Source organism: Spermophilus citellus, assembly GCF_964194105.1.
Source record: "Spermophilus citellus genome assembly, chromosome: 8".
In the NCBI taxonomy this organism is placed as follows: domain Eukaryota; kingdom Metazoa; phylum Chordata; class Mammalia; order Rodentia; family Sciuridae; genus Spermophilus; species Spermophilus citellus.
The window spans coordinates 93,172,106-93,285,896 of record NC_138189.1 but is presented as its reverse complement, the minus strand read 5'-3'; the positions used below and the strand labels follow the sequence as shown (position 1 = coordinate 93,285,896).

Genomic DNA, 113,791 nt, shown 5'->3' with positions numbered 1-113,791 from the left:
CTAACCACCAGGATAAAAGATAAGGTGAGATTCAGGTGAGACTCAAGAGACATGTTTCCGGCTCAAGGGGATTAGTGACCTGTGTTTTTAAACATTATGACTTGTGAAAAATCAATTTTATCTTTTGTTCTCTGACTTAATTTAAATCCAACCTCTTCTTTTTCTAGAAAACTGATCCCCTGAACAAAGGGCTTGCTAAGACCATGCAGTTTCCCTACAAAGTTCTCATTTTTCTCATCTTTAAAAAAACAAAACACTACAAAAATCTGACCCAACCAATAAACCTTTTGTGTGCTTTGTTTTTCTTTGTAGAAGACACACACTAGCAACATAAAGCCTCTAGCTACCTATTTTTCTTCTTCTGGTGTATCAACAATTGTTATCTGACCTAGAGAAAGGGAGCAAAATAAATGAAATAAAGTTATTGACATCTTTATGTAATTGGCATTCCCCCTTTTTGCACACAATTATATGAAGTCCATTCAATGATACTGGTTTAATTTTTGACTATTGTAGGATTTAAAAGATAACATGTGAGGTGAGAACTGGCTGAATGATTTTGGATGGCAAACTTGAACCTATGGCTCATTATTTATAAAGCTACAGTAGACTCATTACCTTGAAGGATCTTTTAGGTTCTCAAAATAAATATTAAATAATAACAGTGACTCTTTATTTTATATTTTATGAAATAAAGGATGTTAGACCCTTGGAGCAATAATTGAAATTTATGTGTTAAAATCTCTCACTTTATAAAATTGAGATGGACTTTACGAGTCAGATTTCAGAAGTGTATATTTTGCATGAAAATGCATACAATACTTTTTAGTGTAAGAGAAATCCAGACAACTATAGTGAATTTTTCTTTTTTAGTTGTCAATGGACGTTTATTTTATTTATTGATATGTGGTACTGAGAATTTAACCCAGTACCTCAAACATGCTAGGCAAGTGCTCTGTCACAGAGCCACAACCCCAGCCCAATATAGTGAAAATTTTCAAGGATTTACTTAAGTTCAGCATCCAAAACAGTTAATGAAATGCTTCAGTTAAATAACCAGCTGCTTAAAGGGGATAAGTGTCAAAAGGGAAAGATGTTTCAAAGGGCAAATAAATTATAGAGTAAATTAGCACTGATAACAAGTTATAAGGAGATAGAACATTTTCATATTAAAAAAAAAGATTTATTTACGATCTATAGAGAAAGCAGAACATGGTGGGAAAATAGTTGAAAGGTGCTTAGAGAGAAAAGGAGGTTTATGTACATCAATAACCAGAAGTTTATAAAAATTATAACTTTGTTTTTAATTAAAATCATTAGGTGAAATTTGGAGGTAAAATTAGATAACTCATAAAATAGCTATTGTTTTTCAATTTAATCAGTCAATTTAGTTACAATGAATAATTTCAGCTACATAGCACAAATATTCTTCCACAACACAACACAAATGATGTTATATGACAAATGTACCAATGTATTAAGGTGGGTAGAATATAATTTAATTAACAACTTCTTGCTTTAACGTATTAATATAGTTTAATTGAAAAAAAGATTTATCTTTTTATTCACAAGTATTAAAATGAAATCTTATGCCATAATTTTACTTACAAAATGATTATATCTCAATAAAATAAAATATCAATTGCATGGAGTGAGGGAATTTGAAAACACAGATTTCAACTATTCCTTAAAGGATCTAACCTTCCTTTATTTTGATATAATCAAAATAGGGATAATTCATGAAACAAAATAATATTCATAAATGTTAAAAATTCACAATCCATAATGTAGAGTCTTGTTTTTTTTTTTTATTGTGCATGGCAATAAAATGAATTCACTTAAAATTAATTAACATTCTGTTGGTATATACTTTCTTCTAGGAAATATAACAAGACAAATTTTGAGTTGTAAACAAACTTCTTATTTAATAGCCACTAATATTTATAATTAGTTCTGAAAGCCTTAATTTATACAAGTATATTTATAATTAAACATGCAAATATATGCACAAAGATAATTATTTATTTTTTGGTAATGGTAAATGAAGTTTTCTATTATAGAAATGTGATAATATTTTGACTATAAGTGAAAATATTAATCTCTGAAGAGTCCTATTCACTCATAAATTAAGTTAGAATATAAGTGGCTAGTAGGAAAACTCTCTTAGTATGAAAGTTTGCTTGAGGACTAAAACTTATTTTTTTAATTAGCATATAAAATAAGTATTAGGGTTCTCTAAAGGAGTAGAGCCCATTGAATGTACATATAATTATGAGAGGGGATTTATTAGGTTAGTTTACATGGTCAGAGGCCAGAGAGACCCACAATGGCCATCTGTAGGCTGGAAAGGTGGAGAAACCAGTAATTGCTCTGTTCAAGAATCTGGAAGCTTCAGCAAGAGGGAACAGTGATGCAACCCCTGTTCAAGGCTGAAGGCCTGGAGAATCATTGGTGTATCTGTGTTCAAAGGCTGAAGAATCTGGAGTCTCAAGTCTACAGCAATGGCGGAAGCAAAAATGTACTGGCTCAGAACAGTTGAGCACTTTGTCTCCTGCTTTTTGTTCCATCTGGGCCCTCAGGCTATTGGATGGTGCCACCTAAGTTCAGGTTGGGCCTTTCTTCCTCATTCGGGAACCCATATTCCAATCATCTCTGGAATTAACCTCACGAGTGTGTCTGGCTATTTGTTTTCTAGGCACCTCTTAGTCTATTCAAGTTGACAAACAATATTAACCATCACAGTATGTTAATTGTACATATTGCTGGGGTTTATCATATTTCCAAACATGCAAGTACAAATCCACTCCAACCTCCCGTTTTTCACTCCCACCACTGCTCAAAGAATTTTTTTAAAACATAGGTGCACAGATGCCAATGTGTTGAATTTGAACAAACTAGTTAGCTTCTAGTGATATTACACACATTATAGTTACTGAAAGAGTGGGAAGAAAAAGTAAGGATCAAAAAGAGAGAAGAGCCAGAATGAGCTAGAGATGAATAGGCAGAAGAGATAGTGATGAGGTGGAATAGGGTAATGCAAAGAAATAGAATGATAGTCACTGAAAAAAATAAGAGCAACAGAGAGGAATAGAGGGGGAGTTTTGTTTTCTCAGCAGTTTTTTTTCATTCAGAATATCATATATATAGGGACCATCATTTTTTATTTTAAATTATATTGTCAGTAATTTTGAAGTAATTGACTTTAGATTGTGATTATTGGACAAGACTCAATTATGAATTAAATGCACATGCAGATTTTATTTCACTTATTAATATAATTATTTATGTCACTTTACTTTCATGATTTAATTGTAAATGAATTGATTTGAACTATTAGAAATTATAAAATTAATTATATTCAGCTTTAACTAGTTGAAACAAATTGGCAGTCATCTATAATATGTGTTGAAGGCAGATGTTTAGGCCCCACTAATTTCTGTTTGCTGGCTACATGGTTAAAAAAAAAAAGAGAGATAGAGATTGAAATATTATATTAGGCCTTTTGTTGTTGTTCTTCTATGTTCCATCTTAATTGAATATTACCATGTGCAAGACACTCTGCTAGGTACATAATAATTTTCTCCCTGTATTTGGGTAAATATTTGAAAGTGAAATTGCTATGTTATAAGCACAGAATAGACACGCTTTACAACATGTATAGTGGACTCTGGTATTGGTGAGGTGGGTGAGAAGTATAACACAAATGCAGAAAAGTAGCCCAACCACAGTTATACAGCTCAATGAATTTTTAAAAAGTGAATATACTTAATCTCATAGAGGTACACATAAAATTATTAACAGAACCCCAGAAATCCATATATATAATATGTATATATTATAAATAAATAAATATAAATGTTTCTCTTGGATATATACCTAGGAGTAAGATTTATGGGTCATAGATATACATATATATGTTTGTATGTATACATTGTACATGTATACATGTACATATGCATACATACATATATGTATATATATACATATATACATACATATATGTTTAATTTTCACTGATACAACCAAAATTTTTTCTAAAGCAGTTATATCAATACATATACATACATACATACATACATACATACATATATGTATATGTTTAACTTTCATTGATATAACCAAAATTTTTTCAAATGCAGTTATATCAATGTACATTCTCATTAACCATCTCTCTCAGTGGTTTCACATAGTCATCGATACGTGGTGTCGTTTTTTTTAAATTTTAAACTTTCTAATGGATATATAGTGGTATATATACCACTATGATTTTAATTTGTATTTCTCTAATGCCTAATGATTTCTAAGCAAATTTTTATATATTTATTGTCCATTATGTAACATCTTTTGTGAAGGACTTTTAAGATCATTTTCTTTTATTGATTTGAAAGAGTTTATTATGTATTCTAGAAACTGATCTTTTGTTAAGTTATATTTATTATAAGTAATTCTCCTTAAACAGTGGTTTGTATTTGATAGCTTTTTTGAGTAATAATTGACATACCATATAATTTGCCCTTTGTAAGTGTACAATTCAGTGATTTTTAGTACATTATATGGATGTGAATTATTCCTATGTTTCAGTTATAAAATACTTCCTTTAAAAGGTTCCCTCATACCTGTTTGCAGTCAATTTTCCCACCAACCTCCATTTGCAAACAACCACTAACCTGTTAGGAAGTGACTATAATGAGTATTTTCATGTTTCTGTGCAGCTAGGATTTTCTGGGCAAATGTCACTGGCACCTGAGCTAAAGGACAAATCTTGGGAGTTCAAGGATGTTAGATGGATCTGGAATCTTCTGCTCTCATTCAAAGGGTAAAAAATTTCCCCAGAGCCAAATTCTTATATTCTGGGGACTTCCCCCATTTACCTTCTAGAGAGATTTCATTTATATTCCAAAGGATTGCAAAAGACTAGGAGCAAAACAGTTTTTCTATCAAGAATGGAAGAGGAGAGCATAGCTGTCCTGTTCCTATATAGAATTCCAGCTACATAATTTCAGATTTTTCTCTCCTATGGAACAAGCCCTGCCCTGGAAATCCTACACATGTGGCTCTCATAGCGTCACCTGTGGTAAGGCAGTGTGCTTATTGCTATAAAGACTCTAATCTGTGCTCTAGAAATTCCATTGCTTCAGGATAACGATGAATAAATAACAAATAGTAAAAACTTATCCATTTTTGCTGACAAGGATGATATCCTGTTTTAACATGGTTTCCTGGAAGAGATATAGGAAAGTCCCACATGTCGACTAACGGGATTTGAGGGATGTCAACAGGAACCAGGAGCAGACACACTGAAAGGTTTGGGAGCCAATTGTTGGCTGATGGCTGGGATATAGGGCTGGAACAAGTCTCTGGATAGTGCTCTTGGTTTTTGCTTTCCCTACCAGGAAAAAGGAAGGAAGGATTCAGGAATTTCCCAAACTTGAGCTTTTAGTGGCCAAAGAATCTTAGAAATCTCTGTTTTTCTGTTATTGTTGTACAGGAGGAAAAAGAGCAGGAATCCCTAAAGGTGTGATTTGGGTATGCCCCAAAGAGGAAATACTATATTGTTCACTGCATTCTTTTCTGGGCAGGAAAAGAAAGCAATCATTAGTTCCCCAAACTGAAGCAGGCTCTGGGCATTCCAGTGGCTACACCCACTGGCACCTTTAGGGAGATGAATTTCACTGCAGTGGGTGACACCCCCACCCCCCAGTGCTACCCCTCACTCTTCTTTCTCCTAATCTCTGCTCTTTTTTTGGGCCGCAGATCTTCTTGTCACCAGAGAATAGAAATAATGCTACACACCTCTCCTTTTATGTTGGATAGCCCCAGGAGGGGACAGATTTGAATGCTGATACTTTTGTTGGACACAGGCATCTATGTCCCTAGTTCTGTGGCAGAAAGGCATGAGCCATGGTTGCATGTGACAGGAGAGAGAGAAACAAGTCTGAGCACAGCACCACATGGATACTGGAAAGTGTAGAGTGCGCATCAAAGTCAAAATAAGGGGAAACGCTTTATTTGTTGTCCCGTCACCTGCCTGCCCCCCCCCCCTGCCCTGAAGTCACTGCTTCCACTGGGAGAGAAGGGGTACTCTGCACCTGTGACCTTAGTCTCCGAAATATTAAGTTAACTGTTGCTTTGAGCAAAACCTGAAAAAAAAAAAAACAGTTTAATGAAAACACTTTTTTGTTTCTATTAAGTCTGTACAGTATAAATAATTATAGTTTTTTTTTAATGCTTATCATTCCCAACCTCTTAGGTGATCAAGGGGATTATTGCAATCAGGAAATGCCATTAATAGAGAAGTGTTAGTAGAATCTGCATTGGAGAGAATGAGTCTCCATGACTGAGGAGTTATGTTTTAGGTTTTATAGGAAGGAAGGCTATGGAAGTCTGGTGCTAGTGAAATAAAAAACATAGCAGTTTCAGACGATAAGCGAAATTAAGGTTGTTTTTGTTTGTAGTTTAGTGTTGTGAAGAAATCCAGGGATTGTTGTTTCCAAATATGGTGCTCTGATATTATATTTCAGATGAAAGAAATTTAGACAGCAGAAGATGCTGGAAGAGGTTTTACTCTGACACCTCCTGGTCTGCTAAAGTCTGGACCCACTGATGAAGAAAACAATCACTCAGTCCCTTCCCTGAGTTTTCATTAACTGAACTCATATTGCAAGAAGAAAGACTTAAGTCAGCCCACATTCCTGGACAGTCTCTTCTCTATTGTGGTCTTGTCTATTATGGTCCATCCAATCCAGTCATTTAAAATCCATTTTCTGCTCCTCTGGAGCCCAGTGGACTTTGTCCCTGGCCATTACATGTTTCTCCAAGTTAACTGCTTTCTCTTCGGATTCCTCAGAATTGTCTACATTCTAGATTCTCTTCCTCTCCTACAGAAAAGCAGTATATAACCTTCTGAGTCATGTCAGGCTAGTGGGTAATTACACTCTGTGGTCCCCTCCCTGCAGATAACAAATTTGTGTATCCTTTCTCCTATTCCAGCAAAACTTCAGAGGGCAAAGGGAAGACTTTCCTTTTGACCCTATACTTGGTTATATATATTTTTTTTCTTTTTTATAGTTACTTAGGATTTAGAAGGTCAGTTGAAAGCCTTCCTCATTCACTATTCTCAAGGCTGAAATAACTTTCCTTCTTAAAGCATAGTTTCTGGAGGGTCTGATATTATGTAAATCACACTGAGAATTGTTTTTTTGAATTTTTATTCCAAAAGAAAATTTACTTTTACTTGCTTCATGAGAAATGGTGCTCCCCAGTTAATAATTATCTGCTGAAAGAAAATTCTGAATTAGAAACATGAAATAAAAACTTAGGTATCTTCAAGTCTGTCTGATTCCCTAAGGCAACATTTTGTTATGCTTTAAATAACAGCATATCCAACCAACAGTCCATCAATTTCATATCAAGGCTACAACCAATAAAATGTTCAGGAAAAATAAACCTTAAAAAAAAGAAATTTCCCAATCTGCCAAATCGTAGAGCTTTGTAATAAAACACAAAGGAGGTGAGGCATAGTTCATTTGGCTTCATAATTCTATGAAGACTTTGAGGTTCATTTGATAATTATATTTTTCCTTTCTCAACTTAGTTTTGAAGAAATTAATAACCATTTCTTTCTTGGAAAATTTCATTTAAATCAATGTATCCTATAATACTCACAGTAGTGTTAGAATAAACATGTTCTACCCTGCTAGGTAATAAAGATGATATAGATACAATTTAGTCTCAATTTTGTGTAATTTTTACTTGGCTTTTGCTGTAACACTCTGTTCCTACAATAACTATGTTATTAGAGTTAGTTTTTATAGTGCTAGAAATTTCTGCCTTTTATATTATTGTTGTTATTATGAGGAATGGCATTAAAGATGACTCATTCTATTTTCAACAGTGAAATCCCTGTATAAAAAATAATAAGGGAAAATCTAAGCTAATGTAGTGGATATGTGATTTTCTTTATTCAGTCAAACATGCATATATTAATATATGTTGAGTGCTATCAGTAGGCATTGGTTTATATATATTAGAAATATAGATGTAAATGTAACAGATGTTAACAAGCTTCTTAAGAAGCTTATACTATAGTAGGATGAGGCAGACAAAGAAAACATTAAAATATGAAATACAGTAAACAATGGGAAAGGCTATGAATAAAGACAAAACAGGGAAGAGGTGAGTGGCCATGGAAGGATATGGAGAGGGCATTTTTGGTTTTTTGATTGATGGCCTTATCTTTTAGGAAGATGTACACTACCTGAAGAAAGAGACCCTGCCTGATGTAGCTTGTCATCACACCCTTGTATATATCATCACATCGGCACTTACAAATACTAAACCAATGGATGAACTTGGTGTGCAGTGAACCCTCCCTTTATCTGATATATTCTTCCCCCCCCATCATACTTTCTAGTATATAATTTAACTCATTTCTTGTTTATTAGTGGTCATCTTCCCCGCTTAGCTACAAAGTAACCTGCACAAGCTTAAGAAATGTTTATCTCTTTTGTTCACTGAGGTATCCCAAGTACCTAGAACATTGATGGCCCAACAGATAGTAAAGATTTAGTAGTTTTTGAATGAATGAATGAATGAATGAATGAATGAATTTTATGACATACTTTTCCTTGAGGGGGAACAATGTAGCTATTAGCTTATGACATACGAATTTTGCTTTCTGATTTGGGCAAGTCATTTTTTTTTCTCTGCCAACAACATACATTCTGACTGCTAATGACAAATTCACAATTTGTGTGCTTAATAATGCTATGAATAAAATGCTTAGGAAGCAAATCCTGACAACACATTCTGGCATATTGGGAAATCAGCTGTTCAAATATATTAATATATTGATATTCACCTATCAATGACACAGTTTCCCCTAAATATTTAGGACTTTTAAAACAGTTCTGATTAACACAACTATGATAGTCATCAATTTTTTGAATAAGAAGAAAAGAGTAAGTAAAGATAAATGAAACACATTTGTAGGTAGACTTGACAGTAAATGTTTTCACTGGGCGAAAGGCACCTCCTTGTTTGTATTTTTGTTAATTTTTAAAAATTTGTTATTTCTAGTTATACATGACAGTATTATGTATTTTGATATATTATAGGTACATGGAGTTTAACTTCCCATTTTTGTGGTTGTACATGATGTGGAGTAACATGGTCCTGTATGCATATATAAACATAGGAAAGTTATGTCTGATTCACTCTACTGTCCTTGTTTGTTTTTATTTGAGTTGTACCTACAAGGAATTTTCTGGCAAAGATAATGGGATTATCTTTGTTATCCTAAGAAAAGGATTCGAGGTGTAAAATAGGTACAGATAGCCTAGAAATGCCTCTTGAAGATACATTTCAGAAGGACATAAGACAATGAAGACCCGATAGTAACATGGCATTTGGTGATTGCGGCGTAAAAGTCAAATGCATGGTGCTTTCCTTCCTGGCCTTCTTGAAATAACTAGCAACTGGTTGACAGCGGACACAACATCTTTGTATGTGGTGCTAAGGATCAAACCCGGGCTGCACGGATGCCAGGCAAGCGCGCTACTGCTTGAGCCACATCACCAGCCCCGCAAGTACTCTCTTTAAAACAGTGATCAATATCCCTAAAGCCATTTCAGTGTATGTTAACTTAGTTTCATTTAGAAAGTTATGGTCATTTATAAAGAACTTAAAATCACATCATAATAGGTAAAGCCCATGGAGACTCCAAATTAAATTAATTTTCATATTTCTAATTTACTTCTTTGTTCCTTTTCCTTGTTTTGCTAAGCACATGGAGAAGATTCTATGCTTACACTGGAAATTTTCACAGTTTGTTCCTCGGAACCCGAGTTCAATGTAATGCATTATAGAGAAGAGTTTTATCATGAAATAAATTAGAAAGTATTGTATATAATTTTTCTTCTGTTAGAGAGTTCCAGTGCCAACTAGGATTTAAAAAACTCTAAGAAAGTCTGCAGTAAATTATCATCTTTAACTTTCTTTAATAGAAAATATCTGAAAGTTATTTCTCTTCAGTGGTCTTTGTTTTTTAAATGTATATCATCTATTATAAGTCATGGCATCAACAAAGGAAAACATTGACAATATTCTTTTAGACTAAACTTTGGGAAATACTACTTAATATTATATAATAAAATGAAGCTACATATTCTAAAAATATAAACATTTTTAAAAATTAAATTAATTTGCCCACGTAGATAGTAATTTCAGTACTTGTTTACAGATTTGTTTTATAGATTCCCAGAAACTATAGTGGTCAATCACTTAAATTCTAACATACAGATACTTACTAGCACACTGCTATTCTACCACATATGTCCTCTTACCATAGTCATAATTCACAAATCACAGTTCTTCTTATGATTCATGAGGTGTGGCTCAGGGGCCTATGCATTAAGAGAGGACACTTCAAAGAAAACTCCAGGGCCCTCAGGAACTACACACACATCTAAGCTTATCCATGGTCCATGGTAAACATCATTATGGATAATTCTCTTGATCTTCCTCATAATGTTTGCTTGTATGAGTTCCAAACTAGATTTTTAACTACTACCAAGATCCATATCTTTCATATTTCCATTTCTCTCCTGTCTACTTTGCATAAAGCTAGTGTCATTTTGAATGTTATTTATTAATAAGTAAACATCTTTCTCAATGCAATAGCCAGGTGGAAACATCTCTTATTTGCAAAATCTTTATATTATTATGTTACCAAATCATACCTTCACTTGACTATTTATAAAGAATTTTACTTGTTGAGATGAATAATATTATCTAGAAGTCTAGAGGTTAGGTCAGAGAAGCCACACTAAATATGCCAGTGTCATAAAATAAATCATTTTAATAATTAATATACATAAATAGTTTATGGTAGAAACAATAAAGATGTATCAGCTCTGCACATTGACTTTCCAAATAATTTGTAAGACTATACTCATCTTATTACATTCAAAATAATGATTGAACATAATGATTATAATTTTTTTCTGAAAATTTTCTTTTTATATTTTATGTATTTACACAGTACTACAGTAATTTGTTGTATAACAGTGCTTGGTAATCTTGAAGAAATGAAATAAAATTATTCTAATGGTATGCAGAAAATAAAAATAAAATAATTAAAACCATTTGCATATCTTTTATGAAAACAAAATATTTTTACTTTAAAAATAAATTATGCACTTTATATTGAAGTGTTATTCTATTAAAGTGTTTAGAAAATAGTTACATTCATTTTTGGCAGTGTGCTCAAACATTCTTATTTGCCATTTCCTCATGCATGATAAAATGAGGTGCAAGCTGTTCACATGTAAGAAAAACAGCTTATTTTCACAGGCAAGGAAATGATACATGAAATAGAATTAATGTTAAAACTCAAGTGTCATATGATAGAGATACAAAAATTCACTATGAAAATATCTTCTTGAGGCCTTTGAGGTGACACAATCCTTGCCTATATCAAAAGTAGTTTTAAAATCATGCTACCCTGTCATTTCCATCAAATCAGCATGCTCCTCAATTGCTGATCATTGTCCCCACTTATAATGTAAAGCATTGTGTTTGGTCAACTGAAGGAAGCACAGCAGTTAAACTCATGACTGACCACCTTTTATAAAGGATCCAGAGAAATAAACATCTCCATGGCCTCTAAGTGTGGCTTGCAGAAGCAGTACCTTTGGCATGGAGCTGGACAATTTTCCATGTGGCAGCCAGGTGGCAGAAGTCTCTGGACTGGTACAACATGAAAATGAGCCCTGTGTTTATGGCAGTGATATTTCTGAGCCAAATTTGCTGGTTTACCTAGCAAACAGGTGAAAGACTAAGAATTTTTAAGTTTAACCAAACTGGAACTATTTGTAGTTATCCAGGAATAACACCTGAATAGCAATTTGGAGATGAACGTGTTTTGGGCCGTTTCTTCTTTGTCTTACTTTTCTGTTTCTTTTTCTCAGCTTTGTTTTTGCTTGCCTTCTTTTTCTTGCTTTCCTCTTTATACCATGGTCCCCAGACTCCTCCATTGAGCTGTGGGTTACTCCTGGGGTCTTTGGGCGGGTACCTGACAGGGACTGCAGTCTTGTTGAACTGTGACAGCCTCCGTAGGAGCTTCTTCACAATCCCTGGATACCTGCTGGATAGGTCCACCCTTTCATATGGGTCAGCTGTGATGTTGAAAAGCCATATACTTTTGCCAGTTGACAAGGTAATCCGTTCATTGTGCCACCGATTTGGCCCCAGGTTGCTGAAAGACTGAGGGGGAACCCAGTCACTGTAGCCAGGATTTCCTGTGAGCAGTTTCCAGTGCTGCACCCTGATGGCTGATTGGATGGCCGTATTCCAGATCCCATAACCTGCTGCCAAGGAGCCATTTTTTGCTTTTGTGTAAATAGGGTCAATGTTGTGCAAAATATCTACTCGGGGTGAGCGAAGGCCTTCACTTATGGTCTCCCAGACATCATAACCATCTAGTTGGATGTCTTCATCGATCTGTCCCTCAGCCAGGGAAATCAGAGTGGGGTACCAGTCAGTGATGTGCACAAGTTCTTTACATACTGTTCCCTTGTTTTTCAGAAGTGGGCTATGCACAAATCCAACAGCCCGGATTCCCCCTTCCCAGTATGTTCCTTTGCTACCTCTGAGAGGCCAGTTACTTCCTCCCGCCATTGGCTGGCCGCCATTATCTGAAGAGTAAATGATAATGCTGTTGTTATAGAAACCATATGTCTTTAGGGCCAGAGTCACATTGTTGATTGCTTCATCTAAGCAAGAAAGCATGGCAGCATACCTCCGTCTGTTTATGTTGATAATGGATCGGTAGTGCTCAAAATACCTGCCAGGGGCTTGCAGGGGTGAGTGAACAGCTTGGTAGGCAATATATAAAAATATAGGCTTTGCAGGGTTATGGGAAGCTAAGATGTGCTGCACTCTCTGTGTGTACATCTGTGTGGAGTATATGCCGTTGTCGTAGTCCCAGGCAGCATTGTCATTTTCATACAAGTCATAGCCACACATCCCAGGGCTGTCACATTTGTAGTGTGTATAGTAATCACCACTTCCCAAAAGGGAACCAAAAAAGGTATCAAATCCTCTCTTGGTGGGCATGCATTCTTTTTTGTAAAAACCCAAGTGCCATTTTCCAACCATATGTGTCGAATATCCAACCTCCTTCAACTTTTGAGGTAAGGTCGCATTGTCCAGAGGTAAACAGTTGGGTTGGGTAGGTCTTATGATAGAATGTTGAAGTCCTGTGTGTATCTGATACCTTGAGAAAAAAAAAAAGAGTAAAAATTTTGTTAGGGCAGAATAAAAGAGAGAGTCTACATAAATCAAATAATGATTCCTAAATTAAATAATGTTTCTATGAAGATAAGCTTTAATACAAACTATATATGACCAATTCCACATTTCTACTCTTGACTCAAAAGTTTTATTCTGATTAGCTTCAGATTTAACATTTGAAATGCATAAGTCTAAATGAATGCTTTCAAAGCAATGATTTCACCACTTATTTCACAGTCTTATTATAAAAGTCTTTACAACATAATTAATTCAAATAAACGTCATTCTACTAATTACAGAGTTAATTAAAATAAAATTTAGTCATAATTATATGAAAATTAACAAGAGAAAGGATACACAGAATTGGAGTATTATTATCATTGCTTTCAATTTAGGGACCTCACATTAGCTTCTAAGTGATTTCCTGAGATCATTTATTTCAAACTAGATTTTAAGTACTAAAGACACAGGCAAAAATCATACAAAAATCTCTTGACTGATAGTTGAACAATAATCCATACTTAGTCCCTAACCTGTTGGATCTCTGAAAAGAGAGGTTTCTGACTACACAGGACTTTATTTTTGCAAAGCCATTTTAGAGTAGATGTTTTAGCTAGTGCTAAGAGTTATGTTTCTTCACTAGTAGTTGGAAATAGTTATTTATCAGTGGCAACACTTATAATGTAGTCTAAGAAAATATGGAACAGTCCTATATGGTAAAATTAAATGGATTTTAATTTTTATCATATTTTCCTTACAGACATTTTTCTGAGGGCTTTTGGGTAGAAGTGGACCATAAGTGGGTCCAGATGTGTTTGTTAGTTCATGACATTTTCAGAGCGACTTATTTAGGAAGTTCAAAAAAGCATTTTTTTACTTGTCAATATAGAAATTATAAAAGAATGATGATTGTGGAAAATTACTAGGGTAAATATTAAAATATTCTTAGAATCAGATTACATTGAGGTAAAAATATAAAACTCTTTTTAACAGTGGTTATCCTGAAATATCAGCATGTTATATACACAATGGGTAAATGATTCAATTTATTTATTTATTTATTTATTTTTAATGTTTAACAGTATCTTTATTAAGTGAATGCTTGTAAGTACTCAACATTAGATTCAATTTACTTCACATTTGCAAGTACATTATTAACAATCCTTAAATATTTCAAATCAACCAACTTAGAAGTACAGGAGGCTTGCCCTCAACTCTTCTGAGGTGACATGAAAAATGAAAACAGCCTAGAACTTTAGTTCAAAGTCTCTAACCAACAATCACTAGATCATCACTGGTGAACTCATACGAGGGAACTTCAAGGTTGAGAGGCGCAGGCCCCTTCCTGATCCTGCCTGATGCATCATAGTGTGACCCATGGCAAGGGCAGTAATAACCACCAAAATCTCCTGCATTTGCAATGGGTACACAACCAAGATGAGTACAAACACCTATCAGGATAACCCATTCAGGTTTCTTTACTCGATCCAAATCATGCTGTGGGTCTTGCAACTGGGACACTTCAACAGCAGCTTCCTGGTCAATCTCCTTCTGGGTTCTGTGGCGCACAAACAGGGGTTTGCCTCTCCATTTGAAAGCCATGTTCTTGCCTTCTGGAATATCGGACAACTTGATTTCAATTTTCGACATGGCCAATACATCAGCAGAAGCCCTCATGCTGGAACCAAACTGGGAGACAACATTCTTGGCGGCATATGCAACACCCACAGTAGCTGTTGCAGTCACCAAATAGGAGAAACCTTTTCTAGCCTCGCTGCTCTCTTTTGAAGACTTTGTGCTAACACTTCGGAGCGACGATAGAGAAATCAGGCACTTTGACATCCGTGTGGGAATAACCAACAGAAGCAGGTACATTGAGGCCCACGCAGGCGACCAAAGGCCGGCCCACGGCCTGGCCACTCAGCGACTCCCGGCACAGGAAGGGTCGCTTCACGTCCAGCACAGGCGGCTCCGGGGTGGCGGGCACTGCCGCCTGCACCAGAGGCCACAGCGCACCCGCCACCCCGCGGGACGTGGCCGACAGGATCGGTGCAAACGGGCCTGAGCGGGCTCAATTTATTTTTAAATTGCTCCAATGACTGTGTAATGCAATCACGAATTCTTTTGGTGTGTTATTTATAGACATACTAAAATGTTTTGTGGGAGCTAAAGTGATAGCTGGTCACTACTGCTGAGGCACATTCATGTTCTCTTTGTCCACTCCACAGATCATTATCCATAAAAGTCTCACAATAACCCTAGTTGTAGTAATTTAAAATGTAATAAACTCCCAAAGATATAGAGATTTCATAAGCATTATTAGAAGGCATTCAGAAGCCATTGTTACTATCACTTGTGAAACCACTAATTTTGCACATGACAAATTGGTATCACCTATCAAGGGAAACTTGGAGAAAATTAAAAAGGGAGGTAAATTTTTGGAAAGGATTTATGGGGATGGGTATATAATTAAATAATTATCATATGCAGAAAGTATACTTGGACATAATGGCTATTCAATTCCTTGAAAGGATAATTGGTTCAGGTTTTTCTAGTTCTTTTTATTTTTCCCCCTCACCTAGTGGTAAAGGCAAAAGGAATTTAGGCTTATGAAAAACTTGAAATAAAAAATGTTTGCGGGAGAAAAGTTTGCTGGTTTCAAAAGATGGTATAGTGTTAGGTGATAAATGAGAGTTCAGAGCGATTAATCAACTACATGGTTTCTGTCTCCTCCAGAAAGTGGAATAGTTTTCATATTGGAAAATTTAGGACCAACAACATAAAAGTTTGGCAGGAGCTCTTAAAAGGTATAAAATTTTCAGGACAGCTTCTGTTTAAATGCTGAACTCCTAGGCTTCACAAGGGGGAGTTAGGAGTGCCATTTGGGGTGTAGATAAATAAGCATATAGATTTTGGAAGCAGTCAGAGTTGGGTTTGAATTTCCTCCACAGCTTTTTATGCGTGTGACTTCAAGCATTACTTAATCCTTCTGATCCTCAGTTTCCTTGGGTTGCTGTGGGTACTGATCTCAGTGAGGAGAGTACATGTAACAAAAGGTAGCTTTTATTATAATTAGCCTGGAGTATAGAATTGTTTGTTACATAAAGTTTTATAATTTACAGACTTTCTTTCATATGCATGATTGTATTTGATCTGTAGTGTGAACATAATAAGAATCTAATTTATTCTTTATGTTCATTTTATTAGGTGGGAAAATAGAGATGTAGAGAAATTGTGGTATATTTTTCTTATGTCCCTCAACCTGATCCACCAAGCTATAACACTGATTCTCGAACCGCAGAGCTAAGTCTAACACTTATTTTTTTTAAGAGTTAATACTAGAACTTTCTAAAAAATCAAGGAACAGAGAAAAGATGCCAGAAAACTTGAAAAGCAAATCTGTTCTAATTTTCCAATAAAAAAGGAGGAAGAATTTGCAAACTGGACTGTGAGGCTTGTGTTGATCATAGAAAAATGTGAGAATGATTTTTTTAAGTAGATGATTTATGAGCATTTCAAAAAGAACAAATTAGACAAGAGTCAAGAGAAAAGTCCTGCAGGGAGAGCTTCATTTCCTTCTTTTTTTTTCTTTTCTTTTAAAGGATCAACATTAGGTAAATGGCTTAGGAATGATGTAGCATTTGGATAATGTTCACAGGAAACTTGTCTTATAAAATAATGTAAAATCATCTAGATTGGAGGCAAGAATGATAATTTTACACTTTAATACCAATTAATGAAGCACAGAAAATTTTATTTTACATGATCTTCTTTAGGCTGCACAGTTCTATGAAATAGGTAGTGATGTTCCATTGAACCAAAAACCAACCAAACAAACAAACAAAAATCTCCCAAAATTCTCATAATAATAATTTAGCAGATTTCCCGAGTTCCACAGCTTGAATCCTTAGGGTTCACATTGGACTCAAGTTTTTGACTTTCTAGATTCTTCCATGGTACACAAACAGCTAGTTAAACAGCGAGATCCATTTAAAGTTTGAATTAATTTATTTGCATTAATCTGAAGTATTTGCTAATTTGCTCAGTTGAGCAACATTACTGAGTGCATAATGTGTGGCAGGGACTAATTTGGTTATTCCTCCCTCTACAAAGCTTCATTATTACCATGTGGGCTGAAAGTAAAGGCCTATTGAGTACAAATTATCTGGGCCCTGGGATCAGGTGGGGATGGACACAGTGCTGTCAATCATGTGGAAAACAAACTACTGGTTCTGTTTTTCTCTTTTTTCCCTTAAGAATGCTAACAAGTCATTTTATTTCCAAAAAGAGACAGTTAAAATCTAGAGAAGAGCTGGCTGGAGTGATGGGCTTGATAGGGCCTGTCACTTAGCAGTAACAATTATTGAGGACCCTCTCTTAGGCCCATACTCATTGATACTTATTATCTATGACTTAAATATCTCAATGAGAAATGCTTAATGTCTGGGAGGAATAGTTTATATTGGAAGTGACAGAATCATGATTCAAGTAATCTAAATGACCTAAAATGTTGCTAAAGCAAAGGAAATTAAATATAGATGGAAAATAAGGAGAAGTTCAAGAATTGATGAGAGTATGTTAAAAAGATGCAGAAACCTGATTGAAGGGGCTCTCAGTGGTCAAATTTGGGTCAATTTGAGCACCAAAATAAATAGTGGTAATTAAAAAAATGTATTCTCTAAGTAAAATAGGAACCCCTGAATCCATACTGATATAAATAAGTAATAAAAATTTGATATGAAAGGGGATATTGACATAGTCTCAAAGTACCTCCTCAAACTCCTCAAACATTACATACGGAAAAGAGAAAGTTTACAGGGAGATGCTAATAGACACCATCTTAATCAAGTGATTAAAGTTTCCATCGTCAGTTATGGGACAAACCAAAATTTTGTAGGATGTTATTATAACAAATATGATGCACAGAGAAAGCACAATATTATTTCTGTGATGTCAAAACCAAAGATGTATAACCTGAATTCAATCCCAAGCTTATGTAGTTCAAAGGACAAGGAGTTCTTCCAGTTTGAAAGAGGCTAGGAGACATTATAATTAAATGCAATAGGTGATTCTGAGTTCAAATGGATGTTCTTAAAGAACTGATAAAACTTAGATGAAGTCTCAGGTTGAAAAGGGAATAACAATGTTAATTTCCTGGTTTTTTTTTAAATTGCTTTTATTTTTTAAATACACGACAGCAGAATGCATCACAATTCTTATTACACATATAGAACACAATTTTTCATATCTCTGTTTGTATATAAAATATGCTCACACCAATTCATGTCTTCATACATGTAAAGCTGCTTTTTCCTTTTTTTTTTTGATAGAATGCTAGAATTCAATCTATATTAAGAAAAATCTGGATTACAGAGGTAACTTTCATCCTCTTAAATCAATAACTTATTATTTTTTTTGTTGGTCGTTCAAAACATTACATAGTTCTTGATATATCATATTTCACAGTTTGATTCAAGTGGGTTATGAACTCCCATTTTTACCCCGTATACAGATTGCTGAATCACATCATTTACACTTCCATTGATCTACACATTGCCATTCTAGTGTCTGTTGTATTCTGCTGCCTTTCCTATCCTCTACTATCCCCCCTCCCCTCCCCTCCCTCCCCTCTTCCCTCTCTACCCCCTCTACTGTAAATCATTTCTTCCACTTGTATTATTCTTCCCTTACCCCTCACTTCCTCTTGTATGTAATTTTGTATAACCCTGAGGATCACCTTCCATTTCCATACAATTTCCCTTCTCTCTCCCTTTCCCTCCCACCTCTCATCCCTGTTTAATGTTAATCTTCTTCTCATGCTCTTCGTCCCTACTCTGTCCTTAGTTACTCCCCTTATATCAAAGCAGACATTTGGCATTTGTTTTTTAGGGATTGGCTAGCTTCACTTAGCATAATCTGCTCTAATGCCATCCATTTCCCTCCAAATTCTATGATTTTGTCATTTTTTAATGCAGAGTAATACTCCATTGTGTATAAATGCCACATTTTTTTTTTATCCATTCGTCTATTGATGGGCATCTAGGTTGGTTCCACAATCTTGCTATCGTGAATTGTGCTGCTATGAACATCGATGTAGCAGTGTCCCTGTAGCATGCTCTTATTAGGTCTTTAGGGAATAGACCGAGAAGGGGAATAGCTGGGTCAAATGGTGGTTCCATTCCCAGCTTTCCAAGAAATCTCCATACTGCTTTCCAAATTGGCTGCACCAATTTGCAGACCCACCAACAATGAAAAAGTGTACCCTTTTCCCCACATCCTCGCCAGCACTTGTTGTTTTACTTCAAAATAGCTGCCAATCTTACTGGAGTGAGATGGTATCTTAGGGTGGTTTTGATTTGCATTTCTCTGACTGCTAGAGATGGTGAGCATTTTTTCATGTACTTGATTGATTGTATGTCCTCCTCTGAGAAGTGTCTGTTCAGGTCCTTGGCCCATTTGTTGATTGGGTTGTTTGTTATCTCATTGTCTAATTTTTTGAGTTCTTTGTATATTCTGGATATTAGGGCTCTATCTGAATTGTGAGAAGTAAAGATTTGTTCCCAGGATGTAGGCTCCCTATTTACCTCTCTTATTGTTTCTTTTGCTGAAAAAAACTTTTTAGTTTGAGTAAGTCCCATTTGTTGATTCTAGTTATTAACTCTTGCGCTATGGGTGTCCTATTGAGGAATTTGGAGCCCGACCCCACAATATGTAGATCATAGCCTACTTTTTCTTCTATCAGACGCCGTGTCTCTGATTTGATATCAAGCTCCTTGATCCATTTTGAGTTAACTTTTGTGCATGGCAAGAGAAAGGGATTCAGTTTCATTTTGTTGCAAATGGATTTCCAGTTTTCCCAGCACCATTTGTTGAAAATGCTATCCTTCCTCCATTGCATGCTTTTAGCCCCTTTATCAAATATAAGATGGTTGTAGTTTTGTGGATTGGTTTCTGTGTCCTCTATTCTATACCATTGGTCCACCCGCCTGTTTTGGTACCAGTACCATGCTGTTTTTGTTACTATTGCTCTGTAGTATAGTTTGAAGTCTGGTATCGCTATACCGCCTGATTCACACTTCCTGCTTAGAGTTGTTTTTGCTATTCTGGGTCTTTTATTTTTCCATATGAATTTCATGATTGCTTTATCTATTTCTACCAGAAATGCCATTGGGATTTTGATTGGCATTGCATTGAACTTATAGAGAACTTTTGGTAATATCGCCATTTTGATGATATTAGTTCTGCCTATCCATGAACAGGGTATATTTTTCCATCTTCTAAGATCTTCTTCTATATCTCTCTTTAGGGTTCTGTAGTTTTCATTGTATAAGTCTTTCACCTCTTTTGTTATGTTGATTCCCAAGTATTTTATTTTATTTTTTTTGAGGATATTGTGAATGGAGTAGTTGTCCTCATTTCCATTTCAGAGGATTTGTCGCTGATATACAGGAATGCCTTTGATTTATGCATGTTGATTTTATATCCTGCCACTTTGCTGAATTCATTTATTAGCTCTAATAGTTTCTTTGTAGACCCTTTTGGGTCTGTTAGGTATAGAATCATGTCATCTGCAAATAGTGATAATTTAAGTTCTTCTTTTCCTATTTTTATGCCTTTAATTTCTTTCGTCTAATTGCTCTGGCCAGTGTTTCGAGGAATATGTTGAACAGAAGTGGTGATAGAGGGCATCCCTGTCTTGTTCCAGATTTTAGAGGGAATGCCTTCAATTTTTCTCCATTCAGAATGATGCTAGCCTGTGGCTTAGCATAGATTGCTTTAACTATGTTGAGGTATGATCCTGTTATCCCTAATTTTTCTAGAGTTTTGAACATAAAGGGATGCTGTACTTTGTCGAATGCTTTTTCTGCATCTATCAAGATGATCATATGGTGCTTATTTTTAAGTCTATTGATGTGGTGAATAACATTTATTGATTTCCGTATATTGAACCATCCTTGCATCCCAGGGATGAATCCTACTTGATCATGGTGTACAATTTTTTTGATATGATTTTGAATCTGATTCGCCAGAATTTTATTGAGGATTTTTGCACCTAGGTTCATTAGAGATATTGGTCTGTAGTTTTCTTTCTTTGAAGTATCTTTGTCTGGTTTAGGAATCAGGGTGATGTTGGCCTCATAGAATGAATTTGGAAGTTCTCCCTCTTTTTCTATTTCCTGAAATAGCTTGAAAAATATTGGTGTTAGTTCCTCTTTAAAGGTTTTGTAAAACTCTGCTGTATACCCATTCCGTCCTGGGCTTTTCTTAGTTGGTAGTCTATTGATGGTTTCTTCTATTTCCTCAATTGTTATTGGTCTGTTTAGGTTGTCTATATCCTCCTGACTCAATCTGGGCAGATCATATGACTTAAGAAATTTATCGATGCCTTCACTATCTTCTATTTTATTGGAGTTTAAGGATTCAAAATAATTTCTGATTATCTTCTGTATTTCTGAAGTGTCTGTTGTGATATTGCCTTTTTCATCCCATATGCTAGTAATTTGAGTTCTCTCTCTTCTTCTCTTCATTAGCATGGCTAAGGGTCTGTCTATTTTATTTATTTTTTCAAAGAACCAACTTTTAGTTTTGTCAATTTTTTCAATTGTTTCTTTTGTTTCGATTTCATTAATTTCAGCTCTGATTTTAATTATTTCTTGCCTTCTACTTCTTTTGCTGTTGTTTTGCTCTTCTTTTTCTAGGATTTTGAGATGAAGTATGAGATCATTTATTTGTTGGTTTTTTCTTTTTTTAAGGAATGAACTCCAAGTAATGAATTTTCCTCTTAGAACTGCTTTCAATGTGTCCCATAGATTCCGATATGTTGTGTCTGAGTTTTCATTTAACTCTAAGAATTTTTTAATTTCCTCCTTGATGTCTTCTAAAACCCATTGATCATTCAGTAACCTATTGTTCATTCTCTAAGTGATGCATGATTTTTCCTTCCTTCTTTTATCGTTGATTTTCAGTTTCATTCCATTATGATCAGATAAGATGAATGGTATTATCTCTACTCCTTTATATTGTCTAAGAGTTGCCCTGTGACATAATATATGATCTGTTTTTGAGAAGGATCCATGTGCTGCTGAGAAAAAAGTGTAACTTCTTGATGTTGGGTGGTATATTCTATATATGTCACTTAAGTCTAGGTTGTTAATTGTGTTATTGAGTTCTATAGTTTCCTTATTCAACTTTTGTTTGGAAGATCTGTCCAGTGTTGAGAGAGGTGTGTTGAAGTCTCCCATGATTATTGTATGGTGGTCTATTAGACTCTTGAAATTGAGAAGAGTTTGCTTGATGAATATAGCTGCTCCATTGTTTGGGGCATATATATTTATGATTGTTATGTCTTGTTGGTGTATGGTTCCCTTGAGCAGTATGTAGTGTCCCTCTTTATCCCTTTTGATTAACTTTGGCTTGAAATCTATTTTATTTGATATGAGTATGGACACTCCTGCTTGTTTCCGCAGTCCATATGAGTGATATGATTTTTCCCAACCTTTCACCTTCAGTCTATGTATATCTTTTCCTATCAAATGAGTCTCCTGTAGGCAGCATATTGTTAGGTCTTGTTTTGTGATCCATTCAACTAGCCTGTGTCTCTTAATTGGTGAGTTTAAGCCATTAACATTTAGGGTTATTATTGAAATATGGTTTGTTCTTCCAGCCATATTTGTTTATTAATGTTACTAAACCTGATTTGTTTTCTTCTTTGATTATTTCCCCCCCTTTATTGTCCTACCTCCCACTGTTGGTTTTCATTGTTATTTTCCATTTCCTCTTCCTGTAATGTTTTGCCAAGGATTTTTTGAAGAGATGGTTTTCTAGCTGCAAATTCTTTTAACTTTTGTTTATCGTGGAAGGTTTTAATTTCATCTTCTATCCTGAAGCTTAGTTTTGCCGGATACACGATTCTTGGCTGGAACCCATTTTCTTTCAGTGTTTGCAATATGTTATTCCAGGATCTTCTAGCTTTCAGAGTCTGTGTTGAAAGATCAGCTGTTATCCTGATTGGTTTACCCCTAAATGTAATCTGCTTCCTTTCTCTTGTAGCTTTTAAAATTCTCTTCTTATTCTGTATGTTGGGCATCTTCATTATAATGTGTCGAGGTGTGGATCTCTTATGATTATGCACATTCGGCGTCCTGTAGGCTTCTAGGATTTGGGATTCTGTCTCATTCTTCAAGTGTGGGAAGTTTTCTCGTATTATTTCATTGAATAGATTGTTTATTCCTTTGGTATGGCCTCCATACCTTCCTGTATCCCAATGACTCTTAAGTTTGGTCTCTTTATGTTATCCCATATCTCTTGGATGTTCTGCTCATGGTTTCTTAACTGTCTTGCTGAGCTGTCTATGTTCTTTTCAAGTTGAAATACTTTGTCTTCATTGTCTGATGTTCTATCTTCTAAGTGTTCTACTCTGCTGGTAGTATTCTCAGTTGAGTTTTTAAGTTGGTTTATTGCTTCCTGCATTTCTAGGATTTCTATTTGTTTTTTATTACCTCTATCTCTCTGTATAATTGATCCTTTGCTTCTTGGATTTGTTTATGTAATTCCTTGTCAAAGTGATCTTTCATTGTCTGATTTTGCTGTCTAATGTCTTCCTTGAGACTCCAGATCATCTGAAGCATGTATATCCTGTATTCTTTATCTGACATTCCATCTGTTGCAGCTATTACCTCTTCTAAAGTTGAGTTGACTTGCATTGCTTGTGGTCCTTTCTTGCCTTGTCTTTTCATACTGCTCGCGTTTCTTTCTGCTTGGTGAAACTGTTGTGTTTTTGAAATTTTCCCCCTATTTATTTATATTGGTCTTGTATAGTTGAAAAATCTCCCTTGCAGGGCGGGTAGTGGCTGTGCTCCTCCTCCAATTGGGGTGATTTGTCTACTACGCTGGCGGGCCGCTAGGCCTGCTCTGCTGGTCGGTCGCAGGTCTGCCCACCCTGCGGGCACGGGTGCCAACTCTGCTCTGGCCCCACACAAATTGTGGTGACGTGACTACCACGCCCACGGGTCGTTGGGCCTGATATGGATGCGGGCGGCGGCTCTGCTCAGCCCCTACTCCAATTGGTGTGACGTGTCTACCACATTGGCAGGCCTCTTGGCCTGTTCCGCTGGTGGGTCGCAGGTCTGCCTACCTTGCGGGCTTGGGCGGCAGCTCTGCTCGGCCCCCACTGCAAATGGGGCTACCTGACTGCCACTCCGGCGGGTCGCTGGGCCTTTTCTGGACACGGGAGGCGGCTCTGCTCCGCCTCCACTCTGACCAGTGTGACGTGTCTGTCTCGCCGGCCGGCCGTTGGGCCCGTTCCGCCTGTGGGCCGCCGGTCTGCCTACCTTGCGAGCTCGGGCGGTGGCTCTGCTTGGCCCCCACTCCAAATGGGGTGACTTGACTGCCGCGCCGGTGGGTCGCTGGGCCTTTTCCGGGCACAGGCAGTGGCCCCGCTCAGCCCCCACTCCAATCGGTGCGACGTGTCCACCACGCTGGCCGGCCACCGGGCCTGTCCCGCCGGTGGGTCGCAGGTCTGCCTACCTTGCCGGCTCGGGCAGCGGCTCTGCTCGGCCCCTACTCCAAATGGGGTGACTTGACTACCACGCCATCGGGTCGCTGGACCTGATCCAGGCGTGGCGGCTGCTCTCTTCGGCCCCAGCTGCAGTTGGGGTGACGTGATACCACACCGGCGGGTCGCTTGGCCTGTTCTGGGCGCAGGCGGGAGTTCCACTCTGCCCCTCTGGCCCCCACAGCACCCAGCAGGACCCGGACCGAGAAGCAGTTTCCGTGGGATCCCCAGCCCAGGGCCAAAGCAGCTCCGGGAGCCAGAACCCGGCCGCCCCGAGTTCGGTGCACGCTCTGCTGGGAGCGGGCTCCAAGAAGCAGACTCCATGGGTTCCCCCAGCCCTGGGCCAAAACAGTTCCGGGAGCCAGAACCCAGCTGCTCAGAGCTCGGTGCACGGTCCGCTAGGAGCAGGCTCCAAGAAGCAGTCTCCGCAGGTTCCCCAGCCCTGGACCAAAGCAGCTCCGGGAACCAGAACCCGGCTGCTCAGAGCTCGGAGCACGCTCTGCTAGGGGCGAGCTCCAAGAAGCCGTCTCCGCGGGTTCTCTAGCCCTGAGCCTGAGTTATCTGTGTGTGAGACGCAGGCAAATAACAGCCTGAAATCACCTGTTCCGTAGCTGAATGAGCTGAGATCAGTAGAAAACAGGGATGATTACGTCAGCTCTCCAAGATGGCGGCCGCTGGCCTCCTCCGTGGACTGACCGGTGTGGAGAACCGAACTGGATCGCTTCCCTCCTCCGTCTCAAACCCAGAACTAAGCACTGAGCGCAGCCATTCCATCGCTGGCAGAAGCCCACAGAATCCGCAGCGCTGCACCTCCTCGCCGCCACCTCTCTGCTTCCCAGCGCGCACCGCAGACTCCGGCCGCGGGGCAATCCGCCAAACAAGCCGTGCGACCCTCTGTGCGGAGAAATCGCCCGCGACCGAGCCCCCGCCGCCGATCCTCACACGATGAAAATCCCTCCACTAGATTCTGGAGCACCTCAATTTCGCTGGAAATTCCCAACAAGACAGCCTTCAGCTGTTTTAACTCGTCATTCTCCCGCACAGTGATGTGGCACATGGGGGTGATGCACTCCCTTCACTGCCATCTTCCCCTCCCCAATTTCCTGATTTTGATGGTTGTTTTGTGGCTACCTTTAGGAGACTATCCTTACTTGTTGGAAATATGGAGTAAAGTATTGGGGATACGGGGGCCCCATGTTGGTAATGTTATAGTTAAAGCTTTGTCCCAGGGTTTCATAAACTGACTTCCAGACTGCTCACGTATAATCGAATCAAGCATTTATTGAAGCACACTTGTGGCCGCTGACCAGAAAAGAAGGCTGTTCCTCTGCTGATCAGCCCCGAACAATTGCAAGGCACTCCTTATAAGCCTGAAAACCGCAAAAGGGATGTTGGGGGGGGGTGTCTAGCCAATGCAAGCAAGCCAGGTTACAGAAGCGGGACAGTGCAGTCAAGCGGAGGGAAACCTAACCAATCACAGTTAGCCCAGTCACCCTAGTTACAGAAACAATACCCCATATTAGGTAGTTCCGTGTTCTTAAAGGTTTCTATAGCAAAAGGAAAAGAACATCTTGCTCCAGTCATGACTCTTCTACTTGGCATGGTTGTTTTACAGGATGAAGTCATAAAACAAAATGGAGTCACATTTGCTCCTACTACCACAGTAATTAACTTTCAAAATCATTCAGGAAAAAAAAATGTCATTTGTGTTTTACTTGCAATTTTTCTATAAAGATGATATTATTTTAAAATATAAAAAATGTATAAGACAAATATAACTAAGACAAATGGAAGGCCTTTCAATTGAAAAACATAAATTATTTACCTGTTATAAAAGACTGTGCAAACAGATCTGAGAAGCTGGATACCTCAAACCATGAATTTAATAAAGGCAAAAGACAAAAATGAGAGGTAAAATGCTAATAAGAGAATACATTATACAAAGTAGTGTGTGAAAATTCTTAAATATAATAATACTACTATATACTAATAAGAGCATATCTGGGAAATAGTCAATATCTTAGCCTGTGCCCCAATATATACACATTTTTTTATTTATAAATCACACATACATACTATGGTACTTATTTGTGAACATTATAAAATATATTAAAATAAAAACCTAAAAGAATGAAATAAAAATAAATGAGTAGAATTTCTAGCATTTCTTCTTGAATCTCAATGAATTATCTTGCTTTGCCTTAGGGTGCATGTACTCCAAATTTGACATCACAGGTATTGAAAGTGAATTGTAGATCTGAGAACCAAGACACAGAAATTGTTTAGCAGGCTATTACAGTTGATTAGGTCAAAGATGATGGTGGCTTCGACTACCATCTAGTGGTAGTAAAAATGGAAAGAAGTGGGTGGGTCAAATGTATTCTTTTAATTTAGAACTGATAGAACTAAACCAGTAAGGGGCTGATAGAGGGAGTGAGAGAAAAAGGAAATGATAAAGAATGATTTCCAGATTTGTAGCTTTTACTTTTTTATTTATTTTTTTTTTGAGAGGGGAGAGAGAGAGAGAGAGAGAGAGAGAGAGAGAGAGAGAGAGAGAGAGAGAGAATTTTAAATATTTATTTCTTAGTTCTCGGCTGACACAACATCTTTGTTGGTATGTGGTGCTGAGGATCGAACCCAGGCCGCACGCATGCCAGGCGAGGACGCTACCGCCTGTGCCACATCCCCAGTCCGATTTGTAGCTTTTATAACTTAGTGAATGGCCCAACTCATCTCTTATTCCAGAGTATAGAATTAGGACTAATGTAAGATTACAAAGAGGATGATTACAACCTAATGCAAAAAAAAGGAATTTGCAAAAAAGAAAATGAACAAACAGTAAAGCAGGTTAGAGGGTCAGCTACCAAGGATTCTGTAAAAAAAGATTCCAGAATTGGAAAAGAAGTTCTAGATGACCTTTACATTTCCTTCTGGCTGTAAGAATCCATGAGTCAAAGACTATAGTTCAATGTTAAAATAAATATCTTCATATAATCTCTGAACAGTTTGTGTGTGTGTGTGTGTGTGTGTGTGTGTGTGTGTGTGTATTTTATTTTCTGTAGATGGACACAACATCTTTATTTTATTTATTTTTATGTGGTACTGAGGATTGAACCCAGTGCCTCACACATGCTAGGCAAGTGCTCTACGACTGAGCTACAACCCCAGGCCCTATGAACATTTTTCAAAACCAAATTTATAATATCATTTACAGGTCTTTGATAAGGAAGTTTCCAAAAATACATCAGTATATATTTAACTTCTATTTTTACATAATATAAAATTTGTTTTAAAATAAGATTTTTTTCCAAGTAACATATTTTGAGTGTTCACATCACCTAGGCTAAAATATAAAGAAAATAGTTTTGAAATTTAGTGGACTTTTTGTCACCATCTGGGTACCATGTGAAGAAAATTGCATATAAATGGTAGTGATGATGCCAAATCTGTTAAGAGTAACAGCCATCATTCTCACTTTCCTGCCAATTAAAAAGAAAAATGCTAAGTGGGTCTTTCAACTTGGCATAAGAATATATAAAAAGTTTCTAATCAGTTTTTTATTAATTTATATCACTGGGAGCTAGATATTATAAGTCATGATTTTCCTTTATCTAAGAATGTTTAGTACAAACCTATTGTTTTAAATTAATTACATATTTAATGTACAATTATAAGTGGAATGAAATATGAATCCTCATACCTCCATGCAGATTCTGAATTACAAGATGGTTAGAGAGTACAAAATAAGCCAATAGTGGAGTGTAAATTAATTTTTGAAGGATGCAAAGGCATAAGATTGCAGCTTACAAATTAAATGTCAATCAGATATTCATAAGTTAGAAGACTTTGATTTGCAAATAAAGTATCAGGTATTCATAAGTGAGAAAATATAACTATTATTACATATCCTAAAAGATTAATTTATCACTTCCTTTCTTTTGTCTCAAAGACAAATTCTATTTACAGGGATTAATTTCATCTTTCAGATAATTGTATCTTCTGAAGATGGGTGCTGCTGGGGGAGGGGTGTTACAACCAGACTATACCTAGTTTTTGATATCATGAATGAGTGGATTGAATGAATTACTCATTTAACACTGATTTGCCTACTATGTGCCATAGAGTATACTTTGGGGGTCACAGAGATGATTAAGATGGTCTCTGCTCTCAAGGAACTTAGTCCCTCTAGGGACAGACAGATAAACAATTAGAGAATTGTCATGACAGCTGAAAGTGCTATCAGAAGACAACTGCAGACTTTTATAAGAGCTCATATCAGGGTTGAGAACTCTCTCCTAATGGGTAGAGTTTTAGTGCATTCATAGGAGTGTCTGGGTGAATGCAGAACAAAGGTAACCAACTGAAAGAATACGGACAAGAAATACAAAACACATCTAAGGTTCCAAACTTGCAGGAGGAAGAGCAATCCTCATGAAGGGCTGAAAGGAGGACAAAAATTGTGTTTCAGTAAGAGGAGCACAATGCTCAAATCTAAAATGCACAAGGTTGTGGCCCTCTACTAATCAAGAGTTTAGAATATGACAGCAGAGATTCAGATTCTGCCTGATGGGAGATTAGTCTATGGAAAGAGGTATAAGCTAAATGACAGAGAGCTGTATGACAGTATAGAACTGTATTTAATGTCAAGGTCATAGGAAGGAACAGAAGTACTTTTGTAAACAGAATGATATTCCCACCAGCTTGGGAGGCTGAGGCAAGAGGATCACAAGTTCAAAGCCAGCCTCAGCGATGGCGAAGTGCTAAGCAACTCAGGGAGACCCTGTCTCTAAATAAAATACAAAATAGGGCTGGGGATGTAGCTCAGTGGTCAAGTGCCCCTGATTTCAATCCCTGGTAGCCTCCCTGCCAAAAAAAAGGGATATGAGCAGGAAAAATTCTGTGGAAGAAAAAATCTGGAGGATAGGAAACATCATCATGTTAAATAATGCAGTGTCTCTAAGGATTGTAGATGCATCTACTGAAGGTTTTCCTTGAAGGGGAAATTCTAGTTAAACTTCTGAGAACCACATAGACCATGGTGAAATGAAGAAGAGATGTGAATGCCCTGGCCAAACCATAGCTGAGGTGATGCATCATGAAGTCTAGAAAGGATGGGGGTGATATTAAAAGTAGGGGAACCTAAAAACTAAAGGTTGTGGTAAATTTAAAGAGCAGAAATTGTATCATCAAGGTAATCAGGAGATTGAAAGACTGAGGTAAAGGTGAAACGCATGTTACTGACTTGAGATTTCAGATATATGAGGCACTTTGAGCAATTGTACTATTTAGGCATCTGGCCTTGGCCTGCATGGCCGAGAAGGGAAATGAAGGTCATTAGAGAAGCTTGAAAATTTAAATAGGTGGCTACGCAAATTTCTGAAGTACTTGAGGTAGCTGACAACACCTGGAGTGGAAAGGGAGACTGAGGCAAGAGCCAATTCACAAAATATATAATTTAGGTTTGGGGAGCAGAGTGAGGAGAGAGACCATTCAGGTGGCATGAGCATTATGTGAGGATGGTTTTCCCAAGAAAGGGGACAAATATCAATTAGGCAGTAGAAATGGGGAATTAAAGGTGGTCAGCAATGCAGGATGTAGAAAATAGAGGTGTCTTCCCTAAGGAAAGCAGGGGGAATGAAATGAATTTCCTCCTATGAGCTCCCAACTTGAGCTTCAGGCTCCCTTTTAGCAATGTGAACTTCTTCCTGCATAGCATCTCTGTATGTGTGATCACAACAGTGTATTTGCCTTTATCATATTTAACTTGTATGAGAGTTACCAGATTATATTTATTGCTTCATTTCTCATTATGTTCATCCTTGTACCGACCACAGAATTCAGCACGTAGATATATACATGATAACTGTTTAATAAGTTCTATGGTGAATGGAGTAGCTATGTGCCCATCAAAAAACAAAAGATAGAGAAAAGAATGATATAATAGAAACCTTGCATTCGAAAATTCATTGTGGTTGTGTGAAGAATTGATTGGAATGAAATAAGACATGGGCGGAGAGACCCAACATGGCGGCCGGGGAGGAAGCAGTATTTTCAGGATCTCCACAGTAACGCGATCAGAAAGACCCATTAATACACCTAGAATCTACCTACGGAGGAACCTCTAGCAAAATTCCGTGGAAAGGAGACCTGCCGGGAATCAGTAAGTTTATGAGAGGTGACAGTTTGTCCCAGACGAGTGAATCTTGGCCACGCGGTGCAGAGGTTCAGTCTCCCTGCCAGCCGCCGCCAAACGGCCGCCAGCCCCGCCTGCCCGGTTCTGCAAACGGCCCCCGGCGGCCAGGCCCGGCGCAGCAATAAGGGTCCCCACCTGCACGGCAAACAGCCCCCCCGCCCACCCAGCTCAGGAGGCGACGTGAAGGGAATCTAACCAAGCCTTTATGAAATAGCGAACTGGGCTGCGTACGGGGGTTGCTGAACTGCTGAAACTGGTGCTCAGAGTAGCGGCTTTAATAGAGACTTTGCACAGCTTGTTAGAGCTCCTTTCACCATTAGTCTGTAGTGGACCACCCGGCCAAGCAGCAGAAAAAACAAAAAGATTGAAAAAGAGACGCTTGGCTCCCAGACGCTTTCCTGTTCAGAGCCGCGGGCGCTTTGCGCCCATATGCTTCCTCTTTCACTTTGCTCCCTGCAGAGAAGCTGAATGGGTAATCAGCAGTGGATCTTAAGTACCTGAGGCAAAGAAAGCTCAGTACACCCCACCCTTTTTTTTTTTTTTGAATATTGTCTATACAGGGAGAGTTAGTGGACTGAAATTGTTGGCTGGGCTGGGGTTTCGGGCCGAAAATCCACTCCGCGGGAGCCGCCATTTGCTTTCGGCATGCTGCCTTGATGGCCCTGTCTACACTGTCCAGCAGCCACATCTAGAGACTGGAACTGGGCTGCGTGCCGAGCCCTGTCCTCTGAAGGCTGGACCACGGCCTCAAGCGCCTCGGTCGCCTGTTCCCTGCTGCACCTTGGGGCAGAGCCTGCTCTGGGGTCGTTGGGCATCGCCCTGCGAGGGGACCCGTGCTCTGGAGGAGGGGGTTGGAGAGCCGCGGCGGCAGCCGCTTGGGCCCTGGGAGCTAGGCACCAGGCCGAGGAGCAGCGGAGGCCGCGGCGGCGCTGCTAAGGTCGTGAACAAGCGTGGCGCCCAAGAGCGCGGTTATCGCTCCCACCAGGGCTGACAACAGAGGTCCCTTGCACCAGCTACCAGGGGAGTTGCTACCTGAGGGCAAACAAATTCGCTGGGGGTCCTCAGCCCCAAGCCCTACAAACGTAGGGTCCGAGGGAGGAAAACAGAAAGGGTGTGCCCAGGCATCCTTGAAAACAGGGCTACCAGGAGCAGCAGACCCGGCGTGTAGCCAGTAATGTGGTAAGCATCACAGGCGAGTGGGGCCTGAATTGAGGAACCACAAGAGAAGGACCTAGGCACTCAGGACTGGAGACTCGCACAGTATGGGAAGAAGAGCTGAGGCACAGTGATTGGTTCCCACCTATCAAGAGGAGAAGCCTGGCCCAGTGGGCATAGCTCCACCTACTGGAAGAGAAGTTAATCGAGCTCTATGACTGCATTTATTATTATTATTTTTTTTTTTAATGATTATTATTAGTTTTTTTTTTATTTTCACTTTTTGTAGTTGACGTTGCTGTTGTTCTTTAACTTTCTTATCAATGGTTTCATTTTTTTTAATTCTTTTTATTCTATTATTATTACTATTTTTTTAAACTTTAATTTCCATTTTTTAATACCATTATAATTTTTTTTTGTTTGTTTTAAATTTTTATTTTTTCGTTTTTTCTCTCTTTCTTCTCACTTTTTTCTTTTGTCTATTCATTTCTTTTCAACTTTCTTATTCCCCCTCTCTTGAACCCCACCTGCCTACACTCACTCTCTTTAGTGACTTCTTCCCTTCCCCTCTAATAACTCTCCTCCCAAGCATCAAATAAATTTATAAGAGTAAACAGTAACTCAGCAGTCAAACAGAATAAGAAGTATCATGAGCATAAAAAAGCAAGGAAGAAAAGGAGTACAAACAATGCAGGACAGCCTAAATATTCAGGAGGACCTGGAGTCATCAGAAAAATGGCCATATAAAGAACTCAAGGAACACCTTAGACAGATGGAAAGGAACCTTAAAGATCACATTGAAAAGGAATTACAAAAACAGATAAAAGAAGAAGTTAAGCATCTTTATCAGGAGATAGAGATTATTAAAAAAATCAAACAATAATTCTAGAAATGAAGGAAATGATAAACCAAATTAAAAACTCAATCGAGAGTATCACTAACAGAGTGGAGCAAGTAGAAGCCAGAACGTCAGATAATGAAGACAAAATATATCAACTTGAAAAGAGTCTAGCCAACTCAGATAGGCTGGTAAAAAATCACGAGAAAAACATCCAAGAGATTTTGGATAACTTAAAAAAACCAAACTTACGAGTCATCGGGATAGAGGAAGGCACAGAGATTCATGCCAAGGGAATGAATAACCTGCTGAATGAGATAATTACAGAAAACTTTCCAGAAATAAAAAAGGAAACAGATATACAAATTGTAGATGCATACAGGACACCGAGCACACAAAATCACAGTAGACCAACGCCAAGACACATTGTTATGAAGCTATCCAATATACAGAACAAGGAGAAAATATTAAAAGCTACAAGAGAAAAGAGACAGATTACATTTAGGGGTAAACCAATAAGGCTGACAACGGATTTTTCATCACAGACGCTGAAAGCGAGAAGATCCTGGAACAACGTATTTCAAACACTGAAAGACAATGGATGCCAACCAAGAATTCTGTATCCAGCAAAATTAAGCTTCAGATACGACAACGAAATAAAAATCTTTCATGATAAACAAAAGCTAAAAGAATTTGTAGCCAGAAAACCAGCATTGCAAAGCGTCTTGAGCAAAACTCTACACGAGGAAGAAATGGAAAACAATAACCAAAACCATCAGCGGGAAGTGCCTCGGTAAAGACAGAGGAAGGGGGGAAAGCTAACCATGGAGAAACAAACTAAATTAGGGGGGAAAAAAAAAGATAAATAATCAAACATGGCAGGAAGTACAAACCATATATCAATAGTAACTCTAAACGTTAATGGCTTAAACTCTCCAATAAAGCGACATAGGCTGGTAACATGGATTAAAAAAACAAATCCAACAATATGTTGCATCCAGGAGACTCATCTGATTGGAAAAGACATACACAGACTCAAGGTAAAAGGTTGGGAAAAAATATACCAAGCACACGGTCCTCGTAAGCAAGCAGGCGTGGCCATTCTCATATCGAATAAAATCGACTTCAAGACTAAGCTAATCAAAAGGGATAAGGAAGGACATTATATACTGTTAAAAGGAACCATTCACCAACAAGACATAACAATTATCAATATTTATGCACCAAATAATGGCGCTGCGACGTTCATAAAACAAACTCTCCTCAAGTTCAAGAATCAAATAGACCACAACACAATAATCATGGGTGACTTCAACACACCTCTCTCACCATTGGACAGATCCTCCAAACAAAAGTTGAATAAAGAAACTATTGACCTCAATATCACTATCAATAACCTAGACTTAACTGACATATATAGAATATATCAACCATCATCAAGTGGATATACTTTTTTCTCAGCAGCACTTGGAACCTTCTCAAAAATAGATCATATATTATGCCATAGGGCAACCCTCGGTAAATATAAAGGGGTTGAGATAATACCATGCACTTTATCAGATCATAATGGAATGAAACTGGAAATCAATGATAAAAGAAGGAAGGAAAAATCCTACATCACATGGACAATGAACAATATGTTACTGAATGATCAATGGGTTACAGAAGACATAAAGGAGGAAATCAAAAAATTCTTAGAGATAAATGAAAATACAGACACAACATATCAGAATCTATGGGACACAATGAAAGCAGTTTTAAGAGGGAAATTCATTGCCTGGAGGTCATTCCTCAAAAAAAGGAAAAACCAACAAATAAATGAGCTCACACTTCATCTCAAAGCCCTAGAAAAGGAAGAGCAAAACAATAGCAAATGTAGCAGAAGGCAAGAACTAATTAAAATCAGAGCAGAAATCAATGAAATTGAAACAAAAGAAACTATTGAAAAAATTAACAAAACAAAAAGTTGGTTCTTTGAAAAAATAAATAAGATCGACAGACCCCTAGCCATACTAACGAAGAGAAGAAGAGAGAGAACACAAATCACTAACATACGGGATGAAAAAGGCAATATTACAACAGACGCTTCAGAAATACAGAAAACAATTAGAATTTATTTTGAAAACCTATATTCCAATAAGATAGAAGAAAGTGAAGACATCGATAAATTTCTTAAGTCATATGATTTGCCCAGACTGAGTCAGGAGGAAACTCACAACTTAAACAGACCAATATCGATAGATGAAATAGAAGAAGCAATCAAAAAACTTCCAACCAAGAAAAGCCCAGGACCGGATGGGTATACAGCGGAGTTCTACAAAACCTTTAAAGAAGAATTAATACCAATACTTTTCAAGTTATTTCAGGAAATAGAAAAAGAGGGAGCTCTTCCAAATTCATTCTATGAGGCCAACATCACCCTGATTCCGAAACCAGACAAAGACACCTCAAAGAAAGAAAACTACAGACCAATATCTCTAATGAACCTAGATGCAAAAATCCTCAATAAAATTCTGGCAAATTGGATACAAAGACATATCAAAAAAATTGTGCACCATGATCAAGTAGGATTCATCCCTGGGATGCAAGGATGGTTCAATATACGGAAATCAATAAATGTTATCCACCACATCAATAGGCTTAAAGATAAGAACCATATGATCATCTCGATAGACGCAGAAAAAGCATCTGACAAAGTACAGCATCCCTTTATGTTCAAAACATTAGAAAAAATAGGGATAACAGGAACTTACCTCGACATTGTAAAAGCTATCTATGCTAAGCCTCAGGCTAGCATCATTCTGAATGGAGAAAAATTGAAGGCATTCCCTCTAAAATCTGGAACAAGACAGGGATGCCCCCTATCACCACTTCTATTCAATATAGTTCTCGAAACACTGGCCAGAGCAATTAGACAGACGAAAGAAATTAAAGGCATAAAAATAGGAAAAGAAGAACTTAAATTATCACTATTTGCGGATGACATGATTCTATACCTAGAAGACCCAAAACGGTCTACAAAAAAACTACTAGAACTAATAAATGAATTCAGCAAAGTGGCAGGATATAAAATCAACACACATAAATCAAAGGCATTTCTGTATATCAGTGACAAAACTTCTGAAACGGAAATGAGGAAAAACACTCCATTCACAATAACCTCAAAAAAAATAAAATACTTGGGAATCAACCTAACAAAAGAGGTGAAAGACCTATACAATGAAAACTACAGATCCCTAAAGAAAGAAATTGAAGAGGAGCTTAGAAGATGGAAAAATATACCCTGTTCATGGATAGGCAGAATTAACATCATCAAAATGGCGATATTACCAAAAGTTCTCTATAGGTTCAATGCAATGCCAATCAAAATCCCAATGGCATTTCTTGTAGAAATAGATAAAGCAATCATGAAATTCATATGGAAAAATAAAAGACCCAGAATAGCAAAAACAATTCTAAGCAGGAAGTGTGAATCAGGTGGTATAGCGATACCAGATTTCAAACTATATTACAGAGCAATAGTAATAAAAACAGCATGGTACTGGTACCAGAACAGGCAGGTGGACCAATGGTACAGAATAGAGGACACAGAGACTAAACCACAAAGGTACAACTATCTTATATTTGATAAAGGAGCTAAAAACATGCAATGGAGAAAGGATAGCATCTTCAACAAATGGTGTTGGGAAAACTGGAAATCCATATGCAACAAAATGAAACTGAATCCCCTCCTCTCGCCATGCACAAAAGTCAACTCAAAGTGGATAAAGGAGCTAGATATCAAATCAGAGACTCTCCGTCTGATAGAAGAAAAAGTTGGCTCCAATCTACAGATTGTGGGGACGGGCTCAAAATTCCTTAATAGGACACCCATAGCACAAGAGTTAATAACAAGAATCAACAAATGGGACTTTCTTAAACTGAAAAGTTTTTTCTCAGCAAGAGAAACAATAAGAGAGGTAAATAGGGAGCCTACATCCTGGGAACAAATTTTTACTCCTCACACTTCAGATAGAGCCCTAATATCCAGAGTATACAAAGAACTCAAAAAATTAGACAATAAGAAAACAAATAACCCAATTAACAAATGGGCCAAGGACCTGAACAGACACTTCTCAGAGGAGGACATACAATCAATCAACAAGTACATGAAAAAATGCTCACCATCTCTAGCAGTCAAGGAAATGCAAATCAAAACCACCCTAAGATACCACCTCACCCCAGTAAGATTGGCAGCCATGATGAAGTCAAACAACAACAAGTGCTGGCGAGGATGTGGGGAAAAGGGTACTCTTGTACACTGCTGGTGGGACTGCAAATTGGTGCGGCCAATTTGGAAAGCAGTTTGGAGATTCCTGGGAAAGCTGGGAATGGAACCACCATTTGACCCAGCTATTGCCCTACTCGGACTATTTCCTGAAGACCTTAAAAGAGCACACTACAGGGATACTGCCATATCGATGTTCATAGCAGCACAATACACAATTGCTAGACTGTGGAATCAACCCAGATGCCCTTCAATAGATGAATGGATAAAAAAATGTGGCATTTATACACCATGGAGTATTACGCAGCACTAAAAAATGACAAAATCACGGAATTTGCAGGGAAATGGATGGCACTAGAGCAGATTATGCTTAGTGAAGCTAGCCAATCCCTAAAAAACAAATACCAAATGTCTTCCTTGATATAATGAGAGCAACTAAGAACAGAACAGGGAGGATGAGCAGGAAGAAAAGATTAGCATTAAACAGAGACATGAGGCGGGAGGGAAAGGGAGAAAAAAAAGGGAAATCACATGGAAATGGAGGGAGACCCTCATTGTTATACAAAATTACATTTAAGAGTTTATGAGGGGAATGGGATAACAAACATGGAGGGAAATGAATTACAGTAGATGGGGTAGAGAGAGAAGATGGGAGGGGAGGGGAGGGGGGATAGTAGAGGATAGGAAAAGTAGCAGAATACAACAGTCACTAATATGGCAGTATGTAAAAATGTGATGTGTAACCGATGTGATTCTGCAATCTGTATTTGGGAAAAAATGGGCGTTCATAACCCAATTGATTCTAATTTATGAAATATGATTTGTCATGAGCTTTGTAAAGTTGTGAACATCCAATAAAAAAAAAAAGAAAAAAAAAAAGAAATAAGACATGGGCAAGGAGATTTACCTGAATCCAAGAGATAGATGATGATAGTCAAGATTAGTTACAGTGAAGATGAGATAAGGAGATCAGATATTTAAAGAGGGACATTTATAGGGCTGCAAACTATGTGGGGAACATGGGAGAAGAAATGTTAACACTAGGCCATCATGTCTGGTCTGAATGGCTGGGCAAGAGCAGTTTCCTTGAAACCCAGAAGGAGGGACAGGAATAAGGGGAAGATAATGAGGTTTGCTCTGCTTAGCTAAAAGTACCTGGAAGATAGTCACCTTAAAATATATGGACCAAGCAAAATAAAAGTTTGAGACTCATCAGCTTATAGGTATGTAAGCTGGGGGTAAATTCATGAGACCTTATAAAGAACTTAGAGAGAAAAAAGGAATTAAAAGAGGGACTGAGGAGGGGATGGAAGGGTAGTAGGTACTGAGGAATTAAATGGACCAAATTATGCTATCTGCATGTATGAATATATTACAGCATATCCCACTTTGTGTATAAATATAATGCATTAATTTAAAAAGTAAATAGAAGGGAGGAAGGGTAAGGAAAGAGGGGTAGAAAGAGGGTAAGGAAAGAGCCCAGAAGATACCACCATTTAGCAAGAAGTGCTAAGAAAAGTTTGAGATAAAACAACTATCATGTGAGCTAAAGTAGTGGAAGAGAGTTTTAGAGACCTGACAGCATCACACACCATAGAGAAGCAGGAATAGGTAAGCACTGACAAGCATTGACTGCATTTGGCAATAAGCATGCATAACTTTACAGACACATGTCAGTAAAATAAAAGTGTGAAGAAACTCAGAAGCTAATGAGTTGAGAAACGAATGAGAAGTGAAGCAGTACAGATGGGGAACATAGACTATTTCAAGAGGTGGGACTACAAGTGCTGATGTGGAAAAGTGTTCATGCTGCATCGTGGAGTTCTTTCCACTTGGCCATGGTGGAATGTCCATTGCATTACTGTGCTTTTACAATAAAAAATTCCTAAATTTCATGAGGACAGGACTTTCCTCACTGTTATATTCATATCACCTAGAACAATTCCTGGGTCATAATAGGACATCTATAAATACTAAATGAATGATTGAGAGTCTGTGTGTTGCTAGAGAAAGAAAAATATGTAAGGAGGTATATCAGGCTGTTAAATGTGATTGTTTCCAGGGAGATATTAATTCTAGGAGAGACATTTTTACTTTGTTTTATGAATTTATACATAAATTAAACTTAGATGATGATTGAGTTCCAAAAAATTTAGCTTATATTCTACTCAGATTAATATGAGACTAATTTTATCAAGGCAATGAATTAAAGTAAAAAAGACTTAAATCTAAATGCCAATTGAATGGGAACACTCATTCATCTCATCAAGGAATGTTATTCCTGGTATTGACATCTTCTCAGGAGACTCCCTTTAGACCACAAGAAAGGGATGACATGAGCTGAATAAATTATTTAATTATTCCCTCAAAGCCAGAGAAAATGTTCCTTATTCTGAACAAGAAAATGAAGATAACTTGTCAACTTCAAAATTCTGTCTTTGGATAAGTTTTCCTCCTCATCAGAACCTGTTGTTTGTCCTTCCAAATGTCCTTCTCATCCACAATATGCTAACATTTATGATATCAAAGCCTTATCTACACTGATTACAGTTTTCCTGGTCTCCATGGAAACTTGGCTGCAAATCACATGTTAAGTGGTTCCTTTCTGGAAGTAGTTTCCATCCCAAATTAAGTTTCTTTCCCACTAGAGGGTCTTCTCTCTGATTCTTCTCTTCCATATTCTTTTCCTTTCCCCCCCCCTCCCTCCCTTTCTTCCTTTTTTCCCTTCATACTTTCCTCCTTCTCCTCCTCCTTCTTTTCTCTCTCCCCCTTCCTCCCTTCCTTACTTCCAGAATTGTTTTTCAAAGACCCATTATTCAAAAAATAAGATTTAATATATAATTTACAAACTACCAGACTACCTACCATCTGTCAAAATGAATATTTGCTTATGTAATTAATGGATTCTTCATTTGTAAAATTACATACAGAATAAAATTTAAGAAGCAACTTTGCAGATGCATATAAAATTATTTCATTATGGAGATTATTTTAAGAATACACATATTCCATAAAACAAAGTATATCCATATTGACAATATAAAGTTTATATTCTTTTGCCATTGTCAATATAATTGCAGAATACTTATAAGTTTTAATATATTTTATTCTAATTAGAAAATTCACTTAAAGGTGTAAACCAGGGAGATACTTAAATATTAAACCATGCATGATGCTACCAACTTTGACCTAGAAACAGGCTGTGTTAAGGAAAATATCCTTAACTAACATTCTACTAGTAAGTTGCTTAGGAACTAGCTACATTGTCGAGGCTAGCTTTGAACTTGTGATCCTCCTGCATCAGTCTCCTGAGCCACTGGAATTAGAGGCATGTACCAGTGTACTCAACTTGGAATTTTCAAAGTAAGATCTAGATGTCCTAACAAAAATTTAAAATCCTTTCAATTATTTTAAAATTATAATCTCTCACTTTCTTTTATATATATTGGTTCATCAAGATTTAGTTATTCCTCTAGAGATGGGACTGCTATATACAAGAAATTCAACACTTTCTTTGTATTTCTGACTTTGAAAAAAGAAAAATTATGAGGAGTTTGACACTTATCATCACCAGGTGTCTTCTTTAGAAATTAGCTCAAAAAAAGTTCTATTTTTTTAAGCAAAATTATTTCCTCTTAGACATGACTAGGAAGTATCTGTCAAGCAATTGAGTATCTTTGCACCTGAAATTATGCACACAATGAGAAAGTATTTCACATCAGACTCATGTGGAACTTATCAGTGTCTCAGCTATAAGCCCTGTGAAAACAAACTGAAATTCAAGACAACTTACTTAATACAGAAAATGAAGCAATCCCCAGACAAAAAACACAAATTCAATTTGATAAAAACCACATTTATTAAGTACCCACACATGCCAGCTCTGTACTGTGACTGGGGAAAGGCCTAAAGGACAGTGAGATAGTATGACAAATAATTCTGTGGGAAATGTTGTGATTTATTAAGTATCACAAGTAGAGAATAATTTTTATGACTTAGAGAAAGCTGATAATGTATTTGTTTATTTCTTATGACAGTTGGGCTTATTATACTCTCATTTATTATTTTTAAAGGATGTTTATAATTGTATGCTATAAAGAAGTTTCAGCTAAAGAGAAAGAAATTATTGAATGAGTAAAACTGCATAATTGGTATGATCAGATTCTTTTTTTTTTTTTTTAAAGAGAGAGTGAGAGAGAGGAGAGAGGAGAGAGAGAATTTTTAATATTTATTTTTTAGTTCTCATCAGACACAACATCTTTGTTGGTATGTGGTGCTGAGGATCGAACCCGGGCCGCACGCATGCCAGGCGAGCGCGCTACCGCTTGAGCCACATCCCCAGCCCCTGATCAGATTCTTAAAGCTAGTGAAATTCATATATGATATAGACACTGATTAACAGGTATTCAGTATTTAAAAAAATAAATTCATGAACTTTAATCTATCTGTGACTTTGCCCTTACATTATTGTATTTTCTAAATTCTAACAGTGATGACTACTCTCATTTATTATTTTTAAAGGATGTTTATAATTGTATGCTACAAAGAAGTTTCAGCTAAAGAGAAAGAAATTATTGAATGAGTAAAACTTCATAATTGGTATGATCAGATTCTTAAGGCTAGTGAAATTCATATAGGTATCCTATTAGAAATATGATATAGACACTGATTAACAGGTATTAAGTATTTAAAAAATAAATGCATGAACTTTAATCTATCTGTGACTTTGCCCTTACATTATTGTATTTTCTAAATTCTAAGAGTGATGACTACTGACTCTGTCTTGAATGCCAATATTGAGCTATTTTGAATAGCTTAGGATTTATTAATAAAATGACAGTATTATTATGTGACTAGTGCTGGCAGGTAAGGATATAAAATTGATATTTTATATTCTGAAGTGTTGAACTTTGTGAATAGCTTTATTTAATAGAAAATTAGCAAGTTAAGTATATTTATTACCCTAATATTTATTATAAGTCATATTTCCTCCCTTATCACATGTACAGTAGCATGCATAAATTTCATATAGTAATTCTTTTCATTTAGCATTCTCTATTATGTAGAAAAGTACTCAAGAGTATTTGCTATATTGTTCTCTGGACTGGAAATATTTATATTGATGATAATAATTTTCAAAACCAAAAAGAAAAATAGGAAAACAAACACATTCTGAATATTTCTAATAGATGAAACCTACTGTCTGGAAACACACCCCTGGGGTGAACTGCTCCCACTTGCTCACTATCTGAACATCTTTATCACAATTTCCTGTACCTCTGTTGCTGTAGTTAAAGAGCATCCTTTTCTTAGTCATCGCTGAGCATGAAGAGCCCATGGTCAGCATTTTCTCTCTAACAGTGATCATATATTTTTCCTCTGGGAATGATATTCCCAAAGTACTAGAAAAATGAAAAGGAATCACTGAGCAGGTAGATCATTTCCCTTTACGGGGAGATCACGGCTTGCAGGGTGGAAAGAGCACTAACTGGAAAGATCCATGTTGGTTTTCTCACAGGTTCTCTGGCAGTTCTGTTTTGTCTTTTGCAATAAGTTTGTCCCTGCACTACGGGTTGGGTCCACAGCCCAGCATGTCCTTGGAGGTAACCATTCATTTTCTGGGTGCGTGTGGGAAAGGAAATATATCTGTTAAAAGTCAGGTCAGTGGAGGGATTGGTAGAGGCTGCACTCTGGATACTGTGCCTTGACATTATAGGAATTTTTTTCAGCACGTATTCTGTTAAGAAAAGCCACCAACATTAAGAATCAAAATTCTTGGATTTTGAATTCTGTTCCTATGTAACCTTGAGCAAGTCAATCTGAAGTGCAGTCTCTTCATTTGTAAAGACTATATTCATAAAGAAAAGAAGATATCAATAATAGTGTTATATCAACTCCACAGTATTATTTTGAGGGAGAGGTGTAGGATTAAATAAAATAAAACATAAATTGTACTGTAAACTGTAAAACTTTTTGTAAATGCTAGTTATAATTAATTGTTCCCACATATTCTTTTGCCCTTCTTGTTCATCATCCTTCAATTCCATGTCCTCTTCCCCCTCCTGCTCTACTGTGTGCAAGTGAAGAAACCAAAACCAAACCAAACCAAACCATAATACCATTTTTCGGGTGAGGTGAAACAGTATTTCTTTCTGTCTCCTAGTAGTCAGACTGGAATTACCAAATGACAAACTAAACTAAGGTTTAGTCCACGGAGTTGCTCTTTATTTTTCTTTGACCAATGTGGCAATTTTTTTAAAAATATTTATGAAATATTTATGAAGGACTGTGAAGAAATACTTCACATTCCTCCATAGGGAAATCCAAGTTACTTACCAATTATTCAGGTTTATCTTTTTCAAAACAACAAATATTCAGAATGGAGATGGTTTGTAAAAAGGAGTATAGGTATAGAATCTTTAGGAATATTTATGGTATGCTGACTGACTTACAATTACATATAGACAAAACCCAACTGTTCTATTAGTTGCTTGAGTTAGATTTTCCATTATTAATTTAATATGTACATCTTGATATATTCTGAAAGTAAAGAATTTTTTTTCCAAAATTCTCTTTGGAGTGCTTTAATATCATTAAGTAATGTTTATTTCTCTTTCCAGAAGAAAAGTTTGACGGATAAAACTCAGGTGGGATATTCTACCCATTTTTTTTGCTTGTTCTTTACTCATATTATAAATATGAAAATATTGCAAAAGCACTGCATCTCTGACCTGGGAAACCATACCCATGATTGACCATAGATTTCGTATCATGGGATGCTCCTAAAAGATACCTTTAAGATTCCTTGCAGTAAATATTTCCTTTACAGTGCTGCTTCTAGTGCCTGTTGTCCCTTTGCTTGTACCAACAGGAAACGTGTACCCTTCTGCTATGCCTTGCTTGCCACCTGCTCTTAAGATTTGTATTATAACATTAAAAACATTTGTCACCCCCCCCACCAAGAACTTTTACAATCCTGAAGGGTAAAATGCTGTCTTAGCTGTCTTGCTACTAGGATACAAGACAAAGAGTCTGAAAATCAGTTAGTAATATTTTATAATAGTAATAAAAATGCTCATAAAAGCACAATTAACTAAAAATTATATTCAGGAGCTGTATTAATAAATTTCTTAAATTGTCATATTTAGATGATTTAGAAACACACATTAACAAAATAGATCAATTCATGACAATATAGTTGAAAGGATACTAAGGGAAAAATAAGTGTTTGGACCTGCTAAAGATGAATGTTATTCCCTTTATAACTTACAAGTGTATTATTAGGGTGTCTAATATGATTGATATATGGTTACCAATAACTCTGCAATTCTATTTCACATCCATTTCATTGGGTTTATTTTATTTTGAAATTACTGCCCTGGGAAAAACTTTGGATTAAAGTGACAAATTTATTAAAAAGAATTTCTATGCCTGTTTCCTCATTTGCATAAAATGGGGTTTATAATAGCAACTTTCCCATTGAATCACTGTGAGGACAGAAAGGGGTTAATATATGTGAAGTGTTTAGGATAGTGCCTAGCATGTAAAAACACAGCAATTTCAGAGTTGAGTATTATCATTGGCAGATCTAATACACTTTCTGGCCCATAGGTTGTTGTCTGGTCTTACTTAACAATAGTAAATAAGATTCTGCAAAACACCACCACTTGTCAACTGTTGGTGCAGTACCAAAACAAAAACAAAAACAAAAACAAAACAAAACAAAACAAAAAACCCCCATCATTACCCGAAAAAACAACTCAACTAAATCTCCGTTTCCCAACTATATACCTCTATGAGGCTGATTTTTATTCATATGCTTCAATAGAAACAACAAATAACAATGAGAAATCCAGTTACTTTCAATTAAGATAAATGTTAAAGATACTAGCAAAAAAAAAAAAAAAAGACAAGTAATGCTACTCTTTACTCATTTTTTGTTTTTAAGAATATATATATATATATATATATACACACACACACACACACACATATATATATATAAATTCTAATATATCAGGTAAATAGTTATGATTTTTAAGTGAATACATATTTTTTAAAAATCATTTTAATTTCTATTTGGTTTAAAAAATTATTTTTAAAGACAAAATAACATGCAGATTTTAATACTATTCATGTTAATGGGGAAGACTTCTACGTTTCTTTTTTCAACTTCTAGAGGAGTTTGCTTTCATTTTTTACAAAGAGTTAAAAACAAATAAGCAAAAAAATGACCAGTTCTCAGGTCTGGGTTGCACTGGATCTGAGAGATATGTTGTCCTGGACTAGAGGATAAGATTTAGCCGAGACCAAGGACTCAGCTATAGAAAGAGTTGACTGTGAGGCTGTGAACCCCTAGTAATTAACAGAAATCCTCAAAAGACTACCAGACCATTAGGAATTGAAATCAATTGTATATAATCAGATCTCAAATGAAAACGTAAATCCATGTGACAACAAAGCATTAGAGAAGTAATTTCTTGATGTTTCTGCATAAGCTTCTGCAAAGTGGGAAAATAATACATCACAGGGTTATTCAACAACTATATGTGTTAATATGAAGAAAATGTATGTGTAAACAATAATGCACAAATGGTTATTGTTGATTTTGTTAAAGTAGCCAATGGAGCCCTGGATCTTCAACCAGAGCATAGGATTTTCAGGCCATGCTTCATCATCTGGCCTCTTCTCTTGTCCCTTCGAAACCTAACTTTCCCCATCTGTTTGTGGTAGGACAGACATGCATGATGGTTGTGGGATTTGGGACCTGAAAGTGTGTCAGTTGGGGAGCCAGAGAAATGACAGAAACCCACTGCTATGTCGCATAAATCCACATCTTTGGAAAACTAGTAATGTCTCAAAAATGCAAGGGGAATTTTATGGAGGAGCTGAGGTTCGTGACTGGCCTGGGCATGACAAGGGGAGGAAACTAAAAGATGGATAGATGCAGAAGTGCAACTGAGAAAAGCAAAGAAATGATGAGAGTCAAATAGTTCTGTATGTAACAAAAACCATGCTCTGTAGGATGAGTGTGGCCAAATTGTATTGAGGATTTCTAGAAGGAACTAGAAACCAACTAAGTTTGTAAAGGAAAGCATTTCCTTCTGTGTATTATATGTATTGTATTGTTCCATTCCCCTTCAAATTTTAATAGCAGAAGGGGCAGTTTGAGATTCCTTTGCATATTTGTTGGAGTAGAACCTTATAGCTAACATCTAGTTTATGAGAGAACAAAAACCACCATTCTGCCAAAGATATAGTTTTTCTCCAGGTCAAGATAGTTTCAGTGAGGAGGAAAAGGTTTCCATGGAAATTCATGTCTTCATGAATGTTCAAATATCATAAAATATTCTCTAGGAAAGCACTCAGTTTCTATTAGGTTCAAGTGAACATGCTTAAAACACAACCATAAACATAAATTTTATCAAGAATACTTTCCAATATCCCTGCAGGTTGAGGGTTCTTCATATATTTGCATAAATGAATCTGAAAAACTATTAGTGATACACCTAAAAAAATACACTAGTCAACATCAGGAAACCTCTTCAAAAATTAACAAACTTTCTCTTAGAAAATAAGGATTCTGGAATTAGAGAACTCCCATGGTTGTTTGATTCTAACTTAATGTAAAATGGTAGGTTTATTATCAATTAAAAGATGAAAGTTGTCTCTCCTAAAATGAGAACTTTGTCTAAGAAGAGAAATCATATGTACATTGTCATATTTTAGAATATAAAGGAAGATTTGGAATTTCTAAATAGCAATGTGGCCCAGGAAACCACAAATGTCATATTCATATTCTTGAACAATTTGATCTGGGCCGACAAGCCTTAAAAATCATGAAATAAAGAGCAGAGGCACTTGTAATGTTACACTGCAACATTAAAGCTAGGCCTACTACATGGGATGGCTGCACTGCACAGATACAGTATGGAGCTGGTTAAGTTCACCAGAGAGAGCATGATGTTGTTCGAAATTCTCTGAAACACACACACACACACACACACACACACACACATTTTAAAATAACTGTAAATGTGATACTCACTGGGAAACTGGAGAATAGAAATAAAATTTAGAAGCTTCAGACTTTGGGTCATCTTTGGTTAAAACAAACAATAGAACACAAAGGTATTTTGTGACAAGCCTAGAGAGAAAGGAGGTCTGGGTGACATTAGTGGTCTGCAACTTTCTCAAAATGTGTGGAACATTGCTCATTTCAGTAATAGAAGGAAGGGTACAAAGAACAGGACTGTTAGGAGACTGGGAGTGGGGTGTGTGTTGGTAAAGTAAAAATTCTTTTAATTTGTGCATGTTCTTTTTGTTATTATCTTGGATGATTGCTCCTTTGTTTGTTTACTGAGAAGGGGCAAGAGGCTTTCCGAGTTACTCACCTGAATCTACAAAATTTGTTTAATTTACCAGGGATATAACTTTTAACCAAGAGATTCAGGGCTCCAGACACTACAAAGCTGATTAAACATAATTGTCATGGGGAATTTTGTTCATTTAGACTGTAATGAAGCCAGCAGCTTAACCCATCATTCTAGGAATAATCTCCTCAGCCTTGTGTTAATGAAACTAGCACATAGCCTAGCTTTTCTTCTTAATCGTGAAGCTGCAAGCATGGTGTATCCAGCTTTCTCTTTTGCAAACTACTGAAATAAAGGCTGCACCTGGCAATTTCTAATCCAAATATACGATAAAATTTCATCTTTTAATGTAGCCATTTGCTGACAACCTGGTGCACAACCAACACTGAATGGGACACTTTGATGAAAACTTTAGCAAAAATGGAAAAATACAAGGAATTTTCAAGTAGTCATCAGAATAATTCAAATAACAGCCAATGTGTTTGATGACATGGATGGGGTAGGTATTTCCCCTTTGTGGTCCGTCTCCAATTCATTGACACGGAGGTTTGTCCTACATGAAAGGACATTGAAAAATCCCAGGAAATATTTATATCTCTAATTTCCTAAGGGCCACTGTCACATTAAGTAAAACTTTATACCTTTGTCAAAGAGGTTATGTTGGGAGAACACTGAGTTGAAATCCTTGGTGTGAAATTATAAACCAGCCCAAATCTGATATCATTATTCAATTTTAAATAGTTGTAATTGGTAAGAGTTTGTAATCAATGAGGAAATGTATTTGAACACTTAATTTTTATACTTGAAATGTAAATAGGAAGATGACAAATACTTGAATTGTTTCTTCATGATTAGCTATTGTTCCATGTTTAATTGTGTTGTGGGTAACACAATATTGTCACATCCAGTCTATTGGTATGCTTTTATTTTTTCCAAACATACTAGACATGTTCAGTAGTTATTCATTAGAAGAATGATAGATTCAACTCTGATCAGTCATTGTTATATTCTCACAATTGGGAAATACTAATATTTAGAGTTGTCTTTATAATTTTACTCACATATTAAAGAAGACAAGAAAATACTATTTGGTCATAACTGGCATCAAGGAGTTATAGAATATCATGAGTCAATGTGACATTACTTTAGAAGCTTCCAGCTGGTGAATTTTCGAACACATCAGTTTTGTTTGATTACATGAAAGCAGTTTGCTGTAGTAATATTCATATTCCTTTCCAGTGCCCTACATGGAACAGTGCAACATGTTTTACATTTTAAAAGGTCAAATGACCCATTCGATGGATAATTTTATGTCTGTTTGGCTAAATAAAATTCTATTGGCCCATACTGCTCTAGTATAAGACTGTATAGGTTCAAATTTTAGTTCCAGACTTATTAGCAGTGTGAACTTGACCTCTCTATGCTTTAGATTTCTCATATGTAAATGATAATGGAAGAATTTACTACCTTGAGTTGTTTTGAGAATTAAAAGTTGTAGTATATGTAAAGCACTTGGCATTTTTTTTTGAGTGGTGTATATTTTATTGGAAACTTTAAATAATCTTCAAACAGAACATAATGTCTTCGATCAGGTTCTTGTGTGGCCTACACAGAAAACTGTGGTTTTTAGGATTAAAGGCAAGGAGAGGGCAAATACACTGGATGAGTACTTAAGTTTGGCAAGAGAACCTCTCACGATGAATGCTCTTCAGCCAGTTTATCAGCTTTTGCCGCACATTCTTCAATGGGTCCCACCATATAGAAGGCTTGTTCTGGGAGATGGTCATATTCACCTGTCAAAATCTTCTGGAATCCTTTGATGGTCTCCTTCAGGGGTACCATCTTCTCCCTATGACCCATGAAGACCTCAGTAACGTGGAATGACTGAGACAAGAAATGCTGTATTTTCCATGCACGGGACACAGTCAACTTATCTTCCTTGGAAAATTTGTCCATACCCAGGATGGAAATGATATCCTGGAGGGATTTGTAGTCCTGCAGGATCTTTTGACTTCAGAGGCACCATCATAATGCTCACTGCTAACAATGTTGGGATCCATGATATGAGAGGTGGAGTCTAGAGGATCCACAACTGGGTAGATGCCCAACTCAGCAATCTCACAGGACAGCACAGTGGTAGCATCCAAATGGGCAAAGGTAGTGGCAGGGGCAGGATCAGTCAGGTCATCAGCAGGCACATAGATCCCTTCTTGGTAGTGGTGCTTCTTTCCTGTATAGTACCCATGTCAGTGGCCAGGGTGGGCTGATAGTCTACAGCAGAAGGATTCTGGCCAATAAGGCAGATATCTCTGAACCAGCCTGGGTGAAGCCAAAGATGTTATCAAAAAACAGCAGTACCTCTTGACCTTCTTGGTCTCCAAAGTATTCAGCCACAGTCAGTCCAGTAGCTCTGACCAGGCATGAGCGCCAGGTGGTTCATTCATTTGACCATACACTGGCATTACCTTGGAGGTAGCATCTTTTAAATTGATAACACCAGATTAAATAATTTCATGGTATAAGTCATTGCCTTAAGGGGTCCTCTAAACAACGCCAGCAAATACAGAGTAACCACCATGGGATTTGGCAAAATTGTTAATTAACTCCATGATCAGCACTGTCTTGCCAACTCCAGCGCCACCAAAGAGCCCAATTTTGCCACCCTTGGCATAGGAGCTAGCAGAGCCATAACCTAAATACCAGTCACCAGAATTTCTTGCTCAACACTCATTTCAATGAACTCAGAAGTCTCACCATGAATAGGAGAAAATTGTTTGTTTTTGATTGGACTTCTCTCATCAATACGTTCTGCAATGACATTCATGATTCTGCCCAAGGTCTCAGTACCAACAAGAATTTTGATTGGTGCACCAGAATCTAAGACTTTCTGACCTCTAACCAAGCCTTCTGTGCTATCCATAGCAATAGTTCTTATTGTGCTCTCACCCAAATGCTGGGCCACTTCCAAAACCAGCCTGGTCTCTGCCTTGCACTTCCAGGGCATTTAGGATAAGTGGTAATCCCTCATCAAACTGGACATCCACTACTGCACCAATGATTGCCATGATGCACCAGGTGGCTGGGCCTGCCTTTGTGCTGCATAGTCTCTGGCAGTCTGGACCGCTGCTGGGGTGGCCTGAAGTAAAAGCTGGGCTTGGGGTAATGATGCCGAAGGGCTGAGTCCCTGCAAGGCTCCAGGGGCCAACGCAGCAGCCACATGACCTACAAGACTCAACATGGCAGAGTCCAGGTAGAGACTCAAGCACTTGGCATTTTGTAAGCATTTAATAATTGTTAGCCCTCACCATTAGTAAATATTACCATAGTCTTCAATTCTAAAATAGACATTTTTCATAACTTAATTCAAAATTATTAAGTATTTCATAATCAACTTACATATTCTGGGTGGTTTTATTTAATATGTTGGATTCTGTACTATTAATTGCATTTTATAATCACTAAAATATAAAATGTTCTAGAAGTGATGCATTTATCAAATTTACATATCAAACAATTAAAAGCATCACAAGAAGGAAATAAATGTGAACAGCCATGAGAGTCCCCGTAAGAGAAGCAGCCTCATAAACACAGAACAGAGAAAACGGTGTAGCCTGTGAGAACTAATCCTCAACAGTGATTATGTGAGGGAAGAATTTGGGTAAATGTCAAAGTCACTGGGTACAGAGATCTAGTACCTACCTCAGTAGGCAGAAGGCAAAACAAACAAAAACCAAAAACCAAAAACAAAACAAAAACAACAACAACAACAACAAAAACAGATTAGAAGCACTATTTTTAATTATCATCCTTTAAAATTTCTATCTTGGAATTTTTTTTCTCTCTCTTTTCTTTCCTTTTCCCTTTCCCTTTCCCCTTCCTTCTTTCCTCCCTCTCTCTCCCCTACCCACCTCTTTCTTTCTTTCCAGGGATTGAACCCAGGGGTTCTTAACCACTGAGCATCATCCCAGCCCTATTTATTTTTCACTTTGAGACAGGGTCTTGCTAAGTTGCTTAGGGCCTCACTAAGTTGCTGAGGCTGGCTTTGAATTTTTGAGCCTTCTGCCTCAGCCTCCTGAGCCACTGGGATTACAGGTGTGTCCCATCCTGCCTGGCTGGGAATATTATATTTTTATATTGTATATTATTTGTATATTTAATGCATGATTTAAAAATACACATTTGTTAGGGATAATTGCTAATATTTTCATTCAAAGATGTGATTAAAAATTAGAATTAATTTGAATCAAAACATTTGAATCATAAATATTACTACCAGTTCTAAACTCATTCACCAGTTTTTGCTTATAATTCAATTTCCATTCATGGAGAGAATGAACACAATATTTGTGCCACCATAATAGCATTTTAAACAATATGAAAATTTGTATTTTAGGTTAATAAATATGTAACCTGGTATGTATGTATTTATCTTGAGCTGGCTACTCAGCATTTCTTTCTAAAGAAAAGAACCCATTTTCACTGCAATGCCTGAAAATTCAAATATTGGACCCTGAACCATGGAAACTTAAAAGTAAAATATCACCCAATTAAGTATAACAATTAAGTCAGGCTTTTTAATCTTATTTTTCAATATGGTCTACACATGTTTCTGATTCTATTAAGTGTAGGAAAATATTCAGTCAATAAAAGTAAAAATAAATATGCATAACAATAAAGACAGTCAATGACTCAGCCTCCTTTTACTTTAATCCAAATTCAGCATTTTAAGCAAGGAAGAAAGGAACAGAATGGATTTTCCCTCTTTATTAACAACCTTACTCTTCTCTTGGATCTATCATAATCCAAGATTAAGTGAACAAAAAGGGGGGGGGAGAATTTATGAGATAACTAAAGCAAAAAGGGTAGAGTTTAGGAGGCAAACTGAATAGAAGGAGTTTGAAAAGAATAGCTGTTGTTTTCACTTGCTTAGAAGAGATCAAAGCTTAGAAGAGATTCAAGAAAGAACAGATGTACTCTCCCATGCTCCATGCCTCATTTCATGATGTTACCAAGATTTGTTGAAAGTAAATGTCTCTAAGAAAGTAATTTTACCTCGTTATGATTAAAAATAATTTTTGGGTGATTTTGGAATGAGGAGAGGTTAAATATTTTTTTCCTGTGAGAAATCTTTACACACAATCAAGAACTCATGTCAAGAATATTTATAAGAAAAAAAATAAATAGAATTGAAACACAGGAAATATCTTGATCCAGGAGACATTAAAATATAATTTTAATTTCTGTATCAAAACAAACTGAAAAGTGAATGAAGGTAAATGAAATTGTTAATACCCATCAGGAAAGAATGATGAGAATTCATAATAAATTGACAATAGACTAGAGCTCAGCATCACAGTCTCAAAAATGGCTCTGTTGATTCAGCTTCACATGACTGTAGCCACCTTGATCACTGATTGCCTCAGAGAAATCCTAGTAAGTTTTTCTTCCATAGTTTCCCAGCATACTAAAAACAGATAAAACCATTAGAGTAGTCTATGGAGTTTTAATGTGAGATAGTGGTGCCAGGAGTGTACTTGACTCTGGTGTTAGCTTAAGATAAACCAGTTACATTCTAACATGGATGAAGTCACTTTTATCTCAACCAATATATTAGACTCTTCTTCAGACTCAAATTGCAGGGCTTCAACTGGTCTTTCTGTTGCTTAGCACCATGCTTCAATCAATAAGTCCTCAAAAAACTGCACTCTGCAATCCTGGATCTGTCTGCCTCTCATAGCAACTTGGAATCTATTCTTATACACTGGAACTGAATTGTTTGGAAAAGTAGAAGTGAGGAGAAACCATTAGAAGACCAGGAGAAAGGGAAAAGATGCAAGAAATTGGAGAGAGGAAATAGTTTAGAGATTTAAATAATTTGATATTAGACAATTGGTAATTATCTAATTTTTATTCAAAAAGATTGTTGCTAAACACTCAATTTGGCTAAAAACATATTTTTAAATAATTAAAGCTCATTCATAGACCAGAAATTTGGTTTACTAGAGTACTAAGCCCTGCCATAACCATGATATAGCAAAATATTTTTAGTGAAGGTTAGACTCCAGGGAACTGAAGGGGAATATGGGAGATAGGAAGTTATGTGAAGCTACAGATTTACTCAAGAAGTAGACGACAAAGCATTATGAATATCTGGAACCATAGCCTAGATCTGACAAAACTCATAAAAACTATTCCCTAAACAAGTTTTTTTTCTTTCATAAGCTGAGTTAACTTAGGCTAAATTTACACAGACTATTAATTTTTAAGTGCTCCAAAATGGAATTCTCTAGCAAGAGTTAAAGACCCTATTTTTATTCATATTCTACCTTTCAACTCAGGAACCTCAAAACACTCTCATTTAAGAACTTTTTTTTTTTTTTTTTTTACTGTCTACTGGCAAGACCCGCCCTGATGAGACTGAGGTCCCCGTTTCTCTCTGGCTTGGCTCAGCTCCAATTCCATTGTATCCTTTATTACTGTTTAAGTCATGCATCAGACGAAATCTGAGTCTCCTCTTGTTTTAGACTCTAATTCTTCTCTGGTTCTGAACATTTCTTTCTGCTCCCATCCCTGACTCCTCCCCAGCAGAATGTGCCCTCTGCAACCCTCAGGTAGTCAGAAACAGTTTCTTTTGTCTCAATCTCTTGGTGAAACTAACCTGCATCTTCTTGGTGCCACAGAAAACTGGCTCTCTGAAGACACTCCAATCCCTGTGGCTCTCTTTTAGGGGTGGTCCTATTCTATACCTTTCATATTACCGGGCCTGGAAATGGGTAGATACCCCATTTGCATTTCATTACTACTTCCAAACAATCTCTCTTCTCTATAAACCCTAATCCTTAAACCCGTGTTATCAGAATATAGACTCTACTGCTCTTGTTTAGTGTTTGGCCTACTGTCAGACACTATTCAGTTCTACTTCAATATCCACATGGAAGATTCTTTCAATGCCTTGGACTCTTGGTTTCTTGAGTTCTTCTTTTCTTACAATCTTGTATTACCAGTGACATGAATGATCATGACCTAGAAGATCTAATCATTGCCATTAACAGAAAGGCATAAATCACAGTTTTAAGCACGTAATTTCTAATAATTCTTATTGAGACAACAGTTTCATTTATTCGATTACCTTTTTGCTGTCCCTTATTCCATGGCTTTGTGTCTAAATTCCATGTTCCATCATGGTCATTACTCCTTGCACATTTGTGCAATTCTATTTCTTCCCTCTCACTTTATCATAGTCTCTTGGTAAAACTCGAATTCTGCCTAATCTACCCTGTGGCCGCAAACATTCCAGAGAAAAATCTAAACTGATGCATACTGTTTGCTATGTTCTGAATGTATCCCCTCAAAATATTGAAACTCAATAACCAATATGACAGTATTAGAGAGAGGGCCTTAGGAGGTGATGAGCTCATGAGGGTAGATCCTCTTATTAAAAGCAATCAGATGGAGTGTCCTTGCCCCTTCTTCCATGTGAGGATTTAGCAAGATGGTGACATGTTTTCAGCAGAGAGCACGTTCTCATCAGACACGAGTCTCCTGAATGGATCTTGGAAGTCCCAGCTTCTAGAACTTTAAGAAATAAATTTCTGTCATTTATAAATTATAAGGTATTTTGTTAGGAGCCCAAATGGACTGGTATACTGGTCTCACTTTGAAGTCACAGCCACTAACCTGAAGTAGGCCCTTAATGCTGGCCACGAGTCCTGCTCAATTTCACTCATTTATTGCCTCACTCGTTTTCCTAAATAAATATTTCATAACACACTCTTCCTCTCAGATCTCTAACAATTTGTTATACTTTGGATGTGGTGTCCTCTAAAAGCTCACATATGAGATAGTGCAAGGTTTGGGGAGAAATGGTTAGTTACAGCTTTAGTCTAGTCAGTGAATTAATTCCTGTTGGATTAATTGAGTGGTGACTGGAGGCAAGTGCAGAGTGGCTGGAGGAAGTAGTTCATTAGGAAGGGGGGCTATGGAGTGTATATTTTGTATCTGGACAGTGGAGAGCCTTTCTCTGATTTCTGATCACAATACGAGCTGCTTCCCTCTGTCAGACTCTTCCGACATGATGTTCTGCCTCACCTTGACCCCAAGGAATGGAGCCAGCCTTCTATGCATTAAGACCTCTGACACCTTGAGACCTCAAATAAACTTTTCCTCTTCTACAGTTGTTTGGGTCGGGTCTTTAAGCCACAGCAATGAAAAAGGTGACTAAAACGCAATTCTTGATCATCTCAATAGACACAGAAAAAGCATTTGACAAAATACAGCAACCCTTCATGTTCAAAACACTAGGAAAACTAGAAATAACAGGAACATATTTCAACATCGTAAAGACTATCTATGTTAAGCTCCAGGCCAACGTCATTCTAAATGGAGAAAAATTGAAAGCATTCCCTCTAAAAACTGGAACAAGAAAGGGATGCCCTCTTTCACCACTTCTATTTAACATAGTTCTTGAAACACTGGCCAGAACGATTAGACGAAAGAAATTAAAGGGATACAGATAGGAAAAGAAGAACTTAAATTAGCACTATTTGCTAGTGATATGATTCTATACCTAGAAGACCCAAAAAGTTCCACCAGAAAACTTCTAGAACTAGTACATGAATTCAGCAAAGTAACAGGATATAAAAGCAACACCCATAAATCAAAGGCATTTCTGTATGTCAGTGACAACTTCTCAGAAAGGGAAACAAGGAAAACTATGCCTTTTACAATAGCCTAAATAAAATAAAATAAAATATTTGGGATCAATTTAATGAAAGAGGTAAAAGATCTATACAATGAAAACTAAAAAGCCCTAAAGAAAGAAATCAAAGAAGACCTTAGAAGATGGAAAGATCTACCTTGTTCTTGGATAGGCAGAATTAACATTATCAAAATGACCATACTATCAAACTGTACAGATTTAATGCAATTCTTATCAAAATCCCAATGGCATTCCTCACAGAAATAGCAAAAGCAATCATGAAATTCATCTGGAAAAATAAGAACCCCAGAATAGCTAAAGCAATCCTTAGCAGGAAGAATGAAACAGGTGGCATCACTATACCAGACCTTAAACTATACTACAGAACAATAGTAACAAAAACAGCATGGTATTGGCACCAAAACAGACTGGTAGACCAGTGGTACAGAATAGAGGACATAGAGACAAACCCACAGAATTACAATTATCTTATATTAGACAAAGGTGCCAAAAACATACATTGGAGAAAAGATAGCCTCTTCAACAAATGGTGCTGGGAAAACTGGAAATCCATATGCAACAAAATAAAATTAAGCCCCTATCTCTCACCATGCACAAAAGTCAACTCAAAATGGATCAAGGACTTAGGAATTAAACCAGAGATTCTGTGTCTAATAGAAGAAAAAGTAGGCCCTAATCTTCATTATGTTGGATTAGGTCCCAACTTCCTTAATAAGACTCTTATAGTGCAAGAATTAAAATCAAGAATCAATAAATGAGATGGACTCAAACTAAAAAGTTTCTTCTCAGCAAAAGAAACAATCTATGAGGTTAATAGAGAGCCTACATCCTGGGAGCAAATCTTTACCCCTCACACATTAGATACAGCACTAATCTCTAGGTACATAAAGAACTCAAAAAGCTAAGCACCGAAAAAACCCCACAAATAACCCAATCAATAAATGGGCCAAGGACCTGAGCAGACACTTCTCAGAAGAGGATATACAATCAATCAAAAAATATATGGAAAAATGTTCATCATCTCTAGCAATTAGAGAAATGTAAATCAAAACTACTCTAAGATTTCATTTCACTCCTGTCAGAATGGCAGCTATTATGAAGGCAAACAACAATAAGTGTTGGCGAGGATGTGGGGAAAAAGGTTCACTCATCCGCTGCTGGTGGGACTGAAAATTGGTGCAGCCAATATGGAAAGCAGTATGGAGATCTCTTGGAAAACTTGGAATGGAATTGCCATTTGACTCAGCTATCCCTCTCCTCGATCTATACCTAAAGGACTTAAAGACAGCATACTACAGGGACACAGCCACATCAATATTTATAGCAGCATAATTCATAATAGCTAAACTATGGAACCAACCTAAATGCCCTTCAGTAGATGAATGGATAAAAAAATGTGGCATATATACACAATGGAATATTACTCAGCAATAAAAGAGAATAAAACTATGGCATCTGCAGGCAAATGGATTGAGTTGGAAAAGATAAGTGAAGTTAGCCAATCTCAAAAGAACAAATGCTGAATATTTTCTCTTATATAAGGTGACTGACTCATAGGTGGGTAGGGAAGGGGAGCATGGGAGGAAAAGACGAACTCTAGATGGGGCAGAGGGTTAGTAATGATGTGAAATATGATAGACATCATTATCCAAAGTACATGTATGAAGACACGAATTGGTGTGAACATACTTTATATACAACCAGAGATATGAAAAATTGTGCTCTATATGTGTAATAAGAATTGTAATGCATTACACTGTCATTTATTAAAAAAAAGACCCACAGTCCCTGTCTCATTCTTACTTTCAGTGGTAAATTTGCTCCTTGTTTTGCAAAGGAAGCAGAATTACTCAGATTCTATTCTAATTTCTGTAAGTAACCCCCCCCACCCCCAATCTATTGTTTCTCTGCATCAGCTCCTGCATTCTTCCTTTCTTCCCATGTTCTTGGCTAAGGCAGCCCTTGGCTGTGCATTGGATCCCGTCCTCTCCTACCTATTTAAGAACATTTATCCAGTGATTCTGGCATCAGCAAATTTTGTCTCTCTACTGAACTATTCTGAAAAACTTACACATATGTTGTTATCACAATTTGCAAAATACCTTCTCTTATCTCTATAAACCTTTCCATGTGCTGTTCTATTTATCTCTTCAGTTTTCTAACAAAATGCCTTGAAGTATTTGTATGCACCTAATTTCCCCATTGTCTTTTGATCATATTCTAATAGATTTTTATATCTATAATTCCATTAAAAGATCACCAGTTGCCTCCATGCTATTAAATCCATTGGTCAATTTGCAGTCCTTGTCTTCCTTGATCCTCGAGTAGCTTTTGGTAAAGTTGATCATTTGCTCCTCCTTTGTTCACTCTCTTCCCTTGGCTTTGAAACACTTTCTTGACTAACCTCAATAGCTGCTTCTATTCAGCATCCTTTTGATCCTCTTTTATCCACTAGACACTTAACTCTGGGGTGGTTAGGGTTCATCTTTGCATACCAGACCATCTTGTGGCTTCTAATTCTTTCATTTGTATCTTCTAATTTCTTTTATTGTATTTTAAAATCTCTCTTCTAAATACCAGTTTCTTGTATTGAATTGGTTACCTGACAACTCCACTTTAACATCTAATATGGTTTATAAGGCTAAAACCAAACTATTTACTTCCCTTCTTGAAAGACATAAATAATTTAAAACAATAAATAATTTAATATTGTGTATTCTAAATTTGGAGTTTATCTTTTACCATGCTAGAATATGAACTGGTCTGAGTTAAGAGCAAACAAAACAAACTTTCCAGTAAAAACCTGAATTAAGAATTTTATACTTCCTTTTTGGTTATTTATTTACCTTACCTTATTATAAGATTATATGTTTTTATCTTATACAATATGATATTATGAATTACATATATGCTGTGGAATGTTTAAACCTGAGAAATTAACATGTATTACTTTACACAGTTATATTTTTTTGGTGATAATACATAATAGCCACTGTATGAAATTGTTGAGAATAGGTTATATTGTCATTGACTATAATCATCTTGCTGTACAATAGATTTCTTGAAGAGTATCCCTTCTATATAAATGGAATTATGTATCCTTTGACCAATATCTACCCATCCTACCCCAATCCATAACCATCTTAATTTCTGGTATTTTACACTCTATTTGTAGGAGATAAACTTTTAAAAATTATTTTATTTTTGATTAACATGTATTAATTGTACATATTAATGGAGTTCAGTGTGATAGTTCAACATAGACATACAGCATGCACTGATTAAATCCATCTTCCCTCTTTTCCATCATCTTCTCCCAAACCCCATCTTTCCCAACATTTATTAATTATTATTTTATATTCAGGTTGACTATTTTTTACTTCCTACTTATGAAAAAGAACATGTAGTACTTGTCTGAGTCAGTCAATGTTTTAAAATTCAGCAAGAGTGAGATCATATGGATTTGTCTATCTGTGTTTGGTTCATTCACTTAACATAATGTTGTCCAGCTTCATCAAGTTGTCAAAAATGGTAGGAACTCATTTTTTTTCTATGGATAAATAGTATTATTTTATGGACAAAATATTTTATGGATATAGTTTATGGATAAAAATATACCATTGTATGCATATATATATATGTATATATATGTGTGTGTATATATATTTGTGTGTGTGTGTATATAGATAGATAGATAGATAGATAGATATATGAATTGTTTCACTCATTATTAGCCAACTAATTTTGGATAAGAACCAAGAACAAACATTGAGGAAATAACAAGTCTTTTCAATAAACTGTTTTGGGGAAACTGGATATCCATACGCAGAAGAGATATAGACTTGATATCAACTCAAATGGATAAAAGGTGCAACTGTAAGACCAGAAACCATGAAACTACTAGAAGAAAACAGGGGAAATGCTTCATGACACCAATCTGAGCAATAATTTTTTTATATTCATAAGACCTAAAAATATAGGCAACAAAAGTAAAAATAGACAAATGCAATTACATCAAACTACAAAAGGATTAATATTTGTTTTGCTATTCCAATTGCTTGGTCATCTATTCCTCTACTTTCCCATTTATTCTAAGTATATATCATGATTCTCAAACTTTCCCTAAAATAAAAATTAACAGTATGTAGATTTCATATTACTTTGTGTGAAAGTTGGTCTTTATGAAAGTTTAATATGTATTTTAAATGTTTTCCTAAACTTAACTAATTAATTAAGTATATTTACTGAGGGAATAAAATGTCAAATAAAATCATATCATTACATTAAAGGATGTAATGTCCATTATATCCTTTCCATAATATTCAGTGAAAAATATGATATTAAAACCTATAAGAAATGATGATATCAAATGAGCAATGTTTCTTTTTTAGTTTGGTCTTTTCCTCATTCATGCAATAAAAATGTGCTGAGCAACTTCTGTGGGTTTTTTACAGTTTAGGAGGTTATGAGGAATGCCACAATATATACAAGAAATACATAAAGAGCTAAATGAGGAGGGTAAGACATAGAAATGAATGCAAGACAGAAAATTCTTCAGTGTTCCAAGGAGGAGAAAATTACTTCTGGCTGTGTGGACAGAAAGGTGCCAAGGGTGAGGGGGTTATCATCAGTGGAAAGTAGAGTCTGCATCTTACTATTTTGGTTTTCTACTTCATACAAGCTCTGAAGGATGATTGTCACTTTTGAGATTATCGAATGAATGAATGAATAAATGAATGAATTTTTTAGGTATATGTATTTTCTAGAATCAGACTGGCAATTCAAAAGAAAAATAATGAATGTGTCACCTGAAAATAGGACATCTGCGTGTAGTGGTAGCCAGCGGTAGGCCAAAAACTAGGGAAAAACATTTGAAAAAACATCTACTCCTTGCATTAGTTAGCTACTTCATGCATTGCACATACAAGGACTTGGGTTTGTAATTTCTGGTATACCAGAAATTTTACTTTAAAAATAAACAAGCTGGATATCCATATGCATAAGTCAATATTGAATGCTTAATAGTAGTCTCTATCAAATCAATGTATTTTCTCATCCTAAAACTGAATTAATCTTACTGATAGGGTTGTTCTTTGTTCCTCATTGGCTGCTCAGTAGAATATAAGTTCAGTGCAGCCAAGGCCTTTTCTGACTTCTTCAGCACAGAATTGCTGGTGTATGGCACAGTGCTTGCAGCCTGAAATAGTGCAGCAGGAGTATATTAATGCACAGACCAGCCTGAGGGAAGAAGGTAATAAAGGTAACCATTATAAATGAGAAAAGTTGCCTTGAAAAATGGACTCATTTATTGAATATTCATTATGTATATGGCATTGTGCAGGATGCCACCTTGGATCTATACACTAAAAACCAATTTAGGTATATAAAAAATTATAGATTTTTGTTTTTAATTCATCTTTATGAAATGATGATAGTTAATGCGGCCTTCTCCAATATAACCCACTAATGCAGAAAAAGACAATTTTTATTAAACATTTTGAATTGATTAGATGATGTTGCAGTTGGTCTTGTTGAAGAAAAATATTTAATTTTTAAAATAGTGGACTCATTTTACAGAAAAATAAGTTGCTTTCTACTTTTTATACTGCATGGAAATAATATAATCACAAAATAATTTCTCCAAAATTTAGAAACCTAGCATGTATTCTTTTGGAATCAGAATCAGATTCACTGTACGCTTTCCTTAATCTAACAATAATTGGAAACACACTGTCATTAATCATAAAGGTGAAGATATTTTATTATGGTGTGAATACCAAGCCATTTTTATGTTGCAGGTATCATAAGCAGAATAATGAAGCAAAAATTTTTAAAAATGCCTCTCGACAAAATAATCATTTTGTTATTTTTTAGATAAAATATTAATGTCTTTTCCATCTTCTGTTATATGTTCTGTTATTTGTCTTGCCAGACAAAACCAAGCATCAGGAAAGCCCTCAATACCTAGAAAAGACCCAATGAAAAAGGTGAAATGACCACAGACAGATTTCTTCCACTTTAGAACTGCCTAGAGCTGGCTTTAAGAGTTAAAGAGTAAATTTAAAATAAATTAAAATTTTAAATGAGAAAAAAATCACATTAGATCCAAATATTTTGACAGGCAGCAGGCATATTTCTTGAATTTGGGTGCATATTTTAAGGCAAGGTGACTCTGGGGTGAAGGTCTCATGGACCTTTCACAAAACTGATTTACTTGTCCTCTTCTTGTTTGTACAATATCTGTGTAAGCCAAAGTGTAGGCCTTTGGCACCCCAGAGAATTTTAAAGGACATAGCATTTGCTTTCTCTTATGCATGCTTTGGTTTAGCAAATGTTTATTTGGTTCCTACCATATGGAAGAAAATCTACCAGGAGTTTAATGAGATAGTACAAAGATGAGAGGGCCTAAATGCCTTTAAATAACTTGCATCTGGTACTGGTGTTTTGCCAAAAAGCCCCCAAATGATCATAATTCAAGACAGATGTGCTGTGAAAAAAATATGTCATTTAATTAAATTTAAAAATATTAATTAAATGTCTAATGTGTAAAGCATCACATCAAACTCTATGGCGGAAGTAAATATAAACAGACCATTTTGACATCCAATTATCTAGATGAATCAATAATCTATGTATTTAAATTACCAACAGCAAGATAAAATGCTAAATTTATATTGTCAAGTTAAACTGAAACAAAAATAAGAATGCTCAAAATTATTATCCTTCATTATCTACTTTTGTACATTTTTGAGGAAGATACTATTGTTCTTACAGATTCAAAATGAGGGGTTTAGGGAGGTAAGAACTGTATTAAAAAATATTTTCTGGAAGCAGAACTGTAGGAATAGTGGTCAGAGCAGAATAAATAAAGGATCAAGGTCTTGAGCTCCTTGAAGTTTGATGAGACCATTGAGACACTGAGAAAGGAGGATGAGATTCCAGTTGCAAGGGACCTCATTAGGTCTATGTGTTGGACTTAATGAACACGGGAGTGCAAGAAGCCCAGTTTGGTGAATTGTAACATGGAAATGTTAGAAAGGTAAGTAAAGGTCAGATCAAGAGAGGACATGAAAACATAAGCTATGATAATAGCCTCTGAATTTGTTTTCACTACTTGTTTCCCATGTCTTTCTGCTCAGATTAATTTATCAGCTTCCAGATCAATATTGTATAAGTAAAGCCTCATGATATAATCCTGTGGCTAAACACACAGTTAGCTACAAAATACACTAAGTATAGACGTTTCAGAGGACTAGACCCCTGAAATTATGGCCACAACCTTTCACATAACCTTTCAGGAACCCAAATCACAAGGGACCCATTCTTCACTGTCCTAAAAATCCCTCAAACAACACCACTCCTATAACTTGAAATAAATCCTTGTTATGAAACCATGTCCAGATAAAAGGCCCATTTCAAAGGCCACCTCTGTCATGCACTTTCCCTGCTCCCTTAAGCACAAGACAGAATGCAATCAGCAACCACTAGGAAGTGTTAGATTTTAGCAAGCAGTGGAGACAGTGACCTTTTCAGATTTTCATTTTATTTTGGCATATACACAAAAGGCAATGCTGATAGAATTTCAGAGCTTCTTAAAATGAAAAAGTCATAAAAATCTGAAAATGTACCATGTTTCTTTTAAATTACTAAACGGCACCCCCAAAAATGTATGTTCCATCATAGCATAGAAATAGTGATTTCTCTCTTTGGTGTGGTTAATAGATGAATGTGGGGGGAAAAATCTTTTGAGTCAGAAATTTATCTAGATATTAAAACAGTAAGTTAAGAGTGTAGAGCATCTTTCTATTAGGAATCACAAGATATTCATTCATAAATGTGGATTTTGAAACTCTTTGGTAGATTCCAATACATCTCAAACCCAAGCAGAATCAGGGTTAAACTGGAGACTACTAACCTTGTGGTCAAAATTCATCACTGTGGACTCAAAAGCTGTGCAGACGTCTTTTAAAAGTTGACAGAGAAGGGTCACCATCTGCCATAGGATCCACTTTCAAACTCAAGGATGTGATTTTTGAGCTGACATCAAGTAATGAGATGGAGGAAGTTAAGGGAAGACATGGGGGAAGTCATCCCAGCAAGAAGCATGATTAATGCCGGGGCCCTGAACTGGGAATCAGATAGATGTATTTATAGACAGAGAATGAAATAGACACCTTTGGAGAGGATGATAGGAAACAAGGCCAGGGCGGTAGGTAGGGGTCAGAATATGTTATACCTTGTAGGCCATGCCATGGAATTAGGCTTTTATTCTAATTAAAATGACAAAAAGTTTTAAGCAGGGTAGTAATATGATCTAAGCTTTTCAAAATCTCTCTCGCTGACATGTGAGAATGGATTTTGGTTGGTGAACAGAAAATAATGAGTGCTGCTTTATTCATCCAGGAACTGTTATTTGAGGCTTGAACTCAGGAGATGTTGAGAGTGATATTTAGGAAATGATTTGCAGGTCAGTTTGAAAAGTCTAGACAAGAAACATATGTGTATATATGTATCTGTGTTTTCAAGTTTTTTCAAGTGTTTTCAAGGGAAATGGATAAGTAGAAGCCAGGATGATTCCTAGGGGATGCTTTTAAGCAACTCTTATAATGATGTGGATAAAAGAATATCAATAACTCTGTCTTAAAAGTTTGAGATGACTAGCAGTAGGCAGATGTCTAAGATTTTCACAAGAAAAATGGTTGCATAATTTTAGTGTCATCTAGCCACCAAAAGGGATCCATTAACTTAGAAAAAAAAATTTGAAACTAACATGTCCAATAAAATTATATACAGTGTCAAAGAGATACTGTCCATGACCTGTAAACAGGCAAAAGAAGACTGAGTGTTATGGTTTGGATATGAGGTATCTCCCTAAAGCTTCTGTGTTAATGCAGGAATATTTAGAGGTGAAATTATTAGATTACTAGACCTGTAACTTAATCAGTTCATCCTAGTTTGAATGGATTTATTGGGTAGTATGAGAAGGTGCGGGTGTACCCTAGAAGGGTTCATCTTCCTGTGACCCCTTCCCTCACCACCCTTTCTTTCTTTCTTTCTCTCTTTTTCTTCTGCTTCTGGCTGCCATGAGCTGAGTAAATTTTTTCCACCATGTTCTGCAGTTCTGAGGCCCTACTTCACCTCAGGCCCAGAGCAAAAGAGTGGACTATCTATGGACTAAACCTCTGAATCCATGATCCCAGATAAACTTTTCATCCTGTAAGTCATTCTTGTCAGGTATTTGAATCATAGTGACAAAAATCTGATTAACACAGAAATTGCTATCAAGAAGTAGGGTTGTTGCTGTGACTAACCTGACCATGTGTTTGTGAAGCCTTTGGAACTGGCTTGCAGGAATTTGGAAAAGTTTGGCAATGAGAAGTCCAAAAATGTTTTAAGTGAAGCTTAATGGGCGATTCTGGTGGGAGTTCAGAAGACCAGAAAGCCAATAGGACCACAGAGAGTAAAGATGATGCTCGTGAGCTTTTAGAGAGGAATGGGCAACTCTACAGGAAATTGTACTAGAGGCCATTTGTGTTATATTATGCCAAAGGAGGTGTCTACATTTTGCTTATGTTCTGAAACTTTCTGTGAGGCTTGATTTAAAGGTTATGGAATAATTAATCTGAAAGAGAAAATTTCAAAGTAGCACAGCATTCAGGAGATTGAATGTTGTTGGCAGATTTTAGCCAGGTTTACTGTGAGGATTAGGAGCAGAAAGCAAAGAAGGATTTTTAAAACTTGCAATTTGGCCAGAAAAGTACATGTAAAAGAAGATGTGATTGTTGAAGCAATTATAACAAAGCGATGCTAAACACTTTGCACACAGACAATAGGAAAGATGTTCTGAGGGCATCCCAGAAATTGGGAAGATCAGACCCATCAAGGGTCTAAAAGTAAAAATTCCTTTGAGAGAGACTGTGGGGGCACTTGCTTGCATAGCAAATTCTAGAAAATTGTTTCACCATTCTCAGTCACCCAGGCACTCAGAAGCCACTGTAGCCATGGTCTCAGGGTGGTAAACCACTTTTCAAATTTGTGACAGACCTGTGCTTCTGGTTCTTCAAGAATGCAGAATTCCATAGTTAGGATGTTATAGGAGGATTCCACTGAGATTTCAAAGGAAGGCCCAGGAGGACAGACAAAATGTAGCAGGGGCATCTCCTGAAGAGGGCAGTGCATGAAACTGTAATAGTGAAGCGAAAGCTGGAATGGAGCCCCCAAATTAAGAGATGTCAATTATGTGGAACTGCTACCTGTGAAGAGAATCAGGATAAGAGCACCACTAAGAGAACTGCAGCTGGCAAAGGCAAAGGGACAGAACTGCCCAAATCTTTTGGGTAGATCCTCTTTCTCATCCCCATGTGCCCCACATACTGGAGGTGGAACTACAGGAAATGTTTGCCAGGCTGGGTTTCAGTCTTCCTTCTGTCTACATTATTTCTTTGTATGCTCCTATCCCTCCCTTTTGATATGGGGAGGTTTACTCTGTGCCATTGCATTTTGGATATATGTAACTTGCTTTTGATTTTTACATGGGCTCACAGCCAAGAATCTCAGACGAGACTTTAGACTTGCACTTTGGGGCAGTGCTGGAACTGTTAAGACTATGGGAATCCTTGGAAATGGACTAAATGCATTTTGCATTGTGTGAACATGAGCTTTGGGGGGCCAGAGGTGAAATGTTATGGTTTGGATAGCAAGTGCCCTCCAAAAACTCCACCGCCAATGTAACAATATTCAGAGGTGAAATGATTAGATTATGAGAACTGTAACCTAATTCGTCTATCCTAGTTTGAATGGATTAGTTGGGTGCTAACTGTAGACAGGTGAAGCATGGCTGGAAGAGGGGTGTGTACCCTGGAAGGGTTCATCTTCTCAGTGACCCCTTCCCTTTCTGCTCTCTGCTTCCTGGCCATCATAAACAGAGCAGAACTCCTCTATCAAGTCCTTTGGCCATGATTTTCTGCCTCACCTTGCTTATAGATGAGGTGCAATGGAAATGCACCATCATTAACTGAACCCCTAAACTGTGAGCTAAAAATAAAATTTTCCTCCTCTAGATTGTTTTTGTAAGGTATTTTGTCACAGTGATGAAAATCTGGCTAACATACTAGGCGTCCTTTCTGGGAAATGCTGGTAGGTTGGTGTCTAGCAGATCCTGTGGTGGGGACATCCATTCTATAGGAGCATGTCTTGTGACTGACAACTCATAAGGGATAGAAAACTGAGAGTAACACAAATTATTTTTGCTTATAGCAATGTAAATGAATTTTGGTTATTAGCAATACAATTGATTTCTGTCCTATAGGAAGGATGACTTCAAATATTATATTTATAGTTTATGAATATTAGCCAGTTTTATGCTTATTAACAAATTCATCTCAACATTCCAGATTGAATATATATCTACTTCAAATTCTCATTTGAAATAGTAATGGCATTTCAATTATACTCTTATTAATTAGTGACTAATAAAAAATCTTGGACTTTTTTATTCTAAATTGAATGAGAATAATATTTTTTAGCTCTTGAAAATGTATGTTAACAAAAACAACAATAGTACATTAAAAATCAAGAGTCAGTTTTGAAGTCTAAATAGCAACTTACATGCTGTAATTAGTCCTTTGCTGGTTTCTCTTTAAATGCTCATTTCCAACAATGAGACAAGACAAGACAGAAGTAAATGAACTTTTAAGAGTTGGGACCATAACTGACCAGTAAAATTTCAGTAATATTATTCCTATGATTGAGTACATGTGAATTTGATCCTAAGATACCCACAATCATAAGAAAAAAAAATTTAGGGGAAAGTGAGTCAGTTTTGCAAAAAGGCATGATAAATAACCATGAGAAAACTAGTTTAATTGCTATAAATTCTATTACTCAATTTACACTCTAAGACCCTTAATGCAGTTTACTTTTGTGTACACACACACACACACACACACACACACACATATTTATAGAACCAGTTATAAATACCATTGTTCAGAATTACTCCATATAATCGCATTTGTCTGTTCTTTGATTTCTTCTTACTTTCTTCCTGATGAAAAGAATCTCTCCCACACAGGATCTTCTCCAAATTGAACCAACAATCTTGGTAGTCAATAGGATCCCCAGGAGCTTAAAAAAATATTAATCTGTTCATAGTTTCTAGAAGAGTGATGTAGGAAACCAATTTCTCATAAAACACATTTCTTCTATTCTTTAACTTTTTTGTGTGCTTCCAACTTACTTTTCCTCCTTGGCATCAAAATAATTTGCTTTGTGGTTTGAAATGATTAACTTAAAGGAACTGTAGGTCACTTTTAGCCATTTTCATCTGGTTGAGCAGCAGAAAGTAAAAAGCAAACTAGAATTTACTTCTTTATTCTTTTCTAAGTGTCTTTTGCTCTACTTTATTATCTTTCTCCTTTATGCTTTCCTTGAACTGGAAACCATAGGGATTGTGTTTGCTTTCCAAACTTTCAGTGAATAAATATCCTAAATGTAACCCGCATCTTTGAATCACTTGGAAATCACTATGTATAAATACAATGATGAGGGCCTACACAGAAGTTTCACACCAAAAAAAAGTCTTATATCAGTGAAAATTTTAAGAGCATAAACAGTTGCTCTTGAAAGAGAAGAAGGTTAAGATATTGAGATAATTTAAATATGTCACATTTCACAGTGAACTAGTATCCCAAATTTGCACATTTCCACAAAACAGTTTAGAGTAAACACACACACACACACACACACACACACACACACACAGAGAGAGAGGGAGAGAGAGAGAGAGAGAGAGGGAGAGAGAGAGAGAGAAGAAGAAGAAGAAGGAGGAGGAGGAAGGAGGAGGAGGGAGGAGGAGGAGGAGGGAGGAGGGAGGGGGAGGAGGAAGGAGGGGGGAGGAGGAGGAAGGAGGAGGGAAGAGGAGGAATGAGGGGGGAGGAGAAGGAAGGAGGGGGGAGGAGGAGGAGGAGGGGGGAGGAGGAGGAGGAGGGGGGAGGAGGAGGAGGAGGAAGAAGAAGAAAAAGAAGAAGAAAGAAGAAGAAGAAGAAGAAGAGGAAGAGGAAGAGGAAGAGGAAGAGGAAGAAGAAGAAGGTGCTCTGTGTTAATACCAGGAATGTTCAGAGGTAAAATAATCGCTTTGTAAGAGTTGTAATGTAACCGATCCATTCCAGTTTGAGTGAACTGACTGGATGGTAACTGTGGGTAGGTAGTTAATTGCTGGAGTAGATGGGTCAATGAAAGTGAACCCTAGAAGGGTTCTTCTGCTCTGTGGCCCCTTTCCTACCTTCTCTATTGCTTTCCCTGTTCTGGCTCCATGAGTGAAGCAGTGTTCCTCTACCAAGCCCTTCTACCATGAAGTTCTGCCTCGTCTAGGGCCAGAACAATGGGAAACTAGGAGTCCCAAATAAACTTCTCCTTCTCTAAGTTGCTCTGGTCAGGTCTTTTGGTCACAGCAACTCAAAAGCTGACTACAACAGTGACATTCTGGAAAAGGCACAGGAACAGGAAATAGATTAGTAGTTGCCAGAAAGTAGAAGATGGGGAAGGGCTGACATCAAAGGAATACAAGGAATTTTGTGGAATAATGGAATTATTCTATATTTTGATTGTGGTGATAGTCATATGACTATATAAATTATCAAAACAGCACTGTGAACTAAAACGGGTGAATTTTCTCTGTTTAGATTACACCTCAATTTTTTAAGTGTACCTATGGCTTTCATACTCTAATATTAACATTTTAAAATACTTGGTTAAAAGATTTCTTGAGTAATCTATGTGCAAGTACAAATATGCTACAATGAAATTTATTATTCTGTATAATTAAAATGCACTAATAAAAACATTTCTACATAGTATAAAGGTAGTATTATACATATACAGTATATATGTATTCACACATGACAGTAAATATGACTTATATATTTAATATGCAAAATTCTAATTGCATTCTAATTTACATAAATCTACATTTCTCCTTGACCTCAATAATAATAATGCGTCCATTATGCTTTACATTTGCATAAATCACACATTTTCACACACAGTATTATAGTTGAGCTCAGTAGGTATCCCATGAGGAAACAAATGCAGTATTAAAATTATTTTGGTTATCTGAATTATAGTTCTTCTGTTTTCTGATACAGTGGTTTCTGGTTCTCTTTTTCTAGATGTATTTACTTTTTCAATTATACAAAGGTTATGGATATTTTAATAACACTTAAAAGACAATATATTAAAACCTTCATCTATTAGGGGGTGAAGAAGCAGCAAAATGAAGTGATTTAATAATTGATTATTCATTTTAAAAAATTATGAATATCACCTCCCATTAATTCCATGAACTCTTTGGGAAACATAAGATTTAAGATTTGTCCATAAAGTATTTTAAACAATATTAATATATATTTGAATATTTCAAGTTATGATATTTAGTACTATAATAGTGATTTAAAATAGGAAAAAATACCTTTTCCTTTATTCAGTAGGGAATAAATTCACTGAACAATTAAATAAAGGATATGGACTATATGAGTTACTTAATAAATTTTACCTTTTCCTTACTTAGTTTGCACTTATTTACATTCTTCAGTAAGTGCAATATGGCAAAACATTAACAAATCTATCTGAATATAGAGTATGTTTTTAATTATAGAATTTTTGGAAAGTAAATCTCTAAATTTTCTATTTAATAAAATATATTAATGTATAGGGTTTTACTTATTGTATTATGAAGTATGGGCTTATGAATAATTTAGAGCTTCACTGTACTATTTTGTTTACATAAACTTGAAGAGGGAATTACTTGTTGAAATATACATTCTATCGTAACTATGGACCAATAAATCTAAGGGATAGACATCACCAAGAATTTGGAGTCAGGAAAATCTATTTTATTCTCTTCTTCAAAAACTTTCTTATAATTAACAAAGATTTGACCATTCCCTCGAACTCTAAATGTATTATTAAATGACACATTTTACAGTATCTAAGTAGTCTTATTTATTATAAAACCAAATACTTGTACTTTATTGTACTTTATTATGCTTTGATAATAGCTGCAAGAATGTAGTATTCTAGATTTTTCCCCCAACTACATTTTAATGTTATCCTTAGAGACGTAACTTATCTATTATGCTTCACCAATATGTTCAGGCAATCATATTTTAGAATCAAATTCCAAAGCAGGTATTAGAAAACCTAACATTGCTGCAGGAGCTCAAAGAAAAATGTATCTCTATGCCACAGTGCAGCTGTCTGTAGACATTTCTAAGTTCTTTTAGGCTTTTTTGGGGTTGTATCTGGCTTTGTTCTTAGGATTTTCTTTATGTCTTCATTGCAACAAATACTCGAAGAGCTTCTTCAGGTCCAAATGGAAGATATGTGCCACTTCTCTGGTAACATTTTCTTCAGGCTAGATTTGAAGATATGGTGAATACCAGAGGCCCTCTCTTTTATTTATGTTTGATAACAATCAAAGGAAGAGGAAAGGGGCATAAGGATAAAATGGTGTAGCACACAGTAGGATTTGCCATTTCTGAAAGAAGCTCAAGAACTGTACACACTGAACTAAGATTGGTATTCAGGGCCTTCCATCCTTCCATAGGTATTTACTGATGGCTCCCTCAATGTCCACCTTAAAAACAAAAAGGAATCATGTTAGTAGCTGAATGTGATTGAGATTTATTCCATGCCAATCCCTGCGTTGAGGGATTTACTTTCTGTTTCTTATTTTCTTCCCACAATTCTTTGTGAGCTAGATAAATTCGCATCATCTTAAGTATAAAGAAAAAAAGGCAAAAAGAGGTGAAACTGATGACCTCATCACTGATAAAGCACTTTTGAAATGTGTGTTCTACCCTAGTGTGTTTTATGAACTCCTATGCCATCTAAAACCTTGGTGAAGTGGAAGATCATTGTTAGGGCTTCCTGCCTCTCCTCCATTTGATTATAAAAGAAGCTCTTTAGAGGAAATAAAAAAGATGTAGGGGATTTTCTGTCTTCTAGATTTTCCCTACTTTTAATCTGAGAAGGGAATCAGAAGCCAAGCTCTAGGGGGGCCACAGACATGCATGCTACACAGATGCAAACTATATGGTTTCTCAGGAAATAGAAGGAAGTTCTAATAAAATGTACTGAAAAGTGATTACACAGGGATAATACTATTGGGCTGTATGAAAGGAGAAACCTGCTTTTGGAAGAACAGCATCTCCATTCCTCTTCCTTTGAAGTGATGTCAGCTGTCTGGGACTGCCCTGAAGGAAATCCATCAGAGAGAAGAAAGGAAACTTCTGTTCTCTCCTAACCCCATTCCCTTTGATGCACCCCCAATATGTGTCTCCCCATGCACCCTCGTCACTGCTTCCTGTCCAGTTGGTGAAGGGAAAAGCTATTCCAAGCCCAGCAGATGTAGGAAGCACCAGCCAGATGTGACCTGGAACTGGCTATTGGTTTGATTTGGTAATAAGGAAACAGATCTAGGTAAACATAGGAAAGAACACTGAACATTTCATCGAGAAACACTATCCAACAGCTGGGAGATAAATCTTGAAAGAGAGAGAAAAGGGAATAATGGAAGAAGGGCATATGAGAGAGGGAGGAGGGGGAAGAAAGGAGGGAGTGAAAGTAGGGAGAGGAGAGGGAAGGATGGTGGAAAGGAGAGGATTAAACACTGATTTTGCACTGAAAAGCCTGCAAATTGTTGAAGTATATAAATTCCATTTGTGTCTTTAATGTGAATATCAAAATGTTGAACATAAATTCCTTAGATTTATGCTATAATTACTGTGTTCTCTTTGTTTTTATAGCCACCAATTATGAAGGTTTTCACATGAAGAGGCTATGGTTTCCCGATCATAACTGGGCAGGAGAATGGGGATTATTTTCTCTGGAGTCTGTTCCAAGATAGAAATATGGTTGAAGCACTGGCATACTGATGTGGCCATGATATCCTATAATTCTGTTAATGGCACTGAACAGTGCCAACTCTGTACAAGACTATAAAATTGGGAGTAAAAGAAAGTAATTGAATATTTTTTAATGTTTGAAAAAACAAATGTAAAGAGGGAAATGAAGCAGAATCATAAAAGTTACAGATTTATGAGAAAGGCATTAGAAACCCAGAACAGTAAAGCTATAAAAAGCCATACTTGTCACCTAGTCCTACAGCTTGTTCTAGAATGCTTCCTGTGGTGGGAAATACAATGTCTCACCAAGACTCATTTTATTTATCAATGGTTCATTTTATTTCTGAGTCACTTACTAATAGAAGGTTTTTACTTGGATACATTCAGGCTCTACTTGTCTGGAATCCTAATAAATGCAGAATCTCTTTTACATTATAGTTCTTCAAATATATGAAGACAGTAACCATGTTTCTGAATCGTCTCAGTTATTCCAGCCAATCCTTATACCCTGTGGTTGCCAGATCTCCCTCTCAGCATAGACTTCAGTCTGTTGATATCTTCTAAAAATCTGGCACTTTGAACTGAACATAATACTCCAGATGTGATCTCGACTGTGAAAAGTTCAATGGGACTACTACCTGCCTTGACCTGAAGTTCACACTTTATTAGGTCTCATATTAGCTCATTTGGCAGCTCACTGCACAGTGAGCTTGTAGGAGGCTGAAAACCCAAGATATTTTCTTCCCACTTAAGCTGTTCTTAAGCCAGATTTCTTGTGTCTTGTAGAAGAGCAGCTGATTTTGTGAATCCACACAGAGAATTTCCCATTTCTTGATGCTTTCTCTCATCCTTCTTGGTACGTAAAGGTGGAGAAGATACATACAGTTTCCTAGCTACTCATACTCTGTTAATTTGGGTAAATAGATGTATTCTGAATCATGTATTAAAGAGTTTGAGGGAACAGAACTTACCCAGAACAAGGCCTTATAAACTGTTACCAGCTACCTGACCTTAGGTTAATCTTGAATTACTACTCAGATCACTTTGAATGGCACCGTAAACAACTTTTTACTTATTGGTCTATTTTCTTTTAACTTAAAAGGATTGTCTATTCTATAACTCTCTGTTTTATGAGATGTCATGTACATGTAACATCCCTGATGTCAGCATGCTTGAACAAATTTAAACTATATTTTTTGGCTTGGTGTTTTCTCAACCCAAAGCAGTTTCTAATGATCACTAATTCCTATAGTAATTTGCTCAGCAACAACCAACTGACTACTCAAGTAAAGTTTTTTGTTAATCAAAATCAACTGATTTTTCCCTAAAACTCAGACTTTTTCTGACATTGAGATGTGACACATCCTCAATATTCTGATATCCTTTATTTTCACAAGTCTTCAATTACTCCTTTTAAATATTCTTACACACATATTAATGTTCAAAGTATGAAATGTAATTTAATTCACTCTGATTTTCATTTCAGCTAACTGTTCTTACTACCTATTAACCTAGGTAACTAAGGGTTTCTTTGCAAGAACAAACCCTGGGTGAGGCAGTGCTGAAAGCAGTCACTAGAGGGCAATAGAGGGCTAAGAAATAGAGTGTTGAAGTGCATGACTTGGTTAGAAGGACCAATAGGACCATTCTCTATGGGCTAGAAAATACCAGCCCTCCATTTGAGAAGCAAATCTCTTAGGCTTATCAGAAAATTTTAGTTTAGATACAGTCACAGAAGAACTGGGATAAAATGGGGATGTGATGAAGAAGGATCAGCCAGTTAGCCTTTGGTTGAATTACACAGCAACAACAGAACATTTTTAGGAAATTTGATATGAATGCCAGACAATAACCTTGACACCAGAAGTCTTGGTGCCATAGTTGAAATCTGTATTCAAAAGCCAAGATTAAAAAAAAAAACACAGAACTAGCAGTAATAGCTACAGTTTATTGAGTGTCTACCTTATGTCTAGCAACAGACCAACGTTATCTCCCATTGTTGAAGAAATTGTTAGAAGTAATATCATCCTTACTTCACAAACAGGAAACTGAAAAACAGGGCTTAAGGACTTTGAGTGGCAGAAGCAGGATGTGAACAGAGTAAGCTAAGTGCAAAGCCTTTATTCTCTGTGCTGAAGAACAGAAGCAAAGAGAATTCTGGAAAGAGAACATGGTAAAAAGCTTGTGGCAATCTGCTTCAAAGATTTGGCTTTTTCTCTTAGAACTTGTATAGAAACATTTTACCTATCTTGGCCTTATTTTATGCCACGAACACATCTCATTAGTCCTTCATAGTTCGAAGTTCATTCTGTTTTAAGGATGAAACAAATAAAACATTCTATTAATATAGTCTATTTTCTTTCAAGTCTTGAAGCAAACATATTTTGTAAATGTAACAAGGGTCTTTTTCTTTATTCTGTGTATTTAACAAACTTAGTTCAGTGAAAATTCTCAGTGACAATTTGAATTTAAAATAGAATCTGTACCTTTTGACTCAAATAGAGCCCACAAAAACATGGTACCAGATTGATCTAGTAAAAATGCATACTAAGTAATTAAAGAAGGAAATAAATGTTTGAAGGGGATATAATAGATTTCAAGTTTAGCCACTGTAAAATGATTATTAGGTAGATGGAGAAATGAGTTGGAGGATAAAATGTAAATGTAACAAGGGTCTTTTTCAGTGGCAGCCTAAAAAAAAGATTTTAAAAGTGGGCTAGAAAATACCAGCCCACTTTAAATTTAAGATTTAAAGTAATTTAAAATTATAAATTATTACAAGCAAGGTTACTGATGTCAAAGATGCATATGTTTGAATAAAATTATTTAAGAAATCTGAGATTTAAAAAGATAATATTTCTAAATACAGTGGAAGCATTCTAGAATAAGCTATAGGACTATGTGATGAGTTTGGTTCTTGATAGTTCTAACTGTTCTGGGTTCCTAATACCTTTCTCAGCCTAGAAGTAATTAAAATAATATAGTACCATCAAAATTGACTTTAGATCTTCTGAAAGGATGTCCTTTGGTTTTCCAGAGTCACTGACATCTCATTAAATATCTGAATACATTCATTACAGTTCTAATGTATGAAGACCATTAACAATGTCCTCTCTCCTCTTTGCTGCCCTCTTCTTTCCCAACATACATAAATAAAAGAATACTTGCAATTAATACAAATTTTTTCCTTGAATTAGTGGATAATGTTCCAAGAAATTTTCTCTCATCCCAAACAATATCATTTATAAGGAACTCAAAATAGAAAAAAATCCAGACTTATCGAATATAGGCCTCCATTAATATTATTATCTTATGTTTTTATGAGGATATAAGTTTTAAATGCACATAAAATAACAAAATACCTAGGAAGCTGTTTTTCAAAAAACTAAACTTTCTTCATTTAGGGTTAACCACAGAAATGTACTTTAGAAGCCTATATCTATCTGTATTAACTCTTATTGTACAAACTGTCCCAAGGATAAATATTTCTATAGTTGTTATCAGCATTTTCTGATGTTCAAGTATTATTAGTATGTGGGACTTTATCTCATAGAAGCCAGACAGATGAACCCAGCTCTTACTTGTCCTACTTGATTAAAATAGAGTCATTACTTTTGAAAATGGGGCTGTTTCTGAATTTATCCATGTATATCCAACACCTGTACTTGAGCCAGATGTCCGGAACCTCTCAGAAAGGATTTTATGCCTGTTCTAATACAGTAATGCCTTTCTTTTTGCTGTTCTCCGTGCACTTTATCTGTTGTGTGTTATTTTAGTCCCTCTTCCCTTCTGTAAACAGAGCTATGTTCTTTTTTCCCCTTTTCAATTTCTTGACTATTTTCTTTAGCATATGTGAGCACACAGCATCTGTTTGAGAACCCATGCCAGATGGATAAAATTAATTATTGGAAAAAATCTGAGGAAAAAGAGATCAAGGTACTTTTAGCATAGACAAAAGATAACAGAAGGACAGAACTCAAAAACAGACACTCATTGTCAAGATAAGCTTAAGCCACTTCTCAGAGTTTTGCCAGATCCAGTGGCACCACATAAATCTCATTTGAGTCACCTCAGATATACCATGCTTACCCACCCCCAAGTAAAATCTATCAAGATAAATGGACAGGCTGGATATTATTTAAATATTTAATATGTGCTATGATCTAATATTTTATGAAGGTAATATTTTAACCTAACCCAATAAAATTCAACCTAACCCAATTAACAGACATCTTTTAGTTCTTAAATATACATGGATTCATGATCAATTTAATGACTATGTTATTAAATAGAAAGTAGTGAGGAAAAAGCTTCAACATACTTGGAAACCCAGGTTTCATGCAATCCTGCAGGGACTGTGCTATAGTTTTTATTATAAAAGTAACTACCAAAATGCTGTCAGCCTGGTATTTCCAAGCACCAAATTCATGTGGGTAGAGCCCAATAAATACCATGCAAATTATAATGACTAACATCTGTAGAGTGCTTTCCGGTCCACATGTTGCTTTGTTTAACGTTCGTAACTGTTATAATCCTCATTTATAGTTCAGGAAATCAAGGCTTAGGGAAGTAAAGGGATTTAGTGAAGATCACCTAGTAAAAACTATGTTTTAAACTATACCTTTCAACTCCAACTGAGGTTTTCTGATTCCAAATCTAGTGTTATTTCTACCATTTTGCATTGCTTCTTCAAAAATACTTCAACATGTTCTACATAGTAGGAACAATAATGTTGTGATTTATGTCTTTTAGCTCAATTTTAAGAAAATGTTGCTCTTTTTTATCTTCCAGCCATAGGAGCTGTGAGCTAATATTTTATGAATATTTCCGAGCCATTTATAATATGGAAACTGCACATTTGAAAACATTATTGAAATACATTTAAACATTTTTATTTGTTTCTACTTGTGAATAAAAATATTTTTCCATGTGCTGAAGCTTGCAGCTTGGGTGCACTGTAGACATAAAAAAAAAAAAAAATAGACCCTCCTACTTCCAGGGACCTCATGGTTACTGACTCCTGTCCTGCACAAATGGGCTCTAAGTCACAGTGAAACACCTCAGAGCAAAGAGTACTGATTGAAAATGAAGTGTGTTAAGGAAAAGTTTTAAAGCACACTCATCTTGAGCACCTTTGCCTAAGGTGCTGTGCCAATGATCAATGTTTTTGAACTAAAGATAAGGATGTATGTTAATATAAAGGAAAACCAGACAACCATGTCTTTAGAGAACTCAATAACTGATCTCGTGTTAAGCACACTTAAGCTTGTGTTGTTGTTCCCATTTTTCTTAAGGCACGAAATCTTTCTGTAGTGTCAATTTTTCAAGAAAAGTTAAAGGAAAATCTCTCAGATTTTCAAGAAAGTATGTTCCCTCTTACTTGGGGGCAAAACATTAAAGTATTCATCTGCAATAGGTAAGAGTTTATAAAGTTCTGCATAGCCAAATTAAGAAGAAAGTTAGTTTTTAAGCATTGCAAAGTGATAGTTTCATGATTTTAATAGAAACTAAGAATACAATTGTCAAGTTTCTTTTTATTGATTCTGATTTTGCCCAGCAGGCAAAATAAAATGAACTCTTTGGTCCTGGTACTTAGGTGGCTATGAACAGAGAGAGAGAATATTCTAGTTCATCCTGGGGACCCAGGCTTTCTTTTGCTCTGTGAGACAGTAGCCCTCTCTCATGCAGTTTGTCTGAGATACTAAGATTGAGAAAAATCACTTGGAATAAGAACACATCACAACTGTGGTGAAAACCTACCAGTGATATTACATGTGGGCTAAGTTTCTAAGTCCTTACCATGGGCTCTCATTTAGTTGTCTGACTCTGACTTTGTTGAATTCTTATTTTCTACCACACTTTGCCCTCTCATTCCACACCAGTCTACTGACCAGTTTTCAAATATGCCACATCAGCTTCCTTACCATGCTCTTTGCCACTTTTGCTCTCTCAATTTTGGTGTAGTTTTGTTCTTCATTTCATTTCAGTCTCAAATGCCTCCTCTTTACAGTCACCTTCCCTAAGTGCACTTTTAAGATAGCAATCCCTGTGCTAAGAGTGGGGCCCAGGCCTGTAATCCCAGGGGCTTGGGAAGCTGAGGCAAGAATATCATAAGTTTGAGCCCCACCTGGACAGTTAAAGAAACCCTATCTAAAATAAAAACATAAAATGGGATGGGGATGTAACTCAGTGGTAAAGCACTCCTGGGTTTAATTCCCAGAACAAAAAAAAAAAAAAAAAGGAAAGAAAAAAAAGAAAAAGAAACCCAAAACAATCCAATTCTTTTCCCTTAAATTGCTTTATTTTTTCCCATTGTATTTACCACCTCTTGGCATTGTATCATATTTTTATTAACATAAGTCTCAGGTACAAAAGTATCATTTTTATAATTAACAAAATTCCAAATATCAGGAATTTAAATAATAACCTATGATTTACATGCGTCTTGTTTATCTTCATTGACATATTTTCTTTAAATGAGAATTTTTCTTGTAAGCCCACTTCTGTTAGGAAGACTGCAACATGGGTTGGCTTATTCTACCTATTTTATCTATTCTGTTTTTATCCTGTTTATTTTAAAAGGAGAGTAGCTATTGCCACAAAATGCTCTTTTTTTGGGTCACAAAAATGTATTTGTTATATGTAAACTTTAATATATCTACATAACCCTTAATATAGTTCTAAAAACTCCAGTGCTTTACTAGCATTTATTTCCATTGAGCTCTTAGTATATGTGTAATCCAATCATGATAAAAAAGAAAAATCTCCATGAAAACAAAAGTTCAAGGAACTAGAGACTGAGGAATGAATTAAAGTATTTATAAGGTATGAAAATGATAGCTTCTGGTGAGTATATAATCCCACTGAGTACGGGGAGGGCAGAAGCAGCCTAACTGGAATCTAAAATTGGTTATGAAGGGGCACTTTCCTGATTAAGTGGTTGAAAACAATTTTACATCAGAGAAGCCTTTGGAATTTTCTTCTCCAGATTCTTTTTTTCTTTGATGAAAATTATCTTTTGTGGATTGTTTAACTTTCATGTAACTCCAATTGAACATAAAGAAACAGACCATGTCCAAAATGGCTGCAGAAGGAAAGAAAACTCATTTCCTAATTGTTCCAGGACAACAATGTACTATGTCACTCATGAGAAGACAAAGTAGATAATTCAACTCCTGTGTATAGACCCTGATTTTAATTAGAATGCTAATGTGTTAATGAAATGTGGCAAATGCAAATTCTTTTTATTTATAATAAGTAATATTAATGGGTTTTAGCCAAATGGGTTCTGTGAGAAAACAATTTTTATGACTTTAAAAGATTTGATTTGAAATTTATGAAAGAGAGATATAACTGTTTTCCTACAGGATAATAATCAAGCCCAAATGAATGTAAAATATGTGGTACAAAGAGTTTATGTTTCTATGTCAACTATGTACAAACCGTAGCTGTTTGGCTTATAGTCTGGAGATAATTTCTCTTTTTCTCTTTCCCTTTTTCTTATTTTTATATTTCCAACTGGTTTGACTCTCAAATAATCAAGTATTCACTGAGGCCCATCTATTAACTGACTCTAGATGAGTAGTATGTGGGACAAAGTAATATAAATGTATTGAAACACAGCAATTTTTAAAACCAGCATTGGAGAAGTTGAACATCTGTTGAGCTATAGTCCCAAGCTAAAAAAAATAACAATCTCATGTAATTTCTTTGTCTAAAATATAATATTGAGGAGAACAGTTTGTGGTGATTCTGAAAGCAAGTAAGATAAAAACCACCATATAATAAAATGCACTTAAGATAGAACAGATTTGGATTCAGATTATTCATAATAATAAAGGAGACTCCCCTTCTCAAAGGGTGTATTAAAATATTGTTATCTCAGAATACAAAGAGTACATTATTAATCATTTAGAAAGAATAAGAGATGGAGATCTAAGACATTAAAGTAGAAAAATACAGAAATATTTTCTAAATACTAGAAATCACTGGGACCACACATTCATCTAATATTTATTGGCAGTTTATGTCCTGCAATGTCAGATACTGGGGCAAACTTAAATTTATAAGGGCCATTGAAGATCTCAAAGTACAATGGAGAATACAAGGATGAGTGCTGTGTACTGGCAAATGTAAATAAAATGAATTGAACAATTCTTGTCTGCAGGAATACATGAAGAAATAATATTTGATTTGAATTCTGAAGGATAAATCAGATACACACAAGACAAATAAACGGGTCAGAGACACTTCAAAAGCAATAGCAATAGTGCCAAGACATAGAAGTATGAGAAAAAGATAAATTTGTGAAATGATGGCAGGACCACCACAAGTAGAAGATGGGCTGTTGAAGGAAGTGGAAAAGAAACAAGGTAGTGGTATATGAGGGGGCTCTTCTGCAAAAATGGGGTGTTGTGAATCTGCAGGCTCCAACAAACTTATCCTTTTCAGGCCCACACTAGCACCACGTGACATGCAATTTAGAAAGGCAATTTCAATGGCTTAACAGAGGAAAAAGGATAAAAGGCAAAGGCTGATGGCAGTGGACCATTTCCAGGCTGCTGCAATTTAGTGGCAACATGAACCTATAGAGTTATGTATGTGGTCATAAACTGCAAGATGCATTTTACTTTTGAATAGCTAATGTCTTTAATAACTGTGGATAGCTCAGAACATGAAATGTTTTCGGACAAGGCTAGGTTTGGAGAGGAGGTCCTTCAGGAAGACTCAAAATGAGCTAAAAAGCAATGAAGTCTTTAACACGATGTCTGATGCCTTAGGATGGTGACAGTTCCTTTATTCTCAGCTTTCCAAAAGGTGTTGAGCATTTTATTTAAATATTTTTTAGCATCCTTCAACCTTAAGGGTTTCTTTTTAAAAAGTTAATTTTAGAAATGTTTGCTGAGAAACGTGAACAGAAAAAAGTCCTTTATGTTTTCAAGGCTAAAAAACAATACCATTTATTGCAAGATAAAATGTAAAAATAAGTAGAATAACCCTATAGTTGAGAGTGGCAATGGGTCTTTAAAGTTGTTCTCCTGCAACAAATGTGGTCTTTAGTTCCATTGAGTAGGAAAATCTTAAATCAACCTTTTCAAGATAGAATACTAAAGAACACAAACCAACAACTTTAAGCCCTGTCTGTAGTGTGGAGACCAAAAGTACCATTACAAGTGCCCCACATGTGCTTTCACATTTCATGGGACTGATTTGTTTGCATATTGTAGGCAATGATTTGCTTCTTTTCTGCTTCTAAAACTACAAATTGCTTATGTGAGGGGGAAAAAAAACAAAACATAAAAACCCAACCTACAAGCGTGATAGAATTTCATCTACAAGGCTTAAATACCTCTCTTAATTTTATGATTTAATGGCAATCTTAAAAATTTTATGAATATATAACAAATGGGGCGACACACAGATCTAAGACATCCTGTCTGGAGAACATCTTCTAAGTTAAGACTTATTACCACTCAATATTCCATGCTAAGGTACTCAAGAAAAACAACTTAATATTGAGTGACATATGTAAGTGCAGCAAATCTTTTAAAATTTGCATATTGTGCTGGGAAACTTTTAAAAAGAAACTGGTAAGCCTGCATACGGAAAATTATAAATGCAGTCCAAGTTATCCTGGAATATAATTAGAGATGCCTTCCAGCTGTTACCATTGCGGGGGAACCTCTGTTTCCTCTGAGTCCCTCCTTTCAGACTTACATGGAAAAGGAAGCTGAACAACAGTTTTCCTGATACATCTTGAATCCTGTGAAACATTCTGGTAAAATCAGCCACCCCGTTGAATGTTTCTGTACATAAAAGTTTATCTTATAAAGATCTAGTCTAATTGGCAAGAGAGGTACAGAAGGAAAATTAGTGCTAAAAATTATGTGCACTACCAAAAGTACAAATGGTATTATCAGTGTCATAACTAATGACAGGATGTGGACAAATGTTTACCTATATGTAGGTAAATTAAGGAATCCATTATTTTTCTATTTGTACCTTGTTCCTCACACTAGACACCTATGATAATCAAAGAAGCTCTTTAAACCTTTAGCTTTGATAAATACTAGCTCCCTACATCATGAACTGGTTATTTTTTTCTTTATGGATATTAGCTTCCATATTTTATCTTTAGTTGTTATATATATAAAAGTATGTACACACATAGTTTAGGGCACGGAGGATTTGGAGAGGACATGGCATCTGCCTGGATCTTCAAGGACAAGTAAAATTTCAAATAGGCAAAGAAGAGGACAACTGTGGAACAAATTTACTTCTCTGATCTTTTAACTTTGATTTTGTTCTAATTCCCCTACAAATTCTACTCTGCCTTCCCTCACACCTTCAAACATGGGTCTATCTTGAAAATATCCTTCTTTTTTAATGACCACAGTATTTCTCTCTTCCCTTTTCTTCAAGTCCAAACCCCTCCCTCAGGTTACACTCTCTCCCTTTCTCCTCTACCATGCTTTCAAGAATTCTAGAATCAAAGCCATTTGTGTTCCTGGAGTAGAGGGAAAAAATGAACTTTCTTCTTGAAATAGCAATTTAAACTCAAGAAAAAAAAATTTCATAACGAGAACTGTAAGGCAACATTTCTTTTCAGACTAATGTGAAATCAAGTACTCTGCCTCACATTGCTGTCCACACTGCTGAACGGCTCACACAGAACATAAACCTCAAAATCCAACAGCACACTGTTGTGTGTGTGTGTGTGGGGGGGGGGGGTGGATAATTTGTTTACTCTCAGTCCAGTGTTCTGTCTCATTAACAGCTCTGCTTTTAAATATGCCTGACATTTCCTTTCAGAAATCTTCTGTTTAATGTTCCAAATGCACAGACTTCAGTCTGACTTGGTGACTCAATTCCCTAATATTGAATCATCAGGCCAAAAATGAGTCAGTGTAATAAAGCTCTCTGAGACACTTAGCTATTTGAACTTTAGGGACAAATGTAAACCTGTGAACAATTTCATGGTCTCAAGGGATACAGAATTTTTAGCTGTTATGAGGCACCAGGGAAGAAAGAAATAGCACTTCATGGTTTTCATGTATCTTTCATGAATTTACAACATTTATTAAGAGAACCACTGTTCTATCATTTTTTTATTTAAAGAGATTATAATGATCAAGTGTAGCATTTAAATTAAATGTTTATAGACATTCTGTTTTGTTTTATGTTAATTTAACATGATTTTTAAAGACCATTTGGCGCCTACTGCTAACATGGGATTAACTGCTTCAACAGAATGTGCTCATACGGTGGCATATTATCAAAGGGCATTTGGTTGGAATGAAAATATGAAGCCAAATGGCACCGCTTAAAGTCAGAATATCCCCTGCCTTCCATCCTGGTGAATGTCTACTTTGGTTCATATTGCTGATTTACCAGCCACCCAAACAACATTTTCTGAAGTCTTCTAGTTTCTCCTATTTCAAGCCTATGTTCACTGGGGCTTTAAGTAATGTTCTTTCTATCACTGATTATCTTTAAATTTGGGTTGCTTTTCAATTTTTACTATTATTATTATGTGTTTTTTTCCACTTTCTTATTTCTCATCAGTTCCCTACTGATTTCCCTTTTGTAGAGTTAGAGAAATGATGAGATGTTGATAAAAATTGAAATGATGAAATACTAAAAAAAATGAGGCATTGATAATGAGTTGTAGTAGTATCTCAAAAAATATACATCAATGGAGAACAAATTTCATGTGGTCGTTCCCTGTATCTGTTTTGTAATAAGCTTACCTACAACTTAGTTTTTGAATAATAGTTTACATGTACTCTCTCTCTCTCTCTCTACTGGGCTATTGAAAAGACATTTGATGACAAGAAGAAAAACCTGAAAGTCTGACATTATCTGAGAAACTGTCTCTACTTTAGGGACACTTCGATTTCATCGTTATTTTCCACATCCCTCCCTGTGCCCTGTTTTGGATGTCTACCTCCACTGTAGCATTGTGATGCCATAAGATCATTATTGAACTGCTTCATAGCTGTATTTGATTCTGGGCATATGCATCAAAATGGAAGCTATACTTTGTAAAACATATAATCAAAGCACTTTCATTAAAGATACACTTAAGAGCCAGGTACAGTGGCGCATGCCTGTAATCCCAGAAGCTCAGGAGGCTGAGGCAGGAGGATTGCGAGTTCAAACCCAGCCTCAGAAAAAAGCAAGGCGTTAAGCAACTCAGCGAGACCCTATTGCTAAATAAAATACAAATTAAGGCTGGGGATGTGGCCCAGTGGTCGAGTGTTCCTGAGTTCAATCCCTGGTAACCCCGTCCTCCACCAAAGACGCATTTAAAAGATCAGTGGCTTTTATTGCACAGTCATTCTTTTGAGCATGATCATGTTATCAACATGTTACTCATTTGCAGCATTAAGTCAGCAATTTATCTTTCTTGATATGTTGGAAAAGCATCCCTGGAGTACATGAAATAAACCAGAGTGTTTCAATCATGACCTGGGAGCCCTGGAGGTTGTACAGCATGCCTTGGAAGGAGAGGGTTAGGGCTAGAGACTTCTGCCAGCAGTTCTGCTTTCATCTGTCTTTTGTTCCATGTTTTTCTGTCAAAGGAGTTATTTGAATGAAACATTCCACAGAGTCAAAGAGTTTACAAATCATAGAACAAGTTTCAAGTCCAACAAGGAAATAAGCCAATTTACCTATGGCAGACAAACATGTGTGCCAGCTCCTCTAGGTCAAACATAAGTAATGGGAGAAAAGTGCAGTATAGTTCTTGCCTAGACAGCAGGGCGACCTGACACTCAAGGGCTGCTCAGTCCTGCATGCTTCTAGCACTAGGGAAGTGAAAGAACACTTACTTATGTGACAAGATGACATGCTCGCTGAAAGTTTCACACTGAGATTTAAAATCAAGGGACTTGGAAGAGGGATTTGAAATTGTAACAGATTTTTTAGACTGATCTTCTTTAAGAAACAAAGAACTGAAAATTTTCTCTTGCATTAGAATGAAATTTCTTACAGTTGTCGTCTTTAAAATCCAAGAAAGGAAATGTTTGGGCCAACATGTGATATCAGATGGAGGTTGGATGTTCTGATTTCAAAACAGGGTGTGGTTACTTAGGAGAATGCATTAAAGCAAATATTCATCTCAATAAAAATTTTCTCAGTGTCTGAGCAGCTGTTAACTCTCTGGCCCAGATGACAACAGCAGGAGATGGTAGTAATACAATTGACTCAGGGTACTTCACAAGCTGCTCAATAAGTGCTTTGTTCTTGGAGAACAAAGAGATGACCATGTGCAACAGTTTAAAATAAAAATTGTTTTCTAAAAATAAAAGCAAAGGATATATTGTTAGCCATTTTCAAACATAAAGGGTGTGCCTAACTTTTAAAAATATCTTGCTAGAAGTAAATCCCCTAAAATAATATCACTAAAAATTCAGAGTCTACCAATAACTACCATTCAAACTCTTGTTATGACATGAATCCAAGACAAATAAGAAATGTGTGTGTGTGCACATTGGTGTGTGTGTATGCGTTCATGTATGTGTGTGCATGCATTGGATATTTAACACAACCAATAGTTTGAAGTTAGTAGAATTTTTGTTTTGATGGAAATACAAATGTTGAGCTCATACATAGGATCTCCATGTTTGTTTCCTTTTCTCACCAATCATCTGAGCAACTGGATGTGCTAATGCTACACAGGGTTTGTGTCTGTGAACCTGAGGCAGGACAGAGATTGAGAATGGTAAATTCACCCAGTGAATGCCACCCTGGGACAGGCATGGGGCCTACAAGCACTCCTGCCCTGAGAGCATCCCTCCTCCACATTCACCTGCACTGCTTTGTCTTCTTTTCAAATATAGTGAGTATCTAAGCCAGAACTCAACTGCAGACCTTCTGACTTACTATAAGGCTAAATGAAAAAAAAAAAGTATCTATGATGGTAATTGTCCAAACTATAAAACCTAAGGGAGTTGGATAAAGGAGAAGCAGAAATTAAGTCTATTATTATTCATAAGTGGACTTTGAAGTGACAGATTAATTGACAAACAGATTCCTACAGTTTGTGACCAGTTGGAACTATCTGCTTGGGCAAGTACTGCCTTTTATTTTTGCTAATATTTGAATGAGAGACCTTGAAGTTGTCTTCAACTCCTCCTTTTTTTCTCATCCCATTTGGAGTCCATCAAAAACTTTTGTCTCCTCTAAGTGTGAAGTACACTTATTATCTACCCCTTTTCATCACCCCTTTCTACACCCTACTGTCTCTCACACAGGTCAGTGCCAGGAACTCTTTAACAGGTCTTCCTGGGGCAAACTTCACCTCTATAATACAATCCACAACACAGCCACGAAAGTAACTGTGCTAAAATCCCAGTTAGATCATGTCACCCTTCTGGTCCAAGCCTTCCAATGGCTCCCATTTCACTCAGAGGGAAAGTACTTGTCCTGGTGTCAAGACTCATGGGTTGAAGGCTTGATCCCCAATTCTGCAATGCTCAGAGGTGGCCCTCTGGGGCAGTGATTCTATCATGAGGGTATTCATCTCATCAACGAATTGATCCATTTATGATTTCAAAGCTGGCCACATTATAGTAGGAGGGTAGAAATTTTAGGAGTGCAACTTATTTGGAGAAAGGAGATCACTGGTGGTGTGTTCTGGAAGAGTGTATCTTGTCTTCTGCCTCCCATCTCTCTTTTTCTGCTTCTGGATTGCCATGAGGTGAGCAGCTTTACCCCACTACACCCTTCTATCATGGTATTTCTGCCTTGGAGCCAGTTAACCATGGGTTGGAATCTCTGAAATGATGAGCTAAAATAAATATTTCTTCCATTAAGTTAATTTTTTCAGGTATTTGTTACAGTGACAAAAAGCTAATACACAGCCTGCATCACACCGAAGGATTTGACTTCTTTAACTTCTTTGATACCACTTCCTCTTACCCTCTCCTGTCTTCTCTCTGGTCAACTCTTACTAGGCTAGTCTCTTCATGGTACCTGAACACACCAGAGGTGCTCTTATCCCAGGGCCTATGCATTTCTGCTCAGAGAAGCTACATACAAGGCTTCTTCTCTCACTTCATCTCTTTGTGCTGCCTTCCCTGAGCAGTGTATAATATTGCCTTCCCAACCTCTGTAACTCCACATTCCCTTTACTGCTTTATTATCTGTCATAGAGTACATTAACCTCTAGCATACTATCTGTTTTACTTATGTGTATCCCCTTGCTTTGAAGTTCAATATCATGAGAACAAACACTTACATGATGTTTTCCAATGTGTTGGAATAGTAGCTGAAAAGGACTAGGTGCTCCATATTGAATGAATGAATAAATGATGAAGGAATTTTAAGAAATAAACACAAGACCAATTAAATTAAGGGTAGCAACTTCAGGAAACAACTGGCGATGGAAAGTAAAAAAGGCTTACATAATTTGTTACATAGTTTACTCGATTCTAGAATTTCTAAGGATGTGAATTTAACCTTTGGAGTCTCTTTATAAAACTGAGAAATAATAACACCAACCTTATGGTTCAAGGTGAGAAAAATACATAATATTAATATTAGTCTCAAAAAACCTCTATTTTCAATTACTGATGTTTTTTTATTTTGATACCTGAAATCATTCAAAAGCACATCAGAAAAGGGACCTGAATAATTCTGTTAGAAACAAATCATTGGATTATTTTAGTAAATTTCAGATCTTTGATCCACTTGACCAGATTTTCTTTTAAAGGTAAATGATGGCAACAAAATCAAATAGTATAGCTCTGTAGTATATTATGCTATGTATTAATACACCTGGAAACTGATGAAACTGGATCAAAGTCATAGCTTAATTATTTATAAGATCTCAGGTGAATTATCTATTTTCAAGTCGGCACTGTGGTAGAAAGTTTTAAGAAGAGCAATATTCCAAATGTTTACATCTCCTAGTACCTTTAATTTCATGATTTAGTTTTCAGAAATTTAGTTGTGCTTTGTTCTTGAGCCAATGGCTTTGCCTAAAATAGGAATGTTTTTATCACTCATTTTATGGGAGAGTAGAAGCACTTTAATAGGGATCATGTCTCTTTCAAGAGATGAATCTGTGAGACCTGAAACAAGCTTTCAGTTGTAAAGCATTCGAGGAAAAAAAAAACCCAAGTCAACTAACATGCACATTAAATAGCTATATGTATACACTAGGTATTAAATATCTGGCTGTGGGAAATTGAGAGAGGAAGATGGTAACAGATGGCCATGGATCATGAAAGACCAGGACTCTATTGCAGTGTTAGGAGGCATGATCCCTGAACAACTTCACCATCACCAGAGAGTTTCCTGGAAATGCAGAATCTAGACTTCTGAAATAAAATTTCTAAGGTGGGGATGAGAGGAATAATGTTTAACAAGTTCTCCATGTTGTTTTCATGTGCTGTTTGCAGTTCTAAATGTCTAATATTTAATAACTTAAGAGGTTATTAGAATCAACATTTATGGAAAAACTATTAAAAGTATTCAAAGTCAAATTTAAACAAAGTATTTTATAGGAACTATATAATGGTTGCTTCAAAACACAGTAACTAGAACTGGAATTATACTTTAAATATCTTATGGGACCTGCGCTTGTTGAATATTTAAGAAATTATGATAATAAAATGTTAAGATATTTCATCTCAATTATGAGAAAGTATAGTTTGACTAATGGTTTCAATATTCTTAGAAATTGTGACACATTAACTACTCTTGTCATTTTAAATTTTTTTAAGAAATAAAGAAAGAAGAAAAACTTACTCCTATTTCCCAAAATTTTATGAGAAAATCAGTTTGAAAATAAATTTCTGGTGTTAGAATAATTATATAGTTTTTCAGCCTGCTGTTGCTTTTCTTGAATATTTATTGACTTCCATGCTGAAGATAAATTGTGCAGTTTTACCAAACCCATCCTATGGATCATCTAGGTAATGTAGTTGAAAAATCATCATGTTGGATTTCGAATCCTACCTTCATTACTTACCATGGGACCTTGGCCAAGAGCAACTTACTTCTCTGAGCTTTAATTTTCTTATGTAAAATGTAGATAATAGATTCCAACATGGCGGTGGGCACGGAGAGATCAAGTCTCTGACCTCTTCAGCTGTGCGGGCATAGGGAGTCGTAAACAACCTAAATCTGTTTGCTCAGGATCACTAGGCAATGTTGAGCTGACATGGATCTGGGGCGAACAGTCTGGGCCTCTCAGAACACACACTGAGCCCGGATCGGCTGAATTCAAGCTCCCGTTCGCCTGCTTCCCGCAGACAAACAGCTGTGACTCAGCACTAATCCATCCAGCTGAAACAACTGGTCAGCCCTTCTCATCCTACGGAGGTAAATGCCTACCGAGCCTTCATAGGTAGTGGCCACAGGTTTGAAACGGGGCTTGGGAGAGACAGTAAGGATCCACCCGTTGCATTGGTCGCCCGGCAAAGGGAAACGAACTGTCGCCATTTGCAAGAGACACCACCATGGCAGAGAACTGACATCATCAGACTGCGGTGGAGGAGATAACTTCATTGAAACCTGCAGCTACAGTGACTTCTTCCCTTCCCTTCTAATACCTTTCCTCCCAAGCATCAAATAAATTTATAGGAGTAAACAGTAACTCAGCAGTCAAACAGAACAAGAAGTAACATGAGCAGCTTCAAAAAGCAAGGAAGAAAAGGAGTACAAATAATGCAGGACAGCCTAAATATTCAGGAGGACCTAGAGTCATCAGAAAAATGGTCATATAAAGAACTCAAGGAACACCTTAGACAGATGGAATGGAACCTTAAAGAGGATACAAGACAGCAAATTCAAGCAGCGAAAGAACACATTGAGAATGAATTACATAAACAGATAAAAGAAGAAGTTAAGCATCTTTATCAGGAGATAGAGATTATAAAAAATAATCAAACAATAATTCTAGAAATGAAGGAAACAATAAACCAAATTAAAAACTCAATTGAGAGTATCACTAACAGAGTGGAGCAAATAGAAGCCAGAACGTCAGATAATGAAGACAAAATATATCATCTTGAAAAGAGTCTAGCCAACTCAGAAAGGCTGGTAAAAAATCACGAGAAAAACATCCAAGAGTTATGGGATAACATAAAAAAACCAAACTTACGAGTCATCGGGATAGAAGAAGGTACAGAGATTCAAACCAAGGGAATGAGTAACCTGCTGAATGAAATAATTACAGAAAACTTTCCAGAAATAAAAAAGGAAACAGATGTACAAATTGAAGATGCATACAGGACACCGAGCACACAAAATCACAGTAGACCAACGCCAAGACACATTGTTATGAAGATATCCAATATACAGAACAAAGAGAAAATATTAAAAGCTACAAGAGAAAGGAGACAGATTACATTCATGGGTAAACCAATAAGGTTAACAACGGATTTTTCATCACAGACACTGAAAGCAAGAAGGTGATGGAACAATGTATTTCAAACACTGAAAGACAATGGATGCCAACCAAGAATTCTGTATCCAGCAAAATTAAGCTTCAGGTATGACAACGAAATAAAAATCTTTCATGATAAACAAAAATTAAAAGAATTTGCAGCCAGAAAACCAGCATTGCAAAGCATTTTGAGCAAAACACTACACGAGGAAGAAATGAAAAACAATAACCAAAACCATCAGTGGGAAGTGCCTCAGTAAAGACAGAGGGTGAGGGGAAAGATAATCATGGAGAAGCAAACTAAATTTTTTTAAAAAAAGGATAAATAATCAAACATGGATGGAAGTACAAACCATATATCAATAGTAACTCTGAATGTTAATGGCTTAAACTCTCCAATAAAGCGACATAGGCTGGTATCATGGATTAAAAAAACAAATCCAACAATATGCTGCCTCCAGGAGACACATCTGATTGGAAAAGACATACACAGGCTGAAGGTGAAAGGATGGGAAAAAATATACCACGCACACGGTCCTCGTAAGCAAGCAGGGGTGGCCATCCTCATATCGAATAAAATCGACTTCAAGACTAAGTTAATCAAAAGGGATAAAGAAGGTCATTATACACTGTTAAAAGGAACCATTCACCAACAAGACATAACAATTATCAATATTTATGCACCAAATAATGGTGCTGCGACATTCATAAAACAAATTCTCCTCAAGTTCAAGAATCAAATAGACCACAACACAATAATTATGGGTGACTTCAACACACCTCTCTCACCATTGGACAGATCCTCCAAACAAAAGTTGAATAAAGAAACTATAGAACTCAATATCACAATCAATAACCTAGACTTAACTGACATATATAGAATATATCAACCATCATCAAATGGATATACTTTTTTCTCAGCAGCACATGGATCCTTCTCAAGAATAGACCATATATTATGCCATAGGGCAACCCTCAGTAAATATAAAGGGGTGGAGATAATACCATGCATTGTATCTGATCATAATGGAATGAAACTGGAAATCAATGATAAAAGAAGGAAGGAAAAATCCTACATCACATGGAAAATGAACAATGTTATTGAATGGTCAATGGGTTACAGAAGACATAAAGGAGGAAATCAAAAAATTGTTAGAGATAAATGAAAATACAGACACAACATATCGGAATCTATGGGACACAATGAAAGCAGTTTTAACATAATCTGAAATTATATTAGAACATTTCCCTTGTCTTCAAACTGTTTGGTGTAACAGAATATTGATATGCAGCTTGGTGGATTTCACCAGTTAATGCACATTCTTTTCCCCTCCTTCCCTCAATTATATGTATACTGAGAAATGTGCATTTGTCTGAGGAATTATTTTGTTTGCTACCACTTAATGAATCTCAAAATTTTGAGTAAATGTACCTCAGTCTAATCAGACTTTTTATGACCTTTATAACTACGTTTAAAATCCTTAATTCCTATTTCTGGGTGTTTGCGACCCTGATTGCTATCATGAAGTAAAAATTTATTATTCTAGATATTCACTAGCTAAATAAACATAGTTCTTGCTTAGCAAGCATATATTGTTCCTCAACTCTTTTCTCCAGCTTTTGCAGTGTCCTGGCATCCTTAAAATACTTTGAGAATATGGCCTTGATCCATGAATTAAATTAGTATCTAAGTGAATGTGTTGATGTTTTATTGATCAGATCTATATAAGTGGGAATACAGCATATATCTGGGTATTCTTATAGTTATCTTTTTAACATCTTATTTTTTTCATTAATTACATATCAACATTAATTTTGTATCTTGAAACAAATTGATTTTGTATAATTGAATGTGTCAAGCATCTGTATTAACTGATTTGATGGCATAAGGTTATGAAAATAATGTCCTGCCCCTTATATTATTGTTCCAAAAGGAGAAAGCTATGTAGAATTATATGTTAAGGGTGAAAATAGCAATACAGTAGATTTGAATACCTTGATGTTTTGCATTACTCCATTTATGTTTACATCATGTTTAGAAATGTTTTCATTTACTATGATCTTTGGTCACTTCAACTCAAAAGCCTAGTGACATATTTCTTTGAGGCTTTCATTTATATAATTTTTTTTGTACAATGTTTTCTTAAAACGTACAAATACTGTATTTTTTTTTTCACTCAAATACAGTATTTGTAGAAAACTGTAGCTACGTCACAGTTCTTGGGTAGTCCCAGTGTAGTTATATCAATGTTTACTGAAGGGAACATCAAAATGTTAGTGGTATATTTAAAAATAAATATTTTCTTAAAGGAAAATTGCACCTATTTTACCTTTTTGAGACTAAGCCATGAAATCTTGTAACACGTCTCTTAACTATTTACAATAAAAATTGGCATTTGGGTATAGTCACCACAGCAATGTTCTATGTCTCTAATATTGTATAGGTAAGGCTTGCCAAAGATGATTGTTATCATTTCTGGAGGTTCTATTGGAGAAAACTGTAAAAGGGTGACCTTGTTGGAAGGATCTGAGTCCTCCCCCTGAGGTTCTCTTTTTATTGGTGCTTTATTAGCAACTCTGGATATTTTTATAAAACTAGTTACATTATAAATGGATTCAAACTTGTTTAATTTATATTAGGTTTCTATTAGGAAATGTCATGGAAACACCCAGCATGTAGGCTGAGTGCAATAGACTCAGACATTGTCAAGTGTTGCTTAGAGTCTATGCATGGTGAGGAGTACATCCCAGTGCCTTTAACGTGGATTTCTAATATTAAGTGAAATGGGTGCAGCATTCCTTTGGGAAAAAAATATATCAATTGGTAATTTTGTCGTTTTCTCATTTAAGTTTTCCCCAACATACCAACTTTCTCTTTCTCTTGGTCTGCCAGGTCAGTGTATTACAAGATGTTTTTTCTCTAAATGAAATTATTACAGGTTGTCTTGAATGCAACCAAATGAATGTTTCTTCACTGTAGGGACCAAAAAAGAGAATGTGGGCTCTACAAGAGGAAATACCTAATCAAATGTTTGAATAATCATGAATGAAGACATTATTGTCCCAGTAAATTTCTCTCTTAATGTTTTTCTGAGGTCTGGTTTGAATGTTTCTTTTTAAAGTTATCTTATGTGGGTATTTTCTTTCGAAAGGTATTATAGTTTGTATACTTAACAGTAAGGGGGAAAATGTAACCAAAATTAGTATTCTTTATCTATACATATTGGTACTTGAAGATTCCTTTCAAAAGAAACCTAGCCTTTTTTAAATTTTTAGTACTTAATTCCTCATTTTAACTTAAGTGATCTTTCTAATCCAAAAGCTGTGTTATTTTTTGAGTACAATGCATGGGGGTTAAGCTGATGTTAAAACAGTTTGCAATAAAAAAAAAGAATCAGCTTAAGTCATTTAATCAAGTGCATTCTGCATCCTTTAAAATTAAGTTTGAGAGATTTAAGAGAATTGTGTTTTCATTAAGTTTTGCATATCTTTTGTTATGCCATGTAAATTCCCTTTTTCATATGATTAAAGGAAGGTTATGATAAAATGATTAGTTCATTTACATTCACTTGTAGCAATTACTTGAGAATTTGAATTTTGTCGTGTTTGGGTTTGTTCATTCCTGTGAATGATGGTACAGTTAGGAGAGATTTTCTGTTATGGTACCCAAATTCAGCATTTGGTCCTCTTTAATCTTTGAGGGTTTCAATAAAAATTGTTCACTCAAAAAAAAAAAAAAAAGAAAGCAGTTTTAAGAGGAAAATTCATCGCCTGGTGGTCATTCCTCAGAAAAAGAAAAAACCAACAAATAAATGAGCTCACACTTCATCTCAAAGCCCTAGAAAAGGAAGAGCAAAACAACAGCAAATGTAGCAGAAGGCAAGAAATAATTAAAATCAGAGTGGAAATCAATGAAATTGAAACAAAAGAAACTATTGAAAAAATTAACAAAACTAAAAGTTGGTTCTTCAAAAAAATAAATAAGATCGACAGACCTTTAGCCATGCTAACAAAGAGAAGAAGAGAGAGAACTCAAATTACTAACATACGGGATGAAAAAGGCAATATCACAACAGATGCTACAGAAATACAGAAGACAATTAGAAATTATTTTGAAAACCTATATTCCAATAAAATAGAAGATAGTGAAGACATTGATAAGTTTCTTAAGTCATATGATTTGCCCAGACTGAGTCAGGAGGATACACACAATTTGAACAGACCAATATCAATGGATGAAATTGAAGAAGCCATCAAAAGACTACCAAGCAAGAAAAGCCCAGGACCGGATGGGTATACAGCGGAGTTTTACAAAACCTTTAAAGAAGAATTAATACCAATACTTTTCAAGTTATTTCAGGAAACAGAGAAAGAGGGAGCTCTTCCAAATTCATTCTATGAGGCCAACATCACCCTGATTCCGAAACCAGATAAAGACACCTCAAAGAAAGAAAACTACAGACCAATATCTCTAATGAACAAAGATGCAAAAATACTCAATAAACTTCTGGCGAATCGAATACAAAAACACATCAAAAAATTGTGCACCATGATCAAGTAGGATTCATCCCTGGGATGCAAGGATGGTTCAATATACGGAAATCAATAAATGTTATTCACCACATCAATAGACTTAAAGATAAGAACCATATGATCATCTCAATAGATGCAGAGAAAGCATTCGACAAAGTACAGCATCCCTTTATGTTCAAAACATTAGAAAAACTAGGGATAACAGGAACTTACCTTGACATTGTAAAAGCTATCTATGCTAAGCCTCAGGCTAGCATCATTCTGAATGGACAAAAGTTAAAGGCATTCCCTCTAAAATCTGGAACAAGACAGGGATGCCCTCTATCACCACTTCTATTCAATATAGTTGAATAGAAACACTGGCCAGAGCAATTAGGCAGACGAAAGAAATTAAAGGCATAAAAATTGGAAAAGAAGAACTTAAATTATCACTATTTGCAGATGACATGATTCTATACCTAGAAGACCCAAAAGGGTCTACAAAGAAACTACTAGAACTAATAAATGAATTCCGCAAAGTGGCAGGATATAAAATCAACACGCATAAATCAAAGGCATTTCTGTATATTAGCGACAAAATGTCTGAAATGGAAATGAGGAAAACACTCCATTCACAATATCCTCAAAAAAAATAAAATACTTGGGAATCAACCTAACAAAAGAGGTGAAAGATTTATACAATGAAAACTACAGAACCCTAAAGAGAGAAGTAGAAGAAGATCTTAGAAGATGGAGAAATATACCCTGTTCATGGATAGGCAGAACTAACATTATCAAAATGGCGATATTACCAAAAGTTCTCTATAGGTTTAATGCAATGCCAATCAAAATCCCAATGGCATTTCTTGTAGAAATAGATAAAGCAATCATGAAATTCATATGGAAAAATAAAAGACCCAGAATAGCAAAAGCAATTCTAAGCAGGAAGTGTGAATCAGGTGGTATAGCGATACCAGATTTCAAACTATATTACAGAGCAATAGTGACAAAAACAGCATGGTACTGGTACCAAAACAGGCGGGTGGACCAATGGTATAGAATAGAGGACACAGAGACTAATCCACAAAGTTACAACTATCTTATATTTGATAAAGGGGCTAAAAGCATGCAATGGAGGAAGGATAGCATCTTCAACAAATGGTGTTGGGAAAACTGGAAATCCATATGCAACAAAATGAAAATGAATCCCTTTCTCTCGCCATGCACAAAAGTTAACTCAAAATGGATCAAGGAGCTTGATACCAAATCAGAGACTCTGCGTCTGATAGAAGAAAAAGTTGGCTCCGATCTACATATTGTGGGGTCGGGCTCCAAATTCCTTAATAGGACACCCATAGCACAAGAGTTAATAACAAGAATCAACAAATGGGACTTTCTTAAACTGAAAAGTTTTTTCTCAGCAAGAGAAACAATAAGAGAGGTAAATAGGGAGCCTACATCCTGGGAACAAATTTTTACTCCTCACACTTCAGATAGAGCCCTAATATCCAGAGTATACAAAGAACTCAAAAAATTAGACAATAAGAAAACAAATAACCCAATTAACAAATGGGCCAAGGACCTGAACAGACACTTCTCAGAGGAGGACATACAATCAATCAACAAGTACATGAAAAAATGCTCACCATCTCTAGCAGTCAAGGAAATGCAAATCAAAACCACCCTAAGATACCACCTCACCCCAGTAAGATTGGCAGCCATGATGAAGTCAAACAACAACAAGTGCTGGCGAGGATGTGGGGAAAAGGGTACTCTTGTACACTGCTGGTGGGACTGCAAATTGGTGCGGCCAATTTGGAAAGCAGTTTGGAGATTCCTGGGAAAGCTGGGAATGGAACCACCATTTGACCCAGCTATTGCCCTACTCGGACTATTTCCTGAAGACCTTAAAAGAGCACACTACAGGGATACTGCCATATCGATGTTCATAGCAGCACAATACACAATTGCTAGACTGTGGAATCAACCCAGATGCCCTTCAATAGATGAATGGATAAAAAAATGTGGCATTTATACACCATGGAGTATTACGCAGCACTAAAAAATGACAAAATCACGGAATTTGCAGGGAAATGGATGGCACTAGAGCAGATTATGCTTAGTGAATCTAGCCAATCCCTAAAAAACAAATACCAAATGTCTTCTTTGATATAATGAGAGCAACTATGAACAGAGCAGGGAGGAAGAGCAGGAAGAAAAGATTAACATTAAACAGAGACATGAGATGGGAGGGAAAGGGAGAGAAAAGGGAAATTGCATGGAAATGAAGGGAGACCCTCATTGCTATACAAAATTACATATAAGAGGTTGTGAGGGGAATGGGAAAATAAACAAGGAGAGAAATGAATTACAGTAGATGGGGTAGAGAGAGAAGATGGGAGGGGAGGGGAGGGGGAATAGTAGGGGATAGGAAAGGTAGCAGAATACAACAATTACTAATAGGGCATTATGTAAAATTGTGGATGTGTAACTGATGTGATTCTGCAATGTGCATTTGGGGTAAAATTGGGGGTTCATAACCCACTTCAATCTAATGTATGAAATATGATATGTCAAGAGCTTTGTAATGTTGTGAACAACCAATAAAAAAATACAAATAAAAAAATAAAAAAATAAAATGTAGATAATAATTATTACTCCAGAGTTATGAGGCTTAGAGAATATTATGGAGAGAAATCTAGATGTAGATATACACATATATTTAGAAATAGCTATATTGGAGGATGTACATTAGAAATTTATATATATGTATATAAATTTCTTATCACTTGCAAGCCGTCTTTAAATCCTGTAGTTAGGAAAATGATCAGAGAAAAACACTGATATTGAGTGTTTGAGTTTATATTTTCAAATGTGTTTTAAAAATCTAAATCTAATTGAAATTTAATTTGGTAAGTCTGAGTGCTCAGTTCAGGTAGATTTATAACAGTCTTACCTAATGCAAGAACTTGCTGCTCAAAGACTATAATGCAAAATGTTCAACCCCAAAGATAATTTTTACAATATGATAAAATTACTTAAAATTTTTTCAGTTCTTCAGGTTCAAGATTATAGCACTAACTCTCCATAATATCTAGTAAATTATAGATTCATTAAAAAACTTGGAACATAGATTGCCTATAGTAGAAATTAATTAATATTATAATACAGAAATACCATCAAATTTATAGTCTAAGACTTACATAAAATAGGCTAATAATTGGAATTGAGTTAGCAAGTACAGATAGCTCTTTTGTGAATTTTTACAAGGTAGGAGAGCTGAGAATTTGGATCAAGTGTATTCACTTTGCTTGGGTTCTTAGATAGAAGAAATTTAAAATAATTTACATGCTGATAGAAATGATTTTGTAAAGAGAGAAATCAATAAGGAAGGAGGGAAAGGATGAAATTGTAGGAATCAGGTCCTAGGGGATAGAAAGAAGAAGGGGCTCAGAGCTCCAGAGGTTTGTGTCTTTGATGGATGGATGTACTTCAATTTCTATGAGGAGGAAGGCAGAAAACATGGTGGTCAATGCAGGTAGGTTCATAAATTTGGTGTTGATAATATAAAAGAGATAATCTATTATTGTTTTTGTTCTTCCTGTGGAATTTCAAAGTAAGGATATGAACTGACATTTGCAGTTAGAAGAAACAAGAAATTTGGAAATAGTAATTCTGAGGAAGGGGACACCATAGAAGGAGGTAATAAATAACCATTGAATATTTCTGAGTGCCTATTTTACATTTGTGGCTATAAATTTAATTTCACCAAGTATCAGTTGCCACAGACGTGCTTGCTGCTGTATCTACCTGCTGGTTGGACCTTCTTTGGCACTGAATATTGCCAAACATGCTTACCAAGCCTACTTGGGCACTGTGCAATCTTGTACCTACGAAGGGTTTAGTCAGTTTCTCAGCCTCTCCGTTTTTTTTTTTTTTTTACTCTCTCCACCAGGCCTGAGGACAAGGATTTATGGAGAAGGCTTATCAGTATACTGCTTTAGCAAGGAGACAATGACCTAGTGGTTATTTTCTGAATTGTCTCCCCATTAGGCACAGCTGTTTGATAGATTTGATGTTAGTGATATGGGAGAGACATTTTATTATTGATTCTATTCAGTTAGTGGAGAGACATTCCAAGTCACTGTTATTAAATGAAGGAATTGAGAAAAAAAAATAAGCAACATTCTTTGAGCTCTAAGAAATCTCTTACTTTATGTTAGCTGCCACTGCTTATTATAGTAATGAAAAGATGTGGAAAACTTATCTATATAAGATAAACTTATAATTTCTGATTAGGATTCTACATATACTCATTATGGGAAAAATGATAAGAGTGGTTGAGATTTTGGAATGATTTGTGTTTTTCTATTCAAAACATATCCCCTGAGGAATTCAGTTAAACCTAAAACTAAAATGTATTCAGCATCTATTACATGCCAGGCTTTTACCAATCTGAACTTATTTACTAAGATAACTACACCAGAAAGTAATGATCTGTGAAGTTCCTCTTATGTCATTGGGTGAGGAGACTCACAGCTATAAGGAACCTAAGTTTTACTGTAAGTGGGGAGATAGTGCTTTGACCCAGGTATTTAATTCCATGCCCCTGCTTCTCGAATAACTTTCACCTAATATGCTTTCCCTGAATATGAGAAAGTTGAAAATTATATCTGAGAAATTATTAAAAATTGTTACCAATCTCAATATCCACGTCTGTCAAAAATATTATCATATCTTGGTTGACGAGCAAAGGTGATATAAATGTTGACAATGTTTAAATCAAAACATTTCTTTACATTTTGAAGCAATTACTAGTAGATAAAACTAAGAAAACTCCTGAAATTAAGAATTAACTCAAATATATTTGTCATTAAAACAATTATTTTAAGATTTTCTCAGAGATTTTCACTTGATTCAATGAGATTATTGACTATTTTTTTGAGAGTCCATTTATCAATAAATATTCATAGACTAATTATGGGGTAGTTTTAAATTTCTCTGTCTGGCGGTAACCAAGATTATTAAGGTTATGTGGGTTCTACAAAGCTGGCCCTGTTCTAAGTTCTTGATGTACACAAACTTAATCCTCTCAATAAACTCCACAAGTTAGGTACAAGAATTATCATCCTCATTTGTTTTTCAGGAATTTGAATCATAAAGTTATGTGACTCAAGTCACACAAGTTCCTTGCTTTTAACCATAGTTCCTTCTGTATGTTTTTAAAAATTAGACTCTACAGAGTTTATATCATTTAGTTTATTATACTAAATTGTGGGGGATTGGGAGGAAAGAGATATGCAAATGATTATGACATATTTCAATTATAAAAACTGAAAAGGAAATATGCAAAAGAGGCTAAAAAAATGTACTCAACTTTGCCAGTGTGGGGTGAGAAGATGGTCAGAAAAGGACTGCAGAGATGAGGGTGGTGGAAGGTCTGAAAGGATGCAGCAGTGTTTTCCCAGAGGACAATGAAGACCATTCTACCAAAGGAATCTATTCAGAAGGAAACAGGAAATAAAGGATGTAGCCCCATGGTAAAGCATAAGTATCTTGGCAGTGATAATCCAAAGAGTGTAAATGAGGAAGCACCGAGAAATTGCACCATAACTTTATCAGAGGCTGGATTTTGTGGGTCCTTATGTGGGATGCTTAGCAATTGGGCAGTCACCTACAAGAAGTAGGAGCTGTTAAAAATTTTAAGCAGGGAAGTGGCAGGAGTTGGACTGTATTATAGAAATTTCACTCAGGTCCTATTGCAGAGTAAGGATCAGAAGCTTCAGGCACTGTAATAATGTAGGAGGCTATTGAAATAATTAATGATTACAGAACACACAAGGTCCTGAAGCCTAGAATACAATGTATTCATTCAAAATTATTATCTGTGTACCTGTGGGGTGGTAGTTCCTGGGTGAGCTGACATTCAAAACTAAATAAGACATATCAACGCTCTTCAGTAAAATGCTTTAGAAGTATTGTTGAGGGATGTTAAGTAATTACTGTTTTTTTTTCCATTACCCTGTTTGCAAATCTTTTCATTTAGTGTTAGACTTTTAACATCACTGTTGAAATACACAGCTGCTCTCGCCTGTCACAGGCTTAGCGGGGTTCCAGCAGGTTCTGCCAAGCATGACAAGTAACAACTACAATGATCTGAAAGTGCAGAAACTTAAGAAAATCCACTCCTCAGCACCTTCCTGAACATTTTAATGAGCGAAATCATGAAGTTCCTATAGTTCATAAATTATACTAAAATTAAAATCGATAGTTTAATTTTAATTTTTTAAACTTACAGTGAAATTGGAAAAGACAGAAAGCTGAATATGCTCGCAGAAATATTTTAAAAAGAATAAGTAACCAGTTCTTCTATGGTTTACATTGATTAAAATCGATGGAGACATAGATTTAAGTTTAAAATAATTTTTACTTAAAAATTACCTAATATGTAAGTTCTCAAATTCTTTTCACATTACCTCATTTGATTAGTGGAATAACTTCTGAGGTTGGAAAGGTAAATGACATCCATTTTCGTATTCTACAGATGAAAACAATGGGGCTCAGAAAAATTAAATAACTTATTCAAGGTCACAGTCAGGAGCTTGTTAGTTGAATCATCCCTCTGACTCAATTTTCTCACTATGCTATTTCTGTTCAATCATGTTGCCTGTCAGAGGGAAATAAATACTTGTTACTCATCTATTCATTTGTTCAGTCTTCACACATTCGCTTAGTGCCTATTAGTACAAATCACTGGATTGGGTGCTGTGAGATTTATGGAGATTATAAATCAGCTACTCTTCTCAGGGGACCAGGAAAGGAGCTAAAAGTTTCAATAATAGCTGTGAAAGAGTAGAAAATCATGGCTAATAAGACAGTTCTAGAAAGAATTATAAAAGGTCATCGTTGAGATAAATTATTTCTGGCTAAGGAAACGTGGAATGTAGGTTTTTAGCTGAGTCTTAATGAGTGGTTAGCATTTGGGCAAAGAGAAGGGTATGAATCCCATGGAGCAGAGACGGCAAAAGAAGAGGGTATCAGATTTGCTGGAGAAACTAAACCATCCAGTTCTCTGGAGTAGAGAGTTTGAAGGTATAAAGACGAATATTTTTGTTTGAAGACTGGACTAGGGAGCTTGCAATTTTGTAGAAGGCGGAATGGGGTGACAGAAACAATGAGGGTTTTGTTGAAGTCACACAAGTTTAGGTACAAACATTTGCTCTGTGGCTTAGAAGCTCTGTGATGTGACCTATTTAAACAATCCTCTAAATTTTTTATATGCCATCCATAAAACGAGGACATTTGTTAAATATTTTATTAATATTTCTCAAAATAATAAAATTATTTTGCCTTCAGGGCAGATGTGAAGATCAAATGACAGGATGTCTGAAAAACAAGTGGCACAGGAAGGCCCTCAGTAAAAGTTCATTTCTTTTCTTATTTTTGGTAGTTAGTGGGGAACCAGAGGAATATTTGCTGAGGGTGGTAATATAATGAGAATCATGTCTTAGCAATGCAGATGAGTTGGGTGAATTAGAAGAGAGGGAGTAAAAGATGAGAGGCAGAAAGTCTTTTTCAAAATAGAGCACATAAGAGAAATAGATGCTTCCATGAGTAGGTAACACTACTGGGAATATTTAATATTTAGAATGATAAAAAGAACATGTCTAATTAGATCAGAATGCAGTACAGAAAAAGACTAATTCAAAATTAATTCTAGACTATTACTGCAGGAAAAAAATGGAATGAAACTGAACTTTAAAATAAAAGTAGCTTTCATACTGAGCCCACATTAAAAACAGGAGCTCCCAGTCCTTCAGACATCCCATCTTTGATTTCTGAGAAAGGTCAATGGATGAAGCTAGATGTTCTGAGCCCTCTGCAGTTGGATAAATCTCCACCTTTCAGAATATCTAATCAGGAAACTCAACAGTATTACCTGAACAGGGATTCACTTCAAAGGGTGTCTTTTTAGAAAAGACTCTCTTAAAACTTGGGGCTTTGATCATCAGGGTGAGCCAATACCTTACTTGACCATGATTCTATCATGAGAACAACTACAGGGTCAGATAGGAATTGGTAGCTCCTGTAGGATGGGCCTGATTGTTGAGCTACTCTTTTTTTTAAAAAATTTTATTTATTTATTTATTTTTTTATTGTTGGTTGTTCAAAACATTACATAGTTCTTGATATATCATATTTCACACTTTGATTCAAGTGTGTTATGAACTCCCATTTTTACCCTGTATACAGATTGCAGAATCACATCAGTTACACTTCCATTGATTTATATATTGACATACTCGTGTCTGTTGTATTCTGCTGCCTTTCCTATCCTCTACTATCCCCCCTCCCCTCCTCTCCCCTCCCCTCTTCTCTCTCTACCCCCTCTACTGTAATTCATTTCTCCCCCTTGTATTCTTTTTCCCTTTCCCCTCACTTCCTCTTGTATGTAATTTTGTATAACCCTGAGGGTCTCCTTCCATTGCCATGCAATTTCCCTTCTCTCTCCCTTTCCCTCCCACTTCTCATCCCTGTTTAATGTTAATCTTCTTCTCATGCTCTTCGTCCCTACTCTGTTCTTAGTTATGAAATGCATGAGAGCCACCCTGTCTACCTGCTATATTCATTTTCAAAAGTCAAAGTAAGACTTGAAGGAAATCTGTATTTCTTCTGAAGTCCTAACCATAAGTATTTAATTTTTTAAAAAAAGTTTCAATATTAGCTGTTTATAGAGGTAATGAGTGATTTCTTAGTAGGTATTTACTGATTATCTCCGTTTTAGAATACTATTTAAAACAAGGTCTTCAGTAAACTGTATGGATAAGGAAGCATCCATGACCTTGACATTTATAATCCAAGCTGAGAGGAAACCCACAAAATGAATTACCTGAACCCTATTCCCCTAAGCTTCCTCTAGATTCTCTCCTGTAAGAATAACTAAAAGAATTCAGTTACTTTTTCAGAGTTTCTAACACCAGCACAATTGTAAACTGAAAATTTAGCATCTTAAGGCAGTCCTTGGTAAACCCCTGTAAGACTCATTCTTCTGTCATCGCAGCCCCCTGCAGTCCACACAGGTCTACATCAGTTCTAATCGCCCAGGGCCAAAGTAGGCCCCTGGCTCTTCTGGTTACATGCCTGACTGTACTTTTGTGGCGGCAATAGTTGGTGATGGACAGTGAGAAGGCCCAGCTCAAGCTCCAGAGAAAAGCTATAATTAAAACCAGACTCTTACTATTTCTTAAGAGGGCTAGAAAAACATCTCACTGTACCTTTCAGCCCCATTTATTTAAGTCTTCACCATAACTCTAATCTTCCCAACATATCAGCTTTCACTCAGAGCCTTAACTCATATATGTCTCTGCGTCCTCTACTCTGATTCAACCCCTCTCTATATGAACTCCTAGCCCTCTCCAACAAGCCCTGTTATTGAAAGTCTGTTATTTAGAAAGTCCCCTTTGCCTTTATCTCTTCTCCCTTTTTGCTCTGGTTGATTGCTGACTATACTCTCAACTTGGGACTGGGCTTTTACATACATCCAACTATCACAGAACCTGGAGAAGGGGTAGGAGTTCTTTTAATTCTCTCACTGATGCTTCTCAACAATTTTGGCTTCTGATTCCCTTTATAAGCTTAACTCCTTTGAAAAACAAGGCAAGGGACTATAGATAGACTCACTATTGTTCCTGTTAGAGTTCTTTAACCAATCTCAGGTCTCTTTCCTAATCCCCCAAATGGGCTTACTGTACTTTGCACCATGATTTTACCACTAACTATCAATGACTTAGACACTCATGGAATTATCCATCCAATTTATAATATTTTTCCTTTTTCACTTCCAAAAATGTTTTCCTCCATCTCACTTTAGCACTCATTCCCACATCATTAAAAAATAAAACAAACTGCACTGCTTACAAAATTTTGGTCCCGAGTATACAATTTCCCAAACACTATAACCTATCTTTCCAGCTTTCAAAATTTACTGCAGTGTCTGACTTCACCTGCTTCAGGACAGGCAATCCATTCACCCCAGCACTTTTTTAAAGAACATAAATTCCCCAGAAATTTTTCTCTCCTCCTTGCTACATTCAGAGTCCATGATCCACCCCTCTATTCATTTGGGAGATCCCCAAATAGAGTTCAATCCCCCCCTTCACCTTCACTGCCTCTGCACTAAAGCAACTAAGCATGAGGGGAGAAAAGCAAACAAATGATGGCTGGGCTCTGCAAAAATTTATGACCCCAGATCTCAAGTGGTCTTTCATTAGTGCCCAGCATTTTTCATACATTGCCCTACTCAATTTACTTACTCTCCTAGAAGAATACTTTGTATTTCTCTATGTAAATCTCCAGATTTTCTCAGCTGATGATATCACTTGTTATATTACTTAGCAGAATAACCCACAAAGACTACATATTTCCAAAACTGAATTTTTTCTGATCTATTTGTGTCTGTACATCATCCATTCTCCTTCTTTCCTATTAAAATAAATGAATTGGTAAAGAATAAAAAGGGCAATTTTGAAGAACGAACAGGAAGACATAGATTATATCTATATCTATCTATATCTATCTATCTATATATGTATGATATATTATGAATAGTACTGCCATAAAAATACTTCTGTATGTTTTTTGGTAAATATATGTATGCATTTCTCTTGGATGCCTATCAAGAAGTGGAATTGCTGTACATCATTGAATGTACATGTTCAGTTTTTGTAGATATTACATATAGATATAATAAAGCTACAGTAGTTAAGAGAATGGCATATGGGCACAAAGACAGACTATGGACAAAATAAGGTCCAAAAACAGACCAAATGTGCACATCTGTTTTATGAAGAAGGTGGCACTGCAGTACAGAGTAGATTTTAATTAACTGCAGGCTAGAATATACATGTGGAAAAAATCATCTTGAACTCTGATTTACACTATACTGAAATTAATTACAAATGAATTGTAGATGTAGATATAAAAATAAAGCAATAAGGCTTTTCAGAGAAAAAACCCATTGTGATCATGAGTTAGGCAAGAATATCTCAAGAAGGATGTAAAAAGAAAAAGAATGTAAATGTGTTATGATAAAATTTAAACTTATTCACAAAAGCAAACAAACAAACAAACAAAAAAACATTGAGAGTGAATAAGCAGGCCAGAGTGCCAATCTCCTATTCTGTACTCTCAAAGTCCAGTCACCAGAACCTCTACATCACTACCCCTCTTGGATCTGTTGTCACATCTATATAAAATGGGAGTGATAGTCAAAATCACCACCACAGAGTTATCATAAGATTAAATGAGATAATGTACTTAAAATACATTATCCCAATATATTTGCAATATAAATATCTAACAAAGGAATAGAATAGAATAGAATTACCACAAATATGTAAGGAGAAAACAATCACATAAAGAGAAAATAGGCTAAAGACTTGAAATGAATACTTCTTAAAAGGGATATCCAAATGGCCCATAAAAATATATGAAGACACACAATTTCTTTAGTTATCAGAAAAAGGGAAATTTAAACCAGTATGGACTACCAATACAAAACGACCCAGAAAGACTAAAATGAAAAAAGACAATACCAAGTAATGGAAAAGATGTAAAGCAAATGGAACTCCCCATACAATTGCTAGAGACATGTAAATTGGAGCATCACTTTGGAAATTGTTAGGTAATATCTACAAAAACCGAACATGTACATTCAGTGGTGTACAGCAATGCCACTTCTGGATAGGTATCCAAGAGAAATGCATACATATATTTACCAAAAACCACACAGAAGTATGTTTATGGCAGTACTATTCATAATAGCCCAACACTGGAAAATACTCAAATTTATCTATAAACAGTAGAATGGATAAACTGTAGTATACTTATACAAAGGCACACTATCTAAAGCTGCAAATGAACAAATTGTATCCCTTGACAACAACCGTGGAAAACTTTTATAAATATAATATTAAAAGAAGCCAGACATAAGAAGCCATACATTTATCACTGTAATTCCATTCATATGAAGTTCAAAAATAGACAAAATTAATCTAAGGTGTTAGAAGTCAAGAGAGTGATTAACCTTGGCAAATGGCAGCAGTTGGATAGGGGTGGGTATATTTTAAGTGAAATGAATTTATCAAGTATCCTGTTATAAAGGCACACTGTTTGAGTTACCTTTGAATTTGTTAAAATAATCATCAGGGCGTTTCAATTGCAATAAATAAATAACAGAATAGAAAAATCACAAACTTGTTGTTAAAGATATGAATGTAGTTCATATTTCCAATCTCCTATTCTGTACTCTTCAATAAACACGTCTAAATTTTGCAAAATTTTTAACTCTTAAGCTTTCATTATGTTCTCTTTTAAGAAGAAATGCTGCCATTTCTCCATGTTGTTATTTGTAACACTTTAAAATAAGAAAATTACTTTGAAATAAACCCAACACACACAGCCACTTTCCCATTCAACCTTTTGTCTCACCAGGCCAACTTTCAACACCTAGAGTTCTGTTTCTCAAAGTCCAGTTACCAGAACCTCTACATCACTACCCCTCTTGGATCTGTTGTCACATCTATATAAAATAGGAGTAATAGTCAAGACCACCACCACAGAGTTATCATAAGATTAAATGAGATAATGTACTTAAAATACATTATCCCAGAACACAGTGAGTGATCAGTAGATGCTACCATGTAATACCAAGACTCTTAAATTTATTATCAGAGTATTATCATCAAGATAACTTGATGTGCTCATTAAATTACTGCTAATTTCTGGATTCAGTCCTAGACCTACTGAAGCTGAATCACTGATTAAGTGCAGAGATCTGCATTTTAACTAGCATTTTGATGATTTTTTTACTCACTCAAATTTGAGGATTACCATCTAGAGATCAGGGCTTGCTCCTTATTTGCTCCTCACAGCTCTAATACAGGGGTCTGAACACAGTTGATGCTTACTGATAGTCAATATTGCCAGACTGGTATGGCAAATTTTTAAAAGAATCTGGAATTTGTTATGGATTTTTACAGCAGAAAAAAGTTTTTTTTTTTTTTTTACATTTTGAACTTAGTAAAATATTAAGGGAGGGCTGTTTTGTTAAATTGTGTTAAAAGTAAATTCAGCTTCCATCATTTCAACTCTTCTTTTATCATGTGAAGATATCTGAATACTCTCACATTTCACATAACCTATTTTTCCCTTTAAAATAATTCAATCCATTTGGGATTTTATTGCTTCCTTTTTTACTTTAGAGGATCCAGAAAGGCTAGACATGTGCTCATAGAGAGGTTAAATGACCGTATTCTCTGGGCCCTGTAGTATTAATATTAAGCCTGGAGCTAGGTTTCTATAACCACTTTCTTTTTTACATCTGTGTTCATTTAAAGGAAAGTTCCAGCAATTTGTTTAAAAGGAAAACTAGAAGTGAAATGTCTTCAACTGTTAATTCAAATAGAAATTTAAATCAAGTAACTCAAGATATTTGAACTTTCTGTCTAGAGAACAGTAATACAACTTGTTGCACTCAATAGACAGTTTTAATATGAAAAGAAATCTTCTCATTAAATGTTTGATTGCATTGAAAGTATAGAAGAGTCAACCTTTGACCAAAGAGAAAAATTAGGAATTATTTCCAGCTTAATTTCTGTTTCATCTTAAGTAAATATCAAGATCAAAAGATAAAACCTCAATATGTTATCAGTGCAAGAAATTTAAGAACTAAATTTTCTTGTTTGGTGAAAAGCTCTGAACATGTACTTTGTTGTGAAAAATATACTCATATAATTCGATTACATATTTTTCAAGTATTATTGGATATCTGCACAAATTTTGGTTTTACAAATTAGAAGAGCTCTAGTGAGGCTATATGACACATTATTTCATGAGCCATATATATGTGTGGTTGATATTATATGTGAAGAACTTGACCTCCAGGCCACCAGATGGACTTGTTGTTTTCTAGCCAACAATCTTTTCCATTGTAAATATCAAATGCCCTTGACTTTATGCTGTGTAATTAACCTTTAAGTTGATTCTGAAGTACATACAATGAGACTCCTAAGGATGTCTTTTTTTGTTGTTTTTCTGGCAGTGATGCTAAATTTTGACAGTTTGCTAAGTAGTGGAAATTATGCTGTAAGCAAAAGTCTTTGCAAGACAGAGATTCCTACAAAACACTGTAGTCTTTATTTTTCCAATGGATACTGGCTACTCCTATAGGATCCAATTCCAAGAACAACTTCACTGAAGCAAGGGTTCCCTGTCTTGCAACGGAAATCACAAGGCCCATAGAGTGAACTCTTAAGCCTTCTTTTCTACCTCTATCCAGGAGTAGTTTGATTCCTAGCTCTCCTGCTTTCTCTTCATTCCAGGCTGAATTGGTGCAATGAAATAGGTTATACAGTAACCTATATTCTGATAGGATAGAGTAAAAAAAAAAGTGTGAAAACCATAAGTGGAAGATTTGACTAGGAAAATGATGGCAATATTAAGAACACTTAAACATCCGAATAATCTAAGTGCCATTACTCAGAAAATTTTCAGTCCTGTGAGGAGCAGCAGAAAACTTCAGAAGTCCCACTCCTGTTGAGCAGACCATTGAACTTCTTTGCATTTTGAAAACTTCCTTGGCATTAAATATGGCCTCATAATGACGCCACAAGAGAAAAAAAAAATAATCATCAAAGACCCAACCAGAGTCCTACACACAATGATCAGATTTTACATTACCTTCATCTATTTTTTGTGACCTCTTTTGTCTTTGAAGTGACCTGCGGCTTTCATCATTCAATTCTAGATTTAAGAACAAAGCAAGAATTACAGAAAAATTTTGGTCGGTCCTTCTTATCACTGAAAACCAGTGTGAATTCTATTGTGACACCTGAAAGCAAAACTGAGCATGCTTTAAAATCAGAATAGATTCAGAATTGGTAATGCTTCTGGAGTTCTCTGGTTGGTGGAGGAGTGTTACAGTCCTGACCTCATTCAAAAGCTCCCAGCTGGCTCTGTCCTAAGGAAAACGAGATGACTACTGACTAGATGACCAAGATTCATTAACAGGGCATCAATTTTAATGCCATAGCCCAACACCATACATCATTCATTCATTCATTCATTCATCCATTCAGTTGTTCCCCATACTCTGTTACTTTCTTAAATTAAGAGCTGGATCTTAATTAAATGCTTAAGATTTCTCCAAGACGTACATATAAGAATAATACTTACTTTCCAGTAATGAACTGACTCCTGGACGGCGTGCAAATGGGCTGGACGTAGTAATTCTCCAGTTTAACTCCTTCAGCTGCGAGCTTGTCAAGAGTGGGTGTCTTTATCTCAGATCCATGGTAACCCACATCTCTAAATCCCTGATCATCCGCCAGGATGAAAATGAGATGGGGCTGAGAGGTGGCAGTTGTGCTGGGCTCGGGTCTTTCTCCAGCTTGAACTCGCAGGGACCCTTCTTCCTCATCCTCTAAACCCTGGCCCCAGGACAGGTAACCATAGGTGAGGAGGCTGAGGACCCAGAAGCCTGCCAGAGCACCCATAGCTAGCATCTTTCCAGGCCAGAGCCAGACCTGTTGAGGCGAGGGCGGTGGTGGCGGCGGAGGCGGCAGCTCCGCGCGGCCCCTGGGGGCCATTCACTTGGCTCCAAGATGAGACTCCACGCGCAAAACCCCGCACCGCGCGCCGCCGCTGGCGCACACATGCACGCAGAAGGGGAGACCCAATAGACCACGAAGGGTCTCCACCTGGCAAGTAATCCTCTGCTCCTCTCGGCTGTCACTCCTTCCCACAATTTTAATCTTCTATTAGCGCTGGTTTATCAGGACATCCAGAAGTCCAGAATCTTTGGGGGAAGGAGGGGAAACACTCTTCTCCATCAGATTTCACTTTTTCCTTTTCCTCTCTCCCTAGAGTAGCTTCCCCAGGAAAAGTTAATATTTCCGCTCAAAAGTTCTCAGAAGCCAAAAGTAAACAAATCAGGAATTGATAATCACACTGAGCAGGGCCATTTAGTAACCAGAGCGTCCTCCACTTTGGGGGACCAGGCTGTCCTAGGCTGCACACGCACAGAGGGTGATGAGGTTGGCAGTACGTCCAGGGGCCCCAACACCTGGAAAGCACTGCAGAGTGGAGCAGCTGCGTCTTGCTCTTATCCCGGTCAACGAGGAACTGCCCGGAGAGAACCGGCTCCTTTCCCAGGGCTCTGTATCTTTCCCGATTCTCCTAGGCGTTTGCCAATCTTCCCAACACTCACCGGGCAGCGAAGTGAGAAAAAAGCCGTTTCCTGATTACCCTCTGCCGCTAACCGCCCATTTCTTTGCAGGAACTTGGGGGCCGATTCCGTCTCCCCGCGGCAGGAGAGCGTGCGGAGCGAGGCAGGGTCGGCCCCGCAGCCCCTCTCCACCGGGCTGGTGCATCCAGCGGAGGCGCTACACCCTGCTGGCGTTTTCTGGGCTAACTTATTTAGTTTGGGCTCTCGGAAGTTCTTTTGCCTCCTCCCTCTTTTCTCGCTAGTGAATCACAGAATAGTGCTTTCTGCCTTAGGTCCCTCAGGAAGAGGGGGAAGGGGAAGGGCCGGTTTAGAGGCTCAGTCTTTCCTTTTTCTTTTCCCGGAGAATGGACGAAAGAAGGAAGGCTTTACTAGCGGGAGACCTGCGTGCTGCCCGAGTCTTAAGGGACTCCGCGGGTAGCCAGGGCTGCTGCTTCTCAAGAGGGTCGCCTGCTGCGCTCCATCTCCCGGAAAAGGGGAAGGACTCGTCGGGAGTCGGGAAGGATGAAGCAGGCGCTTCTCTTCGGGAGTCTGTTGAATGAAGAGCTTTCTCGCCTCCAAAACTTTTCTGACTTCTGGAGGGAGTGAGAGAGGAAGAGCAGGAGAATCAACAAATTGCAAAGCATATTCTTTTCCTATTTTCACTTTAGGTTTTCTTTGGTCAGTCCCTTTCTCCCCTATCACCCCTGCCACCTTCCCCCCGCCATTATTTCTTTTCCTGTTCTCCCCACCTCCCCCCGCCCCCTTTTTAACACTCACAAACTGCAACTTTTGAAGTTGAATTTCTTCTCCAATAGCTGGTCTTTACAGCCTGACTTATTCATTAGTTTCTTCCTAAGTGAAATATTAAAACTGCCCGCTCCTCTTTTCCTTGCTCCAAACTTAACCCGCAGGGTATCTCCAGCCAAGAACCCTGGAGAGGAAGAGGAGTTAACGTTTCACCCTCAAGAACCAGGAGGCCAGTCTGCATTCCTGCAGTCAAGAAGTCAGAGCTTTCTGTGCAGAAATTTGGGAATCTTCAAATTTTTTATTTTTTCCTTTCTTACTTTCTCTCTCTCCCTCTCTCTCTCTCCCCCTCTCCCTCTCCCTCCCTCCCCCCCCCTCTCTCTCCCCCCACCAAAGCTTGTCTTTCTTGAGAAAGAACTATCTTGAGATAGTTCTGCTTTTACTAGAGTCATAGAGTTTTTAAGATTAAAGGCAGGAAACTGATTTATGGTATCTCTTTTATAGAAGAGGTAATCAATGCCGGCAGTCACCAAGATATGCCCCCCCACACACACAATTTTTCCAATGGTTATTTA

The 113,791-nt window shown here is 36.4% G+C and overlaps 1 protein-coding gene and 2 pseudogenes across 4 annotated transcripts; all 3 read right to left on the bottom strand.

Moving 5' to 3' along the window:
• Positions 1 to 10,915: 10,915 nt before the first annotated feature.
• ARSJ (arylsulfatase family member J) lies at positions 10,916 to 113,372 on the bottom strand. Of its 2 annotated transcripts, XM_081303442.1 has the most exons (3): positions 113,250 to 113,372; positions 111,443 to 113,065; positions 10,916 to 13,276 (listed from the first exon to the last, which is right to left on the bottom strand). In XM_081303442.1, the coding sequence occupies exons 2-3, from the start codon at positions 111,853 to 111,855 to the stop codon at positions 11,878 to 11,880; spliced, it is 1,812 nt and encodes a 603-aa protein (XP_081159568.1). In that variant the 5' UTR covers positions 111,856 to 113,065; positions 113,250 to 113,372; the 3' UTR covers positions 10,916 to 11,877. The 2 variants fall into 2 exon arrangements, with proteins under 2 accessions (XP_081159568.1, XP_081159569.1); XM_081303443.1 differs by lacking the exon at positions 113,250 to 113,372 and having other exon boundaries at positions 111,443 to 113,122.
• On the bottom strand, positions 14,362 to 42,617 carry LOC308654260 (cytochrome b-c1 complex subunit Rieske, mitochondrial-like; annotated as a pseudogene). The gene is made up of 2 exons: positions 42,578 to 42,617; positions 14,362 to 15,363 (listed from the first exon to the last, which is right to left on the bottom strand). The product of its transcript is annotated as a cytochrome b-c1 complex subunit Rieske, mitochondrial-like (transcript).
• Positions 49,218 to 50,911, bottom strand: LOC308654244 (ATP synthase subunit beta, mitochondrial-like; annotated as a pseudogene). The gene has a single exon. The product of its transcript is annotated as an ATP synthase subunit beta, mitochondrial-like (transcript).
• Positions 113,373 to 113,791: the final 419 nt, after the last annotated feature.

What these genes read in the sequence shown, in the direction of transcription:
- ARSJ (XM_081303442.1), bottom strand. Translation starts at nt 111,855, where the DNA reads ATGGCCCCCAGGGGCCGCGCGGAGCTGCCGCCTCCGCCGCCACCACCG. An exon ending in AGTCAGTTCATTACTGGAAA is followed by an intron (nt 13,277 to 111,442) that starts GTAAGTATTATT and finishes TTTTTTCTCAAG; the next exon opens with GTATCAGATACACACAGGAC.